At 44.3% G+C, this 143,561-nt stretch overlaps 3 protein-coding genes across 10 annotated transcripts; 2 read left to right on the top strand and 1 right to left on the bottom strand.

Moving 5' to 3' along the window:
- The first annotated feature begins 39,808 nt into the window (after positions 1-39,808).
- LOC119088433 (28S ribosomal protein S33, mitochondrial-like) lies at positions 39,809-40,692 on the top strand. The gene has a single exon (XM_037208262.1). It carries the CDS (start codon positions 40,204-40,206, stop codon positions 40,501-40,503), a length of 300 nt encoding a protein of 99 aa, XP_037064157.1. The 5' UTR covers positions 39,809-40,203; the 3' UTR covers positions 40,504-40,692.
- Positions 40,693-57,457: 16,765 nt separating this feature from the next.
- Anapc13 (anaphase promoting complex subunit 13) lies at positions 57,458-66,242 on the bottom strand. 3 transcript variants are annotated; one of them, XM_028869935.2, is made up of 3 exons: positions 66,154-66,242; positions 62,252-62,377; positions 57,458-57,695 (listed from the first exon to the last, which is right to left on the bottom strand). In XM_028869935.2, exons 2-3 carry the CDS (start codon positions 62,348-62,350, stop codon positions 57,570-57,572), a joined length of 225 nt encoding a protein of 74 aa, XP_028725768.1. In that variant the 5' UTR covers positions 62,351-62,377; positions 66,154-66,242; the 3' UTR covers positions 57,458-57,569. The 3 variants fall into 3 exon arrangements, with proteins under 3 accessions (XP_028725768.1, XP_028725769.1, XP_028725770.1); XM_028869936.2 differs by lacking the exon at positions 66,154-66,242 and adding an exon at positions 66,061-66,149; XM_028869937.2 differs by lacking the exon at positions 66,154-66,242 and adding an exon at positions 65,543-65,622.
- Cep63 (centrosomal protein 63) lies at positions 66,152-112,272 on the top strand. Of its 6 annotated transcripts, none has more exons than XM_028869930.2 (16): positions 66,155-66,237; positions 68,537-68,574; positions 74,485-74,553; positions 75,320-75,497; positions 82,842-82,937; positions 84,356-84,478; positions 89,901-90,014; positions 95,111-95,344; positions 95,657-95,796; positions 96,718-96,855; positions 100,023-100,137; positions 103,011-103,208; positions 104,755-104,841; positions 108,937-109,142; positions 109,842-110,121; positions 111,854-112,272. In XM_028869930.2, the coding sequence occupies exons 1-16, from the start codon at positions 66,232-66,234 to the stop codon at positions 112,010-112,012; spliced, it is 2,181 nt and encodes a 726-aa protein (XP_028725763.1). In that variant the 5' UTR covers positions 66,155-66,231; the 3' UTR covers positions 112,013-112,272. The 6 variants fall into 6 exon arrangements, with proteins under 6 accessions (XP_028725764.1, XP_028725763.1, XP_028725766.1 ...); XM_028869929.2 differs by lacking the exon at positions 66,155-66,237 and adding an exon at positions 66,313-66,588; XM_028869931.2 differs by lacking the exon at positions 68,537-68,574 and having other exon boundaries at positions 66,152-66,237.
- The last annotated feature ends 31,289 nt before the right edge of the window (positions 112,273-143,561 follow it).

The raw sequence follows: 143,561 nt of genomic DNA, 5'->3' as shown, positions 1-143,561 counted from the left end.
ATGCACAAAGTGAGGCCCCTCTCTCTGGAGTGGATTAATTCTTCCGAGAATGGAATGGACTTGTTGTCAAAGCAGGTGAAGCCTTTGGTTCTTTCTCTCTCTCTCTTTTCTCTCTTCCATATATGTGCCAATTAAAACTGTTTTATTTATTAATATTGATTGTGCAAGTATGTGTTGGTGTGTGAGTGCACTAGGCTGTGCAGGTGCATTTGGGGGCCACAGGTCAACTTCAGGTGGCCTCCTCAATCTCTTGCCAGCTTATTTTATTTTTACATAAATGAATCCCATGTTATTAGCTAAAGTGTCAATGATTTAAAAAAAAAATCCAGTGACTGAAGAGATGGCTCAGCGCTTAAGAGCGCTCACTGAAGCTGGGCAGTGGTGGCGCACGCCTTTAATCCCAGCACTCAGGACGGAGAGCCAGGTGGATGTGAGTTTGAGGCCAGCCTGGTCTACAAAAGTGAGTTCTAGGACAGGCTCCAAAGCTATACAGAGAAACCCTGTCTCGAGAAGAAAAAAAAAAAAAAAAAAAGAGCAGTCACTGACTGTTCTTCCAGAGGACCCAGGTTCAATTCCCAGGGCCAACATGGCAGCTCACAACTCTAGTTCCTGGGGGATCTGACACAGTCACACAGACCTATATGCAGGCAAAATACCAATGCATATTAAAAAACTTAAATAAAAAATTCCAGCACAACTTTTGCGTTTAAAAAGTGAAACTACATCCTATGTTTCTAGTGCAGCAAACAGACTATGTCTTTGAAGTTTGTGTGTGTGTGTGTGTGTGTGTGTGTGTGTGTGTGTGTGTGAGAGAGAGAGAGAGATTTATTTTATGTGCATTGATGTTTTACTTACATGTATGTCTGTGTGAACAAGGCTGTTCAGGCTAGGCTGGCTGGCAAAGTTAGGGCAACAGATCAGCCTGTCCCCACCCTCCAGTGCTGGGGTCACAGCCAATGCTGCGGTTGGTCGGTATCGGCTTTTATGTGAGTGCCGGGTTCTGAGCTCAGGTCCTCAGGCTGGCAGAGTAAGCACTTTTACCCACTGAACCATCTCCCTCCCTCCCATGTGCCATTGTTAAGAGGTGGCCCAAGGCCCTTATGGAACCAATCAGTCTCAGGCGTGTGTTCTTGAATTTCCCAGCCTCCAGAACCAAAAGCCAAAACAAACCTTTTCTTGTCATAAATGACCGGGTTTGTGGTATTTTGTTATAGCAACACAAAACATAGATATTCCAAAGATTTACTAAAATTTCGTAACAACTCCTAAAAAAAATACTCCATCATAAAATAGAAATAGAAGGAAAACTACTTAAAAACTACTAAAAAAACTATTAAAAAGATTGTTTGCCAAGATCCAATAGGAAAAGTTATTCTAAAATGTAAGATATTAACATAACTTCAATTAGGGCTAGAGAGATGGCTAGGGGGTTGGGAGCACTGGCTATTCTTCCAGAGGTCCTGAGTTCAATTCCCAGCAATCACATGTGGCTCACAACCATCTGTAATGAAATCTGATGCTCTCTTCTGGTGTGCAGGTATACATGCAGGCAGGACACTGTATACATAATAAATAAATAAATCCTAAAAAATAAAATAATTTTAATTAAAATTAGCAAACTGACAAGGATTTCTGCTGTCACCACAGCTATCCAGCTTCACATTGGGGGCCCTTTTTTGTTTATTTGTTTTGTCTTTGTCTTTGAGGCAGGGTCTCTTGATGTAACTGGCTTGTAACTTGCAGTTGAGGACAGCCTTGAACTCCTGCTCTTCCTCCCTCCACCTCTCAAGTGCTAAGGCTGCAGGCGTGTGCAGCCATGCTGGGCTGGAGGATACAACTAATGCAATAACATGGGCCGTGTTACAATTCACCCAAAATAGCCAGAAGACTCTAGGATTGCTGGGATTAAGAACAGTCTGGAAGGCAGCTTGACAGGTGATACGTGTCTCTAAACAGTTCTTTCTTGTTTTGGCAATAAGCACCTAGAAATGGAAGCAGGAAAACCTTTTCTTTATAAGGCTAGCAAAAATTACATGGTGCCTAGAATAAATTTAGCACAAAGAAAATATGTTCTCTTTGTATAAAACTATGAAATTCTATTGATAGACATAGTATCCTTTTCGGGGGATATAATGCCGTAAACAACAATTTGCTTCTAAATTAATATATACATGTGATGGATTATATCTCCATAGGAATGTGTTAATAGAATAAAATGGTGGCAATGATTCCAAGGAATAATAAATATTCCCCAAGTGGGTAAGAAGATTACATCTTAAAAAAGAATAGGCTGGATGTGGTGGCACACGCCTTTAATCCCAGCACTCTGGGATACAAAGGCAAGTGGTTCTCTGTGAGTTCAAGGCCAGCCCTATCTATGTATAGAGTTCCAGAACAGCTATAGCTATTTAGAGAGAGCCTGTCTAGAAAGGGGGAGGGGGAGGAGAAGGAAGAGTGAAGGGAGTCTGCCTTTAACAGAAACCAAGATAATGCAAGTTCACTGAAATCAAGTCATTATGATACTGGCCCAGGCAGGGACAGAAAACTGTAAATAGATTAGACAATCTGTAAATAGATTCCAGATCTCATGAAAACTCATTATGATTAAATAGGCTTATCATTAATCCAGTGGCATATGGGATATGTTATTGATAGCACAAGCCATGTACCAGGAAAAAGCGAGAGTTTGACAGAACCTCTTATACCATATAAAATAAATTTAGGGGAGCTGGAGGGATGGCTCAATGGTTAGAGGTGAGTATTGCTCTGTCAGAGACTGGAGTCCGGTCTTTAGTATCCATGTCAGGCAGCTCACAAACTCCTGTAACTCCACTTCCATGGGACTCAACATCTCTGGCCTCTGCCGGCACCTGCACTCATGTGCACACACACACCATATCTCTCTCTCTCTCTCTCTCTCTCTCTCTCTCTCTCTCTCTCTCTCTCTCTCTCTCTCACACACACACACACACACACACACACACATACTACATATAATTAAAAAGAAAATACATCTTAAAAAATTCAGATTGATCAAAGATAGCCAAGAAGTTTTGGCAATGAAATCTATCATGTCCTTCACAGAAAGTAGGACAGTTTAGCCAGGCAGTGGTGGTGCACGCCTTTAATCTCAGCCCTCAGGAGGCAGAGGCAGGCGAATCTCTTGTCTGCAGAGTGAGTTCTAGGACAACCAGGGCTACACAGAGAAACCCTGTCTCAAAAAAACAAAAAAAAAACAAACAAAAAAACAAAATAAAAAAATCCAACAACAGCAACAACAATAACAAAAAATTAGGACAGTTCTTTTTAAACAGGGAAAGCTAGAAAAGATAACTTACTTTTCGAAAACCATTTTCTTTCTTTTTTGAAAAAAATATTACTTGTGTGTATATATGTGCAGGAGGAGGTCAGAGGAGTAGCAGGCAACTTCCAGTGACAGGCGATTGTGAACTGTCTGATATGGGAGCTGGGAATAGAACTCAGGCCCTGTGCAAGAGGAATGCATGCTCTTAACCACTGAGCCATGTCTTCAGCCCATTTCTTTTAAAGAAAACCCTTTACTTTATTTTATTATGTATATGGGTGTTTGGCCTGCATTTATATCTCTGTACCATATGTGCACAGTGACTTGGATGCCAGACGAGAGTGTTAAATCCCTTGGCACTGAAGTTACAGATGGTTGTGAGCTAAACATGGGTACTGGGAATCGAACCTAGGTCCTCTGGAAAATCACCCAATACTCTTATCCTCTGAGTCATCTCTTTAGCCCCCAAAGGTAGACTTACTTACTATAAAAAAGCATAAAGATTTAATATGGCTACATACACTTCAGATAACAGATTATGCCATTATATCTATAAAAATGTTTTAAAATATTATCATATATTTGCCAAAGAGTTAACGTGTACAATATGCTAATGTACTAAATTGATAAATAATGATGACTTAATAGAAAAATAAAATGGGCATGGTGGCACCGGCCAGTAATCCCAGCACTTGGGAGGTAGAGGCAGGAACATCAGGAGCTCAAGGTCTGGGGCTGGAGAGATGGCTCTGTAGTTTGGAGCACTGGCTGCTCTTGCAGAGGACTCATTCCCAGCACCCACGTGGTGGCTCACAACAGCCTGTAACTCCAGTTCCAGGGCATTCAAAACCCTCTACTGGCCTCAGTGAACACCAGGCATGCAAGCAATGTGCAGACATACATGCATGGCAAAACACCTACACACATACAATAAAAAATGTAAAAAGGAAAAAAAAGTTCAAGTTCATCCTCAGCTACATAGCAAGTGGGAGACCAGCCTGGGCATGAGACTCTGTCCTCAATAAATAAATAAGAACGAAAAGAAAGAAAAGAGGGAATGCCAGGGAAAACACTCGGGGTACAAGACTAACAAGCTGAGCTTAACCCCCAGAACCAGTTAAAAGCTGGATCCAGTTTGTACTCTGACCTCTCCAATGGTGCCTCAGCATATGCCCTCACACACAACATGTACATGTGCACACACAAAAGCACATGGATGTTAAAAAAGAGTGAGAGCAGTGGATTTAGAAGGGGTTCTCAGAAGTATTTTGGAATGAATAAAGTGAAATTCAGGGTAGTAGGTACAAAAACCATACCATTTTGGTGGAGTAAACAGTACCAGAGCCCATGTGTATCTGAAATTGCCCTGAAAAAGGAAAGAAGTCTCTCACAGTTTCTCAAATAAGCAGGAGCAGAAATGGTCGTATGGATGTGGTTTCTTTCCAACATGTATCTGGACAGATAGCAAAGCAGCTCGTGGCAGTTCATTTACAAGACACACGCACAACTCTGTCGCTTTCTACCCAGCAGCCTTTGCAGGTACCTGAGGGCTTCTTGCTCCAGGTCTTTCTACATACCCAAAAAAGTTAAGCAGATGGGTTTCCTTAAAACCTACTTTTTTTTTTTTTTGCCCTTAATGACCTTTTTTTTTTTTTTTTTTTTTTTTTTTTTTTTTTTTTTTTTTTTTTTGGCTCCTTTTAAGAAAGAAATCATGTAAACTAATAAAACAACAAACAAACAAAACAACTCATTTTCACCATAAATAGAAAATGAGGATAAGTTATACACGAAACAACTAGAAAGGAGGAGAAAAAAAATTTTTTTAAACTGGACTGGTGAGATGGCTCAGTTGATAAAGGGGCTTGCTGCTAAGGCTGACCACCTGAGTCTGATAGCTGGGACCTACAGGGGAGAAGGAAAGGACCAGCTACTGCAAGTTGTCCTGTGACCTCCATATGCATATGGACCCAGCCATCCACCCACCCCCACACAATAAACAAATATAATTAAAAAATATGTTGGTGCCAGGCGGTGGTGGCGCACGCCTTTAATACCAGCACTTGGGAGGCAGAGGCAGTTTGATCTCTGTGAGTTCGAGGCCAGCCTGGGCTACAGAGTGAGTTCCAGGAAAGGCGCAAAGCTACACAGAGAAACCCTGTCTCGAAAAACAAACAAACAAACAAAGTTCATTCTTCCGTTGCCTGGCAGGAAAGGCTCTTGCATCTCTTTATGATAATTAAGGATCAAAAGACGTTTGCAGAGGGAGTAGCTGTTTCATTGCACTCTTCGGACATTGTTTGATGCCTGCTCTGCTCAGGTACCACCGTACATGCCCTGGCGGCACAGCCACAGCACCAAGTCAAAAGCTTGAACACCAGCTCCAGGGAAGGTGTGGCTCCTCCTGTGAGTTCAGATATCCGGGTGGTGCTGTGTTCCTTAAAACACTCCAGGCTAGGTCTTCCCGAGAAGGCTGAAGTCCCCATAGACATTTTGAACAAGCAAAATCAGGAGATGATGCTCAGGTCCATGGTTGAGTGGCCACGGAAAATAAGTCACGGCTCCCTTCCTTTCCCTCACTTAGAAGAATGAGCTCATGTGTGGGGGAGTTAAACAGATGTTCAAAAGGCAGTGCGGGATAGGTAAAGGCCCTTGGAAGGGAAAGGGGCTCATCAAGAGGCCATTTAAAGCATCCTGTCTTGTTTCTCAAGGTTGGGAAGGATCATAAGAATAGAAGAACTGAGCGAAGCTTGCTTCCAAAGTGGTGGCTGGTAATTATAAAGTGATGGTTATCTGCGGTTCCCCCAGGAAGTGCACAAATTACAGAGTGTCAGTTCCATATGAGTTCCTCCTGAGAAAAACAATTAGGGACATTTGACACCTGGACACACCTGGCCTCCCCCATCTTCGTCTGAGGCAGTTTTGTCTCAGAGTCTCCTGTAGACCCCTGTAGTCTCCTTTCCCTCCTTCCCTGACTCTCTCTGGTGAAGGTTGCTGTTCACCGGTCCCCCTCTGCCTTCTCTGTGGCTCCAGAGAGATGAAATGGCAAGAAAGTCAACACGGATGAAGTCATGGAAAGCAGATGCTGGGTCCACGCTCTTCACACAAGGCAGCCTTTCATTTCCTTGGAAAATCCCACCGCGGGGCCCCCAAGGAGAAATGCTCGCCCCCAGGACTCCTGTTTACTTAGTCGCTGGCCTGGGAGGCCTGGGCCGATTGACACAACGCCACCCTTTTTTAAACCACATTAACCTCAAGTTGGCAGTGTACAGAAATAAGAGTTTGTGTGAGGGGCTCCAACAGGGGAAGCCCATGGAATTTTCCTGCAGCCGTTTTGACTGCAACAGGAGCCGCTGTTAGGCTTACAGTTGTTTTGATGTGGGGACGTTTTGAGTCAACCCAAACCTTAAAGCTTCAGCCTTAAAAAAAAAAAAAAAAGTAAGAGCACAGATACCTTTATCCCACTCTTGAGCTTCACCCTTACTGATCTTTATGATTAAACAATATTCCATAATAATATACCACAATTTCTTAGTTCATCCATCGACAGATATCCAGGCTATCGTGAATATTGTCACAACAAACACGAACAGTCAGAAACCTCTAAAGCAGTGGTTCTCAACATGCGGGTCGTGACCCCTTTGGGGTTGAATGACCCTTTCACAGGGGTTGCCTAAGATCATTGGAAAATACAGGTCTTTACAATTCATAACAGTAGCAAAATTACAGTTATGAAGTAGCAACAAAATGATTTTATGGTTGGGGGTGGGGTCACCACAACATGAGGAACTGCACTAAAGGGCACAGTGTTAGGAAGGCTGAGAACCACTGGCCTAAAGTAAGCTGATTTGGATCCTTTTGGATGTGTTCCTAGGTATGGCATAGCTGGATCTATAGCAATTCTATCTTTCTTCCTCCCTTCCACCCTCCCTTCCTTCTTTCCTTCCTTTCTTTTTCTTCCTTTCTTTCTCTCTCTCTCTTTCTTTTTTTCTCTCTCTCTTTCTCTTTCTTTCTTTCTCTTCTTTTCTTTCTTTCTTTCTTTCTTTCTTTCTTTCTCTCTCTCTCTCTCTCTCTCTCTCTCTCTCTCTCTCTCTTTCTTTCTTTCTTTCTTTTTCTTTCTTTCTTTGAGGAACCCCATCCTGGTTCCCAGAGCAAATGGACTAATTCACTTTTCAGCCAACAGTGCACACAAGTCTCCTTACCCCTGTAGCTTCATCAGCACCCCACACCTTTGATGATAGCCATTCTGACTGGGGTGAAACGGAATCTCAATGCAGTTTTGATTTGCATTCCCCGATGGCTAAATATCCTGACTTTTCCCCTGCGTGTTTATTTACCACTTGTGTTTCTATTGGTGAGTACTCAGGTCATTTTTTCCCACATGTTGGTTGGGTCATTTGTTCTTTTGTTGTTCAAGTTTAGTTCTTTATATATTCTGAATATTAATCCTTTGGAAGATAAGTAGGTGACAAAGATTATATAGATGAAGCTGTCCTTGAGCTTGGGACACATATCTTTTTTTTTTTTTCTTCGAGACAGGGTTTCTCTGTGTAGCTTTGGAGCCTGTCCTGGAACTCACTCTGTAGCCCAGGCTGGCCTTGAACTCACAGAGATCCACCTGCCTCTGCCTCCCAAGTGCTGGGATTAAAGGCGTGCGCCACCAACGCCGGGCGGGACATGTGTCTTATGGTACCTTTGATTCCTTCGTCCTCTGGCCTTGGCTTCCTGAGTGCCAGGATTACAAACATGCATCACCACACCCAGCTCTATTTAAATGTAAGTAGCTCATAGCTAATGCTTTCTTTAGAATGACTTTTGCTTAACCCACTGCTTCTGGCAGGCTGTATTTCTGGTTTCTTTTGATCTAAGGATCTTTAAATTTCTCCTTTGCTTTCTCTAATAACCTCATAGCATATAATATGATAGCCACATTATAATCCCAAACCATATCGTCCACCCATTGTTCAGTCTCCATGTGCTTGGATGATTTCTGTTGCTTTTGATATCTAGTTACTATGACCTAATGAGAAGTACCGTATGATTTCATCCTCTGTAGTGTTTAAGTATTTCATTGTGGCTTAAAATAGGATTGTTTTGGAGAAAAATTCTGTGAGCTGCTGAAAAGAATGTGCAGTTGTTGAACAGAATGTCTGCATGTTCTGTAGATAGCTGTCTGTTAAGTCCATTTGATCTGTAGTGTAGCTTAACATTACTCTGGTTTCTCTGCTGTTTTTGTGGGTAGGGTACGGGTGTTCTATCTATTGGTGTTGGTACGGTATTGAAGTTACCCATTATTGCATAGATGTCTCTCTATATCCCATAGTGTTGGTTTTATGCACTCAGTGCCTGCATTTTTACAACCACATTATCTTCTGGATAGACTGTTGTTTCTTTTATTAGTAGAGAAGAGACTCTCTTGTCTAATACTAATTGGTATTAGAAGAGACTTTCTTGTCTCTTCTATTGGTTTTGGCTTGATTTCTGTGTTGTCAGATTTGAGGGTAGCTGTTCTTTTTTGCTTCCTGGTTACATTTGCTGGGCATATTAATCTCCATTCTTTTATTTTCAGCCTGCATGTATCTTTGCCAGTGAATGAGGTGGGCATTTTGCAGATAACAAACACTTGCATATCTTTTGAATGTAACCACCCAGTCTGAGTCTGTTAAGTGAAAAATTAAGACCATTTAAATTAAGGGATATAATAGAGAGGTATGAACCAACGTCTGTCATTTAGTTTCTTAAGGTTTGATGCTTTCTTAATTTTCATTGGCATGACTGATCTTCTAGTGAGATTTCCTTCTTTCTTTCTTTCCTCTTGTGTCTGTGTTTGTCTTCCTCTTTGCTGCATAGGATTCCCTTAAGTGTCTTCCTCAGGGCTGGCTTAATGATCGCGATACCTTTATGTATGAGAGTCGTAGAGGATTTTCTTTCTTTTTTTTTTTTTTTAAAGATTTATTTATTATGTATACAGTGTTCTGCCTGCATATATCCCTGCAGGCCAGAAGAGGGCACCAGATCTCATTACAGATGGTTGTGAGCCACCATGTGGTTGCTGGGAATTGAACTCAGGACCTCTGGAAGAACAGCCAGTGCTCTTAACCACTGAACCATCTCTCCAGCCTCTGAGGATTTTATTTCTAATTTAATTTGGAATGATAGTATTGATAGATATAGTAAACTAGATTGACAGTTATTTTCTTACAGGGCTGGAGAGACTTAATCTGTAACTTCTTGGCCTTCAGGATTTCTGCGGGGACAGTTGAGATCCTGATGGGTCTATCTTTGTAGGCAACTTGGCTCTTCTTCCTTGAAGCTTTGGACGTTCCCTCTTTATTTTCCACTCTTGGCATTTTATCTATAGTATGGCTTCCAGGGTTCTTTTCTCATCATGTCTCTTTGGGATTTCACTTACCTTCCAAACCTAATGTCAACTATATACTGAATATGAATATATACCCTTCTGTAAATACTTCAGTGCTCACACATTAACTGCAAGTTTTGCTTTGATATAACAGGATGCAGCTATACTTTGTGAGAACAAAGTTGGTCTCAAAAGCCATCAAGATCAAACTGTGAAATTCCCCCTTGCTGTTGTAACTGCATCAGAATAAAGATATGTAACTCCCATTATTGAGTTCATTCCTGGCTATAGTCATTGTATCTACCCATGGATGATGATAATTATTTCTCTAATTCAGTCATACTCCCATATAATTATTTCATAAACTAAAACCAATTTAAATTCCACAGGTAACTATCAACATACTTACATAAAATAGTGGGAAGAACGCGCGCACGCATGCGCACATGCAGACACACACACACACACACACACACACACACACACACACACACACACACTAATGGTCCTCATTGCCATGGCTAGGCATGAGGTCCCAAAAGCGAGTTCTGTAAGCTAAACATGCCTGTTGCTTCTTTCTCTTCGTACTCATCCAGTGTTCTCACATGGCTGTCGTTCTTGACCTGGTGGGTTGACTCAACCTTTGTCCTGGGTCATCTAATCTCAGTAGCTCTTACTTTTTTGTTTGTACTTTCACTGTGAACAACACGTGGTGCTCCTTGCAACCACTGTGTAGCAAGATCCTGGCTTTCCCTTGGTCATTAGGTTCAGTCAGCCTGCCTACAGAGCAAGCCCCATCTATGTTCTGTTTGCTATCTCGGTGGCCCAAGGATTCTCCAATGGCCAGATGGCAGTCTGATGCTCCATTCTGAAGAAATTGGAAGAGTCCCTCTTCTGGGGAGGAAGGCCTCCAAACCAGCACAGGCCTACGCAAGTGTGAAAACAGAATATCTGGGTTGGTTATTCACTGTGAGACTAAGAGGAACCATCCCTACTTCCAGTCCTCCGTTCCCAGACCCAGGCTGAGGGCTACAGGATTCCTGGCTATGGACACACTGCATCATATGTTGGCTGCTGCGTCAGAGCCTCTGCTACATCTGGAGGTGCCCAGCCTGTCATTCCAGCTATTGTCTCCCTCTGGAGCTGTCACAGACGCCTCGGCAGGCCTTTCCACTGCTCACTGGGCCCGATGCTTCCAAGGGATGGAGCACGTGGTAGACTGGCAAAGTCCATTCTCAGGGACACTGCTGAGTTTCCTTAGCTTCAGAAGGAGTCCCAGCTGTGCCAGTGTTCCCAGAGGATGGAACAGAAAGGCCAGAGGAGGGGTGGGTACCAAGAGGCTGTACCCCATTTCTGACAAAAAAAAGTCTACCCCCTTGGCCCCACTTAAAGGTCCTTCCCTCCCTCATATAGGCCTTCTTTTCCAGCCCTGGCTACTTTCCCTGCACTGACTAACCTCCCGCTGCCTGTCAGTGCCTCTGCTCTCTCCTCTGTCTCCTTTTAGTTTTCCTTTTTTTTTTTTTCCTCCTCGAGACAGGGTTTCTCTGTGTAGTTTTGGTGCCTGTCCTGGATCTCGCTCTGTAGACCAAGCTGGCCTTGAACTCTCAGAGATCCGCCTGGCTCTGCCTCCCAAGTGCTGGGATTAAAGGTGTGCGCCACCACCGCCCAGCTCTCTGTCTCCTTTTAAAGTCCCTTCCCAACCTGTCCTGCTTCCTTCCTCCAAGCTATTTGGGGCTCTGTCTATACAGGCTAGCTAATGGTTCTTCTCTCTCTCTTCCAAGCTTCTGCAGTCCTGATCTGTCCTTTCCTCTGGGGACTAGATCAAGGTGCCATTTTGGTCTGAGATACTCCCCGAGGTGCTTAGACATTTGGTGTGTACCCCATGGCTCAGCAGGTACAGGCACTTGCTGCACAAACCTGGCAGCCTGAGTGCTTTGCCTAGAACCCCTGTAGGACAGACCTGACCCCACAAACGTGTCCTCTGACCTCCACATGTGAGCATGGCGTACCTGCTGCACCTCCCTCCCACATCATACACACCGAACAACAACAATAAACAAAAAGTCCTTTTGCTCTGGAGCAAGGACACAGTTGGCTACATGCCAACTGTGACTGTGTGTTGTCACATCTGTCTCTGTCACGTTGGACACGAGACCTGCTTGCTTGTCTGGGAGTTTGCATGCATAGAGGTTGCTGTGTACCCACTGATAAAAGATAAGGGGTGTCCGCATATCAGGCCTAGAGAAATACCTGGTCCCTAGTGGGGTGCTGAGTGACAGATTACAGTCACAGTGAACCCATCAGCCTAGCACCCAGGCAACCGGATCCCAGGCTTGCAGGGAAACCAAAGTCTATTAAAGTGGTGAAGATAAGGAGTGCTGGCGCTGCTTGGGACAACATCTGTGGGTACACCCTGAGGTGGGGTGAGTGAAGAAGATGTTTTACCCTCATGGGCACAGTCTTTTCATACCATACAGGGAACTGGAGATGGGCCCCTAGACACCAGGGATCTTGCCGAGTATAACATGCCCATCCCCATGTCCTCAACATTGTCCAAAGGGAAGAAAGAGCATCAGTAGGGTCCACTAGCTGAAAAGGAAACCACAAGAAAATGATGGAGACTTGAAAGAAAATGTAGCGGCTTCAAAAATAAAAAAAGCAAAGGAGTGTTCTCAGTTCTAAATTCTGTCCAGTGAAGTGTATGATTAGAAGAGGATGACAGAGGGAAGGAGAGAGCAGAGCCACCTGGAGGGACGGTGAAACAAGCCACTGACAGAGAGCAGACAGACGACGGATGCCTATAATGACGGTAAATAGGTAGATGGGTGATATATAGATGACTATTAGACAAGTGATAGGTAGAGAGAATTGAAGAGGTCCAACTCCTCTCTCCTTTGTGCCCTCTCAGTTAATCACAAAGGACTCAAGACTGGGCTGGTTGCCTTGTCTGCTAAGGGGTGAAGGCTGGGAATGTTCTGGTCAGCTCCCGCGTGGACTTTCAGGGGAGCGGCTCTCTTGTCTGGTAGAGAAAAGTCTGAACAGCCATCCTGCTGTGGCGAAGCCTTCCTTTCATTCTTTCCTCCTTTTCCTCCCAAACCCCACCTTAGCTCTCTCTGGTCCAGGTGCACTGCCACAGAGCTGCTTCCTCCGAGTTGAAACCTTCCCTCTTGGGAGAGGGACCAAGGCTCACAAGGACCAGGGCCTAAAAAAACGAAGACTCACAAGTCCCACCCCCAAGGTTGTATAAGCAGAAAAACTGCTGGAGGGGGTGACCCTCCACCAGGCAGGGCTGTCTTCAGGTTGTGCAGGAAGCTCTGGGGATGCAGCCTTTGTGAGTCATCACCCATGCTGGGGTGAGCTTTTCACCAATGCCTTTGAGTCAACCATCCCCTGTAAATAACCCCTCACCCACACTTCTCCGTGTAACCCCAACACTCTCATTGGTTCACTAAGTTAGACTTGGGTGGAAGTGTTCCTTTGATCTGCCATGGTGCCCCATCTGGAGCAAACAGATGTTTAGTCACACTCCCCCAGGACAAGGCATCTAACATGCGGTACAACTGGTCGCTGAGCAAAGTTGAATGGTGGCACTCAAGGTCACTCTGAGAGTTCAGAGGGAGACTTCCCATCTTGGGATTATAAGCTCTGCTTTTAGGTTTAGCTTGCTCTTTCACTGCCCATATAGACAAGGTCTTAGTTTTCCTCATTGTAAATGAGAGGCTGGCCTGCGTCCCCATGCCCCTGGTTATTTTCCAGGGACCGTAGTCAGTCGTGTGATGTTCTGAGGATAATAGTACTTTGATAAATGAGACTGCAAGCTGAAGATGGCCATAGGAACATCTGGGGGAGCCCATGTGTGTTGGCCTGAAGCTGGACACCCACCCTGCTGGACCACATGGCCTTTCCTGCAGGCATCTTTCAGAAGAGGAAGTTGTTGGATTGTAGAGGCCTTCCTAGGTGAAAATGAGCAAAATAAGATGGGATAAGGAGAATGCCATCCAGGAGTATGAAGGATAGTACACTCTCTCCGACCTGAGACCTACAGTCACATCCCTGACTATGCTGGGCTGTACCAGCCACTTCAGCTGGACCTCAAAAGCTGATTTTGAGCAGGCAAAGCCTCCTGGACACAGCCACACCTGACCATCTTAAATGATGCTCATGAAGATCTTCCCTCATTCTGGTCTTTCCTGCCTCTTCCAAAGTTTTCCAGAGACTTTCTGGCCAGTGACACTCAGGGAGGTTCAAGGTGTCTCATAGTGACAGGTTAGCTTGCCTGGCTCTTGGAATCAGAAAAAAAGGGGCAGTTAGAACACATAGGATTAGTCCTCTTTGGTCTGATTTTCTGGGCTATAGTTGCCTCCTTCAAGAAGGGGTCAAGATGTAGCTTGTTTGGTAGAGTTTGATACCCAGCACCCCATAAACCAGATGTGGTGGTAGAGGCCAGTGATCCCAGCACTTGGGATATAGAAGCAGGAGGATCATGAATTCAAGGTTCTCTTTGGTTATATAGCAAGTTGGAGGTCAGCCTGCGATATATGAGATTCTCTCAAAGAAAGAGAACGAAAGAAAAGGAAGGAAGGGAGGGAGGGAGGGAGGGAGGGAGGTAGATACATTGGTACACACCTACTTCCAACTATCTAGCTAGAGGATTGATCGAGTCCAGGAATTTGAGACAAGCCTGGGCAGCATATCCAGACTTTGTCTCAAAACAGAAAACAAACTAAGCAATTAAAAATAAGTGACAAATTATCCATCTTTGGTGAAGGATTAAAAAGCTTCCCAATGACTGAGAGCAGAGTCAGGACTTAGACACTCATGGAGACGGTGAACTCAGCCCTTGACAGTTGAGCATTGGGGCTTTGGAGCCCAGCTGGCATGGCCACAGGCCACTGCAGGAGGTCTGGATGAAGTGTGTCCTGAGTCATCTCAGCCATCCAAGGCCAGGGGAGTCATGCCTGGGAGTGATGAACACCTTGGCTAAGACCAACGTCAGCGCTATGTCTGGAAGGTGAGTCAGGGGCCCCCAGAACGAAGCTTTCACATTCCTGGAGATGGCTTCGTCTTACTGTTTCCTTCCCAAAGCAACCTCAATGGAACATCAGCTTTCCATAGTTCCCAGACACAGCCCAGCTTGAAAACCAAACTCCCGTGGGATTTCAAAGTGTCACAAGCTCTCTAGCTCCCTTCTGTCTGGTCTGGAGTCATCTTTCCAGTATTTGTGGAGTAACTTCTATACACCAGGCTTTGTGTCCCAGCCCACAGCAATCCTCAAGACACAGTGTCCCTCCTGCCCTTAAACATTATATCGTCTAGGCTTAGAGGACACGAAACAGCGAGGAAAAGCAGACTTCATTTTCTGTGGCAGGGTCTCACTAGGTAGCCTTAGCTGGCCTAGAACTTACTCTGTAGACCAGGATAGTCATGAACTCATAGAGATCCACCTGCCTCTGTTTCCTAAGAGCTGAGGTCAAAGGCATGGGCCACCACACCTGTTGAGACAAACATTTCTGGCCACTTGCTACAAAGTCTGAATTAGTTGAGGGTTGGGGGGCTCCAACAGAGGGGAGTGGAGGGAATCAAGGATAGGGGTGCCCTGGGGGTTCAGAGCTTTGCTCTGAGACTAGTTCTTAGATAACTAGGACGCAGCCCCAGGTCCTGGGATAACCTTCCTGGCTGGAGGAAGGAAATTCTGACACTGGTGCCCCTCCTGTCAGCTCTCAGAGTACTGAAGCAAGGCACCCCAGAGAAGGAAAGTGTCTCCAGGAATCCCATGGGGGGTGGGGGTAGGGAAGATGCTGATGACTGGTGTCATCCAGGGGAAGAACCTACCTCACAGAAAGAAATGTCACTCAAAGTTCTGACAACTTCTCAAACCATTTTTCTAGGTAGACCTGCTGTGGGATGTTCTGTATGGCAAATGTGTTGCTCTGATTGATTAGTAAATAAAATACTGATTGGCCAGTAGTCAGGCAGGAGGAAGTATAGGCGGGACAAGGAGGAGAAGAATTCTGGGAATGGAAGGCTGAGTCAGAGACACTGCCAGCCGCCACCAGGACAAGCCGCATGTGAAGATGCTGGTAAGCCACGAGCCATGTGGCAAGGTATAGATTTATAGAAATGGGGTAATTTAAGATATAAGAACAGAAGCCGGGCAGTGGTGGCGCACGCCTTTAATCCCAGCACTCAGGAGGCAGAGCCAGGCGGATCTCTGTGAGTTCGAAGCCAGCCTGGTCTACAGAGTGAGTTCCAGGAAAGGCACAAAGCTACACAGGGAAATCTTGTCGAAAAAAAAAAAAAAAAAAAAAAAAAACAGATAGCAAGAAGCCTGCCACGGCCATACAGTTTGTAAGCAATATAAGTCTCTGTGTTTACTTGGTTGGGTCTGAGCGGCTGTGGGACTAGTGGGTGAGAGAGATTTGTCCTGACTGTGGGCCAGGCAGGAAAACTCTAGCTACATAGACCAGAGCTAAGACTGATGGGTCAGTGATGGGTGTCAGCTCTTGCTGTCTATTTAAACCTGAAGTTGTGTCAGGATGCCCAAGGACAGATTGGGGCTCACTTGACCTTTTTTTTTTTTTTTCCTTTTTTTTTTTTTTTCCCTTCCTTCCTCCCTCCCTCCCTCCCCCCTCCCTCCCTCCCTCCTCTCTTCCTCCTTCCTCTCCCCATCCCCTTTCTGAGACAGGGTTTCTCTGTGTAGCCCTGGCTGTCCTGGAACTTGATCTGTAGACCAGGCTGGCCTTGAACTCACAGAGATCTGCCTGCCTCTGCCTCCCGAGTGCCGGGATTAAGAGGCCCCATCTGCCAGCCACGTTGATCAGCCGGCCTGCATTGCCAGGAAGCCCTGTCTTGTGAATAACCTGAATGGAGCCTATGTCCCTTCTCAGAGCTAAGTGCAGTCTGGCAGCAGAGAGAGAGAGGGGGGCCAAGAGCCACATCACCATGAGGGCTCTCCAGTAGCTTCCCTGTAAGAGGCCCCAGAAGACACAGGAAAAGCTGCTGGGATTAAAGCAACAGTTACTGACTGGAGGTTCCAGGCTCTACCTTCATAGACACTGAACCCACTCAGATCCAGAACAGAGGAGACCAGGCCTGGGGTGAGCAATGGCCAGGGCAGGAATAAAGACAAGGGTGTGTGAGGGCCTCCCAACCCAGCTTCCTCAGCCTCTTGATGCTTGGGGAAACAACTTAGCTTTCCTGCCCCTGTAAAACCATGGTAATGGTATAAGGACTCCCCTTACCACCCACCCCTCATCAGATACTCAGAACATGGCCTGGCCCAGAATGTAACAGTCCCAACAGGAGTGAAGATACTCCACTGGGTCAGTAGGCCCCAGGAATGGAATTCTCTAGGACTCTCACACTGGGAGAAAGAAAAGGCTGGGGCCCCCGGGGGCCACCTAAAGGACGACCTTTTCTCCCTGAAAGAGATTTCATATAGCTCAGACCCCTTTGTAAGGAGATGGTGAAAGATTGGCCCCTATGTTGACTGAGACTACTTAGTTATGCATCCTATCAGGTCCCTGGGAAAAGGGACCGTCAGGGAGGAGTGTGGTGGCGGCGATGTGCAATCACTGGACCTTGTCCGTCTTCTTCCCAATGTGGTTACAATGATTAAATCTCCTCTCTCTGCTTTTCACTGATTTTTGTCTGTCTAATCGGCCTGTTGAGGACAGGACACTGAGCCTAGCATGTTAGGGCTGTCAGACTCTGACCCCAACACCGTGGTGACCTGAAGACTATGCTTTAGCCACGTGAAACAGGTGTGATCTTCATGGGCCCCCACGTTTTATAATCACAGTGACAGCTAGAGCGCCTACAGGACCAGAGATACAGACACTCTTGTGAACCATGTCTTGAGGACATTCCTGGTGACTCTAACAGCTGCAACTTACAGCAGCATCTTTATGGCAGGCCAGGTCACACAGTGCCACCTTGGCCTCCTTTGCCTAGACAGAACAGCAGCCAAGAAAATAAAATTGCTCTGCAATTTCTAATGGACAGAACGTCTGGAGAGACATTCTGGAGTGATGGGACTGGGTTAAAGAGCATAAAGCTTGTGTGTGTGTGTGTGTGTGTGTGTGTGTGTGTGTGTGTGTGTTGCCATGGCACATATGTAGAGGTCAGAGAACAACTTCTGGGAGTTGGTTCTAGCCTTCCACCTTGTTTTAGACCAGTCCTCTTCTCTTGTTTTGACCTCTTCAGTATGTACTCTAGGCTAGCTGACCAGTGAGCTTCCAGGTGATTCCCTGGTCTCCTCTTCCCATCCCATCCTAGGAGTGCTAGCACTACAGCTTTGTAGTACTCCTTATTTTTTTGTAGTACTGTTTTCATATGTGGGTTTCGGTGATCTGAACTCAGGTTAGCAGCCTTGCACAATGAACACTGCTGCCCGCTGAGCCCTCTCGCAGCCCATGTGAAGCCTCTTTTCGGGCAGCCAGCCGTATTTATTTATCTAGTGCCTGGCCCAACGTTACCCCAACCACCTGCCCCTAGCACTTAGCATCCTGAGTGTTTGGAGATGATTAAAGATGGGGCTGAACTGTCTGCTGGTTGCTCTCAGAGACCAGAGGCGGAGATGTGGAATGCAGTGGGAACAGGAAGAGGGACCAAGCAGGCCAGAAGGAGGGGGAAGCACCTGAGGCTCCTGAGATAGCATCAGACAGGCTACTTACCCTGATCTGATCTTTACACCGGGTAAACATGTATCAAAATGGCACCCTGTGCTCCATCAATACAGGCAATTATGAGTCATTAGAAAAACAAAAAACAAAAAGCAAAAGGTGTTGTCCCCTCTCCCCAAGGTTCAAGGATTATCACAAAAATGGAGGCAGAAAGATGGTAAGAGCCAGAGGCTGTGGACAACTCCAGCAAATCAATGTTTTCCAGACACAACAGGGCAGTTCCATGTAAGAAGTCAGTACAACAGGGCAGTTCCATGTAAGAACTCAGTACAACAGGGTAGTTCCATGTAAGAACTCAGTGGTTATGATAGCATCTACAAGACCACCTGCATAAGATCGGGCCAGACCAAATCCCAGCATGGAGAGGGGAGGTGGGCAGGAAGTCCCACTCCTAACTGAGGTGTTCTTGGCAACTAATGGCTGTTGGGAAAGGGATAGCTAGTTCTCTTTAAGGCTGTGACCCCCTGGTAGGTCAACCACACTCCAGGGTAGCATTTAGACGTACAAATAGGATTTGATGGGTTTAAAAAAAAAAAAAAAGACTTGAAGTTAGGTGGGAAGGGAGATGAGGTTTGGAGCTGGGAAGAGATGGGGGAAGGGAAGTGAATAGGATTAAAATAGATTGTATGAAATTCTCAAAGAATTAATAACAACATGATTATTATTTTTAAAATGTTCTAAAATGGGCATAGGAGCTGTAAAAATGGCTGGAGGGTCTAGGAACACCCAAATGGCTACTTCTTGGTGTAAAAAGAGTCTCAGTGTAAGCATGCCTGTCTAGCCTACCCTGAAGCCTTCTTGCCCCCTGCCAAGGCCTATGGAGGATGGCAGGAACTCTGTGTGCATACTCACAGAAGGCTTTGTGGAAAACGGAGCTGGGAAAAGAAGAGCCCCACTTGCCTAGTGGTTCCCGTGGAGGAGCTGAGAGGGTCCCTTGGGCAGGGCCTCTAGGCACTTTCTCTACAACACCACCAGAGCCCTGCTGATTGCTCTGAAGAGGAGTCTGTGGTGGCCATCATTTTTCTTTCCAGGACTGAACCTCCTCTAACTCTGCTTCATGCACCAGGACTCTGGAGGTCAGGGGAAGATGAAAGGAATTGGAGGAGGGCATGGGGGCCAGAAGCTTTTGAAGAGAAGGTGAACATCTGAAGGGGCAGGTGTGAGGTGGTCCGAGGCAGATGGTGGCAGGTGGCAGCGTTCTGTGAAGAACAATTAGGGATCACGGAGGCCGACAGTTGGCCAGTTGGCCAGGTGTCGGGTTGCTGTGAAAGGGATTTGTTCAGGTGAAAACCAAGATTGGTTTTCCGTGTTTCATCACTGTTTATAAGCGTCATTCAAGCCTTGCCTACACCAGCAGTAAGATTCTCTTCAGAGCAGATTAGCTTGGGAAATAGCTGGAGAAGTGCGAAAGAGAGCCAAAGGGGTAAGGCAGACCGACATCTCTTATCTGCAAAGCCATAAGGAAGAAGAGCTCTGAGAACCACTTCTGAAGCCCTTATTTGGTCCCAGCTGCTGACGGAGGTGGCCTGAAGCTCTTTGTCCCTTGCAGGCCCTGTGTGTGAACATTTGAACCTGGATACAGATGCCTGCTGAGTACTGCTCCCAGCCCACAGGGGTTCTGTGACTATTGTCTTCCTAAAACTCACAGTCCTGGGATCTGAAATGTAGTTGGCCCTTGAGGTCTGCCTTCAGGGACAATGATAAGGAATGCTGGGCGGGGTTCGGGGTGAATGATTAGCATGGATGGTTAGGTGCCGCAGTGGGAAAGACTGAATGAAGTTCCTGAGAGTCAGCTTCAGCAGAACTGCCTTGCGCATGAGCAGTTCCACCTGACCTAGGTTATGAAATTAGCAAAGAAGAGAAGCCCTCTCACAGGCAGAACGACCATTTGCTTCGAGGCAGTGCCAATAGTGAAAATGTTTGCTGTTTGTTCATTGTTTTGTTTAGAGACAGGGTCTGTCTAGCTTTTTAACCCTAGCTGGCCTGGCCTTGAACTTGTAGTGATCTTCGTGCCTCTGCCTTTTGAGTAGCATGCTCAGGAAGCAAACATCCCTCCTCCCATGCTTCTGGGGATTGAAGTCAGAGCTTCCCAGGCAAGCAAGCACTCTACCTACTGAGCTATATCCTCAGCCCTCAGCAAAACATTTTAAAATGGCATTTTTGGGAAACACGTTCAATTAAGCCCAATTGCAAGGCTCTTTTCGTCTTTTTAAACGTATTTTGGAAATCTGGGGTGTGATTTGCTGTTCCGGGGTGCAGGTTCTCTCCTTCAGGGGGTTCTCATCCTGCAGCCCTGCAGGAGAGTCCTCTGGGGAAGGCTGAGGTAGGAGGGAGCCTAGAGACAGATGGAGTGTGCTTTCCTGCCTTCACCATTCTGCTCACTGACTCACTGAACTTCACACGCGGCAGTGCAGCCAGGGCCATGGGCGTGCCAGAGCCACCAAGAGACTTCGACAGGTAAGAGAGATGTAGCTGGAAAAATGGGGAAAGTGAAGGGTCGAGTGGGCTCTGAGGTCCAGAGTAACCAGAGAAAGGGTAAGTAAGAAAGAAAGAGACGCCACACGGGAGGCAACACACCCATTGAAAGAGCAGGGCTCAATCCTGCAGAGTTTATGCAGGGAACTCTGGGTGACTTACATCATTGATAATGGTTTTGCTGAGATGCACAGATGGCTTTCCATTGATTTTTGTCACCGAGGGAGACCTTAAATGAAAACCCAAATTACTGATCTTGAGGGAACCACCATGACCATTCATTTATAAGCACTCCCTATTATGGAAGATGCAGGAAAAGGCTGAAGGGGGGTCTCCCACACAGAGGGTCTCCCACATGGAGGGACTCTCACACAGAGGGACTCCTATGTAGAATCTTCTGTGTAGTTCTTTCACATAGAGGGTCTTGTACACAGGGCACATGAAGAGATATTGATTGTGGGTGGAGCCAGCCCGTGATACATGAGGCTCTGGCTCATACAGAGAAGGAAGGAGTGAGCAAGTGAGGGGAGAGAGAGAGAGGGAGGGAGGGAAGGAGGGAGAGGGAGAGAGAGAGAACGAGAACATCCCACTACCCATCTTCAGGTCTGGCTTTATGAAGTTTTGGTGACTGAACCAGGCAAGGACTGTACTGTTGAGCTATACCCGGATCTTGGACCATTTTTAGAATTTTATATACATGGAACTGTAAAATATATACTGTCCAGTTTCTTTTACTCAGAATGATGCTGTTGAGAATGGTCCATTTGTGTGTGTGTGTGTGTGTGTGTGTGTGTGTGTGTGTGTACATTTTTATTGCCAAGTAGTATCCATCATATTGGATATGTATGTCATAATGAGTTTGTGTATTTATTTGGTGATGGACATTTAAGTTGTTCATGGTATTTGTCTACTGCAAATTAAGCTTTTACAGTGTTTTCATTTCTTTTGGGTAAATACTTGAAGATGAGGCTGCTAAATTTTAGAATAAGTGTATTTTTAACTGATCAGAAGCTATCTGTTGTTTTCTTGAGTGTTTTTATTGTTTAACATTCCCATCAGCAGTGTTATGAGGGTTTTGGTTGCCTCACATTTTTTGCACTGTGAGCTCTTAAACTTTACCCATTCTGAGTGTGTGTGTGTGTGTGTGTGTGTGTGTGTGTGTGTGTGTGTTATGGTTTTACTTTGTACTTCCTAATGACTAAAGATGTTGGGCATCATTTCATGTGGTTTTAACTATCTATATATCTTCTTTGGTGATGTCTGTTCAAATATTTTCTCCATATTTGTTTATTTTCTTTTTTGTTAATTTGAAAATTACACTAATTTATTTGTATGTGTGAACTCACACACATGAATGCTATAACATATATGTAGAGGTCAGAGGAGTTGCTTCTCCCCTTCTACCATGTATGTCCTGGGGATCAAACTCAGGCCTTCAGACTTGGCAGCAAGTATCTCTACATACTCCACAATCTTGTCTACCCTCCCTAAGTTCTTACTGAGTTCTTCCTTCCTTCCTTCCTTCCTTCCTTCCTTCCTTCCTTCCTTCCTCCCTCCCTCCCTCCCTCCCTCCCTCCTTTCTTTCTTTCTTTCTTTCTTTTTTCTTTCTTTTTTTTTTTTCTTTCTTTCTTTCTTTCTTAAGACAGGGTTTCTCTGTGTAGCCCTGGCTGTCCTGGAACTCTCTCTGTAGACCAGGCTGGCCTTGAACTCAGAAATCCACCTGCCTCTGCCTCCTGAGTGCTGGGATTAAAGACATGTGCTACCATCATCAGGCTTGGTCATGGTGTCTTATTACAGCAATAGAAAATAAACAAATACAGTGATTTTTGCTTTTACCTTTCAAAAATAGTGAATTTTGCTTTGATAGGCTCGTAAAAATTTTTGAGGTGAGCTCAGCTTTTTTAAGTTTGCTGTGAGGCTTTGCTGAGAAAGGTCTGCAGTACCTTTGCTTTAAGTCTATGTATATTTACTTTTCTGTTGCTGTGATAAAACACCATGACCAAGGCAACTATAGAAGGAGGGGTTTGTTTTGGACCTACAGTTCTGGAGGGTTAGGGCCCATGATGGCCAAGCAAAGGCATGGTAATGAGAAGACCTGAGAGTTCACATCTTGAGCCATAAACTGGAAGCAGAGAGAGCACTCTAGAAACAGTACTTCAAAGCCTGTCCCTGAGTGACAGACTTCCTTCAGCAAGGTCAAACCTCCTAAGCCTTCCCAAACAGGGTTACGGACTAGGACCAAATACTACAGACTTGAGGGAGATGTCTCATTCAAACCACTACAGTATGTTTTACTTAGTTTTGTGTAGTCAGACTTTCTTTGGCTTACAAATAATGACATGGAGACTTATTATTAAGTATGAAAGTTTGGCCTTAGATTAGGCTTGTTCCCAACTAGCTCTTAAAACTTAAATTAACCCATCTATATTAATCTACATTCTGCCACATGGCTCCTTACCTCTCCTCCATACTGTACATCCGACTTCCTCCTCATTTTGGTGGCAAATTCCTCACCTCCCAGATTCTTCCTCGAGTTCCTCTCTCTCCCTGGAAGTCCTGCCTATCCTCTTCTACCTAGCCATTGGCTGTTCAAATCTTTATTAAACAAATCAGAAGGTGCCTTAGGCAAATGGAGTAAAACAGACATATCTTTACACAGTGTGATCAAATATCCCACAATAGTCTTGCACAAAAATGAAGCCCTTTCTGGGATCTTACTGAGTTCAGTGGTGTTAAATGACATCTCTCTTCTGTGATGGTATTTCTACTCCCTCACAGCCTGTGCAGGCTCTGGGGACTGTGCCACAGGCAGAGTCCAAGTTCTTCTTTGTACAGTCCTGTGGGGTTTCACCCTACCCTTTCACATCTGGTTTTTAGTTCCATCCTCAAGGAGACTCCTCTGACTCCAGCCTCTGCCTGCTTAGCCTGGCAAGATCGCAATTCTCAGCCTGTGTTCTTTCTTCCATACTGTGACAGTGGCTCCTTGTACACAGCCAGTGTGAGCCTGGGAATTTCACCCTAACCAGTAGAGGAAGGTCTTGGTGATCACGTTTAAAGATATTTTTATTTCATGTGTATTAATGTTTGTCTGCATGTGGGTATGTGCACCATGTACGTGCAGTACCAGTGGAGGCCAGGCGGGGCATCTGTTCTCCTCTAGCTGGAATTACAGGTGGTTGAAAGACACCATGTGGGTGCTGGGAACAAAACCTGGGTCCCCTTTGAGAGCAGTAAGTGCTCTTAACCACTGAGCCATCTCTCCAGGCCTGTTTAGAGCAGTGGCAACTTTAAACTTTTCTTTAGCATGCCATAGCAAATGAAATGGGACCTGGAAAGGACCCAGAGGAATCGGAGGCCTGCAGGTCTGACAGTGGGAGCAGGGGCTTAGGACCCTGGGGAAGGGATTACAACAGGAAACCTGATAGCTCTGTACTGGGACGAGGGGGGTTGTGGTGTGCAGGCCTGGATAGCTCGAGAAAAGAATTTACTTGATTGCCTCAAAAAAAAAAAAAAAAAAAAAAAATCTAAACATTTCTTTTTTTGCTTTCCTGTATTTATTAGTTAATTTTGTTGTTGTTGTTACTTTATTGAGATGGCTTGCAGGTAGCTCAGGCTATCCTCAAACTCACTGTGTAGCTGAGGCTGGCCTTGAATTTCTCATCCTTCTGTCTACCTCTCAAGTGCCGGGATCCTAGGGATGGACCATCACCCAAGGCTAGATTCTTTTTTTGTTATTGAAGTAGAAAACTTAGTATGCAGTAAATTAAAGTTCCTTCTGGGACATGGATCTCAACCTTGGTTAGGTTAGAATCAAGAGAGTGTTTAGAATCCTGATGTACAGTCTGCAACTGAAAAATATGTCTGTGTTGTGGCTCCAAGTGTCTGTATTTAAAAAAAAACAAACAAACAAATATTCTTAAAGGAGCTATTCTTAAAAAAAAATTAAAGATTTTTTTATTTTATGTGTATGGATATTCTGTCTGCATGTAAATATGTGTCCCATGTGTGTGCAGTACCCATGGAGGCCAGAAGAGGGGATTGGATCCCTCAGAACCAATTACAGACAGCAGTGAGCTGCCATGTGGGTGCTGGGAATTGAACCCCAGCCCTCTGGAAGAGCAGCCAGTGTTCTTAACCACTGAGCCATCTCCCCAGCCCCTAAGTATCTGTATTTGTGCATTCTCTGGGCCATGCCAGGGTGCTGCTGAAGTTGAGGACAGAGCTCTGAGGTCCTCTGTCACCAGTGCTGGCACCATTTCTCCCTGGGGATCTCTAGTGGGCACTCTATGTCACCAATCTCCTGATCATCCACTTTCTCCCCTTCTGATGAATCTTCTCCCCTGCCCTTGATCTCAGAAGGAATCCCAGGAGCTGTGACAGTGAGGAAGCCCTGAACAGCTGCTGCAGTGGATGAGGGGGAGTGTGGGTGCTGGGTGGGGGACTTCCTTCTGCCAGACCCAAACACGTCTGGGGCTAGCCACCCTGTTGATGACTGCCCCAGGTCTCCTGCCCACTCTTCCTCCCTCCTTCAGACTGATAAAAAAGGCTCTGGAAGTCCCTTTCTACTCATCCCAGATGTGTAGGCTTGTCTCCTGGGAGCCGAGCACACAGTTTCTCTGTGATGGAAAGTGCCACAGGTCAGAGCACATGCCCTGCTGTTGACTTGACGACTGACCTTGGGTCAATTTGCCCCACCACCGGCGAAACCAGAGAATTGAACTCAACACTATCTCTGATGTGCGTGCAGGCAGCCGGTGTCCTTTGGAGTTAGGCTCCAGGACTCTTTTCTGACCAGATGTATGTGACATCTGGTAAGTGTTGACCGTGTCCTCCCCTCTTGACGGTTCCCCAACTCTAACAGATTAGAAGTGGCAGCAGGGTTAGTAGCTGAGAGCATGGTGATGGGAACTTGGATTTGTACTAAAGTGCTGTAGGAGCCGGGAGGTGGTGGCACTCAGGAGGCAGAGGCAGGCGGATCTCTGTGAGTTCGAGGCCAGCCTGGTCTACAGAGCAAGTTCCAGGACAGGCACCAAAACTACACAGAGAACCCCTGCCTGGGGGGGTGGGGGTGGCGGGGGGAGAGTGTTGTGGGAAGTGGTCCTTCAGGCAGCCTCTTCCTTTTCCTTTCTTCTTTAAATGTTTTACATTTATTTGTTTGTTTGTTTGTCTACCCCCATGAGTATGTGTGTGCACATACATGCATGAAATGTGTGTGTATGTGTGTGTGTGTGTGTGTGTGTGTGTGTGTGTGCTGTGCCACTTGCTGGGGCCGATTATTCCCTTTCACCAGACAGATCCTGGGGATCAAACTCAGGTCATCAGGTTTGTCAACAAGCATCATTTTCTGCTGAGATAGCTTGCTGATCTGTCTGTCTTTTTTTTTTTCTTTAATCCTAGTATGCATGGATACTTTTTCATTTAAGATAACTATGATCTGAATGTTAGTCCTCAATTTATTTTTCTGAAAATCCTGCCGACAGCATTCAAAGCGAAGTTATAAAGAAGATGAAAACACATCATTATGGCCTCTTTACTGTGTGCATAAAATGTACAGCATGTGGATATCAAATACACTGAGAGAATAATTTAGAATTAGACTGGTCTGAAAGGGGGACCTTCAAAGCTAACCTCCTTTGTCAAAGACAAGAATGATTCTTTCCAAAGGCTTATGTGAGACCTGGAGACTATTTTATTTGAAAGATAGCATTTAGCCTGTCCCTGCTAGTACAGGAGGGGACATATATGTCCCATGTGGACTCTGGAGTGTTGCTGGAAGCTTCTGGAGAGTGGGTGTAGTGAAGGGGGCCAGCCAGACAAATGGTGGGGGGGAGGATCCTGTCCTTGGGAGGTGTCGGGGTCTGGGTAGAAGCCTGTGCAATGGGTCTTTACTGTCAGGACTGAGCCCAGGGGTTCTCTGCAGGAGACTTGGAGACAGCAGTACTGCAGGCAGGCAAGGAGACCAGGTCCTCACTGAGCCCTAGAGCGTACTCTGAGAAAGCCTAGTCAACGTCAGCATCAGAGACATGGACAAGGACACTGGACACAAAGACACCGGTGCTGCACTCTGATATGGATGGCACCTGGGAGCCACTAGAAACATCAAAAGAGCAGACCTAATCCCCTGAACTGGGGGTGGGAGCGGGGGTGGTGAGGACCAAGATGCCAAGTTCTTCTTCTACAGCTAAGGGCTCCAGAGCCTCCTCCTGGTGCCTCAGCGGCAGCCCTCAGAGATGCAGAGACACCACTGACACCCCACAGAGCAAGGTGGCTGTAAGAGCAAGGCTGTGCACCCCAGTACCTCTGGGCGTGTACACAGAGTGCCGCTCTGAGCACTGGAATGTTTTCATGAACTGTGGCCTGCTTCCCATTGATCCCTCTGTTGACATCTATCTGCTTGGTAACCAAGGTGCTACTGCCCAGGCCTATCCTGAGCATTTGTGGGGCTCAAGCCAAGAATGCCAGTAGAAGCCTACATCCTTTTGTTTTGTTTGTAAGACAAGGTCTCAGGTAGCCCAGGCTGGCCTTTAAGTCTCTATGTAACTGAGGATGATTTTGAACTTCTAATTCTCCGGCCACCTCCCTCCCAAATGCTGGGTTTATAGGCACATGCCACCATGCCCAGTGAGGCACAGATTCTTAAGCATAGTAAATTAAGCTTATGACCAAATCGAAGAACAATGTAAATGATTTATGACTGTTCCATAGTTCCCCGGGACGACTGTTATGGATACCACATTAATTAACGAGAGCGTCTCAAAGCACACATGGAAACAGAAAGAGAAACAAGGAAGTAGAGACTCAGTGGGACTTGAAAGGGGCCTTCTGCCCTGTAATGCTATGTAGCATTTCGTTCACCATGTTTGGGGATGGGGTGGAGGAAGGCAAGTGGCCCTTTCTTGATCTTGAACCAGAATCACTGATCTATTCCCATCACTTCCTTTTCCCAGCACTCATCCACCTTAATACAAAGCCCGCAAAATGGAGACAGGCTTTCCTGGGCCCTCTGTGATGCCATTAACTGAAAGAACTGATGCTCAGGGTTTGCATGTTTTTAACCTGTGAGCTATTGAGAGCGTGAGATGCTTCTTGCCGAGTCAGGATTCCATTTCATTTCGTCTTCATCTATGGACCTGAAATACGGAAACTTTAGTTCAGTGGACACTTTGGTGGGTGCGCGGCAGGCGTGCACATGTCTCCGTGTCTTGCCAGAGGACAACCTGATGTGAGGTGTTGCTCCTAGGGTGCTGTCTACTTTATTTTTTAAGGCAGGATCTCTCACTGGCCTGAGACTCACCAAGTGGTCTAGGCTGGCTGGCTAATGAGCTCAGGAATCTTCCTGTCTCTACTTCCCCAATATTGGGATTACAAGCATGGGTCACCATTCCTGGCTTTAATTTTTTTTTTTTTTAACATGGAACCTAGTGGACAATAATTTTAGGTCATGGGGACCATCATTCCTGGAAAAGATTAAGCTGGTTGTGCAGAATGAATAATGTTCCAAAGAGCTAGCATGGTCCCTCTGGGTTCTCTTTCTTTCAGTCTGACCATGCTATCTCTTCAGCTTTCTGAAGGGAAGGACTGGGTGAGCCAACGGGCCTGGCGTGTGCACACACTTCCACTGTTGTGACACCATCTCCCACGAGGCTCTAACCAGAGCTGAGCAAAAGCCATCACTGTGCTCTTGAGCCTCCAGAACTACCCAGCTGTGGGAGTTTTGTTTCATAGCAACAGAGAACTGGCTACGGTAAGATGTTAGACTGTGTGCGGAGCTACCAGGATGTGAGGATCAGGCAGACCGGTTTACTTGAATCTCCCAAACTGGTTCATTAACTGCTATGGTCTGTGACACCCAGCCCCTTCCCTTCTCCTTGGCAGCACTGTCTGGGTAAGGCTTGCTGTCTTTCTAATCTCTGTTTTCCTGTCCTTATTGGTCCATTCAGCCATGGGAACTGGGCCCAGTGGAGCTTTAACAATGTTTTTTGTTGTTGTTGTTGTTGTTTTTCGAGACAGGGTTTCTCTGTGTAGTTTTGGTGCCTGTCCTGGATCTCGCTCTGCAGACCAGGCTGGCCTCAAACTCACAAAGATCCGTTGGCTCTGCCTCCCAAGTGCTGGCGTGCACCACGTTTTTGACATCTCCCCAACTCGAGGAACCTACCCATGTCCTACTGTGCCCACCTTCGCTTTATTTCCCTTACTGTCTCCACTGGAGGCTACAGGCTGTGCTGATGGAGATACTCACCTTTGCCCAGAAACATGGCAACGGGAGAATGTGAATGAGAGAGTTTCAATAAGAGTATTAGGAAGGAGATCAGCTGGGGAAGTGCTCACAGCTCCCCTGCCGGAAGAGCCTGGCTATGTGGCTACTTAGCTCAGCTGGTTAGAATGGATAATAGTGATAATAATGGCAAACTTGGCAAACATCTGTATGATGTCTTTAACCCCAGCACTCAGGAGGCAGAAGCAGGCAGAACTCTCTGTGAGTTCTAGGCCAGCCTGGTCTACATAGTGAGTTCCAGGCCAGCCATAGCTATACAGTGAGGCTCTGTCTCAAAAGCAAAAACAAAAGCAGAGTCCATTCCCTGGTACCAGAGATGGCATGTAAAATACAGGCGATCAAACCTACTGGTTGGTGAATAAGAGAGAAGTGAGTGCAGGATTGACCATATTCTAATTTCTTCCAGTAACTGTGAAAACAAACCAAGAAATAAAAGCCACCCCCCAGATTCAGTATTTTAGCCTGAAGCAGATGACCCATGATCCTCTTTTTAATGGGCAGGGTCCAGTGGCCCCGACCTTGATATCCTGTTCCTATATGCCAGGTGCTTTTCTTTTCTCCCCGTGGGAAGCTGGTTGCCACAACCACTGCATGCAGACTTCCCCAAGAGGCTAAAGGCAGCTGTAGCCACTTAGGCAACATACTTAGGGTGCTTGAGATTACACCTAACTCCAGGAAAGCCTGTGAGGTGACATTCCAGAGAGTTCCTCCCCTGCCTTCTTTCATTGAAATTAATTTCAGGTCTCTTCCTGCTTTGTTCGGAAAGAACTCCCCCAGGGGGCAAAGTCCTTCAGAGGGAGGTTCAAACTCAGCCTTAATGACACGTACTCATAACTTAAAAACCATCTTCTGTCAATTCTCTCAGGCACTGGGCAAGCTGGCAAGTCACCATCTGTCAATCCTGGGAAGAGAAACAATAGACATGCCAGAGAGTCAAGTCCAACTCAAGGTGGTTTGCTGGCCGTTCACGGAGGTGGAGCGGGGAGGCTGCGTTGGTCTTTCAGACAGAGCTGACGAGGCCGTAGGCCGCCATCCCGAGGCTATTGCCCAATAAAAAATAAGGCTGCCTGGCATTTGCAGAATGTGCTAGGAGCACTCACAAAGGGGGCTGGGCTCCGAATGAAATCCCGTCTTCCCTTTCTGTTAGTTACTCTAGGACGCTGAGTCAATTCAAGGGCAAGTTCCATATGAGGGATAAGTATTTTCAACAATGGTCTTCTACCTCTGAATTTCTTACCCTGATTCTTTCTGCATGCTGGAAAACATTAGAGAGGAGGAATGACGCTAAGATCAAGGCAGTAAGAGTGTGTCTGTTCAATCGCCGATTGATTCAACAGTCATTCACGATTATGGACACCATTTGCCAGGAAGTCCCTTTTTAAAGATTTATTTATTTGTTTTATGTATACAAAGTCCCCTCTCTGCATGTACACCTTTATTCCAGAAAAGGGTATCAGAGCCTACTGTAGATGCTTGTGCACTACTGTGTGGTTGCTGGGAACTGAACTCAGGACTTAAGAGTAGCTGGTGCTCCTAATCTCTGAGCCATCTCTCCAACCTCCTGCCAGGAAGTCTTCTAAGAGCAGAGAAGACAACGGAGCAGAACAGCCATGGTCTCTGTTTTTATTGAGTGTTTTAATGGAGGGGGGGGGCACAGTAAATAGAAAAGACAGTTCTAATAGTGAGGAATTCTAGGAAGTGAATGGATCAGGATACTGTGATGCACCAGAGGGGACTCGTTGGGTTGAGACATGGCTTGCCGATGTGGCTTGGTAGTCAGGAGAGATTTCATCAAGGGAATACCATCCCTGCTAATAGTTGAACAACTTCAGGAAGCCAGTTGTAGGTGGTGATTTGTGTGTGTGTGTCAGGGTGGGGGGCTTCTCCTGGTAGGTGGGAGTGCATGAGTCACCAGGAATGAGCAAGGTGTCTTTGAGGAAGAAAGGAAGGGCCAAGTGCCCAAAGGACAGTGGACTGAGGGAAAGAGGAAGAAGTCACAGAAGAAAGGCAGATGATGTGGATAGAACCAAACCGAAGTGCTAATGCCAACACGACGGACTCCGTGCCATCTCAGTCTCATGATGCCTAATCTAGTAGTGCCTGTCTGTGAGGAACATGCAGTGCCGATAGGCCGTGAGACCCGAGAGGACTTTAGTTCTGGCTCCTCTTCAAGCTCCTGGGTGGCCTCATCCATATTTCACTCTCACATTAGCTAAGTGAACAGGACAGAAAGGACGTGGCTTTATAACTAGAGCACGCCCACTAAACAGCTCACGTGATGCAGAAGGACAGCCGAGCAGCCTTCTACACTTCCCCGAAATGCCTTTGACTCCCATGGGAACCATTTCACCTAGCAGTGGTGGTGATGATCAAGTCAGATTCCAAGAACTAAATATCCTATCTTCTCACTGGTCACACCGAGGCTCTCTAGAGCCTCATGGCACGTCCTACCCATTTCCCCTGGCGATTGTTTCCTCTACATTCTGTTGCCAGTTACAGTAGAAGCACTGTTTGCCATTCACACGCCCCACCCACTTAAGGAATCCCCATGCCAACATCCTTGTCAGTAGCTCATCCAGTCCTGACTACGGTATTTCACTAATGGGATAGTCTTCAACTAAAGAAGTCTGAAGAAACTGGGTCTCCTATGTGACAACTTTAGTTTTTAGAAAGCTCGCTTGCCTATTTCTCTTCATCAAAATTTATGTTTGAAGAGAGTCGTAACCATTATTCTCCTCTCTCTCTCTTGGTTTTTCAAGACAGGGTTTCTCTGTGTAACAGCCCTGGCTGTCCTGGAACTCTTGAAACTCACAGAGATCTGCCTGCCGTTGCCTCCCAAATGCTGGGATTAAAGGTGTGCGCCACCACCGCCTGGCGTAATCGTAGTTTTTCTTCCCTAGGATGGCATTGCCAGCTCCTAAGATATCCTCCCAGTGAAGTTCCCAGATTCTTAAAAGTCTCCAGACTTGTTTGAGTCACAAAAGGGACTTCTTGGCTCATGCAACTGGCGAGTCAGGGGATGCTACAGGACTGGTCCACAGGCTGGCTTCTCCTGTCTTTGCCTCAGTCTCCGTTTGTGTGGAGTTGAATCTAGCCAGGAAGCTTCAAACTCCGTCAGAGTTTAACTCTGATGTTCTGACTGTGGCTGCTTTGTTTCTCTTTCTGCTGGTGGAACAGGGAGGGGACAGCAGCTGGATCAGGAACAGGTGTCCTGAGCATGGAGTTCTGGTTGCCCAGAATGGAAATATACCAGCCACCTGGAAAGGGGAGGAGGGGGAGGGTGTATGTGGGGGAAATAAAAGCGTTGGGGCTAAATAATAGCATTCTAATGCAACCACAGATTTGAAAGCAACCAATTTACCACACTTCAACAGTATGGAGGGACAATTGAGGTCAAATTTCTCCTTTTAGTTCCCCAACCAATGACGTAGAGCTTCCAGTCTTGGTTCAAATTTACCTTCGCCCTGGTTCCACCCCACCTGGATGAACCGAAAGTGTTCACATGGTAACATGTGTGGCGTCTTTGGTGGAAACACTGCATGGTACTTGGGGTAGAGGTAGAATTCAGATCTTCTTCTGGGACTTCCCCAGAGCAGATGCCACTGCTACCCTCACTGCAGAGGGGTGTTACACCGTCTAGGACTGGGCCTCTTGTTGAGGATGTCACCCCTGACAGTCAAGATAGAGGTTAGTTTTCTGCTTCCTTCCTTCCTACATCCAGGCTTGTCACTGGAGTCCTCAAACAAACATAGCTGCTGTTCCAGGCTGGGTTTAAGCAAGCCTTTCATGTCTGAGGGCTTTTGAAGATAGAAGATAATTACTGCTCTTGTTCTCTGTTTAATGACTTACTCACTAATATTCTGAATTTGTCAAAGATTCACATCCTGATAACTGAAAATGCTCCATATTTATCTGCATATTCATGTAACAGTTACACCTTTGTTAACTTAAACTTGCTCACCTAAATCTCCAATTATTTTCCCACTGATTGAAAATTAGTTTTTGCCGTTTATGACATCCTAGAATTACAATCTATCCTATCAAATTTTCTTACATTCTTTAAGTACTTCACAAAGCAAAACCACCCCAAAGAGCACAGTGTCTGTAAGGTGGATTATTAAACTTATAGTAAAGCCACTTAAGAAAGTGCTGGTTGGAGCTGGAGAGATGGCTCAGTGGTTAAGAGTATGGGCAGCTCTTCCAGAGGACCTGGGTTCAATTTCCAGCACCCACATGGCAGCTCACAACCGTCTATAACTCTGTTTCCAGGGAATCTGACACCCTCTTCTGGTCTCCACGGGTACTGCATGCATGAGGTACACAGACACACATGTAGGCAAACACTAATACATAGAAAATAAAACCTCAAAAAAATTTGAGAAAGTACTAGTACTTGAGCTTACCTGTTATTATCCTTGTTATTACTTTCATTTTACTGTATCATTTAAGTACTCTTCCCAGAATTTCAATCACTTAGAATGGTCAAGATTGAGCTGGGCGCACTCCTTTAATCCCACTATTCAGGAGGCTGAGGCAGCCAGATCCCTGTGAATTTGAGGCCAGCCTAGTCTACATAGTGAGTTCCAGGTCAGCCAGGGCTACATAAAGAGAACCTGTCTCAAACAAACAAAAAGAAGCAACAAACAAAAATATAGAATGGCCAGGGTCACAGGTGTGAGCTCTGAGTTCTTCAACAGGATCGAGAATTTAACCTCCACATTCGTTTACAGAGGGTTGATTTGAATCTGACAATCTAGTTTTTTTTTTTTTTAGTTCACTTTAGAATTGGTGTAGATTATAGGCGGTGGTGGTGCACGCCTTTAATCCCAGCACTCGGGAGGCAGAGGCAGGCAGATCTTTGTGAGTTTGAGGCCAGCCTGGTCTACAGAACGAGATCCAGGAAAGGCGCAAAGCTACACAGAGAAACCCTGTCTCGAAAAATCAAAAATAAAATAAAATAAAATGGGCTAGAGAGATGGCTCAGAGGTTGGGAGCACCCACTGTTCTTCCAGAGGTCCTGAGTTCAATTCCCAGCACCCACATGGTGGCTCACAACCATTTGTAATGAGATCTGGCACCCTCTTCTGTATATATAATAAATAAATAAATCTTTAAAAAAAAAATTGGTGTAGATTTAAAAAATTAAATGAATTACTAGTATGTGTGTGCATCTGGGAATGCCTATGGAGAACAGGGGACAACCCTCAGGAGTTCATTTTTTCCTGTCACCTGGTTGAGGCAGGGTCTCTCTTACTGTTTCTGCCGATCTTTGTACTCCAGGTTACCCATCCCACCAGTTTCCTGGAGATTCTCCTATCTCTGACACCCATCTCCCATAGAAGTGCTAGGATTACAGATGTGAGGCACTGAATCTGGACTTTTGTACATTCCTGGGATCAAACTCAGCTGGTCAGGTAGGTTTATGTGGAACTTGCTTTTACCACGGACGCTCACTGGCCCAGGCATAGATTTTAATCTTCTGGGGGGAGGGTGGTGGAGCTCTTTCCAGAAATGGTAGAGCGTCAACTTTGCACACTGACTCACCCAACCCTCTGGCCTGCCGTAGCAGTTGTTGGACTTGGTTGCGATCCTCACAGGTGCGTCTCTGTGGGTCATGTGGTCCACTGAGGTTTCTTCTGCCGAGGAGTAGGAGGTTGAGTCTGGTAGTGAGCATTGTCTTTGGGACATTTCGTTCTTGCGCTGTGCTGGAGTCCACAACTGGCTTCTTTGTGAGAGATCGCTGAGCGGCCAAGTCTGGTAGCTCTTAGGCTCGTTCCCACTAGCTGGCTGTATGTGGCCTCAAGTCCTGTGCATGGCACAACAGCTCCCCCCCCCCAAGCTTCCTTGACTTAGTCACAACTTGTTTTTAAAATTTACATTTGAAGTTCATAATCCTTACATTATGAGACTATACTTAATAAAGAAATGCAATCACTCCAAGGTAGTAGGTATGCCTGTGTATTGACTCTCGCCCCTCTTCCCGCCTCTCGCTTCCATACCCTTTAAATCATTACAAGTAGGGCTTACTGCATTATTTCCCTTCCCCTCCCTTCTTTGCTCTCCTCTCCCACCTCTTTTTCCTTCCCTCCTCTTTCTCCTCTTCCTCCACCCTGGGGATTAAACCTCGGGCCTATAATGTCTACTGTTGCACTTGTGTTTGGCTGGAATTTTAAAACTAGGTGTTGGCTTCTTTTGTATTACTAAATACAATTTTGAGTTCTTTGAGTAATAAAAACGAACGCCAACTGCCCATAGTAAACACTGTTAGTACTTTTTGTACTAACATCTTTACACCCCCCCACTCCTCAGGCCTGTTTTCCCCTTTTGTATTGTAAGCTACACTTAGTTCTTTCCTCTTATTTTTCCTTTTCGCTCACACCATGTAGCAAGCACTTTCTCACATTATCAAGTGTTCTCGAGAAATGGATTCATAGCAGCTGCATGATATTCTATCACGAGGATGCCCCATAATTTATTCGGCTCTCCTGGTGTTGGCAGAGAATGCCTTGGATCTGGAGAGCACATGAACGGTCATTTTCAGATGAAGAAACTAAGATCCAGGGAAGCTAGTCATTAGTTGGAGCAGGGCCAGCTGGTTGGAGGGCTGGCTGGGACAGGAAGGACCTGCCGCTCCCAAGGACTGGATCTCAGCCTCTGTCACACAATGCCCCCTGAGTCCCTTCAGGGCCCTTTTGGAACTTAACTGTAGGGAGCTGCCTACATTCTTTCTAAATTACTTTTTATAATTTGGGCCCATCACTCTTCTCTGTCAAAATCTTTTTTTTTTTTTTTTCTAATCTTCTGTCACATAACCATCAGCTAATGAAGGAGACTGTGGCAAACATCCCAGCGAGTGGCTTTTCCCTCTATTGAGAGGCGTGTCCCTGTGCTGAGGAAGAGAAGTGCTGTAGCTCTGATCAGATAATTCCAATAGTCAGGGCAATTACAGGAAAGAGTGCTCATTAGCCATCTCTGTCTGCATTTCTCAGGGATCCCCTGGGTTCTGACATTCTGCGATCGGCATTCCAGGATGCCTGGACTCTGCCCAAGGGCCTGGCACCCACAGGATGGGAGAGGGGTAATTACTGGGTGGGGAGAGGAGTGGAGGGTTCTAACACTTGCAGATGACATCGCTGTTGGCACAGGGGACCAGGGCATGGGTGACAGAGCTCAGCAGGAGGGGGACACTGAAGGATAGGAGTGGATGAATTTGGGGAAAGGAAGCAGATGAGGGACTCTCTCACTCATTTGGGAACATCGTCTCATCCTGACACTGGGTTGTGAAATCTGAACGGATGCAGCAGAAGTCTTGAAAACAGGGATGACCCTTGAGAGCTGGTGTGGATCTCATTTCTTTCCTTCACATTTTATGGGACACATGTTACCCACACTTTACAAATGAGTCTTTGACATCAACATCTGTCGTCGCCGAAGCCACTTTTTGAATCATCTAATATAGCTAATAGAGCCTTTTTCCAGAGTACGTCACCGTCACCCCCACCTACGTGATTTGAAGCACAATCCCTTTAAAACGTCCTTAGGAAAGTGGTGGCTATGGTTTATTCTGCATCAACCATGTTCATCTATTGCCTTTCAGAAAATACTTAATTCAGAGGGGTGTGATTGGCAAGCACCAGAGAGTGTGTGGTGGCTTCTATTTACGGTTAATGTTAATCCGCTGGCCATATGGCAGTGTAAATTTCTAGTACAAATTCCATTTGTGTGAGGCTACAGCTCATTCTTGGATGGCTATAATAGTGTAATTTATCAATGTGAAAAATGGACTTTGAAATGTAATAATCCAGAGCTAGTGTGGTGAGCACCATAAGGGAATTGAGTATGTTTATAAAAGCTCTGTTTCCATGGGAACAGAGTTCTGTGAGAAAGCCCCGGCATCCCTGTGTTGCATGAATCATCCACCCAGGTGACAAGAGTTGGTCCCAGGTCTGGCTCTGACAGGAATCGCCAGGTGCCGTGAGCAGGTCCCTTAACCTCCTTGGGACTTAGTGTTAACTGTGAGTTGAAGAACTCAGCTTGGCCTGCTGACTATGAGAGTTAAAAGCATTAATGGCTAGTAAAGTATAAAAATAAAAAATTGGCCGGGTGGTGGTGGCGCACGCCTTTAATCCCAGCACTCAGGAGGCAGAAGCAGGCAGATCTCTGTGAATTCGAGGCCAGCCTGGTCTCCAAAGCGAGTTCCAGGAAAAGACGCAAAACTATACAGAGAAACTCTGTCTCGAAAAAACCAATAATAATAATAATAATAATAATAATAATAATAATAATAATAAATTAGAGTAATTTTTAAGCAAATCTTTTTCTTTCCTTATATTTATTTTACGTGTTTTGGTGTTTTGCCTTAGGTGTCAGGTCCCCTGGAAAGTGATCTGCCATATGGGTGCTGAGAACTGAACCTGGGACCTCTGGAAGAGCAGTTGGTGCTCTGCTGGGCCATCTCTCCAGCCCAAATTGGAATAATTTTAGAATCACAGAAAAGTGACAAAAATAGGCAGCTTTCCCTAAAGTTAATTTCTACTCAAACTTCCTTTATATCTTTTATATCATTGTGTGTGTGTGTGTGTGTGTGTGTGTGTGTGTGTGTGTGTGAGGTACTTGTGTAATTGTGCACGCGTGTGCATGTGTGTAGAGACCAGAGTTCAACCTTGGGTATCATGCCTCAGGAACCATCCATCTTGGTTTGTTTGGTTGGTTCTGTCTTTGTTCTTTGGAAACAGGGTCTCTTGCTGGCCTGGTGCTCTGATCTGGCTAGAATGGCTAGCCAGTGAGCCCTGAGGATCTCTGCCTCCCCAGATCTGAGATTGCAAGCATGTGCCACCACATCCAACTTTTGTATGTAGGTTCTAGGGGTCAAACTCAGGTCCTCACTCTTCCATGGAAAGCACTTTCCCGACTCAGCCACTCCACTTCCTCACATCATCTGAAAAGCCCAGAGTGTTTGTCAAAAGGGAGAAATTAACATAGACGGAGAACTGTAAACTGGATTCTTTATTTGCATTTCACTACCCGCCTTCCCAGGATTCATTTTCTACCTCAGGAATGACCCCGGATATCTGCTCATATGGAGCTAGCTAGTCTGCTTAGCTTGTGACCATTTCTCATCTTGCTTTTTTGATCATGATCTCAGTAGTTCTAAAGAGAACCAGCCACTGGGGCCAGTGAGATGGCTCAGCAGATAAAGATGTTTGCGGCCAAGCCTGCTGACCCGAGTTCGATCCTTGGAACCCACATGGAGGAGGGAGAGAACCAACTCTGAAAAGTTTTCATCCAGTCTCCACATGGGCATTGGAGCTTAAGGTCAACAGATTTTCCTTTTTACAAGTAGAGCATGTGAGTAGGTCCTTGGGGCTACCAGTGACAGGCAACCAAGTTGAGGAGAAAGCTTTTGGGTCATGGAAGAAGTCCAGGAGGTTTTGTGGGCTCAGGTTGACATTTGTGTGCAGATGTGTCCTGTCTCTTGGTTTGGCTTTCTCTCAAACAGTTGAGCTGTCCTTAGACATATCATCACAACATGGTCACAAGATGGTGGCCTACAGTCCACAAGGCTGAGTTCTCAGTGGCCCAGATTAACCACAGAGAGAAGATAGGCCCTTTTCTGCTTTGAATTGAGCAGAGGTTGCCCAAAGCTGTGAACCTCATCCCTTAACCATGACAACAGAGAGCTTAGGACTCAAGAACCTTAAAGACAGACCAGGATCTCTGTGGTATCATTTAGGCACTGAATTCACCAATTCTGGATCTGGGTAGATCATATGAAATAATAATTGCCTATAGCATTTAAATCTTCCAACCAAAGCAAAGGGTCCAGTGGATTCCATCACCCCATTTCTTGGATCTGGCTTCTGTGTTCATCATCTGTCATTGATGACCCCGTAGAGCTCAGCTTCGGAGCTTTCGTCAGAGGCATCTGGGCAGAAACAGGAGTGATGTTTGTTAGCCCCACTCACGAAAGCTGGATGCGAGCCATGGGAACCCGAGAGCGATGGAGAGATGAAGGGATCTGGAACGTGATCTTGACTTGCAGCATGTCTGCCATCAAGGTTCTACTCATCCGACGAAACAATCTTGAGCTGACCAGAAAGAGGCATCTCGGCCTGGAGAACACGTTCATTTGTCATGACGATCTTGTGCACACCCTGGGCTGAGGTGATCTCCACGGCTCCTTCCCTCTCAGTCAGGCTGGCATGAAATGAGTGTGGTGTATAGGTGTGGAGCCCACCAGCAGTGGGGACCTTGCTCTCAATACAGGTTGCCGTCAACTCATGGTTTCTCATCCATCCAGGAACAGTGCCTTAAAGCCTTAAAGCAATGGTTCTCAACCTGTGGGCTGTGACCCCTTTGAGGTCTAACAACCCTTTCTAAGACGATTGGAAAACACAGATATTTACATTACAATTTATAACAGTAGCAAAATTGCAGTTATGAAGTAGCAACAAAAATAACTTTATGGTTGGGGTTGGTCACTGCAGCATGAGGAACTGGATTAAAAGGTCACAGCATCAGGAAGGTTGAGAACCACTGCCTTGAAGGACGAAAGGCACAGCCATTTGAACACACATGGCTGTCTTCCCTCCTGGTGCCCTGTGTTCTTACTTCTTTGATGATGTCTATCAGTAGTTTTTGCTTACCCTCCTGGCTTTTTAAAATGAAAGTAGTTTCTGCTCCTGCCTTCCCTCCCACACACACTTTCTCACGAGCAGATACACACTTAAATGAGTACTCCCAGACTTCTTGCAGATCCACATATTTTGAGCATGTACATAAAACCATTTATAGGAGTTTAATCTGTGAATCATAGACAGAAGATTCTCATTAGGAAGGAGCAGTGGCCTCCTAAAGCTTGTGAAGTATTCAAGGTATTTGAAGGTAGAAAACGCAGCACCCAATGGGAGACTCGTGGAGTCACAGCTCGTTTTATGTTTTAAAATGAAAAGCTTAGAAATGGTGTTTGGCCCAAGAAGCAACAGTAATCTGATAACTTAACCTTGTTTAGGGATAGGCATAGTGTTAAAAATATTTGTTGAGGGCTTTCCGGAACGTGCTCAAGCAAGGTCAGATGCAGGGAATCTTGTTCCTCACTTCTTAAGGCATGGCTTCACTTTCAGAATATGCATTGCGTATGTCTCGTCTGAGTGCCCGGATCTTTGGTGAAGTGGCCATACCTACTGATTCGAAGTCCAGGAAAGTGGTGAATATGTTCAGTGGACAGCCCTTGGCCAAAAAGAAAGAGACCTACGACTGGTATCCAAATCACAACACGTATTTTGCACTCACGGGCACACTCCGTTTCCTTGGCCTTTACAGAGATGAGCATCAGGATTTTATGGATGAGCAAGGACGTCTAAAGAAGCTCTGTGGAAAGGGAAAACCAAGGAATGGAGAAGGATAAGATCTAAAAAGAAGAAATAGTATCAGCTCACCAAGAAAGAAAATTCTTTCCTCAGTGACTAAGGAAGTGTACCTCATTAACTTTTCACACATTAGAGGAAGGTGACCTTCCTCAGTAGACATCAACTCATGTTTGCATGCACTTCAGTTAAGCTGTGACTGGTTTCTTGAAGATGTTCTAATTCTTCAAAGTTATATTTACATTGGTTTTGTAATCTGAAGTTTACCTCCTTTTTTAATGGAATGAATAAACTGTTGTTTAGCGGTTAAAAAAAAAAATTTGTTGAGCTGGCGAGATGGCTTGGCCAGTAAAGATGCTTGCTGCTAAACCTGATAATCTTGAGTTCAATCCCAGGATCCGTGTGGTAGAAGGAGAAAACTGACTCGCTTCAAGTTGCCCTCTGATGGAGGGCCCACATATGCACAGAAATAAATAATGCAATTTAAATTTAAAAATTTAGGGGTTGGGGATTTAGCTCAGTGGTAGAGTGCTTGCCTAGCAAGCACAAGGCCCTGGGTTCAGTCCTCAGCTCCGGAAAAAAAATATTTTAAAAATTTATTTGTTGAGAGGAAGGGGAGACGCTCAGTTGAGAGAGTGCTTGCCATGTAAGCATGAAGACCTGGGATTGATCTCTGGCATTCACATAAAAACTCAGGCATGGTGGCACATGTGTCTGTCTGTAACCCCAACGCCGTTAGGGCATAGATAGGAAGGTTGCTCGGGCTTCTGGTCTCTGGCCCCCAGCCCAACTCCAGGTTCATGGAGAGACCCTTGTCTCAAGGGAAAAAGGTAGAGGACACAGGATATACTCCTCATGGCCATGTGCACTGGTACATACATATGTATACACCACACACAGACACCCTACCCCCACCTCTGCACTTTTAATCCTGAACTGGAGAGGTAGAGAAAGAAGGACCCCCGGGGCATGTTAGGCAACCACTCTAGACTAACCAGCAACCCCCAAGTCCCAGTGAGACACCCTGTCTCAAAAACAAAGTGGAGCCCTTACTGTACATGCCTTTAATCTCAACACTCAGGAGGCAGAGGCAGGTGGATCTCTGTGAGTTCGAGGCCAGCTTGATCTACAAATCGAGTTCCAGGACAGCCAGGACTGCACAGAGAAACCTTGTCTCGAATCACCCCCACCCCCACCCCCCAAATAACAACAGAAAAACCTAAACGAGGTGGACAGCTCCTGAGAGAAATGCCTGGGGTTGACATCTGGCCTCTACACACACACACACACACACACACACACACACACACACACACACACACCAGCACATGGACACACACATACAGGCACACCCTCCCCCACATACTCCAATACACAAATAGTTGAGAATCTGAGTGACACTCCCTCCAGGGGATTTTCAGGATGCAATTTTACAAAGCAGCTTTAGAGAAAATCGATTATTTCAGGATAAATAACAAGCATTCCAGGATTGCCAAATGCTAAAGCAATTTAAAAATGTTTCCACACTTAAATTTCACCAGGGCCATGGACAATCTCCTGCAGACTGGTTGCATTTTGGTAAAGGTTTGCTTTTAGTGTGTAACATGGGCTCCACACAGAGCCCTGAGGGCCTGGCCCGCACTGCCTTGCCGAGCACCTCACATCGGTCCTCTTGGTCTCAAATTAGCTTTACTGAAACTCTATCTTTATGTGGGTCAGGACTTCCTTTTTCCTTCAAAACTTTTTTTTTTTTTCCATTTAAAAAAACCAACAAACAAAAAAACCACTCTCCCGTTTCCAGAAATTCCTGTGCTTCTTACTTCCTGTTGGCTTATTCAGGAACTTTTTTTTTTCTTTTTTTTTTCCTAATGAGGCTGCAAGATGGTTTCTTGAAACTGTGGGGGGATTATGTGACTTTACTGATTTAGAGTGATCTTCTTGGTTAGATCCTTAGCTGTTGAGTCTCTCGCTCCTTGCCGGACAAAGGCTCCTTCCTAGCCGCTGACGTGGTCCTGATGGTGAACTTGAGTGGATTTTATACCATACTGACACGATCTTGAGGAATGCCTGTCCCCCATGCACTGTTTTCTCTTTTGACCCCAGACTCAACCCTCTGTTCTAAGCAGTAGTTACCTAACCCACTTACACTCCAAGGCATAGAGCCAGGAGCTTGTTTCTAGACCCCTGGTTCACACAAGAAAACAACTTGGAGTCAGTAGCAGAACTCTGAGTTGCAAGTTCTGATAGAGCCTGGGTTTCTCTATCTGGAGGACAAGGATCGATTTGTTATACCTAAACAGACATTGGCTATTCTGTTTCTAAGTTAGAACTGAGAGGAGATTCCAGAATTTGTACTGTTTCTCTAACTTTTCTGTTTAGTAACTCTAAGCTTCTTCTGTTTCCCTCACATGCGGTCTTTCCTATCCCCTCACGGCCATATACTGCCGACGCCGCTTCTGCAGCCATTTGGATGCTGCCATTTGCACCCCCATCTCTGTAAGCAGCTTGATTCTCTTTCATAAAATTTGGCTGCCATATTATTATTATTATTATTTTTTGAAGAAAGGCTGTCAGGATGATGGCTTGCTGGGCTTGGGCCTAGGCAGCTGGCCCCTGATTTCCAGGTGATCTTGCCTCTGGGTTTCTTTACCCCATCTGTAGGCCAGGGACCCTACCATCTGGGCTGCAGGTTTGTGGTGAGGATGCTTTGAGAAGATGCACAGAAGTCCCCGAGGAGGGTGGTTGTCCTTAGGATGGCCTGCCACCCGTTAGACAGTGAACAGAGATGCCTCCCAGGAGTGGCTTTAGTGACTATAAAATGCTTGAGTGGATACAACAGGCTAAACATAAACGAAAGGATAAAGCAAAAAAGTTGAGTCTTCTGGAGAATTTTGCTTCTTGCTGGGGCAAGAGGGGCTGCCTTCCTTCTTCCCCCAACTTAAAATAGAGGAAAGGAAAGCAGAAAAGAGAGGAAAGAAAGGGGAAAGAGAAAAGAAAGGAGCGAGACTTTCCCGAACTTTCCCATCCCTCCCTGGCCTGCTGCAAAGCCTGAAATTCCATCCTGTGTTTGTTGTCATCCTTAGCCCGTTTCCATAGTTACCCAGATTCCAGGGACTGGCTCGGGGCCCACCACAACCCATCCCTCAAAGTCTCCCTGGCAGACAGAAAGCATTCCTTCTCTCTGCAGCAACGTCAGAGCCGTCAGAGCGAGAGGCGACGCTGCTGTTCCCCTCCCAAAGCCCCCACCCCGGCCCCGCTCCAGGGTGACTTGCCCGGTTTAAGCAGTTCTGTTTGGCAGCATCTTGAGGGTAAACACAATATAACAATCTCCCCCATTTCTCTCCTCTTCATTTGAGCTGAGGAATTACTTTCTCGTTCCAAACATTGCGCTCTTGGAAAACACTCCAGATGGTTCTCATTAAAATTCCAGCTCTCCCCCCCCCCCCGCCACCCCCCCACTTTTGCAATTCCTTTCCCCCCCATTCTTCTCAGACTGCTATCTCAAAAATAAACACCAGGTTAAGGAGCAAAGTCCGATGAATAGGGTCTGTTCGGAGCCCTCTGGCTGGCCACGAGGGGACCTCCATGGCATCTTCCCGACAGTGCAACCTGGCTCTTCCTGAGGCTGCTAGGAGGCATCACGCTTTCTTTGGGACATGCGTTCTGTACACCGTCACCAGCTAGAGTCCAGACACACCTGGGGGACATGTATTGAATTAAAGGGTCAAGAAGAGAGAGTGGAAGGCCAGCTTGGCGTTTGCTCTCCAGCAGGGCCTAGCCCTCAGAGGGCCTGTCCACCAGTCATGGTCTACTGTGGCCTCTGCAAGACACTGGCCACGGGGGTGAGGACATGCTCACTCTAAGCAGCTGGGGTGGGGGAGGGAATGGAGGAATACCAATAGCTTTTGGCCGTAATTACAGCTGAGCAAGCCACAGGCTTTGCTTCCACATCTGGAAAAATCTGCTTATGCAGGAAAACGGTGTGTGTCCAAGGACTTTTATTTACTGTGCTCTTATTGTACGTTATGAAAAGAATTCAAGTTGTAAGACTAGCTCAGCAAACATTCACATCCTTCTGCCTAGATCCAGGAAATGCTACTACGTTCTGTCCTGCCTCCTCTTTCTCCCAGCTTCCTCTAGGAAATATCCACACATATCTTTTCTTAGACATTGGAAAATTTGAATCTTGCTCCCTAGAGAGTTTAATTGTATGCTAATATGATGTGTGAGTAGACTGCCATAAGACAGTCAAACAATAGAGCTTAGACGAGAGAGAACATGAGCGGAAGCTGTGCACAGATAGGCTCTCCTGCCACCCTCACCGTCCCCCAGGCAGCTTCGCTTGTGTCCTTTCTCACCTTCCTCCATGTTTATGCAAGCGCATGTGTGTTGAGACCAAAAAAAAAAAAACAAAAAAACAAAAAACATGATTTCAGTCGCAAATGAGGTCACACTCCACCTGCTGTTCAGTGGTTTACTTCTCACTTGCAGCAATGGTCTTCTCCATCATGTGGGTTCCTCTGTCTTATTCTTTGACTGCTGCCAAGAATTGCCAGGAATGACTCTAGAATGATTCTTTAGGCTGTCCCTCTTGATGGGGGCTTCAGTTCTTCCTTTATTATCCCTTCCCCATTCCGCATAGTGATGCAACTGTCAACACTGGAAAGTGTTTCCTTAAGGACATGGGCCTTGTTTCTCTTTGACAGCGTCCTCTAGGTACAAATCCCTGATGAAATAAACTTGTCACTTCCAGGTGTCTACTACCAAACTGTGCTAGACAATGCTTTCTTCAAGACACAGCCTTCAGTACAGACAGTCTCACCAGTGTGAGGTCCTCTGCTAGTCTTTGAAAAAGTGTGGACACTGATGAATGAGATATAACAGCATTGTTGATAATCTGTATTTCTTTAATTATTAGTAATGTGTCTTAGCTCAGCTTCAGATGACAGAAAACTATTTACTATTGAAAAATCAGTTGATTAAAATTACAGCAAACTAGATGGAATAGAAGGTTCCAGGTTGAGATTCCACGACTGAATCTCAGTTACAGACTGACCCGTGAATGCAATGCCCCCTTCTGCCATGATCTGGAAGCTGGGGACTTGAGAACTTGGGACCTAATCACAGACAGGAAGCCAGGAAGCCTCGGCCATACTTTGTCTCCAGGACTGTGCTATCTGAGCTAAACAATGGATACCTACATTCTATCAAGCACATCCATGGACCTGGAGACCTATGGATGCAGAGAAATGTATGCACACCCCTACTCCCATCCCCCTCACTCTCTAGACTAGTGATTCTCAACCTTCCTAGTGCTGCGACCCTTTAATACAGTTCCTTATGTTGTGGTGGCCCCCCAACTATAAAATTGTTTTCATTATTACTTCATAACCATAATTTTGCTACTGTTATGAATTATAATGTAAATATCAGTGTTTTCTGATGGTCTTAGAGGCCCCTATGAAAGGATTGTTTGCTCACCCCCCCACGAGGGGTCAATACTTACAGGTTGAGAAATGCTGTTCTAGACCTTGTTTGCCAGCATCCACATGGTGGCTTGTGGTGATAATATTGTGTACCCTAATAAACTTATCTGGGATTGGAGGGCGGAGCCAGCTACTAGACTAGACATAGAGGCCAGACAGCTGTGGTGCACACCTTTAATCCTATCACTCAGGAGACAGAGATCTCTGGATCTCTGTGAGTTCAAGGCCACACTGAAAACAGAGCCAGGCATAGTGGCACATGTCTTTAATCCCAGCACTTGAGATCTCATGTCTTTGCTTGGATGCACACACGCCTTTAATCCCAGGAAGTGATGTCAGGGCAGAGAAAGGCATATAAGGTGTGAGGAAACAGGAACTTAACACTTTTTAGACTGAGGATTTTCTGGAGGTAAGCTAGTGGCAGCAGCAGTTCACCTGAGATCCTCAGGGGTGAAGACTCAGAGGTTTTCAGTCTGAGCATTTGTGGAGACAGGATCGGCTGAGGAGTTGGCAAGGTGAGGTTGGATGTGGCTTGTTCTGTTTCTCTTATCTTTTAGTTTTCACCCCAATATCTGGCTCCCAGTTTTTTTTTTTTTTTTTAAATAAGACCTTTTAAGATTTGTGTTACAGTGGCTTACAACCATCTATAATTGTAGTCCCATGGGATCCAATGTCCTCTGATGGGTGATGTCACTCTATGCTGTGAATGTGTTGCTCTGATTGGTTGATAAATAAAATGCTGATTTGCCAGTAGCTGGGCAGGAAGTATAGGTGGGATAAGAAGACAAGGAAAATTCTGGGAAGAGGAAGGCTGAGTCAGGAGTCGCCAGCCAGACACAGAGGAAGCAAGATGTGAAGGCAGAACTGAGAAAAGGTTCCAAGTCACGTGGCTAAACATAAATAAGAATTATGGGTTAGTTTAAGTGTAAGAGCTAGTCAGTAATAAGTAGTCAGTAATAAGCTTGAGCTTATAGCCAAGCAGTTATAATTAATATTAAGCCTCTGTGTGATTATTTTATAAAAGGCTGTGAGATTGTGGGTGAGAGATTTGTCCCGACCATGGGCCAGGCAGGACACAGGAAAACACTACAGTCCTATTTTAGTGTGCAGATGTACATGCACACAAAACACCCATATACATAAAATACATAAAGGAACAAATCTTAAAAATAAAAGAAAAAGGAGTAAAAGTTTGAAACCCACCTGATGGAGACAGTGAGTTCCAGGCCAGCCAGGGTTACATAGTTAAACCCTATCTAAAAAGAAAAAAAAAAAAAAAAGGTGGTTAGAACAGTTCTTTGTTGCAATGTATTTAATGGTCTTGGCTAACACCCCACTAAATACATTAGTACTCCCCGACACCTACCTACCTTCTATGCCATTCAGAACAACCAAAAAAAAAAAAAATTGTTCTCACATGCTTGTAAGCATACCATTCCAGTCCCTTAGTTGAAAAGGAGGGTGGGAGGGAGGGAGGAGAAAACAGACTGAATGCCATTACTATAAGGCATCTTCTCAAGTCCCCTTCCAAAGTCCAGGTGTTCATAGCCAGGCTCTCAAAGGCTACCTTTTCTGCCAAGCTTTCCTAAGTTCCTTTAACTGCTAGAGGCCTTTGTCTTTCTGAATCTTCTCTTGCATGGTCTCCAGGTCCATCTCAGTCCACCCATGTATCCTTGCATCTGATGTATCCACACATACATCCAACCAGCAGCCCATTTATCCACTAAGTATTGAGCATTAATTGTGCACTGAACTCTTTTTATATTGTACTAGTTACAGGACTGTCTTATCTGGCCTCACACACTATACTGTCAGGCAGAGCCCCAACTTCAGATCTATTCTATACTTGCATTTCCCAGAGTGCTTTGTGTGTCTGCTGCATGCTGCTAAATATTAGCAGGATGGAAATTACTGAATACAGATAAGAGTTTTGACCCATGTCCCAGATCCTCATTCAAAAGCAGTGAGAAGAGGTTTTTTTTTTTTTTTTTTTTTTTTTTTAGATTTATGTTTATATTTATTATGTATACAGTGTTCTGCCTGCACGTATCCCTGCAGGCCAGAAGAGGACGCCGGATCTCATTACAGATGGTTGTAAGCCATCATGTGGTTGCTGGGAATTGAACTCAGAACCTCTGGAAGAGCAGCCAGTGCTCTTAACCTCTGAGCCATCTCTCTAGCCCCTGTTTTTTTTTTGTTTTTGTTTTTTTTTTAAAATAAATAATACTTTTCTAAGTCTTGCAGTATTTATATGATTATCTGAAAAAATTACCCAAAGAGCTACTACTTTTTCAGAAAGCTAACTGTAGAATTTCCTTCCTCAGCCTGTCAGATCTTGTACCTAGATATGACCCTTGCTAGTAGTCCCCTTCCAAGAGTGTATAAAACAGGTTTGTGTAGATTCATAGACGGCTATGCCCATACAGACATCTATCAAATTAGCACACAGACACTAAGAGCTGTTAAAACATGAATTTGAGAAAACCCTATGAATTCATGCAGGAAATGGAATTTGGATGAGTAACTTAAATGTTTATCATTCTTTAAGCTACAAAGGAGTTTTGAATGCATTTTTATTTACTCTCTGATCCTGGAAGGCTCAGAGAAGTTGGCAGTCAGACTGCTCCTGGTCCTGGAGTCAGCAAGGGGACAATTAGGACTTAAGCTAAAGTCAGGCTGGGGATGTAGTTCAGTGGGATAGTGCTTGTTGAGTATAATGGAAGGTCCTGGGTTCAACTCCCAACACAGTTTTCCTTAAAAGATAACTCGAGGGGTTGGGGATTTAGCTCAGTGGTAGAGTGCTTGCCTAGCAAACACAAGGCCCTGGGTTCGGTCCTCAGTTCTGGAAAATTAAAAAACAAAAACAAAAAACAGAAAACAAAACAAAACAAAAAGATAACTCAAGCCAGGCAGCCTAGGCACACGCCTTTAATTCCAGCACTCGGGAGGCAGAGCCAGGCTGATCTCTGTGAGTTCGAGGCCAGCCTGGTCTACAGAGCAAGATCCAGGACAGGCACTAAAACTACATAGAAGACCCTGTCTTAAAAAAAAAAAAAAAAAAAAAAAGAGAGCAAAACAAAAAAGATAACTTGAACCCAAGCCTTCTGCTTCATTGTTGTTTTTAACTTGCCATCTCTGAAGGTCATGAAATTATTTTTTGACTCCAGAGCTTAATGTAGGATGCCTTTGAAATGCTCATTGTGAGGCTGGAGAGATAGCTCAATGGTTAAGAGCACTGGCTGCTCTTCTAGAGGTCCTGAGTTCAATTCCCAGCATCCAGATGGTGACTCACAACCATCTATAATGAGATCTGATGCCCTCTTCTGGCCTGCAGGCATACATGTGGACAGAACACTATACATAATAAGTAAATCAAAAGAAATGCTTTTTATTGATAAATGATCATAGGTTTATGGGTGTTTGCCATGGATCCCAAACTGTTCTAAGCACATCTCCTGCACTGCTAATTGGACCTTCTGAGAAGCATATGCTACAGGCAGTACTCAGTTCCACGGAGACCTGGGTTCAGAAAAGCGATAATCCATGAGCAGATGCTCAGCCGGAGTGTTGCTTGGCTTTCGGTTTTGAACTCAAGTCCTTCTGTTTCAAGGTCTGTACACTTAGTTACTATGCTATGTGCATTTTATGCAAACATAATATTAGATAAACAACTATTGTGTGAAACAAATGAGCTGTGAATTTGACATGAAGTCTATTTCAGAGACTTCACGATATGAAAGCAGAGAGGGGGAGAGGTATAAAAGCTTCTAGATGTGAAGATCTATGCTTAAGTAAGAGTACAATAATAAAAGAAGCACATGACAGAGAAAACAACGGAACATGGAATGATGGGCTGTGTTGACGGAGAGAAAGCTACTGGGTGGAAAGACCACTGGAAAAGAGGGCCCGGCTCTCCCTCCACTTCCACCATGAGTCCTCCGAATCCAGCCCCGGCTCTGATGCCTTGGTGCCTGTAGCCTCCTCCCTCCCCTGCAGCCTGGGTAAGAGCAGATGAATGGAGGGGCAGGTGCACCTCCTAGCTTCGCCACGGCTCTGCGAACAGGGACTGGGAGGAGCGAGGCTGGCAATGCAAGAGCCATGGAGATGAGCCTTGAAAGACGATAGGTCAGACCGTGAGGGGTCTCAGTCAAGGGCATGTGTGCGGGTGAACTCACTGGCGAAGAGGAAGAGGCGGGGGCACAGCTGCCTCTCTCTTTGGCAGGAGGTTCTCCAGTATCAGCATGGGTGCCAGTTAGAGTGAGTGGCATTCTGGGAGAAGGCCTAAGGGGGGGGGAGGACCCTGCTGAGAAGGCAGGTGGGGTGGAAGCTGGGGGCAGAACGGCCAAAAGAGCAAAGACCAGACCAGAGACAGGCGGAGGGAAATCATTTTTTTTTTTGCCCTTGGGTGGTGGCTTCTCCATAAAGGGGGTCTGAGTCACCAGGGAAGACATGGATAACAGGGATGGGCTTTTACATCAGCCTCCCTTACTTCCTCTCCAGTCATTTGGTATTTTTGAATTCTCCACCCATAGTCCCCTTCTCCTGCCCCCAGCAAATCTGGCTCGTGTGTGTGTGTGTGTGTGTGTGTGTGTGTGTGTGTGTGTGTGTGTGTGTTATGCATATTTTTTTATATATGTACAGTCCATTCTCAGGACAATATCAGCTGAAAACAAAGGAAATTGCTATGCTTTAGCCGATTTTGAACTACAAAAATTGCTTTTGTATATGGTCAGTGAGCTGGGGAAGCAACCCAAATAAAAGCATGGGTAAAAAGTCTTTATCCTACTGAGTGATGGACTGAGGAGTTGAACACTGTCCACAGCTGTCATCATGCATTTCATACCGTGTTTGGGTCAAAGGGTCTGTTGTGAGACAGGGCTAGGGAAGGGTACAGAGTCTCTGGCTCTGAGCCATGGCAAACGGCAGGAAGGACATGCCCTGGAGTCAGGTGATTGATAAGCTGACCTCAAGTGCTCCTAGCTGTCCACACACCTGTCTCGTTGGGCTTACAGAATCTCTGTACCTGCCCGACCGCCACGGTCACTTAGGCAAGACTTCAGAGGAACTGCCCGAGAGAGTTCAGTTGGCAAACACCTGGAGATCTTGAGAGAAGCCAGAAGCCCGACAGGGCGGCAAGGATGCTCATCCCAGCTCTCTGCTCTGCTTCTCTGGGTCCTGCCTGGTTTTCTAGCGCTTTAAAGTTTGTTGATACAGTACCTTAAATGCTCACTCTTTCAACGTAGTACCATTTGAGTTACTCTCTATCCAATGTGGAACCTCGACAGATGGCTGCCATGGATTAACTACATAATGTGTGGAATCTATTGCCAGATGAAAACGTGGGCCCTTAGTTAAAGGCCATTGAGGCATTCAAGATAAGAAGGGTCAAGCATTAACCCAAATGCATGCTTCTGGAGGTGCACATTCATGGAGCCAGTCCTGGTTAGCTCAGAGGCAGAGGCCGGAGGTGTCCATCACCTGGGTCCCAGATGCCCTTCTGGGCCAGCCCCTCATGCCTTGCTGATTTCCACTGGGTTTACCGAAGGACTTTGGTACAGGAAGGAACTAGGAACTGAACACCAACTTTTTTTTTCTTCTTAGTGTTTGTGCTATCAGTGTTTTCTTTAGAAAGCATTTCTCCACTTTAACTTCTATCAGATTTAGTGTATCTGGTCTTACGTTGAGGTTGAATTTTGTGCATTGTAATAGGTATGGATCTGCTTGCCTTCTTCTACATGCAGAGATGTCCAGTTTGACCAGCACCATTTTTTGAACATACTGTTTCCCCCCACCATATATAGGTTACTTCGTAAAAAGACAAAAAACAAAAAATAAAACAGGTGTCCATAGATGTGTGTATTCATTCCATTGATAAATATGCCTGTTTATGTGGCAATACCATGCTGTTTTTATTACTATAGTTCTGTGGTACAATTTGAGATCAGGTATGATGATAACTCCAGCAGTTATTTTATCATTCAGGAGTAGTGTGTGTGTGTCTGTGTGTCTGTGTGTTTCTATATGAAGCTGAAGCTGCACATTTTCTGTGAAGAATTATTTTGGAATTCTGACGGTGATTGCATTAAATCTGTAGATTGCTTTTGGTAGGATGGCCATTTTTACTGTATTAATCCTATCGATCCATAAGTATGGGACATCTTTCCATCTTCTGATATCTTCTTCGATTTCTTTCTTCAGTGAATGCCAGCTTTTTAAAAGGAGTTGGGCGGCCCCTGCTGGGTACAAAGAGGCATTGACACCAAACTCTGGAAACCAGTGAGATTGTGATTTTTTGGGGGAGGTAATCATATTATTTTGGTAATTAAACAGGAATATCTAGTGTTTCATGTATCCAAGGTTTCTAATAAGAATTATCTCAATTCTGTCTCCATTCTAGAGATAAGACAAATGAGAAAATTCCAAGAATTCTGATGGGATTTCCTAGGGCACTAATGTAGCCTTTGGAAGGACATAGGTTTAGAAATGTGACAGTCTGGGTTGGAAGACACTTATTATTTGAGTGACTTGTCTTTTAACCTGCAACGAGCTAATTTTAACTTGCAATGACATTAAATTATAAGTTGCCGTCTCACCCAGCTAAAAAGAGAAAGCAAGGCTGGAGATCCTCGAGCCATGCAAGTGTTCTCTCTATCCCAGCTGCCATTGTTATACCACGAAGGGGCGGGTCTAAGCCGGGCTTCAGATGATGGGCAGTTCCTGGACTCTGGTTGTTTTCTTGGGGCCAGAGGCTATATCTGCAGGCCTGTGTCTGGCTCCAAAAAGTCAGTCCTGGATTCTAAGACAGGGCTCATACTACATGTGAGTCTCTTTAGAACCATACGGCCACAATCCAGGGTTCTCATTGCAGGAAATACTGTGCAGTGAGCAAGCCTGGGCAAGCCTACCTGGAAGAGCTATCCCAAGTTCCTCTGCTTCTGCCTTCACCTTGCTGGTCCAAGCCACCAGCGACCAAAATCTCCTTCAGTATAAAGTTCTTTGGTTTTTGTACTTCTTGTCTTTATGAAATCCATACATTATGGTAACTTACATTAAAACAACAAACAACAACAAAAACCAAAGCTGGGTGATGTCCCATGCCTTTAATCCCAGCACTTGGTGAGTTCGAGGCCAGCCTGGTTTGCAGAGCTAGTTCCAGGACAAGGGTTATACAGAGAAACCCTGTCTTGAAAAAATGAAACAAAGCAAAAAGAGCAAGCAGCCCCCTAGCTCTGATCAAACCTTTCAATGACTCAGGAAAATGTTGAGACGCCTCTTGTCCACCCAGGTCCCTTGCTTGTAACACCAGTTCCACTTAGGGCTTTGTACAGTTTTTGCTCTGTGGTCAATAGTCACCTCTCATCATGTCCCCTGTGCACTCAGCTCATACGTCAGGGGTTGGTGCACAAACTCAAGGCGGGCATAAGAAATGTCACATTTTTTTTAAAGCAAATGAAATCTATTTGAGTCTACTTTGCTATACCCCAGCAATACCCCTTTCTATATTTTTTCACTCATTCTCTAGCCACTGTGTCTCTGTGTGTTGGCTGTCGAGGGTACCCAGGTGATGTCCTCTGGAGTGCTGTGTTGATACTGTCTCCAAGGGATGCCTGGAAGCCAATAACAAGTCATAGCTGTACCTCTGTCCCAAAAGTGAGATCTGGGTGCCATAGCAGTACCTCTGTTCCCAAAGTGAGAGCTGGATGCCATATGATCCAGGGTCCTTGTGGGATCAGGCTGAGGCTCTACCCTGAAAACATTTCTTGCTCAGCTCTCCCTGGTCTGCCCCACTTCTTCGAGGCTTCTGGAAGCTTCTTGCCTCATCATACTTGCACAGGAAACCTAACCATGAGCTCTGCTTCTAGGGGCCCAAACTTCTCCCATCCTTTATCCTTTCTAGATACATCCGATTTGAATCTATAGTTTGTACAGTTATTAGTTTAATATTTATATATCCAGGGTGACCTGGAACTTGCTATATAGAACAGATTAGCCTCAAACTCACACAGATCCACTGGCTTCTGCCTCCTGAGTACTGGGATTAAAGATGCTTGGCTCCCTGCTTTTTTTTTTTTCATTGCAATATTACTAGCACTAAGTATAGAGAATACTATATGTGCTCCTGAAAAACCCAGACCTAGTATCTGAAGGTCCAGAAAGAAGATCACTTCTCTCTTTAGTGAGACTGAGAAGAATCAGAGATCCACTCCTGTGGAGTGCAGTGTATACTGGGGAACTTAATGCCGGAAGCATGCTTCCTGGTGGCAGCAAGCCCAGGTGGCTCCTTAAATTTGGGTGAGAAGGTGGGGGCAGATTTAGGCTTAGGATTAAAGTGACTTCATATAAAGTCACGTAGGATAAAAGCCAGGGCAGGAACGTACATGGTTTTTCTCAAGGTAACATGCAAGGGTCAGGTCCATCCTGGGAGCCAGGGTCTAGGTATAAAGCTCCACATGACGAATGGTTTTTATCTACTTAGAGTTTGCTAGAAAGCCTTGCAGGGAAAACCAGCTAGGGTTACTGGGTGCAATCACGGTGGCTATGATTCAAGATGACTACAGTAGTGTCAATCTGAATTCATGCATACAATGGAGAAGGTGCCAGACGCCAAGGGTCACAGAGCCTCGTAACCTCTATCAGTGGACACTTTCCCCTCTGGGTGTTTGGGAGAGAGAGTCACCCTACAGCTTCAGCTTGTCTTCTCTTGTTTGTTCCCCTCAAATCCCACAGTCAGTCAGAGTTAGCAGTCTCTGGCTGGCCCTGTTTAGGTCACTTAAGCGGACATAAGGACCACAATTCTGTTTTTATCAGGTCAATCTAGCCAATCAGGTCATTCCTGGGCATGGAGGCCCGCCTCAGATGAGAGCCAGAAGCCAATCAGACCAACCAAAAAGTGTCTTATAGAGATTATATCCCATTTCAGTCAAAATCAAGGTAATACTCTCATTTTAATGGCACTCCAATGTTGCCAGGAAAGGCTAGATGTCAGGTCCAAAAGAAACTCGGGACAAAGAGTTATCTATGGTCTTATTAGCATATCAAAGCACTCGCTGGCCTCCAGGCTCCCTCAGTATCACAACTAGCTGTGGTCCTTCCCACCCTGCCCCCTACCCTAAACTTCAGCTCACCCTCCCCACCCCATCCCTGCTTCTCATTCCCTTATGACCCTAGTATTTGGGCTATGCTTCTCTTTTGTCTCCTTTCTTTGGGGTGTCTCCTTCTCTTCCTCTTTCTCCTCTCTATCAAGTCCAGTCTGCCGGCCATTTTCAGAATAACATTTTCTCTCTCTGCTCTGGACTCTTCCAGATACCTCTGGCTGTTCTCTCCTATCTCCAGTAAAAACCTTCCCTTCAGCCATACCTTGAAGCGGCCGTATCCTCAGGTTTTATGTCTGATGCTGAAACCCTCAGTTTATACACTGGATTTATTTTTTATTTTTATTTTATTTTTTGATACAGGGTTTCTCTGTGTAGCCTGTCCTGCCCTGGAACTCACTCTGTAGACCAGGCTGATCTCAATCTTAGAGCTCCACCTCCTGAGTGCTGGGATTAAAGGCATGTGTCACCACTGCTAGGCTCAGGACTGTATTTTTTTTAATTAACTTTTATTATCGATCCTTTGCCATTTTCCTATCATGCATCCTGACTGATCCCACCCATCTTCCCCACCCATCTGCCCTCTGCTCTTGCAACTTCCCCACCAAAACAAAATTTAAAAGAAAAAACAAAACCCAAACCAGACCAACAAAGCAAAACAAGAAAGAAGAAAGGGAAAAAGAAAAAAAGGAGTTTCATTGTGGAAGCTGTGGTGTGTCTTCATTCTTCAGTCCTTTTGTCTTCGTTTGCAAGTCAGTACTGGATTCTTTGAGTTTTTGAAGTTACCTTAGTTGAAAATTTTATCCCCAGACAATTAGATAACTGTTTGTCTAGTGATTGAAGGGATGGATGGTGCCATGGGTCTTAACTTCTGATGATTTCTAGGCAGCGCCACTGAGGCAGGTGAGCCTACATGTCTGCAGGTCAAAAGCTGCTACAACCAAATTCCTGGTTGAAACTGTACATGCAGGGCTGAAGAGATGGCTTAGAAGTTAAGAGCATGAGATGCTCTTCCAGAGGTCCTGAGTTCAATTCTCAGCAGCCACATGGTGGCTCACAACCATCTGTAATGAGATCTGCCACCCTCTTTGGGCGTGCAGTCAGAACACTGTATACATAATCTTAAAAAAAAAAAAAAAAAAAAAAAGAACAAAAGAAACTGTACATGCAGCTCATTTGTTTTGAGATACACTCTTTCTTCTGAAATCTATAAAGACAAAGGCCAGTGAGGGGTGAGAAGAAAATGTCCAGTGGGTAAATACGTGTGAGTGTTTTGGCAAACCATGGAGTCTTTTTTTAAATAAGATTTATTTTTATGTGTATGTGTGTCTTTGCCTACATGTGTGCACATGCACCTCACATGTGCAGTCTCCTCAGAGGCCAGAAGAGGGAGGGAACCCGGTGAACTGGGGTCACAGACAGGTGTGAGCTAATATGTGGGCACCAGGAACTGAAGCCAGGTCCTCTGCAAGAGCACCAAGTGCTCTTACCACTTGAGTCGTCTCTCCAGCTTCAGCAAGTTCTTCTGTAGATCTAGCACTGGCCACTGCCTCCAAGGTGTTGCCTATGTGAAGGGGCGCTGAGATATGAGCTGCCATTACTGTTCTGAATAAAGGGGTGCTCCATTCAAATGGAGACCCTTGCCAGTGGCACAAGGCAGCAACCACAGACAGGGAGCAGAGGGAACCAACAGCTAACTGGGATTACAAGCACACACCACTATGCTACCAAGCCCAGTTTTTATTGGAGTCCTAGGCATCAAACTTAGGTCCTGACTAAGCCAGCCCCTAACTCCTCAGAGATAACTTTTTTTTTTGTTGTTTTTTTTGAGACAGGGTTTCTCTGTGTAGCTTTGCGCCTTTCCTGGAACTCACTTGGTAGCCCAGGCTGGCCTCGAACTCAGAGATCCGCCTGGCTCTGCCTCCCGAGTGCTGGGATTAAAGGCGTGCGCCACCACCGCCCGGCGAGATAACTTTTTAAATCTGTACATTTATGCAAAGTCTGAAAACAGTCTGGGAATCTCCGGAATGCCCTTCATCAGTGAGTGGGGTAGGGGTGGAGGGTGGGGGTATCCGCTTGAGGCACCTGGAACTACAGGCTACTTCCACTCAGACGCTTCCAGGTTCGGAAATACAGGTCTGTGATTCTCTTCCCGTCTGGCTTCCTCTTTGTCTTTCCCACTCATGGTTTCAACTACCTGAGCCAGAGGACACGTGGGAGTAGCTGGGAAGTGGTAAACGTTGACAGAAGCAGAACTGGAGCGAAAGGCAAATGTTTAATCGACTGTGTTCAAACACTAGTGAGTGAATGACTAACCGTAGGCTTGAGAGTCACATAGTCTGCATTCCTGAGAAGTCTCAGTTTCTCATTCAGAACATTTTCACACTGCGCTCTGCTGCTAAAAAATCAAGTGGGCGTATGTTTTTGAGTGTTGATTTATTACTCAAAGATCTGAATTCGGAGAGAGAGAGGAAACATGCTTTATCTACATAGTTTTGAAAACCCGATCCATGGGAAAGAAAGCCAGCGTCAGTTTCCAGCCGGTGGGACGTTCTCGTGGAGGCACTGCAAGGCCAGGTCTGTCCACTTCATCTCCTGCTCTTTCACGGACTCTGTGGTGCCGCCGTTGTCCTGCTCAGGCTCCGGAAGCTCACTCTGAAAGGGAAGGACATCCACAACAGCCATGAGAAATGTGTCTTTCTGTATATTTTTGAGATGAGTCTCAGGTAGCCTAGGCTGACCTCAAGCTCACTATGTCATCTTTTACACTGTTTTTGCACTGGTAGGGCTGAGCCCAGGGCCTCGCGCACGCTACGCAAGCGCCCTACCACTGCGCCACATCCTCAGCCAATCACCTTGAACTCTAGCCTATCTTCCTTTGCCTCCCAGGAGCTGGAATTACAGGTGTGGACCTAGTGTTGAACAGTTACTTCTGAAAACACAAGAGCATTAGGAATTAAAGCCTGTGAGGTCCTGAGAACAGCCAGCATAGTTGATACGCATATTCTAAACAAAGAGTCAAAATAAACAGATATATGGAAAATACCAGAGGTTCTGTTCAGCGTGGCTTGCTTCCCTTTGGACACTGTGACTCTGGTTTTCTTAAAAAGGCAGAAGGGCTAAGGGCAGACAGAGACTGGAGCCCCAGACTACTCTTCATTTGCTGGCTTATTTGGGTGAGGTAATTCAAACTCATGGGGTCTTGATTTCCCTTCTCACAAACGGAAGGAAAAAAAATAGCTTTTTTCACGCCTCAGACTTTGGTAAAGAGAGAATGAGGACCTTAGATCGGAGCTTGGCACCGTGGAGGGTGTCCAATGCTCCGTGGCACTCACTAGTATGAGCGGCTGAGAACACAGACAAGAGCCAATGCGGAACCTTTTTGAAAGTGCTTTAAAGGCAAATCAGATTTGCTGGAATGTGTTTCTACATATAGGACATGTATCAACAACAACAACAACAAAAAATGCTACACCCAAAATGCTTATGTGACAATTAATATGGGCTGGATGAGGGACACAAAAATGTAACAGTCGAGACCTCCCCCTAGTGGGAAAACACAGTAAAGTCCAACTCACATCCCAATAGCTGTTTTCTAAGTGATAAGCCATGGGACCGCATTAGACAAAATCTGGTATCCTTCCCTGATATATGTGAATTTATTACTGCTGAATCTGTGCTGGGCTCCAGAGTTCACCATGTATTTCTGTGCAGTTACCAGAAGTTACACTTTGTGTTAGCAGACTGCTGCTTAATATTCAGTTAGGATTTCCCACTGAATTCTTGTCATCCCCCCCGCAGGAAAGGGTTTCTCTGTGTAACAGTCCTGGCTGACCTGGAACTCGCTTTGTTGACCAGGCTGGCCTCAAACTCACTGAATTTCACTTGCCTCTGCCTCCCAAGTGCTGGGATTAAAGGCGTGCGCCACCACTGCCCGGCTCCCACGGAATTCTTGTTTTTCTCTTTAAAATTAACATGTAGTTAAGTGATATTTATCTACAATCTGTACAAACGTATTTGAATGGGACCAGTGAGATGGCTCAGTGGGTAAAGGCCCTTGCTGCCAAGGCTGGTGACCTGAGTTCTACATGTGTGTCACAGCACACAGGTACACACACACACACACACACAAGAAAAACCCAAATGTGTTTGCATCTGTTTTACAAACATAAATTGACATTTAATATTCCTTATACAGAGCCAAAGAATTGTCATTTTTCTTCATTCCCTACCACAGAGATGGTCCCTTAATTTTTGTGTGCAGAGTTCACGTCGCCACACTTCTTGGTGGTGTTCTGGCTTCCCCCCTTGCCTAGAATGCTGCACGGCAGTACCCCCTACTTGGGGCCCCTTGCCCTTTCTTCTGTCAGGCTGTCTCCATCCGTGCTGTGAACCCCACTTTCTTTTTTTTTTTTTTTTTTGGTTTTTCGAGACAGGGTTTCTCTGTGTAGCTTTGCGCCTTTCCTGGAGCTCACTTGGTAGCCCAGGCTGGCCTCGAATTCACAGAGATCCGCCTGGCTCTGCCTCCCGAGTGCTGGGATTAAAGGCGTGGGCCACCAACGCCCGGCCCACTTTCTTTTTTTTAATTGATCTTTTTAATTACACTCATGATATTCATTAAGTACACTCATGATATTAATTACATTTGTGGTATTCATTGATTACACTTGCAGTATCCATTCCATAATTATATTTATGATATTCATTAATTACATTGATTGTATTGATTTATTACATTCATGATATTATGTCCTGATACTACTGCCCATTTGTGGGGTTTTTCCATCACACAAAACAGAGATTCTGTCCTTAGGAAATCATTGCTCTGTATTCCTTTCTTCTCTATCTTGAGATAACATCTGATCTTTCTGTCTCTATGAATTTGTATTGAACCCCACTTTCTGAGAGACAAATCTGAGCATGGCAACCTCACTCTGCAGACCTTTCATCCCTAGAGCCCTCGAGGAGGAGACCTAAGTGGGCCACAAACACCCTCTCAAAAGCTGTTCCCGGGCTGGAGAGATGGCTCAGAGGTTAAGAGCACTGCTTGCTCTTCCAAAGGTCCTGAGTTCAATTCCCAGCAACTACATGGTGGCTCACAACCATCTGTAATGAGATCTGATGCCCTCTTCTGGCTTGCAGGGATATGTGCAGACAGAACACTGTATACATAATAAATAAATAAATTTAAAAAAAAAAAAAAAAAAAAAAAAAAAAAAAAAAAAGCTGTTCCCAGCTTTCTGCCTCCAAACTACCAATGTAACTGCTGCCCCCTGCTTCGCTGTCTCCCACTGTGTTTCAGACCCTGGGCCTGTCACACGCCTCTCCTCTCTGCGGCAGTACCCTATTTAGCACCGTTAAACTTCTGGTTCTTTCTTAAGCATTGCATCTTCTCTGAAGCATTTCTGCTGCATGCCAGGCCTCCAGCCACCCTCCACTTGGCTATTCATTCCCCCTGCTTGGTACTGGAATTAGTTACTCAGCATCTTGCCTCTAGTGACCCCTGACCCCGACAGAAACTTTATCTTATGCTCTTATAATCTTAGGGCACACAGTAGATTTTTGAGAAGTGATGGATGGATGGATGGAAGCTTACAGATCTGAGCTTTGCAGACCAAGGCATGAAGTCTGACTTACTAGGTAATAGGGTCAAGCATGCCTCTATGATGCTATTTTTTTCCTGCCAAATGGAGATATCACCACCTCCCCTGTATGGTTGTCTTAAGAATTACAGATAACGGAAACCTTAATTTCTTCAGTCTATGGCTTAAAGCTGGTAACGAATGGCAGCTACAATTCTTTTTTCTTACTTTATTGCCCTGAACTTGAGTAGCCACTGAACACATTACCACCTCCTCTCACACTTGAATGAGAGTGCAGGTGAGCTGAGTAGTTTCTCTGTAAACCCACAGTGGCAGGCAGTGCTCCTGGAAGTCATCCGGTGTCAGCTGCTCTTGTAGAGCATGTGGCATGCTGGACAGAGTAAGCCCAGACTCTGTCCTTGTTCTTTGCTAGGCTTCTGTGGCATCAATTAGAGTTAAAAAAAAAATGTACATAGGGCGTTGGTGGTGCACGCCTTTAATCCCAGCACTTGGGAGGCAGAGGCAGGCAGATCTCTGAATTTAAGTCCAGTTGGTCTATAGAGTGAGTTCCAGGACTGCCATGGTTACACAAAGAAACCCTGTCTTGAAAAACAAAAACAAACATATAAGCAAAAGTGAGGGGCCACTTATCACATAAGGTTCAACAATCGCCTTTCAAGGGAGTTTTCCAAAGACCAGCAAAGAGAAGGTATTCTGAGAGCTTGTATGTCTAAAGGCCAAAGAAGAAATGCTAGGTAGTCTCTAAGCACCTCCTGGAAGCTAGCCTAAGCGTGCACTCCACAGTTTCCGAAATGCCAACAGAGGGCCTGAGAGACGGCTCCGTGGTTAAGAGCTCATAGTGGTCTTAGAGAGGACAGTTTGGTTTTCAGCACTCACTTTGGGTGGCTCACACCTGCCATTAACCCAGCTCCAAGGTATCCAACACCCTCTTCTGGTTTCTGAGGGTTCCTGCACTTACACCCCACCCCCACCCCTGCAAACAGTAACAACAACACACACACAAATAGAAATAGGCTGGGGGATGGCTCAGTGGTAAGATCACCTACTACTCTTCCAGAGGATCCAAATTTGGCTCCCTGCACCTATGTCAACTCCAGCTCCGGAGATTTGATGCCCTCTTCTGTCCTTCCTACCTGCACGTCAGTGGCAGACACCCCCCTCCCCCATACACAAAAATAAAACCAAAATAAATCTTAAAACCAAAGACCGACAAGCCAGTAGGGAAGCAAGGGCACACATGCTTCTTGCTCCTCTTCATGATTCACTGCACTTGGGAAGCAAGGACACCCATGCTCCTTTGTACGTGATGCACTGAACTCATGCTTGGCTCACCTCTGGCTTTCCATGGGGTGATAGACACCACAACATGGCTCCGAAAATCTAGGCTCCAGCCCTGGAACGACCCCTAACTAAGGTGGTTACACCAGCCAGTTCTCTGAGCCATGAAGGGATGAACTAGCTGTTCTCCAGAGGCTTCTAGATTTAGAGGATGCCACAGCGTGGATGTCTGGGCCCTGGTATTTCACCCCCCCTCCCCCCATCAGCCTCCATTAGCCTTCCCCACATTACATCTCTGACTCATTGTTCTGAGTTCGGATCACAACCTACCAGTGGGATCGCCACATCCTCATATGGCAGCTTGTCCTCCCGCCAAGCATCATCAATCAAATCCAAGATCCTTCCATCTCGTTGTACCTCGCTGTCCATTTTCCTGCAGCTTTGGTCTCGTCAGTTCTGTAAGCCAAAGAGGTCATTTCTTCAGCATGAGGGGACCGTAATCCAGTACCAGGATTCCCCATACTTTTAGCTTGAAACTGGTTTTGTTGTTGTTGCTTTGTTTCTTAACACCACCCCAGGAAACAAACATAATCTTATGTGGGGCAGGTGACAACATAAAAGACCACAGTTCTTTTCTCACTTCAGCTAACAGGTGCTAGATTGTGCCGAGACGCAGTCTAGTTGACAGACAAGTTCCTAGTGTAACAGCAACTCGTTTCTGAACAAAGCCCTGGAAGGCACTGTATCTAAATGTAGCTTTCTTTACAATCATATACAATCTTTCCTTGTTTGCAAGGCCTTTGCCAGTCTCTTCTCCAGCTCCTTAAGCCCTCCCCCATTATTTGGCACAAATTTCCAACTGCCTTGGCTCAAACCTCGGTGTTCTTAAGGCACAGGAGCTCAGGGAACACGCAGGGTGACACTGAGCTGGAATGTGTGGAGTAACCGACCATAGACCAGCTGCTAATCCTTTAAAGCAGGAACAATGTGGGCAGCTGGGCTTACCCGGAAACCACTTCCTTTCTTAAACAGCATCCATCTCAGTGAGTTCAAGGCCAGCCTGGTCAACAAAACAAGTTCCAGGACAGCCAGGACTGTTACACAGAGAAACCCTGTTTTGAAAAAACAAAAACAAAAAAACCCATCCAGACTGAGCTCTGAAAGCAGCATGCCATGATCAGCAGTGGCAGTTCCACTTTCTGTGTCCCTCTGGTCTACCTCTTCCTTGTCCTCTCTCCCTCTCTCTCTTGTTTTTTTATACAAAGTTTCTCTGTGTAGTCCTGGCTGTCCTGGAACTCACTCTAGACCAGCCTGGCCTCGAACTCATGGAGTCTGCCTCTGCCTCCCGAGTGCTGGGATTAAATGCGTGTATCACCGTGACTGGGCCCTCCTCTTTTTTTTTTTTGAGACAGAGTTTCAAAACTCTCTCCCTTAAGCTTCTAATCCTCCTGCCTCCACCGATGGGATTATAGGCGTGTGCTATATCTGCTTTGTGAGGTTCTGGGAATTGAACCCTTGTGTATACTAGGTAAGCACCCTATCAACTGACCTACATGCCCAGCTGAGGGGGACCCTGCAGGTGTCCAGGCAGGGAAGCAAATTGTGAAGAGGTAAGAATGAAAACGCAGTTCAGACTGACTCCATCAACCTGAATCAGACTTGGGGAGTCTGATGCCAGGTGGTTTATTCCCAGCACATTTAAACATAGCATAATCTGGAAACAAGTTCCCTGGTGTAATACAATCCCCAGTGCACAAGGAAGCGTAATCAGAGCAAGACTTGACTCAGGGTACATGTCATTTCTTCCAAGAAGATGGGTTCTAGAGATAGGCTACTTGTACTAGCTTAAGGGCCTAAGGAAGGGTCTGGCCAGGTCTTGCCATACAGCTAGCATGGAGGTCATTCGGGCTATTAGCCACCTCTGGTTCTGGTTGGGGGAGCTTGGGGGAGCCTCTGGCTTGATATGGCCTGGCCCAGCAGATAACGCAAATCACCAGGCTATTAATCACTTCCAATTCCCTCTTCCTCCTAAAAAAATAATAATAATTACATTTATTTGTATATGTACATGTGGAGGTCAAAGGACATCTTGGGGCAAATGGTTCTCTTTTTCACCAGGTGGGTCCCAGAGTTGAATTCAGTGCCAGGCTTGGCAGGGAGTGCCTTTGTGCCACTGAGCCATCTTGCTGGCCCTCGGCAGTGCCTGGTTCAAGTGCTCGGGATGCTTACTTAGCTCCCTGACTACAGAGCATTCCTCATTTTCCTCCTGAAACAGTTGTAATCTAATTCACAAGACTGGTCACCAAGGAGCACTTCTGGGTTTCCAGCTTCCAAGTTTGCTCCTTATCACAAACCGGCCCTACTGTGTCCCCTGCTACAAAGTGGCAACCCAAAGGCCTTGAAACCACTAGCGCCAGTGGTTCTCTCAGGGACTCTTCCATTTCTGAGAGAAGGGAGACTCATGTAACAAACATCCTTTGGCATTGGAGTCTAACTTTGCCATACAGGTATGCACTTGCCTCCAACAGTATTAAAGGCAAGCTAGCACTCTCTATCTGGTTTGGGGGTGGGGAAGGGCTTTAACTTGAAAAGATTAGACAGAAGGGGCCTGGGAGACAACTCAGCAGGTGAAGTGCTTGCTCTGCAAGCAAGAATACCTGAATTCAGATCGCTGGCACCCACATAAGAAGCGGGGCACAGTGGCATACACTTGCCATCCCAGAGCTGGGAGGCAGAGACAGGAGGATCTCTGGGAGATTGCCAGGCCAGTCAGGCTAGTTGAACCAGAAAGCTCCAGGTTTAGTGAAAGATTCAAAGAGGAGGTGATGGAGGAAGACACTGATGTTGACCTCTGGCCTCCACCCCCCACCCCCCACGTCTAGGCAAAAACCTCCTCCACCACCATTGTTCCCTGTACACGCACACATACATTAAAGCAAAAGGTGGCCAGCTCCTACTGCCACCTGGGAACCAGGTGACGGCTTAGCATTTTTACTTAGATTTAACTGCATCTAGCCAGTGGATAATGCAAAGCTAGCGGAAGGATCCCATCTGCAGAAATGTAAAACTAGTCCTTCCTGTCAGTTCTAGTCACACCTGCAGAATCTGACAAGTTTTCCTACTTTCCTGTCACTCCTTTGTTCTTGGAGCTGTGCCTTGGGCTACACGTCACACTTCCTCTGCTGATTTTCCCAGGTCTTTACAGATTGCTGCTTTATTCCCCCTGAAGTGTTCTGACTTCCCTCGAGCTTTAGTAGACTTTCTATCCTCAAATGCTTGCTGTTGCCTTAACTAATCTATGAAACAAGTTAGGTCAGCTTTGTGACTGATTGGCAGGGTACTTTTGTCTTCAGTGGTAAAGTATAAAAGCTGTACCAGTGATTCCCAATCTTTCCACAAGTTGGCCTCAATATTTTGTAACATGTCCCTCTTCTACACGCTTGCAACCTGGCATGCCTTTCATCCATCTCCTGCATTTCTTCCTCAGCATGCTTGTCCATCCTTCCAAACACAACACGGATGACAGATCTTTGGCGGAGGCACTCAGGTTCTCCCCCTTTACACGAACTAAGAAGCAAGCACGGTAATGCCCAGACAACGGCCACTGTCCCAAGCCCTTACCGCACAGCAGAAACTCTCCCGGCTTCTTAAACCTATTTTTTACACACGTACTCTTCTCTTTCTAGCCCCCCCAACCCACCCCCCAGCCCGACACCCTCAGTAATACAAAATCTCAGCTCTGAGGCTGTCTCCTTAGACGCCAGGCTGAGCGCAGTTCCCTTCACCAGTCCCCTAGAGCTCTGGGCACAATGCGTGACAACAGGGGAGTCTCGCACACTGTCTAGACAGCTCTTTCCAGATAGTAGACGAGCGCGTTTTATGCATTTTCGAAATCTACAGCTTTGTAAATCTATTTCTAAGCTAAAAGCAAGGCTCCTATTCTAAAATTGGTCCTCGAGGGCCACCATCCTGGGTCACTAGACGCAGAGTCACCCGCCGCCGCCGCTTCCGGCCCGAAGGCTGGCGCTACCATATGCGGAAGTGCAAAGGGGAGGTGGAGCGTCGCCATGCGGGCTCCCTTGCACTCCGCGCGGCGTGCCATGAGGAAGTGGCTCTGAAGGCCGGTTGAGAGCACCTGCCTGCGCCTCTGGAAGCACTGGACGCCCGAAGCCTAGGGCGAACGCTTGGCCACCCTCCGAACCCGGGCCGCTGGCGCGAAAAAATCCCCTTACCCACAGAGCGCGCATCGGCTTCCTCCTGGCCCCGCCCTCCTGCGGGGTCACGTGACTCGCGGCGCTCTAATATCCCGTATGTGGGTGAGTCCCTTCGCGGCTGCGGGAGGCGGGACGAACGTCAATTTGTTGTGACGCGTGCGCGCTCCCGAGGAACGGCGAGCAGGCCTGGGGGCGCGCTCGGCCGGGGACGCGCTCTGTAACCGCCTGCGTCCCCAAAAGACGGGCGAGCCGCGGCTTGTTGTGGGGTAGACGCGGCCCTGGCCACCGCGGTGCCGCTAGCCTGCAGGCCGCATGGCCCGCGGCCGCTGCCCATCGCTGTCCATCGCTGCCCGCCTGCAGCCAGGCCTTCTACTGCCCGCCCGCGGCTACCCGGGCGCAGCACCCCGGGGTCTCTCCGACTGCTCCATGTGCGGCTCCGTGCTGGCCGGCCAGGTGCTGCGGCCTCGGCGGAGGCGTGCGGGAGGGCGGCAGGCGGCGGGCTGCTGCAGCCGCTGGCGGAGGACCAGGCTTTTGGGTTAGCAGCTCAGCGGGAAGCCCGCGGGCTTCCCTGGTAATGTTAGTATGAGAGGTGCCAGAACTTGGCGGGAACACGGATGCAGAGGATTTGCAGATGGCCTCGTGCCTTCAAGTCAAGCATCGGAAGGAAACAAGATTGGTAGAGTGAAAGTTTTGAAAGGGCAGTTCCATAATGCTTTAATCACGGAGACACTTGACAGTGAATCTGGACTGCAAATAGGGCTTTTGTCCTTTATACAAAATCCGTGGAGTTAGAGCAAACTGTTGTTTCATTTAAAGACTGTACACTTACTTGCCCAAAAGTATACCCTCCCCGCCCAGCGCCTGCTCTCCATCAAAACAGGGTCTTATGAAGCCCCGATTCTGCATGCCTTTAATCCCAGCACTTGGGAGGCAGAGGCAGATGGGTCTCTTGAGTTCCAGGACAGCCTGGTCTACAAAGCGAATTCCAGGACAGCCAGAGCTGTAACATGTTACACAGAGAAGCCCTGTCGGAAAAACCAACATCCCTCCTCCCCCACTTCCCCAAAGAAGCCTTGACTGGTCAAGAACTCACTATGTGTAGACAGGCTGGCCTCCAACTCTTCAGAAATTGGCCTGTAATCTGGGCGGTGGTGGCGCACACCTTTAATCCCAGCACTTGGCAGGCAGAGGCAGGCAGATCTCTGTGAGTTCGAGGCCAGCATGGTTTCAGGACAGCCAAGCCTACACAGAAAAACCCTATCTCGAAAAAGCAAAACAACACAAGTTTTACGGTATAGATATTGTTAATTATGCCAATGTTGCTTCCTCCTATGGAGTTGTAGAGGACCTTTACTTAGCCTAACTTCCTGCCCTGAAGTACTGTATAGGAGCTTACGGTGACAACATTAGTCCCCCTTACTGTCATAGCTAATATGTTCCCCACCCCCTCACTGTCATAGCTAAGGTGCTTCCCATGCCAAGGGCTAGATTTGCTTTTACAAAACCACAATACTATTTTTATATCAGTACAGATTTATGAAAAATACACAGTGTCTATATCCAGTGGGATCAGGTTTCTTCAACTACCTCATATGTGCTTGCAATACCTTGTTTGGACCACAATTCTGCAGAGAACTGTTTGCTGCATATGGTTGCTAGGCATTTAAATCCTCTAATCAACTGTTTTTACCTCCCTTTTCTCTTTACCATTTAAAATTTAGCTGGTTGAGTGTAGAACATGTGCCTCTACTTCCTCTATGGCCTCCCCTCTACTGGCTAAGTCTTGAATTCCACTGCCCAGTGTGGTAGTCATCGGATAGCCATGCTATTTTAAATGAAATAAAAGTTTGGTTCCCCAGTTGAATTAGCCACATTTGAAACGCCCAGCAGTCACAGGTTGCCTAGTGGCTACTGTTTGAGTAATGCAGATAAAAATGTTTCTATAATTACAGAAAATTCTGTTGAAATACAATGATCAGAAGTGTTAGATTCAACTTTTTTTTTTTTTTGGATGGGAGGTGCAGGAAAAATGCCATAGGTTTATATTCCGAAAATTATCTGTTGCACTGTTCATTATCAGGGAGACATGTAATGTCTGAGTCATCTCATTTGGGATGTTACAGTTGAGCTGTGTAGTGGTTCCTGCTCTGTCAGCTCAGTTGACCCACCATGAAATTGCTCAAGGGTCTTTCAGTTACTAGGGAGGTCTTTCCTGGCTAACAGTGCCTAGGGCTCTTACTGCATGACAGCCACCGCATGGTGCTTTCTGGTTTTGCCATGTCTTAAGTGCTTGCTTAGCTGGCACTCTTGCAAAGAACTTGCCTTCCACCACTGACTACCCGAAGTTCAGTTGGTACAGGAATGGCAAGAAAAATGCTTAACTCTGTTCCTTTCTTTTCAGACGACAGCAATGAATTGGTGGCCTAGCAACCTCCAAAGGTAACCTGAAGGCTTTAGCTTTAAAACCAACAGGTAGACTTTAATATGTTTAAAGCTGTGGCCTAGCAACCTCCAGAGACAACCTGAGGGCATTACCTTTAAAAACAAACTAAGAGACTTTAATTTTGTGTAAGTTTTTTGAAGATACTGCAATTTTTTGATACCCCAGTTTTTAGCCCACTGGAACCCTTCAAGACCCATAGTTTTGATAGCTTCCTTTTAGTTTTGCTTTAGCTGGGTTCTTTGTAGTCCAGGCTGTCCTTGAACTTGCTCTGTAGCCAAGGATGATTTTGAGCTTATGATCCTCCTGCTTCCACCTCCCAAGTACTAGGATTACAGGTGTGAGCCACCATGTCCAGCTCAGTACTGCTTCTTTTTCTTTTTCTGTGTTAGTTATCAAACATCATCGCAGTCCCTATAAAACAGCACAAACCCAGACTTAGCTGAGGCAGGTTAGCTTTAGCCCATCTCCTCCACCATGATTATTTCCCTCCTTAGCGGTATAGTGTTTCTTTCTCACTTTGTTCTTCAGAAAACAAGCACCCCAAGGCAAACACACTTCCTTCTTTTTACTGTTTTGTATCTTGCTGTTTTTGCCTCTTAACAGATCCCTCCATAAAGGATGTAGTGACTGTTATCTCTTTTTTATAGCTTCATGTATTCCCTCAGTGAATGGATATGTAGTGAGTTTCCTACTTTATAAATAATGCTGCAGGGAATGCCCTTTATATATCTCATTTTGTATTTTTCCAGTGTGTAAGACTGAGCATCTTTTCATTAAACTAAGAACATTTGCATTTCCCTTTCTGTTCTGATTGTTCCCATCTTCTACCCATTTTCCTATAGCTCTTTTTTTTTTTGCTTTTTGTAAGTTATTTATATGTTTAGTAATTACCTTTTGTGATAAAACTATTTCTTTCTTTTTTGTTTTGTTTTGTTTCTTCGTGTATCCTTGGCTGTCATGGAACTCGATCTGCAGACCAGGCTGGCCTTGAACTCAGAAATCCTCCTGCCTCTGTTGTGGCATTTTTCCATTTAAAAGTTTAAGTAGTCATATTTCTTAGTCTTTGTAATTTTACTCTCTGATTTTGGTCACAGTTTGGACGGCCTTTTAAAACTTTCATCTTTATTTTGAAAAATTTCTCTAGTTTACAACCCCCCAACCTTTAAAGGGTGGGTTTTTTTTTTTTTTTTTTTTTTTTTTTTGTAAACAAGGAACAGTGTTGATTGTTCTTTCCACAGAACTTTGTAATGATAGGAATCCCAAGGCAGGCAGAGTGACTGCACACCTTCTTCTCCTTTAAGGTGCTCCTTCTCTGAGCATCACACATTTACATGTTTACTCATAGTTTTTTTTCTTTTTGTGTTCCATTTTATAGTGTGATCTTTGGTGTATACGTTGGATATTTCCTCTTAACCTGTAAAGAGAAAAAGTTAAACTAGAGGCCTATGGTGCCTTCTGTCCTTTAAGTCCCAATATGCTAATGAATTTAAAAGATTTGGCATGATCAGGCCTCCTATTTCTGTTCTCCTCCCCCCCCCCCCCACATACACATACACACTTAAAGCATGTGTTTTCTGTTCCTTGGACTTGATAAAAACCTGCATCCCCTTTAATCATTCAGGGCCAGATTTGAGTGACCGAAAACAGCCTTTGAAGGGACACTAGCCAACTCGAGCATGTGGCTCTGGCAGGCCTTGCCCTTCTCTCTCATTCTCTCTTTTTTTTTGGTTTTTTTCGAGACAGGGTTTCTCTGTGTAGCTTTGCGCCTTTTTCCTGGAGCTCACTTGGTAGCCCAGGCTGGCCTCGAACTCACAAAGATCCGCCTGCCTCTGCCTCCCAAGTGCTGGGATTAAAGGCGTGCGCCACCATGCCCGGCTCATCATTCTCTCTTTCTTATTAAAAACCATTAGATTACATTCCTAAAGACAGCAAGGTCTATTCCCTCTTTTGGCCACTTCCTCCTCTTGAGACTGACTACTAAGGTCCAGCTGTCAAAGTATTGAAGTCTAGCAATCAAAAGCACCCTATGGCTCACCTAATTAATATGCCCAATTAAAATTAAACACCTCATCCTAACACAGGGTTTCCCCTTTTACCTTTATAAACCATTTGCCTATGGGGCGTCTGTCTCCTCTCTATCCGGAGGCAGTCCTTTGTTCTCTGGGACAAATATCCCTTCCCCCTCTCCCTTGTTCCCCTCCCCTTCTCCCTCATCCTCTGACTCCTGTCTTTGTCTCTTATTCCCTGCGCTGTGGCCCTTTGGGGCAAATAAATCTCCTTTGTGCTGAGAACTTGGTCTTGTTGGGTCCTGAACCCATACTTCTCCTTTCAGCCTTCGGCCCAAAGGCTGTTGTGAATTCCGAGTTCTGCCTGTTGTTGGCTGGCTGTGCAGCCCATGCTAGTGTTTGATGTTAGTGGTGAGGAGTGGCCGACCGTCAGACAGTTTCTGTGAAATCTGTATTGACTGTTAGGAACTCAGGCTACTCTGCTACACAGTCTTGTGTCACATGGCACCATCAAAGAGGAAACAAGTAACTTGTCTGAAGTGAACAAAGGCCGTGTTAGTTAGGGACAGAATCATGTGGCTGGGAGAAACTGAAGACAACCAAATGTCCACAAGAAATCTGAGTCCTCGAAGTTTATCTGATCCTAGAGAATGGAAACTGGTGCAGAGGGTGTTGCTAAAGAAACACACCTCACATTTGAAGGCTTTTTCTTCAGGGTGTGTTGCTGGTCTTCTGTGCCTGTTTTAAACTAGAATTTCTTTGTCTCAGCCCTAGGATTTCAATTTGAGCGGGTGGCTCTCCTTAACCTGAATAGCTTTATCACAGTGCTGCTGCCACCTAGTGGCCAAGAGGCCTTATGCTTCGGTTTTATTCTGTTTCCCACTGAGAAGGCAGAGCAATATAAAAGATGGCACATTGCTTGCACCGGAGAGTCACACTGTCTGGATTTGAACTTCAGGAATATAACATGTAGCTTTACATAGTCAAATCATCTCACCCTCTAAGTGTGTTTCCTCAAAGTGAGAGCACCTGTCTTTTTTTTTTTCTTTTCTTTTCTTTCTATTTTATGTGCATTGCTGTTTGGTCATGGGTCGGGTCCCCTGGAACTGGAGTTACAGACAGTTGTGAGCTGCCATGTGGGTTCTGGAAATTGAACCCAGGTCTCTTAGAAGAGCAGTCAATGCTCTTAACCACTGAGCCATCTCTCCAGCCCTAGCACCTGTCTTTTATGAGATACGGAAGATAGAAAGTGTGAGAGGCAGGCAGATAGTGAACAGTCAGTAAAGTTAGCATCTGTTATACACATTGTTAGTTATTAAAAATGTGATACGTAAATGCCAACAAGCTGTATATTATTAAGTAGATTACTATTTAAGAATAACATGACCTTAAGAGGTAAAATTTTAGTAGGAATAATTTTGAGAAATAATTATAAAGATGAAATTAAGACTTCGGTAGTTACTGTTCATACCTTAATTTTACAGATGGGAAATCCAAAGTCTGACAACACCTAGCTGGTTAGTTGCTGAGCAGAACTGCTTTATGGGCCTCTGTTTAGTGTTGAGTGAGCTCTGCTGCCTCCCAGTACTGGAGCAGAGCAAAGGTGGGCCTGTGTGGTGGTGTACTTTGACTGTCACTGTGGTTTGGAAGAAAGTGGAGTTGAATGTAGGGTCCTTTCCTGTAGGGTTTTCCTTTGGGTCATGGTGAAATATATCAGAACACTCGCTGGAGGCAGGAGCCCTCCGCCACATTGTGCACAAAAGCCCACGGTCCTTGTTAGGATGTATAGAACTAGGCGCAGATACAGCACACAGCTGTGCTTCTCCAGTCTTCTAATCTCATCTCTGTCTCGGGAGTCTTCTGTATGTCTCTGTCCTACATTCATTGCCAGGGGATGGTGAACATTTTTGTTTCTTTTTCAGTCCCACACTGGGGTATTCCTTGGGAAGGAGCATGCCTTTTATTATTATTATCTAGAGAGCAGTTTGTACAATACTGAATTTGTTGAATAAAGTAACTACTTCTCCGAGAAATACAATTTTTGGTAAAGCATTCAGACAGAGGGACTGAATCTTTACGCCCTAGCCTTCGGCTAATTCAGGGTTGAAACTTTGAAAGTGTGAGGAAAGAGGACAGTTGTCTTTTTTAAAATTTATTTTCTGTGTATAAGCTTTTTGCTTGCATGTTTATCTGTGCACCACACACATGCCTAGTGATCCCCTAAAACTAAAGTTATGGATAGTTAGGAGTCGCCATGTGGGTGCTGGGAATCAAACCTGGGTCCTCTGTAAGAACTACAAGTGCTCTTGACCATGAAGCTTTCTCTCCTGCCCAATAGGATACTTTCTAAGGAATGAAAGGTGGTTTGCCAAGCCACATTTTGAGGATTTATGAAGACGAGAAACGTACCACACAACTCAGGATGCTTCTGAATTTAAGGGTCTTTCTTTTTCTTTTGTGTGAATTTCCTTTTCTGTCTCCTCCCTTTGTCCTTCTTGGCAGTCCTTCGGTTGTAACAGTCTGCACAGTGGGGCAAGGGGAGATGGGGTCAGCCCAAGGCATGCAGCACTGCCGTGTTGAAACACTGGTCTCAGCTCTCCACTGCAAAGATGAGTCACATTGGGTTTCTGTCCTCGAGAAACCAGTGGTCTAGAAAGGAGGAGGAGAGGGCAAAACCTTTATTTTCAAATTCTGTGTAATTTGGGGTGAAGAATGGGGGGATGTGTCAAAGACAAGGAGTTGTGAGGTGCTGTTGACCTTGTATTTATGTTTCAGGGAACAGAGGATGATGCAGGAAGTTTTCTCTGTTTTGGAGTCAGTGGGGTCTAGGGCTGACTTGGGAGCTTAATTTCTTTAAAGACTTCCTTAATTTGTTTTATGAGTATGGGTGTTTTGCCTGTATGTATGTTCATCATGTGCATACCTGGTTGCCTGCAGAGGCCAGAAGAGGGTGTTGGAGCCCTGGAACTGGAGCTACAGCTGTGAGTAGCCATGTAGGTTCTGAGAATCGAAGTCTTCTGCAAGAGCAGCAAATGCTTTTGACTACTGAGCCATCTCTCTAACTCCTGACCAGGGAGTTTGACCTCATTATAATGGCTCTAATTTTGAAAATTAAGAAACATGTGCTTAAAAACAAACAAACAACCCCCCCTCCCGGTGCTGTGTGAGTGAAAACCGTTTTCCTCTCATCAGTGTCCCAGTTGACTCCTCTCACTCTGTCAAGAGGTCTGTGTGAATGTCCCTTGAGAGAAGATACTTTCTGCCCTTACATTCTTCAAGAAGTAGCCTAGAGGGGCTAGAGGGACTGCCCAGTAGTTAAGAGCATGCACTGTTCTGAAGATGACCAGAGTTTGGATCCTAGCCCCCAGATCTGCTGACTCCAATGCCTCTGGCTTCTGTGGGCACTTGAACACCTGTGTACACACCCATGCATAAACACACATAGTTAAAAAAAATAAATCTTGACAACAGAAACAACAAAAGAGAGAAAGGCAGGCGTGGTGGTGCTACTCAGGAGGCAGAAGCAGATGGACCTCTCTGAGTTCAAGGCCAGTCTGATCTACATAGCATAGCTGGTTCCAGGCCAGCCAGGACTACATAATGAGACCCTGTCTGAAAAATTAAGTTAAATCCAACAATAAATAAAACAGCCTAGAATAATGAGATGTTTTATTGATTTTACAGGGTAGTGTCAGAAGCAATCAGGATTTTGTTTTCTTTTAGAATGTATTTGGTGCTAGCATTTCTTAAATGATATTCCTTGCTTGTACAGCCATCTTACGCTGCTCTGTGTTTTCTCACTGTGACTCTTTGCTGTCACTCACATTAGGTTGGAATGTTGGAATTCAGAACAGTGACTTTTCTCTCTCTTCACCTTTCCTTTTCTTTTTTTCTCCCCAGTTGCCAAAACAAAGGAGATTTGGCGATGGAGGCTTTGTTGGAAGGAATACAAAATCGGGGGCATAGTGGGTAAGTTTGCCTTTGACTGTGAGCTTCTCGGTGCAGTTTAAAAGCTCATCTGGTTCTGCTAAGCAGATACTAAGCTGAGCCACTGCACATTTGTGGATGGCATCCCTCCCTACGTCATTTGGCTTAGCAGTACCAGGGTGTACTCTTGCTCCTAGCCTAGCCTGAGTTTTCTCCTGCAGCAGCTCAGAAGGAAGGCATCAGTAGGCTGAGAGCAGTGAGGTAGGCTACAGTGTGTTCCCAATAACAGTTGGAAGAAATAGTTGCAATAGATCTTGCTCAGTTGGAAGAAATAGCAATAGATCTTGCTCAAGGATGAATTTCTTGAAACAGCTTTTATTTTATTTATTTATTTTTTTTAATAGTATCTTTTTCCTGCACAATAGCCTATTTGCTGCCAAGGCCATTCATTTTGGCTGAAAGAGATATGACCTAGGCTTGCCTGAATTTTCCAGAAGCATCCCTAAAATATTCCACAAGACTTGGTTAGTAGTAGTGAAAGTCTCACTTGACGAGCCAGATGTAAAACATCCATCTGTGTTTCACCAAGTGGCTTCAGCTTTAGGTTACTCCTTAGAGGAGAGTAAAATATTGTGTGGAGTAAGCAGCCATAGTATATGACAGCATGAAAAGCAAAGGCGTAGACGTCCTGCTCTTTGCCTCCGTGGTCTTTCAGTTCTTCAGATAGCTTCAGTCTGTGATATTTTTATCTGTGAAAGATGAGAAGGCACTTGGGCATAAGTTGTGTTTGGTCTGTCGGTGTTTGTAGGGGATTTTTAACATCCTGTGAAGCAGAACTGCAAGAGCTCATGAAACAGATCGATATAATGGTGGCTCATAAGAAATCTGAGTGGGAGGGGCAGACGCACGCCCTGGAGACTTGTTTGGACATCCGTGATCGAGAGCTGAAGACTCTGAGGAGTCAGCTGGACATGAAGCACAAAGAGGTAAAACGGTTGCTTGGCTCTTCCTGCTACTGTCACCTCTGTTTTTTAGATGATACAGGGCTCGAGCCGTGTCCAGGCTTGACTGTGGTACAGCTGGAGCAACCCCATGTCCCAGTACCCTTGATTCACTCGTGATAGTTGCATCTTTTGTACTAAACATGTTTCTTAAGTGTTTGTTAAAAGAAAGAATTTGTTCACCAAGTTAGTTTCTTTTTTTTCTTTTTCTTTTTGGTGTTTATTATAATATTTATTCTTTCCTTTAGGAGAAAATATTATGAAAGTGTAATAATATTAATATTTATTTCAGGGGCCATTTTACTTTGGACACTATATATAATACACACCTTATGTAAGAGAACATCAGAGGAGACTGGGGATGTGGCTTTGTTAAGTGTTTACTGTGCAAGCTAAGGCTCTGACTTTGCCTCCCCAGAGCTCATGTAATGAAGTTGAGTGATGGTTACCTTTGTAACCTAGCACACACAGAAAGTGGAAGAAGGGTTACAGAGTGTCTGCACAACTTTCATCCTATTACAAGTCCGTATGAACATGACCAAGTTTAATAGGGGTTGGTTTTGTCTTCACTTGTAAGGTTAGGTAAAAAACAAAGTTGAGGACTGGGGGTACAATGGAAGAAGGACACCCAATACTGGAAGGGAAGCAGGAGCATTGCAGGTGGAAGCATTGTCTCTAAGTTCCATACCAATTAGTCTGGAAAGGAAGGACAAGAGCTGTAGGTAGATGCTAACCCCAAACCTCATGCTCATTTGGCCAGACTTGCCTACGTGGGATTTGCCCTCATCAGGGCAAGTTGGCTGCTATGCCCTGTATACTGCCAAGACTGGCAGCATGAAATTGTGACTTTGGATACTGTATACGTGTATGAAATTTTCAAAGAATTAAAAATTATCTCCTAGTGGTTGGCCATTTGCACTTAGAGTCAATATCACTTAAGCAATATCGGCTCTATCAAATTTAGATTTCTGCAAATTGTATTTGCCAATCTAGAGTTTATTCTAAAGCTTAGGTAGATTGTTTTTAAGAACACAGTTTACACACAGACAGGGAAGGTGATGAGAAAACACACCAAATGACAGTCACACTGGATTAACAAAAGTAACAACAACCCTCCTCCCCCAGCAGTTTGGTGGGACTGGAGAAATAGGTCAGTGGTTAGGAGCACTGGCTGCTCTTTTAGAGGACCCAGGTTCAATTCCTAGCACTCATATGGTGGCTAACAGCTGTCTGTAATTCCAGTCCCAGGAGATCTGACACCTTCTGGCCTCCATGGGCACTAGGCATGCATGTGATACACAGATACATGCAGGTAAAACACCCATACACATAAAAGAATAAACAGACAACCAAACAAATGACACAGTTTGAGTAGACCCTTGCTCCTTTCCTGGGAACTACCGTGGCTTCTTCACTTCTCCTGGGGTAAGACAGAGCAGTTATACTCAGTCATTGAAGTGACAGTGGTTTCTTGGTTCAGAAGACCACAGTACATGTTGATTTCTAAGTTGTTTATTTTGTTAAAATCTACCAAAGAAACTCACATTTGTGATTGTGAGACTATTTCTCCACTGAGTCTGAACTTAATCCTCTGGCTTAGTCTCCATACCATGGGTATTATTACCATTATGTAATTGCTTCCAAGAGAAAGTGGACTGAATGGCAGGTTCCTAGGTAAGGATCTTAAGATCTTGAGTTTGGCATGGGATATCCAGGAAATTTAGAATTGCAGATGTCTAGTTGACTTGCTGCTTCCTTGATTAGTTTCTAGACGTTATGTACTTCTGTCAAATATCAATAATGGGCTCTAGTCCAGAGTCTGTGAAGTCTTGTTTCATGAACACACTTACTTCTAGGGCTAGGATAATGATTCGGGTGGATAAAGTGCTTGCTGCTCAAGCATGAAGACCAGAGGACAGATCCCCTGAACCCACTTAAATCCCAGGTGGGATGGTGGCCCTTTTAGCTCTTGGAAGGCAGAGATGGGGTCATTGGAGCAAGCTGGCTAGCTAGACTAAGCTGTATGGCAAACTCTGGGTTCAACCGAGAGATCCTTCTTCACTGGTCAAGTAGAGGGCAGTTGGGGAAGACTCCTGATGTCAACCTTAGGGCTCCACATGCGTGCTCTAGCAAGTTTTGTGTGTGCACCCACACATATGAGAAACACACACATACACACACACACACACACAAAACCCACTTATTTCTAATGTGTTAATAATCTCACATGTTGTAACGACTAGAAAATAGTTCTTTAAGTTTTTGTATTCTGTCTGAGAGGTACAGGCAGAGAAGTTGTACTCCTCAAAGGACAGGTACCTGATGAGATGGAAAACTTGTGGCAGAATGTGAATCTGTGCACTACGTCTTTGGTGAGAATGTTTTATTGTGTGTGAATGTCATTTACACTAAGCTTGAGTTTCATGGATGACTGATTTACACCCTGTCAAAGGCTCCTTATCTCATGATGAGCTGCTGGTTTTGGCCAGCACCAGCTGCTTGCAGACCATGCTTGGAGGAGAACCAGTGTAAGAGTCATTTTGCTAGCTAATGTATTTCTCTTTGGAGAGTTGAGCTAGGGTTGATTTTGATGGAGTTTCTGCCACTGTTGTCTCTAACTCCCCATGGGACAAGTTAACCTAGTGGAACAAGTGAGAATTTAGAGCCCTGTTTCTGTGTCTTCCTTCCTTCCTTCCTTCCTTCCTTCCTTCCTTCCTTCCTTCCTTCCTTCCTTCCTTCCTTCCTTCCTTCCTTCCTTCCTTTTTAAAGATTTATTTATTATGTGTACAATATGCCTGTAGGCCAGAAGAGGGCACCAGATCTCATTACAGATGGTTGTGAGCCACCATGTGCTTGCTGGGAATTGATTTTAGGACCTCTGGAAGAACAGCCAGTGCTCTTAACCTCTGAGCCATCTCTCCAGCCCATGTTTCTGTGTTTTTCAGCTGAATGTTTTTGGACAAGAAACTTCAGCCTGCTCCATCATGTACAAAGTGGGGACATGACCCCTATGCCAGTAGTGCTGTGAATACTGAGACCACCTTGATAGAAATAAGTGATATTTAAAGTGACCACTGCAGGTTGGGGATAGCTCAGTGGTAAGGTGCTTGCTGACTTCTGCAAGCTTTCCCCTGAGTTCCTCACATACACCATGGCATGCATGTGCACACAATAAAGGAAATAAACAATTTTAAAAAAGAACATCATTTAGATATTAATGAGAGATCTAGATAGACGGCCAGAGCTCCAGGAAAAAAAAATCTAAGTGAATAGTGGTCAGATATAGCAGCTTATCATACATTTAGTATTATGTGCACAGTTAAGTCAGTTTGGAGATGAATGGAATTTAATTACAGGTTTAATCTCAGGATTACCAGGGAATTGGAAAGGCAACCAACTGACATTAGACTTGTTATGTCAGTGATCCCCGTGTCAGTCTGAGGGAACCTTAAAGTATATACTAGTTGAGATATCCTCTAGGTTTGTAGAAGGAGAACATGGAATGATGAGAAAGGAGTCAGTTCAAAGAGGGCAAGCAGTAAGGAAAAAAAGTCCAGGACTTATTAAGTATACATAGCACATAAGACAGTAGACTTAAACCCAGGTAAGTCCATCAATTGTAAATGCAGCCACTGACTCAATTAAAAGACCAAAATTAGCCAACGAGGTGAAAATAATGAACCACAATTTTTAATGATTGTAAAAGCACATGAAGGTTGAAAGTACAAGGTAAAATAAAAATGCCAGCCACCCAGACACTCGAAGAGAAAGATGCTGTAACTGTATTCCTCCTAGAAAAAGCGTGCTTGAAGCAGAAGGGAAGAGCATTACTAAGGGAACAGCAATGCTTCATCACGAGGGAGTAACAGTCTCAGGACATGCAATTATCATGACACTTTTTGCATTCTGTACCACGTTCCTTCCCTCCAATTTCATTCTTAGCCATTAAATATGGCTCTTTGTGTCATCATTCTGCTGCCCTTGCTCCTCTCAGGACCTCAGGAAGCTGCTCACCCTAAATCTAGAACTGTGGGGTAGTTGACTTTTCCAGGACAAACCTCAGCAGGGTGAGGGTGAGAAAGGTCAGCAGCTTCCCATTGTTCATAGAGACAGTTCTGAAACACATCTGTCTGCTTCCTTAGTGGGTTCCCAGTAACACAACCCCAGCTGCTTATTGTGGTCATCTGTTTAGGAATAGACCCTGTATGGCTCTTCCTTCCTGTCCCCTCACTGTGCTTTCCAAGGTCACTCCAGTTACCTATCCAGAAATCCACATCTCAGATTGTACTTTTAGGAAAACTCAAAATAGGACACAATAATACAGTAAGATAGTTTTAACCTTCCTTATATGTATGCAAAAGGTACCGGGGCTGTCAGTAGGAAACAATGAAGCCACAGTCATGCTTGGGAGCTTTAACACATTTTTCTTAGTAACTGATGGAGGACATTCATAAAGATACAGATTTGAACAGCGTGATCAGCAAACTTGACCCAGTTTATAACTATAGAACACAACATAAGAGAACTGCAGAGTGTGCATTTCTTTTCTAGCACAAACTGAATGATTACCAAAATTGACTCTGTACTGGGCTATGAAGTAAATTTTGCCATAAACAAAGGCTTGAAATCGCAGATTAGCTCTCTTACATAGCAGAGACAAGTTAGAAAAAGATAACCCTGAAAAATCTGTGTATTTGGAAATTAAGAAGTAAAGTTCTGAATGACTGGGAGAAGACATAATAGAAATAGAAATAGTTTCAATGCAAGATAGAACTGTAATCGGAGTTGCAGGATGCAGATAGTGTCGAAGAGGACAATTTATTGGCATAAGAGTATCAGGAGAAGATAGGTTGAAAATCTATAGGTAGTGATTTATTTCAGGGGATTAGGAAGAAAGCTTGTTAGATCCAAAGAATTTAGAGGAAGGAAATTTTAAAAATATACACCAAAATTTGAAAGTAAGAATTTGGAAATATTGTGCCATGAAAAGACTTTGAAAAGAACATGGATGTAACTTGAGCTAGCGAGATGGCTTACCGGTAAGGATGCTTGCTGCCAAGCCTGAAGATCTGAGTTCAATCCCTGGGACCCACAGAGTGGAGGGAGAGGACCAACTCCCACAGGTTATCTTCTGGCTTCTACTCTGGGACTCTAATAATCCAGCTGTAAGTAGTTAATAACAGCCTTAAAATGTACAAAGCAAACACAGGATTTAGGGAGAAATTATATTCATGGAAACTGTAGAAGTCTTAACACAGCTCTCTGGCTACTAATAGAACAAGCACATGGAAAGGCAGTTAAGGTAGAGAGTTGATTAAAATCAACTTGACCTAATTAATCTTAAATATGTTCTTTTTAAGTGACTGAAGTATTTTATTGCTGTCAAGCAGCTGCACAGATTAAATTATGTATTTTTGTAACAAAGTAGTTTTAAGCTAAAACTCAACACAATAAAAGACAACTTTTCAAGTACTTGCAAATTAAGTGATATACTTCTAAAAGACCTTTCAAGTACTTGGAAAAATCAGTACACTTCTAAAGGACCATTATTTTAGATTTGTTTACTTTATTTATGAATATGAATGTTATACCTGCATATATCTTTGTTCACCATGTGTGTGCCTGGTACCCATGGAGGTCAGAGGGAGGGCATTGGATCCCCTGGGACTGGAATTACAGACAATTGTGAATCACTGAGTGGATGCCGGAAACTGAACCCCAGTCCTCCTGTAAGAGCAGACAATGCTCTTAATTGCTGAGCTAGCTCCTCAGCCTCCCAAATACCTTTAAGTCATAAAGAAATCACAGTGAAAATTAGAATATGCTTCGATAATGAATGATAATGAACTTCTTATGGTTCACATTTGTGGGATCAGGTGAATGGACAGTGGCAGAGAGTGTACTTATACATGCAAAGGCCTGGGTTCAGTGGCCTGTGGATCAATATTTGTGGGATTGGATTAATGGTACAGTGGTAGAGTGTGTACTTTTTTTGTTTGTTTAGTTTTCTGAGATAAGGTTTCTCTGTATATCTTTGGAGCCTGTTCTGGAACTCACTCTGTAGACCAGGCTGGCCTTGAACTCACAGAGATCCACCTACCTCTGCTTCCCAAGTGCTGGGATTAAAGGAGTGTGCCACCACTGCCGGCTCAGAATGTGTACTTATATGTGCAGAGCCCCTAAGATCAATCCCCAGCACAGAACCAAAATAAACAGAAAAACAACACAGGATGTGCCTCACATGGTACCTAAAGAGCATTTTATCTATCTGTTATCTCCAGATATGTTACTATAGGAAGGCTGAAAATCAGTCATTTAAATATCTGTTTTAAGAAATCAGAAAAAGTTGGGAAGATGACTCAGTAAGTGGGTAAATTGTTTGCCCCACAAGCATGAGGACCTGAGTTCAATCCCCAGCACCATGTCAACTCCAGGTATGACTGCATGCATCTGTAATTAGCATTGGAGGGACAGAGACAGCAGGGTCTCTAGGGCTTGCTGACAGCCAGTCTAGCTGGACAGATAAGGTCTAAGTTTAATAAAAGACCCTGCCTCAAAAAATAAGGTGGAAAATTATTGAGGAAGACACCCAACATTTACCGCTGGTCTCCACAGGCATGTTTATATATATGCATGCACACCTACATGCACATGAACACACACACACACACACACACACACACACACACACACACACACGGCTATCTGGACTCCTGTTTTCCTTTCTATTTCCATGTACTGGTTAAATTCTACCTGGTTGTCAGGAAGATACTGCTGGATATTGACTTCGAGTTGAGGGCTACATATGAGATTGTTGTCACTGGGACCAAATCCTTGCAGAATGGATTAGGATTCACTTCCTTACCCTGGGTGGTCAGAGGAATTATGAAGTGAGGAGGAGCCACTATTGTCTTCCAGCCTGTTTCAAAGATTACTGACTTGTGCTTTATGTGCAGAAATTACTGTTCAAGTTTTATAGGTTTCTAAAAATGAAATATTTTTGATTATCAAAAATTTTAAATTTTGTATCTGCTATTTTTATGAGGATTTATTATTTATTTTAACAAAGGGTTGGGGAGAATAAATCAGACAAAGAGTGTGAGTCTTGAACTAACTTTAAAGTTGTAGAAGAATTGGTCATGTTTTTAGCTATTATGTAGATTATTGACTCAGCCATTTTTTTTTTGCCTTCCTGGGAAAAAGGCTAACCATGTAGATACACTGAGAACGTTAGTTTGCAAGTAAGTACAAGGATTATTTTCCGTTTTTATGTTTCAGGGATGTCATTTCAATGCTAATATTGAACTGTATTACCCTTTCTGCTTTTAGGTTGGAGTGTTGCATCAGCAGATAGAAGAACATGAAAAAACTAAGCAACAAATGGCCCTGGAGTATAAGCAGGAGTTAAAGAAGCTGCAGGAGGAAGTGAGGCTTTAGTTCTGTGATGTGATGTGCGGCCGTTCTTTCTCTGTAACCCTCGACTGTTGTCTGGAGAACTGGTTTCTACTTCATATGGTGGGAAGTGCACAGCCTGGGTGATACCCTGTGGGAAGTATGCAGTAGAAATCTATCTTTCTGACCTTGAATCGAGGCAAAGAATATGCTTGCTATTACCTAAACCAGCAATTGGCTGAGCACCTAAAGGTAGAATACTGAAGTCTTGAGACCAGAAAACTTATTTTAATTTCTAAGTTAATTCAGTTGCTGATTTTTAAATATTGGAAGAAACAAAAGGCTTAGAAATATGTTGGCATTAAGAAAAGCAAGTGCTGTGAGAAGGCTCCTTGGGGAGAGGCACTTGTCACTAAGCCCCATGGCATGAAGTTGATCCCTGAACCTGCATGGAGGAAGGAGAGAACCAGCTCCTGCAAGCCGACCTCTGACCTCCACTTGGTGGGCTGTGGTGTACACACACCTCCCCTCCCCAACATGCCACCTCCCACAAATAAAGGAATGTTTTAAAACTTTTTTTTTAAGCAAGAAAGTTGGGAGGCAAGAGACAGCTCAGCAGTTAAGAGGGTACTGTTTTTGCAGAGGACCCCAGTTCAGCTCACAACCACCTATAACTCTGGCTTGAGGGATCTGATACCATCTTCTGGCTTTCATGGGCATCTGTACCTGCATGCACTTACATACCCATGTAGAAACAAACACACATAGTTAGAAATTAAAAATAAAATCTTTAAAATGAAGAAAATTTTATTATGGTATTCAATGTACTTTTTAACTTTGGAGAAAATTGCTTTCGTTGAAGTCAGTCTCCTGTTTACTGTGCATCAGTCCCCTTAGGAGTATGTCTTGAGAACCACTGGCCTAGAGGGGAACAGTTACTGCTTCCTCTCTTATGTGGAGTAGATCATGGGGTCTATGAATGCATGGCAACTGTAATAAAACTAACTTTTTTTTGTTTTCTTTTTTTTGGCCTGGAAATTTCATTGTTAGCATTTATTTCTCATACATATACATACAAGCAGGGATGTACTTTGAGATAAGGTATCTCAGGCTGGCCTCAGATTCTTCATGTATTTGAAGATGACCTTGACCTTTGGTTTTCTTGCCTCTACTTAATTGTGTGATCATTGCATTTACTACCACACCCTGTTCATGTGGTACTTGGGATTCAGCCCAGGGCCCAGTGCTTACTAGATCAGCACTCTACCAACTGAGCTACATTCCAGCCCTATAATTTTCAGGGTTTCTATTTTGCTTTGCAACTCTAACATGCTGCCAGTCTATTTTCCATAGGATAATTTTGCACTGCTTTTGCTTTATAATCCCAATTTTTCTGACCACCACAATTTACTAATTCTTAAATTTTAAGTAATAAATAACTGTTTTTACAGTTAGGCAGACTGAAGAGAAGCTATGAAAAGCTGCAGAAAAAGCAACTAAAAGAATTTAAAGGAACTAAAAAAAGTCTGCGGGAGGATCGGTCTGAGATTGAAAGGTTAACTGGAAAAATAGAGGTATGTTCAGCAATAGTCCCAGTTGCCACTGTCAGCTGATGCATAGGAAAATGCTGTTTCCAGGGGAGCTGTTTGCTGAAGCCAGTTCCTGCCTTCTAGGGGAAGGCACTGCCGCTGAGCTACTCAGTGGTGGGTGGGTGATCCACAGTACAGCCCATCAACACTTGCTCGCCTGTGGCAGATGGGGTTCCAAGCCAATAATTCTCAAGAGGGTAGTTCTACCCTACAGGGCACTTGGAAATGTATGGAGGTTTTGTTTAGTTTGTTTGTTGTTATTGTTAAAATGATGGAGCATGGAATTAGCAGTTAGGGTACAGGGAGCAGAGGTAGCCAACATGCTTGGGACTATATCTTGGAGAAGATCCTAGTATTCAGTACCTCCCATTCTGAGAACTGTGACCATAAGTTAGTAGCAGCATCCTGTGTCTCCACACCAGAGTATGTCTTAGTGAATGTGGGGAATTCTTGGCTTTGTCTTGCAGAGAGTACTCTGCACATCAGGAGGTTTAGTTTCAGTTCCCATTTAGATAGAGTGGACGTTACAAAGGATTTGCCTCCCTCTGCTGAATTTGTACTTGCTCTATAACTCCATGATTACTGACAGGAGGCAGTGAGTTCCCTCTCCTCTCTTTGAGCTCTGCAGTGCATTGTAACAGTCACCTGGGGTGCTTTGGGACCTCAGAGAGTCTGATCTAGAAGTAGGCATGGGATCTAGGAATCTGTGCTTTACCCAATTTGAGAAACACTGTTCAGCAACTTTGTGTGACTACTTAAAAATTTTCTGTCACACACAGATGCCAGTATACTTTACTGTCTGGAAATGTAATTTTTATATTTAGTGTCCTCTTGTATTTTAATATTTTTATAGATTTAGAACTTAGAATCAGAAGACCACACAAATACTGCTTCCCCTCCAGCCTTCTTCACTGCTACCTTTTCCTTCCAGCTCTTCACATCCTTATCATCAACCTACACTACCAACCACGAGCACAGAGCTTCAGGAGTTATCCTCTGGTCCAGGTTACTTCACTGACTCTGAGATTCCACTTCTAGCTCATTATTATCCTCTTTAATATTGCTCTCATCATAATCTTTGAGGGTTTCCTCTACAGACATAGTGTATCACACACATCACACTCTGGCATTTCTTAGCATCCTTTCTTCTGTAGCTGTTTTGATCGTCTTATTCACTTAGTCCTATTGGCATTCCTCAGTTCTTGCCTTTATGAGATGCTTTCAATAATATAACCATTTCCATATTATTTCTGCCAATCCATGAGGCCTTTCCATCCTCTGGTGTCTTCTATTTCCTTCTTTGGTGTTTTAAAGTTTTCATTGAAGAGATTGTTTACTTCCTTGGTTGTGTTATTCTACAGTATGTGTATGTGTGTGCATATGAATACTTATTTAATTCTGAAGTATTTTTAAAGCTGTTGTGAATGAGATTACTCTTGAGTTCTTTGTTAGGGTGTCCATTATTGGTTATGGAAGAGCTACTGAGTTTTGTGTGGGGGCCATATATCTTGCTCCTTTTCTGAAGGTGTTGATTAGTTCCTGAAGCTGTCTGGTGGTGGGATTAGAGTCCAGGATCATTGTGTCTAAAGAAAGGATCATTTGATTTCTTCCTTTATTTATATCCCTTTTCTTTCCTTTAGTTGTTTTGCTCTAAGACTCCAAAGACTGTTGAATATCGGTGGAGAAAGTCTATGTCTTTGCCTCTCATTCCTCATTTTAGTGGCAGTGCTTTGGGCTTCTCCCCATTTTACATGTTGGCTATAGGTTTGCCATATGTATCCTTTATTATATTGAGCTATAGTTCTTTACTGTTAGTTTTTTCAAGGCTTTTATAATGTTCTATCAAAAGTCTTTTCTTCATCAGTTAGGAGGATCATGTGATTTCTGTCCTTGAATCTGTCAATATGATGCATTATATTTGTGTGTGTTGACTCATCCTTGTATCCTTGTAATGATGTATACTTGGTCATAGTGAATGATTTATCCTTTTCTTCTAAGGCAATGTTTGTGTTTGCTAGTAAGGTGTATTTCTTGCAGGCAACAAAAATAGATATAGATGGATCCTTTTTTTTTGGTTTTTCGAGACAGGGTTTCTCTGTGCAACAGCCTTGGCTATGGTGGAACTCACTGTAGACCAGGCTGGCCTCGAACTCCCAGAGATCCACCTACCTCTGCTTCCAGAGTGCTGGGATTAAAGGCGTGTGTGCCACCAACACCTATTTTTTAATCCAATCAACTAGTCTGTGTGTGTGTGTGTGTGTGTGTGTGTGAGAGAGAGAGAGAGAGAGAGAGAGAGAGAGAGAGAGAGAGAGAGAGAGAGAGAGAGAGAGAGAGAGAGAGAGAGAGAGAGAGAGAGAGAGAGAGTTGTGCCCATATGAGCACATGTGGAGGCCAGAGGGAGAAATTGCCTGTCTTCTTCTGTCAATTTCCAGTTTGTTTTGAGACAAGGTCTCCCTGTAAACTGGAAACTTGCCATTTTGGCTGGGGTGACTGGCTAAGCAAGCTCCTGGAATCGTACTGTCTCCTCCTCCAAACACTGGAGTTACAGGGACACATAGCCATGCTCAACCTTTTACATGGGTGCTGGGAATTTGAACTCAGAGACTCTTGCTTTCTCAGCAAGCAGTCTTACCTCCTGAGCCACCTCCCTAGCTCTCATCTGTGTCTTGTGGTTGGAGAATTGAAAGCATTACTATTCAGAGATATTAATGAAAGGTGTCGTTCCTGTCTGTCATTTTGTTGTTTCTTAGTGTCGGGTGTTCTCCTAATCCTCATTTGTTCATTGGAGTTTGTTCTTCCCTGTCATATCATGGATGTTGAGCTTTCTCTTCCGTGTGTAGATTACTTCAGTATTATTACAATGAGGCCAAGAATTCCTTCAGTTTGTGTTTATTAAGGACAATTTTTCTTTCTCCTTCAGTTCTGAAGAATAGTGTCTTAGTAACATTCTGTTGCTGTGGTAAAACACTATGACCAACACCAACTTGGGGAGAAAAGGGTTTATTTCAGCTTACAGCTTATAGTCTGTCAACAGAGGAAGCCAGGGCAGGAGCTCAAAGCAGGAGCTGCAGGGGGGACTGAAATGGAGACAATGGAAGAATGCTGTCTTCTGGTTTGCTTCCTGGACTTGCTCAAGTACCTTTCTTAAACAGCCCAGACCCATCTGCCCAAGGATGGCAGCTCCCTCAAGTCACTAATCAAGAAAGTGCCCTGCAGACACGTCCACAGGCCAATCTGATGGAGGCAACTCCTCAGTTGAGATTCCCTCTTCCCACATATGTCTAGTATGTGTCAAATTAATAGAAATCAGCTAGCACAAATAGTCACAGTGGTTCTAATAATCTGGGCTGGCAGTATTGTCTTCCAGAGCTTGAATTACATTGTTTCCTGCTTTCTTGGCTTTTAGAGCTTTTGTTGAGAAACCCTTTATTCTGATGGCTTTAGCTCTGTGTATGTATTTGTACCTCTTTCTTGCAACTTTGGTATTCTTGGTTTTGTGTGTTTAGTGTCTTAGCTATAATATGATATAGAAAGGTTCTTTTCTGGTCTTGACATTCTAAATGTTTTTTGTCTTGATGGCACTGTCCCTATATTTGGGGAATTTTAACCTATGATTGTAGTGCATTTTCTGCACCTTTATCTTGAACTTCTCACTCCTCTATGCCAAAGAGTCACAGATTTGATCTTCGTTTATGTGTGTGCTCGCATGTGTATGAGCATGCATGCATGTGAGTGCGTGTGTGTGTGTGTGTGTGTGTGTGTGTGTGTATGTAGGCTAGAGGTCAGTGTTCATTACTCTATACCTTTATTTTAGAGACAGAATCTCTCACTGAACCTGGCACTCCCTGATTTAGCAAGACTGGCTGATCTGTAAGCCTAGGGAACCTGCTTTTAATACCTCCTTAGCACTGGAATTTCAAACGTGGGCTGCCATGCCCAGATTTTCTACTGAGTGCTGGCCTAGATGCTTGCATAGCAAGCATGTTTACATACTGAGCCATCTATATTTAGTCTTGTAACGGTGTCCTGTGGATCTTGTACATTCCCTTCATACTTTCTTATTATCTTTTTTAAAGATTTAATTTAATTTAATTTAATTTTATGTGCATTGGTGTTTGTCTGCATTCATGTCTGTGTAAGGGTGTTATAGTCTTGGAACTAGAGTTTCAGACAGTTGTGAGCTGCTCTGTGGGTACCAAGAATTGAACCTGGGTCCTCTGGAAGAGGAGCCAGTGTTGTTAACCACTGAGCCATCTCTCCAGCCCCGACTTTATTATCGTTTTGTTCGAATGCTCTAATTCATCCGCTTTGTTTTCTGGCCCTAAAACTCTGTCTAGAATTTAATTTATTAGAGGTGCTTTCCATTGAGTTTTTATTTAATTCAATGAGATTTTCATTTACATTTTTTCAGTGTTTCTGTCTCTATTGAATTTCTCTTTCATATTCTGTATTGACTTTATTTCATTCAGGTGGTTGTTTGCTTTCTCTTTGAATTCCTTCAAAAGTTTATGTCCTGTTTGATTTCAATTAATATTCTTATTTACTCATTCATTTAGTGTGCATGCCATGTCTATCACCCTCCAGTGGGGCCAGTTTTGGTTTATTTTTATTAAAAACTTTCCTAAATCAGTGCTGGCACATATGATGGAATGCCATACAGGAAGACTGATTGACTAGTCTGTCAGAAAGCTGACTGATAACAATCTAAGGAGCAATCTAGAGCTGGAGATTCCTGGAGGACAGATGGGAAGATTGAGGGTCTTTTCCTTTGGTTTGCCTGATTGTCAGAAATGTCGGGCTCATTTCATGAAGTATAATTTGGAATTGCTGTTGATTAACCATGACTTTTGAACTATTTGGCTCTGGGTTATAAATACCCGTTAAAATGTGGTGCATATTTTCCATGTTATTCAAGCTTTTACAATTCTTCTGTGAAATAATAAAACTTTGGCTATCAAAAATATTGTTTTAGCAGAATTTGAAGTGAGAATTGGGTTACTGAGTTACTGATTTGGAAATCTGTTTGAATCTCTTCAATTCTGGGTTTGGATGTCAGGAATTTAGATGGCAAGGGAAATATTTTAGCATCATTTTTCTGAAAAATTATACAAAATGGTAATAACCCTTAGGTGGCAGCAGATCTGTGAAGAAGCTCCTGAACCCACTGCCATGGGTCTGTTTCCTCTTCACCATTAGGGTGTTAAATTTAGAAAGACAGACATCCAGAGGCACAGTGAGAGCAAAATTCAGTTTTCCTCTGCAGCTCAGTCAGCTAAGTGAGTAATGGAGCCCCTGCTGAGGAGAAGGGTGCAGCTGTACCCAGGGAGTGGGGGCTGGGAAAGCGAAGTGAGGAGTCATCACAGTCCGGGAAGCACTTAGGTGTTAAGTACCTTAATTGCCTCCTCAGGAATTCCGACAGAAATCTCTGGACTGGGAGAAGCAGCGGTTGGTCTATCAGCAACAGGTGTCTTCTCTGGAAGCACAGAGGAAGGCTCTCGCTGAACAGTCGGAGATCATCCAGGTAGGCTTCAATTGTCTGACAGATGGGTTTTGATTGAATTTGACCTTCTGCCATGAACCTTCTGATGGTCGGTCACCATTGTCTTTCTTGGATCGTCTCTGCTAACCGTTGTGAGCTAAGCCCATCTTCCTCTACTGTGGCTCAGCTCTTCAGCATCCTGAGCTCAGATTCCCCATGTCACCCTTCTTCCACACAGTCTTCACTCTCCTAACCTTGCTCTTCACCCACCTCATGACCCTGCCCTCTGTCTGTCTGCTTCCCTATTTCTTTCTGCTCCTGCCATTGGTTTTTCAGCTCTACTTCTGTCTGCTTTGTCTGTCTCCATGACAGCTTGAGCACTTTGGCTAAGGTGCCTCAGCTAGGGAGCTCAGTTAGTTTGACTTTGGAAAGAATCTCACTGCACTGGTATGCACCCTAGGGAAAGTGATGTCTTCATGGCTACAGATATCCTTTTTTAGTATAGTGGTAGGAACTTGTAAAAAACTAATGACTCCAGCAAAAACTAAATAGACACTGAATTTAGGATACGTCTTCTTGGGACATAGCCAGCTCCTTCGCCATTTTTCCTTAAAAATCAAGAAAACAGGAGGAATGAGCAGAGAGAGTGTGGTTTAGTTGCCCTTGGTTACCTGTTGGATGCTCATCAGTTATGTATATTATTTGTAGTATGACAATCTGTCTACACTGGTAGTTACCTCAGTTTCTAGAATGCCAGGACAGACTTGGTAAGTTCAAAGAGCTAGAGGGAAATGTTTGGTTTTTTCTTTTAAGCCTTCATCTTCTTTGTCCCCCTAAAATACCAGCTGTTTGATGCATTATTGTGAATGGTTTTACTATGAGTAACTCCACTGAGACTTGCAGGATGGCCCTACACCCCACAGAATAAAGACTGTATTGTCATTGTCAAGAAGCTACCAGCCAAAATGGGACAGTGAAGTCCTCATTGGGGGAGGGGTGGGATAAGGGTGAGGATTTAACCTGATCGAGAAGCTCTGTGTTCTTAAAGACTATGATACACTGCTGTATTTGAATTATAGCCCTTAGACTGGGAAAGAACAAATTGAGGTTTTATTTTCAGCCCTCATTTTATTAATGTTGTTTATTGATTACATCATCTTTAAGCCACTGCTATCAAATTACTATTATGATTAATTCTATGTAATTCAAACTTCATTGTTAGTAAAAATAGAGTTTTTATTTACCATTTACTTGACAGGAGCTACAATAAGACACCTTTAAAGAGCTGACATCTGTTGTGCCCACTAAAGGTGTTTGAATAATTCTTCTCATAGTTTTGTTTAAAAGAAAGCTATCTGATTAGTTAAAAGTATTACTTATAAATCTAGTTCTCTTTCTCCTTTGGCAAACTAAGCAAGAATTAAAGCTTCCTGTGACTAAGTTTGTGTCAGTCAATGCTGTATGATTATCTTTACTAAACATTTAATTAAACCTCTGTGTGCCCATTACCTAGTGTTAATAGTTGTCATCATCTTGACAATCTTGTGTATGAATGGGTCTTAGAAATGTGTTACAGAAATTGTACCTAAATATCTTTTCAATGTAATGTTGAACCCATGGCCTTACTCATGCTAGGCAAGCATTGTACCAGCGAGCTAAACCCCAGGCCATCTAAACTGGCTTTCTGTGTGCAGTTCATTTGTGTTAACAACACATGTACATTTTTGTGCAGTTGTTCTTTGGAACTTTTCCCCTCTTTCTTTGTTTTCAAGAGGGACATGGCATTAAAAATTGATTTATTTCCTTTTACTTATGTGTATGGGTGTTTTGCCTTAATGTATATGCACCACTGTTGTGCAGTGCCACAGAGCCAGGGCAGGGCATTGTATTCCTTGGAACAGATGGTTGTGAGCCACAGAGTGGGTGCTGGGAACTGAATCCAGGACCTCTGGAAGAATAGCCCATGCTCTTATCCAATGAGCCACCTCTTCAGCCAGATTCTTTCCATCTTGGAAAACTAAAACTGGGGTATACTTTTACTCTTTATTTTTGGTTATTAAAATGTTACAGAGAAGGCTGGGTGTGGTGGCACACATGCCTTTAGTTCCAATACTGGGAGGCAGAGGCAGGTGGATCTGTGTGAGTTTGAGCAAGCCAGCCTGGTCTACCTACGGAGAGAGTTCCAAGACAGCCAGGGCTACACAGAAAAGCCCTATCTCAAAAAACCAAAGGGAAAAAAAAGTTTCAAAGCAAATGAGATCATCTCATTTCAGAACAGGTAAGGACTTAAAATCCCTACAATATGACAGGATAACATTAACAGGATTAAATAATAGCAATTTTATATTCAGTCTGTACAATTTTCTCCAGGTATCTAAAAATCAGCCTTTCACAGTTGGCTATTTGAAGTAGAGTCTGGTTGAGTTTGACTCATTGCATTTATTTGATATGTAGGAAAGCAGAAAATCTGGGAGATTGGGCAAATCTTATTAGAAAAAATTCTTAAGTATTTTTAACATCTAAAAATGAGATTCAAAAATAACTTCATGCTCTTCGATTCATGTATTTGCTTGAATTCTTCTACTCGGCTATTAACATTATATACTCCATGCTCATTTTAGAAAAATGAGAACATCCTTTCTCTGTCCTTCTTTTTTTTTCTTTCTTTCTTTTTTTTTTTTTTAAATGTGGTTTTGGAGCTTCAAGGAAACCATTGTTACAGAGAGGGAGATTGCTTAAGAACAATATGGTTGGAAGCAGCAAGGGCTTTGATTTTTCTAGGCAATCCTAGTGTAAAGGCCTCATCATTGCAGCACCAGCCTCTGACCTGTCTCCCCATCAGGGTCACCCCCAGATGTGTCCATGCAGGCCATAGCATCCCAGGAGACAGCCTGAAGAGCCCACAGAGCTCTGAGCTCAGTGCGCACCTTGGACCCTTCTGTGTCTACGGCCCACTGCACTTGGCCTTGAGGTGCCTCCTGTCTCCCTAATGTGAATGGCCTTCTTTTTATTTTTTATTTTAATTTTAATTTTTTGTTTTGTTTTGTTTTTTGATTTTCAAGACAGGATTTCTCTGTGTAGCTTTGCGCCTTTCCTGGATCTCACTCTGTAGCCCAGGCAGGCCTCAAACTCACAGAGATCCGCCTGCCTCTGCCTCCCGAGTGCTGGGATTAAAGGCATGAGCTGCAACCTTTAATGGTTTCCTTACATTCCCTGTCGTTTGCCTAGTTGCGATGACTCCACCCTTCAGTCAGTTAAAGATTGCTGCTTAGTGAATAAGGAAAATTTCTGGTTTTTTGAAGTAGTTTGTACATGAAAAGATTTCTAATATATTTACCTTTAAATGCTTCTAAAGCCAGCTGTTTAGGAAAAGTAATGATAATTTTAGGAGTTGTTTCTGTGATTTTCTGACTTGCTTAGTATTGGAAGAAGTATTCTTGAAGTTAGTGCCACTGTAGGAGTATCGTGTGAGTTGTACAATTTACCTTTTTTTTTTTGTAGTTAGATTAAAAAAGTAAAAATAAATTAATATATTTTATTTAACCCAGTATGTCAAAATATCATCAGTTCAAAATTTACATTCTTGTTTTAAACTAAGTCGTTGGCACCCCCTGTTTATTTTACAGTTAGAGCATTTCTCAAATTAGAATAGCCACAGCTCAGTGCTCAGTCTCCACATGTGGCCCTTACTGCTGTGGTGTACAGTACAGCCTGGGGTATCATTTCTAGTTAGTGAAAACGGTCTTTTTGCATGAGTGAAATAGTAGATCTATAAAAGAAGACTTAATTTTCAAAACTGAGAAGCTAATTTTAAAGTAACAAATCTAGACTAACTGGTTACATGGTTACTTGACACAGCTAAAGCTCCAGTACTGAATTTGCTTTCAGATCACAGTGTTAGATAGCGATCCCAGTGTGTCATATAGTGATCACAGTGTGTTACATAGTCATCACAGTGTTACATAACAATCACATTGTTACCTGGGGATCACAGTGTAACATAGTGATTACAGTATGTTATATAATGATCACAGTGTTCGCAGTTACATAGTGATTACAGTGTTACATATTGATCACAGTGTGTTACATAACAATCACATTGTTACATAGGGATCACAGTGTAACATAGTGATTACAGCATGTTAAATATAATGATCACAGTGTTCCATAGTGATCACAGTGTTGAGTTTTCCTGTGTTGTCTGTCCTCCAGAGTGCTCATTTGGACAGAGGTTTCCATCTGGGTCTGTGAACTCAGGCTGGTGGATAGGTAGGGCTGGGGTGAGCTGAGGCTCAGCTAGGAACCACAGTCTTTTTTCCTTCCTACCCTCAACCAATTTCTGCATTTACTTATTCTTCAGAGAAGTCTGTGTAAGATTTCTTCTTGGAAAGAAGAAGGTTAGATTGTGTTTGAAAGTGTGGAAACAATTGCATGCATAGCAGTTAGCAGTCAACCTGGGCTGACTCTTCTGTCACACACACCATTCTAGTTGCCTTACACTAAAGCCTTGAGCTCTCATTTACACAGATATTGTTTGTGTCTTTGCCTCTCTCCCTCTCTCTCTTTCAGCAGCTGCATTGTGTCACCATAATACAAAGTACAAGAGTTTGGTCCTGTACTGTATACAGTAGAATCTTTAAATCTGTAGCAAATGGATTCCACAGAGATATTTCTGTTTGAATTTCTAAAATAAAATTGTATGTCTTTTCCTTCACAGATGTTTAAAGTAAGGGAAGTTTACCTTTATGTCCATTTTGAATGTATAGATGAAAACCCAGTCTGGATACTGAATTAAAACTTGAGAAAAGCAGACTTTGGGAAGGCAAAATACTCCAGCTGGCATGCAGAGCTGTAAGGTTAGGCACTGCACACCACAGGCCTGTGGCACAGTTGCTGAAATGGTTTTATTTGAGTAGACTTTGATAGAGATAGACAATGCCACTGAAAGGAACTAATTTCAGATGTGCTGTATTTGGTTAAATCTGTCAGCTAGAAAGTGTCCAAAACTACTGATAGTACCAGTTCTTCTTATGGATATTTTTTCCTTAGTACAATTATTGATTATTCTTTTATCATTTCTCTTTTCCTCTTTCCTAATAATAATAATTCCTAATAATAAAAAATTAATATTTTTCTAGGCTCAGCTTACTAACCGGAAACAGAAATTAGAGTCTGTAGAACTGTCCAGCCAGTCTGAAATCCAGCACCTGAGCAGTAAGCTGGAGCGGGCTAAGGATACCATCTGTTCCAACGAGCTGGAGATAGAGCGCCTTAATATGAGGGTCAACGACCTGATGGGGACCAATATGACTATCCTGCAGGATCAGCGGCAAAAGGAGGAGAAACTGAGAGAGTCTGAAAAATTATTAGAGGTGTGTGTTATAATGTCTAGGTTAGGGAATGTGTGTATGTGAGCCTTTCAAGACTGATTGACCTAGAACTGTGTCCCAGGATGCTGAGCTTCCTCCTTGAGCTGAGGCTGATGGCTCAGCTGCTGATAGCTGTATTAATACTGTCCTTGTCATAAAACTTACAGTCAGCCTCCCTAGTTGCTTTTCTCATGAAATAGAAATGCTGTAACATCTGACTTTTTTTTTTGGAGTATTTTGCAGGCTCTGCAGGAAAAAGAGAGAGCTGAAGGAAAGTTGTAATAACATCTGACTTTTTTCTTGAGTGTTTTGCAGGCTCTGCAGGAAGAACAGAAAGAGTTGAAGGCAAGTCTTCAATCTCAAGAAAACTTCATCCTTGAGGAAAAAAGGCATAAGGAGAAACTGCAAACAAAATTAAAGGCACTTGACACTCATCACTCAGTAGAAAGCATGAGGTCTGTTTGAATCTTAAATATTATTCTGTTGGTCCATTTGAAGGTTTGGCATTGAGTGCTGATTTTAATATTGAATATTTACATTTTTGTGTTTGATCATCTTGTCTGACTTGGTTTTAATTTATGAGTTAGATTCTCATTGTCATAAAATTTGTATGGGTGGCTTTGTCTCCTTTTCATTTGCATCTCTAAGATTCTGAGGATCATAAAATTGGGAATTCCTTATTCTCTCCTCATTGAGTCTGGTGAACCTCCATGCCTTAGGAGACCAGGGCACGGTGAGGAGTAGCTGCTTCTCATCAGTAACAGCCTGCCACTGAGCTAGCCCTTTTGAGAACTGATTTTTTTATATTATTATTATTGCTATGTTTTGAAATGGGATCTCATGTATCCCAGGCTACTTTCAAAATTACTATGTTGAGGATCCTTCTGCCTTTACTTCTCAAGTGCTGGGGTTACCAATGTGTGTGACCAACCCAGTCTGAGGGCTTCATGAATGCCATGGGAGTACTCTATCAGCTAAACTATACATCCCCAGCCCTGGGTTTATTTTTATATATGTTATTGTTAGGGCAGGTTTATAGTAAAAAATAATAGAGTGACTTGTGTTTAAGTCAGACATCTTGCCTGGCCATCTTGTAATTTTTCAGTTAGGAATCAAGTTTCAGCAAAGTGGTTTTGCTATTTTATGTGGCTTTCCCTCTTGAAAAATATGCCAGATCCTAGTAAAGATTGAATTGCTGCTGATCCTGGATTGTTCTCCTGGTATAGATTTCTTTTCTTTTTTTCCCACAAAGCAGACCACAAACTAAGAGCTTCTGAGGAGCTTAATTACTAGAGCAGGCGGTACAGCATGCTGGCCTTGCATTGTTTTTGTTGCCAGAATAAGAGACCTGATCCCTTCTTCTCCTGTCTCCTCAGGCCGCTGGAGGATTGTCAGGTGGAAAGGAATTACCCCTCTCCAGGGCAGGGAGTCTTAGACAATGTGCTGTCACAGTTGGACTTCAGCCACACCAGTGAGGAGCTCCTGCAGGCGGAGGTGACTCGTCTTGAAGGCAGGTAGATAATTAGCTACACATTTAAAACTTCAAGTTGTTAAGATGAACTTTGATCTTTATGTGGACTCAGTAAAATAATGCAGTAGTGGAAAATAAAGTTGGTTTTCCCCTCTAGCACTGGCAATGGCTTCACTTCCTAATTCATTGAAAACACAGAGGAGAACCTGCCTCAGGGCCTGTGGTCTGCTGAAATGTCTGAGATCATTGCTCAAATCATTGCTTCTGCCATGATTTCCTCTCTGGGCTCTTTCTTCACAATGATATGGACAGAAAGTATTCTGTGATCTCTTCCATTTTGAAAACAGTTAAACCCCCTCTAACCCTTTTATCTACATTCAACAATCTCCTCTTTCTCTGCTTTTCAAAATTAAATTCTTCAAGATTTGTGTATTCTGACTGTCCCTACTTTACCCTTTGCCTTTTTAGGCCCCTTTCAGTTCAGCTTTTCTTTCCACTACTTCACTGAAACTGTTCTTGGGGAGGACACAGTGGGCACGTGTTATTCCTTCTTTCTCTGCTATGGTATGATTTAGATTTTCTTGGCTGTGCATTGAATGCTGGCTAATGGTATAGTGTACTGTAGTATTTATTTGTTATATATAGCACAGTGTAGCATAGCATAGCATGGCATAGCGTAGCACAGCATAGTGTAGCATAGCATGGCATAGTGTAGCATAGCATAGCATGGCATAGTGTAGCATAGCATAGCATGGCATAGTGTAGCACAGCATGGCATAGTGTAGCACAGCATAGCATGGCATAGTGTAGCACAGCATAGCATGGCATAGTGTAGCACAGCATAGCATGGCATAGTGTAGCACAGCATAGCATGGCATAGTATAGCACAGCATGGCATAGTGTAGCACAGCATGCATAGGTAGCACAGCATGGCATAGTGTAGCACAGCATAGCATGGCATAGTGTAGCACAGCATAGCATGGCATAGTGTAGCACAGCATAGCATGGCATAGTGTAGCATAGCATAGCATGGCATAGTGTAGCACAGCATAGCATGGCATAGTGTAGCACAGTATAGCATGGCATAGTGTAGCACAGCATAGCATGGCATAGTGTAGCACAGCATAGCATGGCATAGTGTAGCACAGCATAGCATGGCATAGTGTAGCAGGTGATGCTTATTTTTGCCATAGTTACAAACGTTTAGTTTGTCATATTTGTCAAGGTTTTTTACTGGTAAGAGTTTGATATTTTGTTTTAAACTCATTTATCATAATTGCTTATATACTAATTTTTAGTGTGTGCAAAGGGTAGGTGAAATATTTATGTAAATTATTAGCCATTAGGCAAACAGAGAACAAGAAGAAATGCCACTCTACACTTTCTAGGTTGCCTTTATACATTCCATCCTTTTGTTTTCACTTGGCTGTTTCTGGAAAGCACTAGTATTAGGTGTGCTTTGTTCGTACACACCCTCTGCTTTACTCCTCTTGGAGTACGTGAGAAACTCATGATCACTATTGAGGTGTATGTGTATGCTTTAGATTGAGTCAAATAAAGCTTACTATTACTACTAAATATTATTATTATTATTATTATTATTATTATTATTATTATTAGGTTTTTTGAGACAAGTTTTTCTGTGTAGTCTTGGCTGTCCTGAAACTCGCTCTGTAGCCCAGGCTGGCCTAGAACTTAGAGGTCCACCTGCCTCTGCCTCTCGAGTACAGGCATTAAAGGCATGCTTCACCTATCACACTGAACTAAATAAAGCTTATTATTAATAAGTTTTTTGATAATGGATAAAATTGTATGTTTTTGCATTGTTTTTTTTTCTTTCCCTGATTGCCTTTCTGATAGCGGTCACTGCCCCTTGTCAGGTTCAGAAGCCTGGGTTGACTTCCAGCTGTACATTGAACACTTTTGCCCCTCAGGCCCTGCCTTTCCATGAGTGCACAGGAGATGTGATCTCTGATTTTACTCCTCTGTTACCCTTAGTGTTTAGCACATGGTAATCATATACCAAATACTAAATCAATGAAAAGTCTAAAATTTCTGGAAATAAAATTAGTATTAATAATTAACAGTGTTCAGTAATAATGGATTAACTTTTTTCCTTGAAAAACCAAGAGGACAAAAGAACTGTTTTAAATAATTTGTGGTGTTTAGTTGTATAAATAGCACCTAAAATAGGAAAGGGGGGTTGTTTTTGTGCTGTTGTACTACAAAGATGATATTTTTGAATAAGTTATCTGACAAGTTGGCTTTGTTTATGAAACAATATAATACTAAGCATTTGTGGAACAGTCTAGAAATATGTGCTGGAGGACTAAGGGCTAATGGCTAAGTTTGGCAGGAGTAAGAAGTAAAATATTTTAATCATAGAAATTTTAGTTTCAGAGATAAAATATTCATGTTAAAGGACTTGAGGAATTTCAGTTAGCACATTTAAAGTATAAAATTCTAGAAAAATTTGCCTTCAAGTTATCAAAATTGAACTTGAATTACATAAAGTGATTATGGGAATGAGGACTGGGGTGACTGTAATCAGGTGGATCTGATCTAGTTCATGGGAAGGTACTGGCCACCAAGGGGTGGGGGAGGGAGGTGCTCTGTGGTGAAAAGATGGTGTGTATAGACACAAGGAGGCAGGTGGAGCAGATGGCCCATGGCAGACAGCAAAGCTTAGCATGTAGGAGCAAAAAGATCTTGTCAGAGAAGAGCAGTGGAGTGAGAGGCATGTTGTCTCCGTGGCTCCTATGTCTCAGGACTGGCTCTTGATGAGAATAATGAGTCAGGATCTAAAGGCTGCTCTTGAGGTTTGTGTAGTCTGGAGTGTGTGTTGCTAAGGTGACGAAGTTTGCGCTGTCATGACAGTTCTTGGTGGCTTTCCCTCTCTCATACAGTTGGAGAACAATCATAGTGCTGTAGTAAAACTGTTAGTTGCTGTATCTTTATACTTCTGTAACCAGCTAAGTGTAAGTCAAGGGGAGGAGTAGAAGTAAACGCTGAAGTCAAAGCTACCTAAAGGTTTGCGATGGATTTGCTGCACCTGGGGATGGGGAACTGGAGGTGACTTTTAACGAAGCTATGAAGTTTACAGCATCAGGAAGATGTGTCTTGGGCATCAAGAAGGTACATTTAGATAATCCATCTTATGGATTTCAGGAATTTTGTGTATTTATTTGTGGTTGTATTTCTGCCATACAGTTTGGAATCTGTGAGTACAACATGTAAACAGCTGAGTGAAGAACTAATGGAAAAATATGAAGAACTGAAGAGAATGGAGGGGCATAACAATGAGTACAGGACCGAGATTAAGAAGGTGAAGCCCTGGGTGCCTGGGCGGGTCACAAAATCCAGTGTATTTGTGGACCGAGGGCTGAGTTGGGAGACGGTCAGTGAGGGAAGTCTCTTCAGGAAGACTGATGTTCAGGAGTGGACAAGCACCTGAGGAAGTCTGGCTGGGAAGAAGAGGTTCAGTGGGAGAAGGAAGGGATAAGAGAGGATATGGGGAGATGATCAAAGTACATTGAGTATATATATATGAAATTGTGAAAGAAACAGTAAATTAAAAATGATTGAAATCTGTTCACTTTGAACTCTAAAACTTTATTTTAAACATCATGATGATTTCCAAACAATTATACTGTTTCTTATAAAAAGATATCATGTGACTGGCATTTTATATTTTCTCATTGGCTAAAGATAAATATGTATTTCTTCTTTGTGATGATGTAGTTAGTGTCCTCATTGGCTGTTGAGTTATTCAGAGCGTTTTTATTAAAGGGTCCTGTCCCCACGTGTGCTGGTGGCACTGTAATCCTAGCCTTTGGGAAGTGAAGACACAGGAAATCAAGGGCCAGCATGGGTTATACAAGACTGCCTCAAAATACCAAACTAAATTAATAAAGAGCTCTGGCTTCCTTTTTCGTTGGCATTTATTTACTTGCTTATTTAGAGGCTTGGTCTTGTTATGTAGCTCAGGTTGGCCTCAAACTCATGATCCTCTGGCTTTTGAATTCTAAGTATTTATATTAGAGGGGTGTGTCACCATACTTGGCTTAATTTATGTTTTTCATTACTTCTTGAGATTGTTCCTAGTTCCTGTCAATGTGTGTGTGTATGTGCATGTACATGCATGTGTTCATATGTGTGCGAAGAGCCCAGAAGTAGATGTTGGGTGTCTGCCTATTACTGTCTATTCCTGCACTTTCATCCTCTCTTTGAGACAGGATTTCTCAGGGGCTCTTGCTGAACTCAGTACTCATTGGTTGACTAGCCTAGCTGGCCAGTGATTCCAAGGTGACCCGTGTCCACTTTCTCCATGCTAGGGTTACAGATATATACAACCTCTGAGGTGTATTTTATGTGAATGCTAGGAATCTAAACAAGACCCTTCTGCTCCTGCTCTAGGAACATCTTCCCAAAGGCTCTTGCCCTTTTCTTCCTATTACCTTTCTGTTATGTCTCTTCTGTGAAAACCAGATAAACAAACAAAAAACAAAGCAAACAATTTTAATTTATAACTGTGGAGAGAATGAAAGTCTTAGGGTACTCTACATTCAATTGGACGTTGACATTGACCTTCAATGTTTGAGTAACTCATGCTCTTCTGAAACTTAATGCATGATTTTAAGTTTAACCACCAGACTTTCAGAATAATTACACAAGTTGGTAAAACTGCTCATTTTCTGTCTATGTAATCTAGGAAAAATAAGCATTATTGTAGCAGGAATTTTAACAGGTCTTATTAATAAAATCAAACCTGGAGCCAGGTATTGGGGTGAATGCTGGAAGATCAGAGAAGCAGAACAAGCCATAGCCACCTTACCTTGCCAATTCTTCAGCTGATCCTGTTTCCTCAGACTGGATGCTTCTGTGTCTTCATCCAGAATGAATCTCAGCTGAACTGCTGCTCAAAAGCCTAAAAGCTTAACCAGCCGAATGCTACTAGTTTCTGGTCCTCACGCCTTATATACCTTTCTGCTTTCTACCACACTCCCTGGGATTAAAGCCTCACTTTCTGGGATTAAAGGCTTGTGTCACCATGCCTGGCTGTTTCCAATGTGGCCTTGAACTCAGAGAGATCCAGAGGGATTTCTACCTCTGAAATGCTAGGATTAAAGGTGTGAGTGAGTGCCACCATTTTCTAGCCTCTGTATCTAGTGGCTGTTCTGTGCTCTGACCCCAGATAAGTTTATTAGGGTGCACAATATTTTGGGGAACACAATACCACCACATTTCCCTCTTTTTTTTGTCTAAATTTTAAAAAAGCTTATAACTAATACAAGAAAAACTATTCAATAAGTATATATATACAATACATACAGTCAAGAATTACATTAACGATGTCTAGTCCATTAACATTGACAGATTCAGACGAAAAACTTCATTAATATATAACAATGTCCAGTCCAGTAACATTTGATAAACTCAGACAAAAACATTTCATTACTTATCCTATTTAAAACAAGTAGTTCCTTTTTAAAAGTATTTTTCTTTTCATAATAGATTCAGTAATCTACCTTTTGTCATTTTATATTTTCCCCCTTTTCTTTTTAGAGTAGATTCAGTGATCTACCCATTTATCCTATTTCTTTATCTTTTTTCTCAGAGTAGAGTCAATGATCTACTTCACATTATCTATTTTATTAATGTTTTGTGCATTTTCTTTGTTAAATTTGTCAGTTTCATACATATGTACTATGTATTGTTATCATATTCACCCCCATTACCCTCTTCTGTCCTCCTGCTGCTGATCTTACCTTCCCATCTAGTTTCTCTGCTACTCTCACTTGGGTTTTCTTTTAGGCCTACTGAGTTTAATTAGGGTTCCTTACATGAACATTGCTGGGGGTTATTTACTGGAGCAATTTACCAGTGACCACACCACTGAAGAAACGACACCCCTTTACCTGGCAGCCTGTAACCTGTCTTTCTTCTAAGGCCTTGTGCATGCTAATCAAGTGCTATACCAGTGAGCTACATCCCCAGACCTTGTTTTCTGAGACAGGGTCTTCCTGTGAAGTTCAATGTGGCCTTGAAATCACTGGCCAGAGCAGGCTGGTCTCAGTCTTGGGGTCTTCCTGCCTCTAGCCCTGACTCCTGAGCACTAGAATTAACACTGTGTACTACCACATGCTTGAATTCTAAGTACTTGCCCCAAACTTTCGGTGTTTTTGTGTTTCTCTGTAGTTGAAAGAACAGATTCTGCAGGCTGATCAGACCTACAGCTCTGCACTGGAAGGAATGAAGATGGAAATCTCCCAGCTCACTCGGGAGTTACACCAGCGAGACATCACCATTGCTTCTGCTAAGTGTTCTTCCTCAGACATGGAGAAGCAGCTGAAGGCAGAGATGCAGAAGGCAGAAGAAAAGGCAGCAGAGCATAAGGTAAAGGCCACCCGAGCTCTCTCCTCCATGTTCACTTGTGTTTTCCAAGAATGAATTCGTTCCAGGAGAATCTTCCACATTTACTTCAGTGAACTTTGAGTAGACACCTGTTTGGGGCTGGTCAGCAAGCAGTGTAGTGAGGGTGAGTGGGGAGGGCTGATGGATACAGATGAGGAAAATGGCCACCCCAGTGCTGTGTGGGCAAGGTGCTGGGCACAGCCAGGGAGTTCCCAGTTTAGATTAAAGATCTCTACTGGTGCAAGTGGAGAATGAGTAAGGGTGGGAGAAACTGCGTGGGGCAGGTGTGAGAACGTGGCCTGAGCAGTGAGCAAGGGCTGTGGAGGGAAGTGGATGGGTTCTGGGGACTCTTGGCTGGTGCGGTCGGCTAGGCTTTGTGATTGATAGGCTAGCAGAGCAGGCAGGGAAAGAAGCTGTCACTGATGAAGTAGTTTGGGCAGCAGCCAAGTAGTGCTCTATAATGAGACAGAAAATAGTTCAAGTGTTGGGGAGGATGATGCCTGTCTGTGAGAGATGCACACGGTAGGAAAGCTAGTGGAGGGACACTGGTGTGGCACATTTGATTTCAGAGACAGCCTGGACTTCTGTATAGATAAACTGGTCAGCCAGCTCCACAGAAAGCCTGGAACCCAAGGTTAGCCATTTAGCTTTGGAAGTCCTTGCAGGAAGTTGACATTTGAAATTCCCCTTCCCCAGACACAGTGGCTGTCATGAAAAGACAACAAGGTGTGCGCAAGAGTGACTCGAATCAGACTTAGGATAGTTCTCAATTTGGTATAAAAGGTAGTGGGCTGGAGCTTTTGAAAAAGGAGCGCTGAGGAAGTTCTGCAGGCCGCTTCTGCCGAGGAAGAAGGCGCCAAAGAAGGCAGGAGTCTGTTCATGAAGATAGTCAAGCAGCGCAGCTCAGCAGGACACGGGGACTGCAGATAAAGGAGCAGTGTGTGAAAGTGCGGCTCATGTGGTGTGGGAAGAGGAGAGATGAGGGGCAGAGGCAGGGTGTGGATAAGGGTCTGCCTGTGACCCAGAACTTTGCTGCTCCAGCTCCCACTCATTGAGAGTGACATTTAGTCACATGCATGCCAGTTTACCTGCTAACACCTTTGACACATTCTTTTAAAGAGGATGTGTGGGGCCTGGGAGATGGCTCAGTGGGTAAGAGCACTTGCTCTGCAAGAATGAGGACCTGAGTTCAGATTCCCAGAAACCTACATAAAAAGCCAAGCTTGGCTGCATGTTCTGTTCTGTTGCCCTAGCTTTGTGGGGGCAGGGGTAGGGCGGGATGCGCAGAGATAGGCAGATTCTGAGAATTCGATGGCTCTGCTTCTCTGCATACATGCATGGCAGGCACACCTATGCCCTCATGTGCATGCACTACACACACAGACTATATGTACACACTTTTAAAAAGTATATCTATGAATGGAGGATGTAGACTAGAATAGCTAGATTAGTGAAAATTATCTGTGGAAAAGCTTTGTAAGATATATTTGATTTATGTGGGTTTTTTGCCTTGATTTTCCTTTTTCAGGAGATTCTGAGTCAACTGGAATCACTCAAGTTAGAAAATCGCCGTCTTTCTGAAACAGTGATGAAGCTGGAACTGGGCTTGCATGAGGTACACACATAGACACTTCAGCTTTTGTACTCGTGAAGCCTTTGAAAGTAGCTTTGTTAATGTTGACATTAGGTGGAGTTAGACTTAAGCTAGTGGGACAGTCCCTTGGTAGGTACAGTCTCAGATGAGATGCAGATGTCCTCCTGCCAGAGGAGGTTTGCTGCAGCAGGAGGACAGTCTTCCGTTGTGTGTGGTAAGATGCATATGTAGTCTGTGTTCTCAGCAAGTCGAGTATCTGCAAAGGGTTCAACACAGTGCGGCTAGTAGCATGAAGTGGATGCCCGTACTGTATTGTGTTGTTGTGCTCACAGTGTCTTTTTATTATAAAGTTTTTCAGCTTTGAAATAATTCAGTTTTTGTTGCATTTAGTCAAAAAATCTAGAATAGTAAGTGCTAGATTGAACACAGGATGAATAATCAAATTTTTGACTCTAAAGTCATTACAGTAATTTAGTAGAGACCATGAGGAATATATATAAGCTACTGTGAAATCAGAGAAAAAGATTGGTTTATAGGCAGTGTGATGTTCTTTAAGCATTTTATTATAAAATTCTTATAATTTATAAAATGACATCTATTCTGACCCGTCTATTTTTTGATGTAGATCAAATGTCTGAAGATTGAACTCTTTTTTTTTTTCTGAACTTCCAGGGAGTTTTCTGCCTCCAGAAAGATGCATAGTCACACAAGCCTCCTCCCTATTTGCTCCCAAGTAGTTGCAATTTCACAGTCATGGAGGCTTAGCGGGACAAGGTGCAAAAGACTAGAAGAACACTTAATTTCAATTAGAAAAATGGGGGCTGTTGTTTTGTAAAATTTCAGATGGGTAAGAGTCTCTAAGCATCATGAAGCCATAAAGGATTTTACAACATAAAAATGTAAAATTTCTGGATGGCAAAAGACTCCATTAAAAAGGCTAATAATAGAAGCCAGGTATGGTGGTTCATGCTTATAATCCCAGCTACTCAGGAGGCTTAGGCTGGAGGACCAAGAGCTCAAGGCCAAACTGGGCAAGACCCTGTCTCAGAATAAAAATAACAACAAAAGGGCTGGGAGTGAAACTTCGAAGGAGAGCAGTTGTCTAGCATGGGGCTCTGAATTGATGCCCTCGCACTGCAAAAGTAGGAAAAAACAAGTGAAGAGACAAGGAGAAGTAATCTAAGACACAGGCTGACATAAATTATCAGCAAATGAGAATGCCTTATAAGAGTAATAAGGAAGAGATGCAGTAGAGTAAATATTTCATAGAAATGTAAATTCAAGTGAGCAAGGGAAGCTGGTCAACTTCCCTAATAACCAAAAATTTTAAAAACAAAATTTCTCTTGCTAATGAGCTTGATAATGCTTTAAAAATCTAATATATAGCCTCTGTTGGCAAGTATTTAGAGAACAGGCTCTGCCATGCATATTGATACGGCCTTCAGGACAGCTGAGTCATGGACATCAAGCTTGTAAATACATACAGCCCCAAGTACACCTGGGTATTTACATCAGCAATATTAATAGTCATGTTCTTCAGTGTCCTCAGCATTTGCATTCCCAAGAACCCATCTTGAGGTGTAAATGTTTAGAAGTGGGCACAGCAGTATTGTAAAATAAACTGGTTACTAAAATAGTTGACTTACGATTGTACTGTGAAATATGCTCTCATTTAATACAGCAGATGGAAATACTCATTCAGTTTTGCCACATCCCTTTGATAGTATAATGAAAATTGTTTTTTAAAGCAAAAACCCATGTGGATGGGGGGAAATAGAAGAGGAGACAATAGCCAAACATTTAAAACATGTTTGCTTTTATTTCTGTGGAGGGGGGCACATGTGTGTATGTGTGTGCATGTATGGAAGCTAGAGGTTGGTACTAGTGTCTTCCTCTATCATTCTCCACCTTAAGTACCGAGGCAGGGCCTCCCATTTGAACCCTGAACTCACTGACTTGGCTGATCTAGCTAGCCACTTTGCTCCAGAGATCCCGCCTCCCTTTTCCAAGTATCAGGATTATGGGCAGTCCACCGTGTCCACTCAGCTAGCATTTACATGATGTTATAGATCTGAGCTCTGGTCCTTTTGCATGGCAAGTACTTTACCAACTGAATCATCTTCTCAATCCTTTAACTAAACATTTTATAAAGGAGGTGGAAGATGGATGGAGGCAGGGGTTGGGAAGCCAATTGGCTAATCAGCTAGTTGGCTTAATGACTGGATGGATGGATGATAAATGGGCGGATTAGTGGATGATTGATTAATGGATGAGTGGGTAGGTAACTGAGTGGGAGTATGGACAACAAATGACTTTGTATGCCCTGATAAAGCTAACACTGAGTAAGTGGTATTTCATGAACTAATCTGATTTATACTACAGAACCTTATAAAAAACGTGTGATTTGTCAGTGTTAAAGATTTAGGGACCCTTACGTGATACAGTGATTCCTTGTTCACATTCAGAATTCACAATGTCACAGCCAGACTCTGTCCAGAGTTCTGTGCAGCTGAACTTCTGAATCCTAGTGGGAACACTGTCCCTTCTTTACCCTGCTAAGTACATGTCTGCTACCCAGTTGTCATGCTGCCTTTACCATTCATGGACCTGGAGTAGTTGTTAATAAACCAATAAGTCTTGGCAATTTCAGAAAGATGCATGCAAAGATAAGTATTCTCTTTTTTTTAGGTATGTGCAGTGGTTCTCAACCTTCCTAATGCTTCGACCCTTTAATACAGTTCCTCATGTTGTGGTGACCACCAACCATAAATATTTTCATTGCTACTTCATAACTATAATTTTACTACTGTTATGAATTGTTAATATAAATTTTTTGGACATAGAGGTTTGCCAAAGGGGGTCACAGCCCACCAGTTGAGAAACTCTAGTTTAATGATTTTAGACATCAAAGTGGTAAAAATCCTGTCAGTTTTAGCTTTCTGTGGTTTCAGGGTTACATACAGTGTGGATATCTTGTACAAATTATCAAAACATAATTATTAGGAAGTGCTTTTTGCATGCTACCACCTAGGAAGGTGAATTTACTTTTTCAAATTAATCTAATTATGTTAATGAAAGCAGTAGCTCTGATGAGTATTGGATACTTTAAAGATGGGTAGCAATTGACATTGTAGCCCCGTGTCCTGCAAATATGCCTGAGATGTTGTCAGACTGGGCAGCTACTGAAAGATCTTATAATTCCTAGTTTACAGGTATATTTACACATTTGTGACTTGACAGGTAAATTATGTTTATCAGAACACTATTGATCAGCTTGCTTTCATAGTTTTTCTTTACAGAAAATGAAATGTTAAGCTGTAAAGATCACCGTAATTTTGTAGAATGCTGTTTAAAATAGATCACAAAAAAGTAGACCTGCATTATCAAGAAATAAGATGTGTTATCCTGAGCTCAGACTAGATCACAGTCGTAATTCCTGCCATATACTTGAGCCCTACTTTTATGTCATCTAACTTTATGTACAACTAGGTGCCAAAAGTGCTTAAGATGAGAGGGTGTTTATTTAAAAGCCCCCTTTTGGCCAGAATTCTTTTTAGAGCCTTGTGTTTAAATTACTTTCTTTGAATTAGTTCTTTTGATTTCCTTCCACAGGTATTCTGTGTGTGAGTGGGGGTAGGGTGGGAAGGGAGCCCCTCATTATATTCTTGATTTTCCCTGTATCTGATTCTTTACGTTTTCCTCTCCTGTTTCCATCTCTTGGATGTCCATGTACAGGAGGAAGCCATGCCACTCCCTTCCTGCTAGTCACACTGATGCTTTCTCTGTGTTCATCTTAACACGGCTAAAGACAAATCTTAATTTCTCTAAGTGAAGCCATATATTAGTTAAAACTAGCCGGGCGGTGGTGGCGCACACCTTTAATCCCAGCACTTGGGAGGCAGAGCAGGCGGATCTCTGTGAGTTCGAGGCCAGCCTGGGCTACCAAGTGAGTTCCAGGAAAGGCGCAAAGCTACACAGAGAAACCCTGTCTCGAAAAACCAAAAAAAAAAAAAAAAAAAAAAAACTAAAAAAGAAAGTATTTCAGCCAGCACTGTTGTAGATTGACCATAAGTACCCTCAAACTCACGAGTGATTTTAGTATTCTTTCTTTATCAGGCAAAAGAGATTTCACTAGCAGACCTTCAGGAGAATTACATTGAGGCATTAAATAAATTAGTGTCTGAAAATCAACAACTCCAGAAAGATCTGATGGACACCAAATCTCAGCTGGAGCATGCTACTCACATGTGTAAAAAAAAAGATGGCAGGATCTTTAAACCAGCACGCAGCAGAGCAGCCGAGTTCAAGAACACAGAGTTTAAGTAAAGTTTCTTAACAGTCTCTTTGAAATGTGTGTGCTGCGGTGTGATGCACACCTCTGCTTTGGGAAGTGCAGTCATCACAGGCTCTGGGTTTCATTCTGACTGCAGTGTGCACAGGCAGCTCAGGTGGTTACAGCCTTTGTCCTGTGCACCCTGGATGTAGGTGTAAAAGCCACCTTGTTCCCCTGAGCCTTTTCAGGCTGCCTCCCACCACCTCTATCCCACCTGTTCCGTAAGAAGTAAAACTTGGCTTCTTATAAAAAGTGTCCATTGTATTTTTGGTCAATTAATTTTAGGTTATTACCATAAGAAAGATCCATTCAATGAGAAGCCTAATGGCTTCAGTTCATTGTTCTATGTAGCTTATGTGTTTTCCTACCAGAAGCCTTGGGTGGCACCTCACCCCCACTCTCACCCACAGTGACATTATGTGCCTTCTCTGGGCATGGGGCTGCCCTGCCTGCCTACTCTGAATCACAGTGGCGGCTTGTTTGGCCTCTGCTGTGCGGGAAGCATGAGAGCAGAGCTTGAATGAGTGAGGAACACCTGTCTCCAAGTGGGCTGCTCATTCCTAAGTGATAGAGCCTCGCTGCTTAGCTTCTTATTTAACGTGCAAATGAGCATGATTCTTTCAGCATTTATTGGAAAGAAAAGTTGCTACAAATTCTCATTTATTTTGTCTTCTAATCTGCTATCCAGGCCAACCCATGGCCAGCACAGACATGATGGAATACAGACTGAGCAGTACAAAACAGGTCACCACTCGCCTCGAGAACAAACGTTGGATAGCGTAGACCCCATGGCCAGGGGCCCTAGCCCCCCAAGTCCTCCCACCAGCCCTGACAGCTCCACCGTGTCTCTGCCTTCCAACTTTCTGTGCCATGCTCACTCTTTGCCTTCAGTGCTAGATATAAACGATGCCAACTTCTCTGACATCCTGTCTGACTGTATGAATGACCAAGAAGAGTATGTGCCCGCGGTATGGAAACATTCTGATGTTAACGTTTATTTTTATTTTTAATTTTGAGGTAAAGAGGGTGTTTTGTTTTGTTCTTACTGGGACCAATTAGTACCCTTTATGATTCTCACGCATTTCTACCATGCAGTTTTACTTGTGAAGGCACATTCAGCCACCATGACTTCAAACTCAAGTTCTGAACTGTGGGTGTAGGTAGTCACTGACGTTAGCCTTCACCTTCCTGACCGCCTTTTCCAGAGAAGGCTGATTCTGTGTTGTAGGAATTGCATCAAGGACTGTTTCTGGATGCCAGGGGAGTCCCAAAGCATGGATAGTGAGAAAGGAATAGAGGGAATGTTGGGGAGGGGCTGGTGGCAGGTGGCAGAGGTCAGTGCATCTGAGGTGTGCAGAGCGTGATTTGGGTGCCTCTGATGGCCCTGGTGGTGGAGGCTATCTTTGACGCTGTACTGACCCCTTGTCCCCACCACTAGGCTCCACGTTCTTTGCCCTTTGTAGGGAAGCACTTGTGTTGGGCCATTCATTGCCTGTTGTCAGCTGTGATCACATCCTTGTGAAAGTTCAGTAACCTTGATTTTTTAAAAATGTACCAGCAGTTCCATGGAAAGGTTTCCCTTTAGTCTTCAAAATAAATGTCTGTTTTACTTACATGTAGTTAAAAACAAAAACAAAAAACCTCAGTGCCCAGAAAAGTGACTTTCTTCCTGAGTTTGGCAGCATATCTTTCCTGACCTGTGATGATATGAATTTTATAGATGTCACTTTTTCTGAGTAGTGTGAGCATCCATGTGTTTTCCTTCAGAAGTACTTAGTAGTTGGTGCCAGTACTCTATGGGGCCAGTATAGTTGATCCTGATTATTCAGCAGTGGCCTGTTTGCCTGCCCACTAGACTTTACTGAGGTCCTGCTGTGCCCATGTGGACACACACAAAGCGGGGGAGCTGACTTACACATTCCTAGTGGAGGTCGCACAGGGCGAGCTCGGCCCGCGTTCCTGTTGCAGTGTTCACGTGAGGATGGCAGGAAGTGTGAGAACCTTAATCCAGTGCCGTTAGTGTGCTGTTAGCCTGGGGAAAGTCATTTCTGTGTTGTCGAATGGAGAGAAGAGACTCTCCCAGGCTGTATGTATGTCTGTACTCTATGTGTTTATTTACCCTGAAGACAGGGACTTGTGCTAACTCAGCATTCGGGGTCACTTCTAAAACCTAACTGTAAATGAGGGCCAACTACATACGCTAGATTTCCTGTATTACCTTCAAAATCTGAGATCTGAAATGTTACTAGAACCGAGAGTTGCAGATCAAAGACCACGGGGTGGAATTTTAAGAAAGGGAAAAATATTGATTTTTAACTGGCATCTAATTTGTTTTCCGCAGATTTTCAGTGCTTTAAAGCGAGAGTGACAGTTAGAGTTTTGAAGTGGCAGGCATTGGCTGTATTGTCCTCTGAGTGGCAGGCAGGCATTCAGATCTGAGTGGAGATAGTCTCAGACTAGTGGCAAGCTTTCCTACACCTGTTTATACTTTACATGGACACTGCTTGGGTCAGAAAGAAAGAGACCTGTGGTGCAATGTTTTCAGAACTTACCCTTTTTTTCTTTCTTGGCATTAACACGAAAATATCTCTTCAGAGGAACATTTCCCCTTTTAGTATTGCTAGGCAGAAAATATCACAAATAGTGTCAGAGCATTCATCCCTGCTTCCTAACACATGTCACGATTTGTCCCTCTCCCAGTGCTCGCTGCCCGTCTCTCCTCTGGGATCGATAGCTACCAGGTTTCTGGAGGAGGAGGAGCTACGGTCTCACCATATTCTAGAGCGTCTGGACGCGCACATTGAAGAACTGAGAAGAGAAAGCGAGAGGACGGTGAGGCAGTTCACAGCCCTCGTGTAGCCCTGTACCGCCACAAACAGAAGACTCGGAATATAGTCACCCTGGAGATGATGCTGGCGAGAGCCGCGCTGAAGAACCTGCACCTAGGCCATTTCACTGGCTTCTCTGAAGGACTTCTTCCAGCAGTAACTTGTGAGAATAAACCACTTTGCAGACTTTTCTCACATGAATATTTATTACCACCACAAAGCAAAACTTATTCTTTCTGACTTAAATGTGAATAGCTGTGTACTAATAAATAAAGATTTTTTTTTTTTAAATACAGTTTGAAAGTAAAGTAACTACAGAGCTTCCCTCAAAGGAAGTATGTAGTGGAAGCCTGGGCTCTAAAGTTGCTCAGCTGGCTTCTTACACTTCTTCCCATGTTAAGTGCAAAGCCTGGCTAGAAGTGTAAGAAGGGGTTATGGTGAAGTCCTTGGCAAGGAGGCTTTTGCCCCACTCTGAAGTTGAAGAGAGGATGGCATAGAGTTAGAGCTGGATTTGGTGTGTGGTACTCGGGACATCCACTGTGAATGCTTAGCATTTGCACGCTGAGGAGAGGGAGGGTCAGATGGGAGACAGGATTTGCAGCCACAAGGAGGGTGTATCGAGAGGAGAGTGGGGTTCTGGGCAGCAGAGGATCATGGGAGCCAGACTAGTACAGGAAGTGGAGCATGCAGTTAGATCAAGGAGAGGGCACGTACTGTACTTGCCAGCTCAAGGACCCAGCTTCTTCCATTCCCTCGCTAATGGGTCCTTCCCATCAGCATACAGACATTCTAGTGTTTCTTCTTCCTTTCGAAAGAAACAGAGGGCTGGAGAGATGGCTCAGTGGTTAAGAGCACTGGCTGTTCTTCCAGAGGTCCTGAGTTCAATTCCCAGCAACCACATGGTGGCTCACAACCATTTGTAATGAGATCTGGTACCCTCTTCTGGTCTGCAGGGATACATGCAGACATTACACTGTATACATAGTAAATAAATACATCTTTTAAAAAAAAGAAAGAAACAGAAAAGCTGCCCATCTACTCTAGATATTTGCTCCTCTTCAGCCAGCACTTTCCATAAATAGCTGTTTGCAGTGATGGTTTCTGGTTTGTCTCCTCTCTTCTGAGCCGTCTTTACTCGAAAGCTACTGTCCTGCCGTGGAGGTCATTAACAACCTAGCCTCTGAACGTCATTCTCGTCCTCCTTTGTCACTGCTACCTGCCTGGCCTCTCCACCTCATTCACCGTCACTGGCTCTTCCTCTTCTAACTTGTGTGTCAGAGGGCTCTAGATGGCTTTCCTCACCTAGCGTACTCTTCTCTATATTTTCCATTCCGTTCTCAAGCTCTTATGACCGTGTGTAGGCCAGTGTACTCACAGTCAAGGAATGAGAGCTGCCTCCGCGTTTGTGAGATGTCTACTTGGTGGTGTGAGAAGAGTCCAACACTCCACATTTCAGCAGCGAACTCAGGACAGAGCTTGTGTTTGCTGGTTCCTCCGTGCTGCTCTTGAGTCCTTGCCCTCTCCTCTGTCCAGTTCACTGGGAGCCCCGCTGCTTCTGCTTCTCCCAGATCCACACACTGCTTCTCTTCTGCTGCCACAAGCCTGTTCCAGACTGCGCAGACTCTCACCTAGAATCTGGGTGTGGCCTCCCACCTGGTACCACTCCAACACCTGACACCAATAATGCATCTTCACAGCGTGTCCAGAGCTCTGCTTTCAGACCATGAATGAAATGCCACTGCTTCCTCCTTTGCAACCTAAGGAGGCTTCTTACTGCACTCAGAATAAAACCCAAATGACGTGTCATGCCCACACAGCCTCCATGGTCTGGACCTGCACACAACACTCACTGGGCCACTCTCAGTGAGCTGCTCATCCTAGGTTTCCTAAAGGATTTTCTCTGTAGGCTCCTCATCCTCTGAGAAGGCTTTGTTACTTGGATTATACCTCTTGGGGACAGGACCTTTGGCTACCTCGTTCCTGGTGGGGTTCTCACACCCTGCACAAGACCATCTTCTAGGAGGTGCTCAGATGTGGTGAGCCAGTGATAAATGTCGTCCTTCAGATGCCCCCCTGCTGCCCCCTGCTGCTGCACAGGCTTTCCTCTTAGTCTCGTCCTCCCACGATCTATCACTGCTGCTTTGCCCCCACAGCACCCAGTGGCTTGGTTGTCTTAACCTGTGTGCTGTGGGATAATGCTTTTGTACACTGGTTTAATAAAATGCGGAGCCGGACAGGACCAGGAAAACTTTCAGCTACATCTGCGTGGTGTGCACTGGTCAGGGACAGGGAGCTGCTCTTCCTCTCACAGCATCCTGAGCATGTCCCTCCAACAGCACTGTCCTTACTCTGCTGCCTTCCTTCATCTCTGTTCCTGAGGGCTGAACAGTGTGCTGCTGCTGTACAGGTAGAACTGGGCAATCATCATGGGTGTGTTAGAATGATGACCATAGGCCTTCCTTTGTACTTAGGTAGAACAAGAGTAATGTTACTAGGGTTAAGAGGAGTTACAGAAGATATATATATATATTTCTTTCTTTTTTTGATTTTTTTTCGAGACAGGGTTTCTCTGTGAAACAGTCCTGACTGTCCTGGAACTCACTCGTAGACCAGGCTTGAACTCACAGAGATCCGCCTGCCTCTACCTCTTGGGTGCTGGGATTAAAGGTGTGTGCCATCATCCCCCAGTGAAGATATATTTCTAAAGGGACTGTTCAGGCTCTGAAGATGCTGTACTGTGTAGATTAGTTTTGGAATTTAGAGTCTCCCAAGCTTCAGATGAAAGAACTCCATGTGTCTTAACAGACCAGTCCCTGGGAGCACTCAGGGACTCACGAGGGTCTATGAATTTCCTTAGAATTACACTGTGTTCTTGTAAAAGCTTAAGTAGTCTATTGTGTAAATTTGTCAGAACATTTTGATTGTAGTTTAATCCCTTAGACTTTGGTTTTTCAGAAGATTTCTTACTACTCAAATTTGTCCAAAGTAAGTGAATTTGTTTCTTAGCAGGTTTTATAAACTGCCACTGGTCAGGGTTCCCAAATGAGATGATGAGGGATGAAGTTTCCTTTTTTTTTTTTGTCATTGCTGTTGATATTTGAGTCAGGTTCTCATGTTGTCCAACCTATCCTGGAATATCCTGTGTAGCTAGGGGCAGCCTTCACCTGTCGTAGGTGCTGAGATCACAGCACCACCGTGTCTGTGGATGAAGTCTTCCTTCAGTGTTTATAGATACTGCTTTGTCAGATGAGTTATGTCATCCCTCTTGTCCTGGATTCCTGATGAATTGTGTCTAGATTCTAAGAAGCTGTCATTTCCCCCACTTTATAAGGAAGTTAAAATGGTCTGTGGAGGGTCCTGGAGCTCTCCCCCTAGCAGAGCCAAGAGGAAGCGTGGACTCTGAGCAATGGATGACCTGCCTCCTAATGCTAGCACAGCCCATTTTAGCTAGGTAAACCTGAGCCACTCACCTAACCTCTCCACACTCCAGTTTTATCATCTGTGAGATAGAGCAGTAAAAAGACTGCCGACCTTGGAGTTCTTCTCCCCCCACCCCAGACAGGGTTGCTCTGTGGAGCGTTGTGCCTTTCCTGGAGCTCACTCTGTAGCCCAGGCTAGCCTCGAACTCACAGAGATCCGCCTGCCTCTGCCTCCAGAGTGCTGGGATTAAAGGCGTGTGCCACCACTACCCGGCAGACCTCGGAGTTCTTGTGAAATGAACTTAGTAATATTTGTAAAGCACGTAGCATCCTGCTTGGCACAGCATACTATGTAAGTATCTTGAGTGGGAAATGACCTTTAGCCTTTTGCTCTCTGATGGCTTTCTGACTCCAAGACCTACCTCCCCTCTCCTAGTGACGAGGAAGATCTGGTAGAGCTATGCAAGGGGTTTTCTGTTTGCACAATGCCCTTGAGTCCAGAATTAGAAGTTACAGGTGAGAAAAATACCGCAGAATAAGCTGTACATCACTGAGGACATGGGTGACACAAACAGTCATGAAGAGCATTGAAGCATAGGACAGAGACAAGAGAAGGGAGTTGTCAGCAAAGGCAGAGGAGAAAACACTCTAAAGGCTTCTGGTGCCTCTGAGGTTGAAGCAGATGCCTGCCTTAAGAGAAGTTGAGCTTGCCCAGGCCTGGTGAACATTTGTTTGGGTGACAGGTGTTGGGGGAGATTATAATATTCTCCTAACTGATAAAGAATCTGCTTTGCGTCCTTACAGTTGCAGGTTGAGGGCATAGGGCTGAAGTGTGATCAGAACTGGTTCTGAAAGGGTCCTAGGCATGAGGGTATGAAGCTGGACCAAAGAGGAAATCTGGGTGTGGGTAGAGTGATGGCCTTCAGACTTTAGAGCAGCCCACTGTAAATGCTGTTCTAAGAGAAATGTTGATAGTTTTATATATCTATCAACACACTGCTGACACTTAACTCCACAAGAACGGAGGCTTTACTCTGTCCTGCCCTGTCCTGTAGCAGTTTTCAAATAATCACTCTGAGGCTTATATTAATTATAAATGTTTGGCTGATGGCTCAGGCTTATTACTAACTAGCTCTTACATTTAAGTTAACCCATTCCTATTCATCTTTATATCACCATGTGGCCCATGGCTTACTGGTGCTTGGCATCTTGTTCCTTCAGTGTCTGATGGCGTCTGTCCCAACTCTGCCCTTCTTCATCTCTGTCTTCAGTTTGATAGTACTGTCCAACCTTATTCTGCCTTGCCATTGGCCAAACAGCTTTATTTATCAACCAATGAGAACAACACATATTCACAGCATACAAAAAGACCATCCAACCGCCACCAATCCAGCACTCGGAGCAGAGCAGGTGATTCTGTGAGTCAAGCCAGCCTGCTACAATGATCCAGAAAGCACAAGCTACACAGAGAACCCGTCTCGAAAAACCAAAAAAAAAAAAAAAAAAAAAAAAAAAAAAAAAGACCATCCACAGCAGCCTCCCTTGACAGTTAATCAAAAGTGGGTTTACAATCTTCTTGGAAAAAGAAAGCACCCAGTCCAGGTGATGGTTGAACAATGGAAAGCCCAGAAACTCTTAGGTATCATATGAAAAAAGAGACATGTACACATGTGTTTTTCTGCCAGGGAATTTGGTTTTTGTTAAGATTCTTAACAATATCTGTGAACCAAAGAGATTTAAGAGCCACAGCTTTCAGAACTAAGTGCCCCTGGGGTAACACCTTATTTCCTGGTGAGAGACATAAATCCTCCTTACTGGGTTAAGTTTTAAAGTATAGTAGGGAATTAAAAACTATTCAGTAATAAAAAGATACCCAAATTATTAAAAATAAGCAAAGTAACTAGCATAGTGGTGCATGCACATCATCTCAGTACTCAGTTGAGACAAGACGTCTGCATCTGAAGAGTGTATGAGTTGGAGGCTCACAACAACCATACACATACAAAAATGACATCAGCAAAGGATCTTTTTCTAAAGAAAATATATTACAGATATGTAATAAAACACATAAAAGATACTCAGCCACTGGCTCCCAGGAAATGAGATTAAAACCCATATTGAGATACCACTGTACAGCCACTGGAAAAGATGGGCACTGATTAGTGCTGATGATGCAGTAAGGAAAATGGGGTACTCGTGTTGCTATGGAAATGAAGGATGGTGCAGACAATGGGAAGCAGATGATGATGGTTCTTCAGGAAGTAAGTGTTGAGTTGCCTGTGGAACAGCAACATCAGCCACAGGCATGCTCAAGGGAATGAAAACAAGTCATGCAAAAAGCTAGTCACACATGTTCACAGTAGCATTTTTCACAACAACTCCACAGTGGAAGCAACCTAGATGTCTACAATTGAAGAGTGTATGTGCAGCATGTGGCTAGCCATGGAGTGTACTGGCGATGAAAGGAAGTGTAGTAAGCTTTCTCATTGGACTTTCTTGGACCACCAGCCTGAAAATAATGACATGGAGACTTATTATTAATTATGAAAGCATGACCTTTAGCTTGGACTTGTTCCCAACTAGCTCTTAAATTAACTTGCTTCTATTAATCTGTATTCTGCCACATGACTTTTACCTCTCTTCCATTCTGTATGTCCGACTTGCTCTGCCTCTCGCTGGCATCTCTGCCTCTCTTCCTCCCAGAGTCCGCTTTCTCTCCAGAAGTCCCGCCTATTCTCTACTGCCTAGCTATTGGTCATTTAGCTCTGTATTAAACCAATCAGAAGGCACCTTAGGCAACAAGGAAGTATCTGGAAAACACCAGGCTAACAGGGAGCAAGCAACAGAATATCACAAAAAGTGTGATTCTTTATATGAAGTGCCCAGATCAGACAAATCCACACAGGCGGGAAGTATACCAGGAGTTGCTGAGGGCTTGGTGGGAGTTGGGGCATGGAGAACTAACTGAAAAATGTGGAATTTATCTTCGGATTACAAATATTCTAAAGCTCATGGCACTGACCATTGTCCCACCCTGAGCACAGCGCAACTAACATTGGATTTGCATGCTTCAGATGGGTGAGTTTTTAAAAATTCTTTCACAATTTTATGATGTACTTTGATAATAGTCCCCCCATACACACACACTATTTTATTCCCTTCCCCTACCACTGAACCCCTTCACAAATCCTCTTTCTACTGTGTGTGTGTGTGTGTGTGTGTGTGTGTGTGTGTGTGTGTGTGTGAGAGAGAGAGAGAGAGTGTGGTGTGTGTGTGTGTGTGTGTGTGTGTGTGTGTGTGTGTGCGCGCCTACTGCACTTAGAGTTGCCTGGATGAACATGGGTGGAGAGCTGTCTGCTTGAGCTTACCCGTGACTACGTCACTGAGGAATATGACTCTTCCCTTCCCCCAGCAACCATTAACTGCCCATATAGCTTCACAGAGGGGTGAACTCTTGTGACCCTTCCCAAATGGCTGAATTTTATGATGTGTGAATTTCATTTTTTATTTTATTTTATTTTTTAGATATCTCACTCTGCAGCCCAGGCTGGCCTGGAACTCACTATGTAGTCCAGGCTGGCCTTGATCTCATGGCAATCCTACTTCAGCCTCTGAAGTGCTGGGGATACTTGGTATGGGTCACTAATATTCTGAATTTTATCTTTTTTTTTTTTTTTTTGGTTTTTCGAGACAGGGTTTCTCTGTGTAGCTTTGTGCCTTTCCTGAACTCACTTGGTAGACCAGGCTGGCCTCGAACTCACAGAGATCCGCCTGCCTCTGCCTCCCGAGTGCTGGGTTTAAAGGCGTGCGCCACCACCGCCCGGCCTGAATTTTATCTTAATCTGTAACTTCCTCCCCACAAAACTCCTGATTCAACACAACACCAAAAAAGATAAAACCAAGTTTATATTCTGGAAACTCTGGTACATGCTATGGTGAAATTAGTTTGACATTTCCTGCTCTGGCTCATCTTGTGGAGCAGTGACACCCTTTCGAAGAATGTGGACGGTAGAACTTCAGGAGTGGTTGCTTCTGTGGTTGCTTCTCAGCAGATGAGGTAGTGTGGCTCAGAGGGATTTGCCAGGCACCTATCGACTGGGCAGCCCCAGCTCTGCAGTGGGTGTGGTCTTGGTGCTGCTTCCCCCTGGAGGAACAGTTTCCAGGGTACAGAAGGAGCTGCTGCAGATCTGCCAGGTGGTTTCTTGGCTACAGAGCACTTGGCATTAGCCTCATGGATAGACAACTGCTTTTACTAGTCAGAGGGGTGCAGACCACTTCCTGAAAATGGGGGAGCCATGCTCTCAGACTGCTTGGCAAGCCCCTCTGATATTTCTGAGCCCAACTGGGCAAGGTAGGAAAAGACAATGCAGTGTAAAGTGCTTGCTGAGCATGTGCCTCTAGCACACACACACATCTGTGCACACACCCACACACATGAACACTCACATGTGTACAGACAAAGAAAGTGCCAAACCAGGATGGGAAGCATTACAAGATAGCCCAGGTACAGGTCAGCCCCTTCCACTGGCCTGGATCCCCCTCCCCAACCTTCCTCATTGCTTCCCAAATGGATTGAGGGCTGGTAGCCTTGGCATTGAGGATTCCGCCTGCATTGTGGTGAAGCCTTAGAACTTCTCTAATTTAGTGCATGAAATAAAGTGCATAGCATTAAAGAGAACTATTGCTATTACATTGACACTGAGCTACCAAAACGCAAGAAAAGCAAATTTGTGATACTGTCTTCTGTGTGCTTCTCTATTAACTCATTAAATAACAAGGCCTAGTGGCAGGTCTATCACCCACCATGCCTTGAAGGAGCCATGCGTGCATAGGATGTTCTGGGATGTTTGCAGCAATTCTAATGAGCCGTGGGAACATCTGTGATTTCTGTTGGAATTAAAGCTACAGGTACCACTGTGGGTTATGGTCTCTAGTCACAATGGAAGAAACAGCACATTTCAGGTAGAAGGCCCAAGTTCATGGGGGTCTAGACTGAGTTCTGGTTCTAGGCTCCTGGGGCAGTCTGTGGCCTCCAGATTAAGATTTCAGAGACTTACCCATATTTCACTCACTCTGGCTCCTTGGAGACATTTCACTTGTTTAGAGGGGGATAGTATTTGTACTTAAAACCTTTTAAAAAATGCATTTTATGGGCTGGAGAGATGGCTCAGAGGTTAAGAGCACTGACTGCTGCTCTTCCAGAGGTCCTGAGTTCAATTCCCAGCAACCACATGGTGGCTCACAACCATCTGTAATGAGATCTGGTGCCCTCTTCTGGCCTGCAGTCATACATGCTGTATGCATAATAAATAAATTAAAAAAATAAAAAAATGCATTTTATGTATATGAGTGTTTTGCCTGAATGTATGTGTGTGTACCATGTGTATGCCTAGTGCCCTGAAACCGGAGTTAAGATGATTGTAAACTACCACATGGGTGCTAGGAATTGAACCTGGGTCCTCTGGAAGAGCAGCCAGTAATCTTAACCTCTGAGCCATGACTTAGTTAGGGTTTCTATTGCTGTGAAGAGACATCATGACCACAGCAACTCTTAGAAAGGAAAACATTTAATTGAGGTAGTGGCTTACAATCTCAGAGGTTTAGTCCATTATCTTCTTGGCTGGGAGCATGGCAGCTGGGAATATGGCAGTGTGCAGGCAGATAATGGTGCTGGAGAATTCGACATCTTGATCCAAAGGCAACAGGAAGTGAACTGTCTCGCTGGGTGTGACTTGAGCATATAGGAGACCTCAAAGCCCACCTCCAGGTGACACAGTTCCCCCAACAAGACCACACCTACTCCAAAGGCCACATCTCCTAATAGTGCCACACCCTTGGGGGGCCATTTTCTTTCAAACCACCACAGCCATCTCTCTTAAGAACAAGTTCTCTGTTCCTGATCCAGCTGGGACCTCCCGATCTCCTAAGCTCCCTTTCCCCTGACCATTGCCCTCCATTACCCCCTCCACACACACACAGTTTGCTCATGTAGATCTCATTCATTTCTCCATCGCTGGGTGATCCCTGTGTCTTTCTCAGGGTTCTCCTTGCTAGTTAGCCTCCCTGGAGTTGTAAGTTGCAGTCTGATTATCCTTTGCTTTACATCTAGTATCCACTTATGAGTGAGTCTTTCTGAGTCTGGGTTACCTCATTCAGGATGAAACACATGAACTGTGAACCAATAGCTGAGGAGCCCCCATGGAACTGGACCAGGCCCTCTGGATAAGTGAGACAGCTGATGAGCTTGAACTGTTTAAGAGGCCCCCAGGCAGTGGGACTGAGACGTGTCCTCGGTGCATGAGCTGGCTTTTTGGAACCTAGGGCTTTTTGGAACATAGGGAACCTATGCTGAGACACTTTGCTCAGCCTTGGTGCAAGGAGGAGGGGACTGGACTTGTCTCAACTGAATCTACCAGGCTGGGCTGAATCCCCAGGGGAGACCTTGCCTTGGAGGAGGTGGGAATGGGGGGTAGATTGGGGAGGACAGGGGAATTTGTGGCTGATGTGTAAAATTAAATTAATTATAAAATAAAAATATTTATTAAAAAAAGAACAAGTTCTCAAATGGGCTGAGATAACAAACCAACTTGTCAAAGCAACAGTACTTTTTAAAAATTCAAGGCAGCACATTTGAGCTTCTGAGAGAAATGTCCTGCATCTGGTAGGTTGGAGCATCCTGTCTGGATTGCAGATGATTCCAAGGCCTCACAAGGCTTAAGGGTATCAGCAGCCAGGTCCAACCCCAGGGAGCTGGAACTCCTCTCCAGGGTCTTTTTGGAAGAAGTTAGGTGTGGCTAAACAACTCAAGTCCTGGTGGGCCACATGCCCAGCAAGTGACTTCTTGGGCAGGCTGCAAGTAATCAAAGAGAATCTGGACCCCTGGTCATCTGTTTTGACAGAATAGCAGAGTGGTCTACTGTGTACTGTGGACAAGGAGCACATAGCATGATTGGAAAGGCTGGTGCTTGCTCTGTGGGCCCCCAAGAGAACTGTGCAATGCCCAAGTGCATTCCCCTGGGCACTGAGGCAGGGGAGGCAAGGGAAAGGTTGGCACAGTGAGACAAGGCACAGCCTGGGTGGGTGTAGGCAGTGGTCCCAAATCTGCCTTTGCACACAGGTTTCTGAATCTTTATGCAGCCTCTACAAGCAAGGCTAAGAGCTTGTTTAACATGAATCAGGTAATTCTTCCTGTCTGTTGCTGGTGTCCTTAGCTACCCCAAGCCCAGGGTGTCTGTTCCCTCACAAGAAACAAGTTCTTCAAATTAGCGTTTGTCACTAATATTTAAGATTAGCTTACAAGATAATGTGTTTCTGTAGATGTAACCAACTGTCTTATTAAATAAGAAACACAGAACCAATGTAAAAGAGAAAGCCAAGAGGTCAGAGCTCAGAGCAAAAAACCTTACCCTTCCTGCGGTGCTCCTAGCTCTTTGAAAGAGACCTACTTCTTGTGTGTATGTCTTTACATAGTCTTTCTGTTCTGCCTTCTCATTGGTTGTAAACCCAAACACATGACTGCCTCATCACTGCCTGTAAGTACAGCCCTCCAGGTCTTAAAGGCGTATGTTTCCAATGCTGGCTGTATCCCTGAACACACAGAGATCTATCTAGCTCTGTCTACCAAGCACTGGGATTAAAGGCATGCACCACCACCACCCGCTCTTGCTATGGCTCTAATAGCTCTGACCCCTGGGCAACTTTATTTATTAACATACAATTAAAATCACATTTCAGTACAAATAAAATACCACCAATAGGTTTCATCATGGCATCTCGTTTTTTTTTTTAAACATTAGGTCTAAAAAAATATTTGATTGTATTAATAATATATGCATAATATTATTAAAAGTTCTGAAATAAACTTGGTAAAAAAAGAGGAAGAATCTCAATTATTGCATTTTTGTGTACAGTCTATATTGTTAAGATTTCTGAGTGAATATTGCACAGAAAATTAACACTTTTTTGTCTCATCAATGTGGTCTATGAAAAATTTAAAGACGCTGTCACTAAAAATATCTTGACAGGGATTGTGTATTGTCTCAAACATAAATCCTAATATAAAAAGTAATTCAAGAAAGGTCAGGGTTTTTATTAAAAAAAACTTTCAAAGATTCCATTGAAAGGTTTCATATAAACTACATACCTTTCCTCTTATGTGGATTTTTCATTGTAATTGCACATTTCAGAGAAAATGTAATGAAATTTGTCTCCTACTGTCTCAGTCTATTTTCTGACAACATATCAGAATTCCTGGAACAAAGTACTTTAGCTACTTTCTTATTGTTGTGATAAATACCATGGCCAAAGGCAGCTTAAGAGTTAATTTTGGCTTATGGCTCCAGAAGGATAGAGTTTCTCATAGCAAGGGAGGCGTGCCATTGTGGCAGGTGGGAGCAGGAAGCTGGCCAGTCACATATTTGTCCACATACAGGAAGCCTTGAGATGACAGAAAGTATGGTGAGTCCATAAAGTCTCAAAGCCCCCAGTGGCATACAAATCTTCCCCTCCTGCCGTAGGGTTTCTTTTGCTGAGATAAAACACTATGATCAAGAGCAACTTCATAAAAGAAAGTTTAGTTTGGAGCTCATGGTTCAGGAGGATTAGAGTCCATGCTCATTATGGTGGAGGAACATGACAGCAGGCAGACAGACAGACGTATCACTGGAGAAGTAGCTTAGAGTTCCCACATCTCAATCTACAAGCACAAAGCAGAGAGAGAGGTAGGGAGGGAGAGAGATTGGGAATGGTGTGGCTTTTGAAACTTCAAAGCCTAGCCCCAGTGACACACCTAACAAGGCCACTCCTAATCCTTCCCAAATACTTCTACCAACCAGGGACCAAGTATTCAAAGGCATGAGCCTATGGAGGCCATTCTCATGCAAACCAACACAGGGTTTATTTCATCTTACAACTCTCAGGTCACACTCCTATCACTGAGAGAAATCAGGAAGTCAGGGCAGCAACTCAAGACAGGAACCTGGAGGCAGGAACTGCAGCAGAAGCCCTGGAGAAGTGCTACTTACTGGCTTGCTCCTGGTGATTTGCTCTGTCTGCTTTCTTATTACAGCCCAGGGCCACTTGCCCAGAGGTGCACTGCCCTACTGTGGCACATCAATCATCAAGCAAGAAAATGCCCTACCGACAATCTGATGAAGGCATTTTCTCAACTGAGGTGCCTCTTCCCAAATAACTCTAGCTTGTGTCAAGTTGGCAAAACAAACAAACCAAAACCCAACTAACTAGTACAACTCCCAAAGGTTCTATAATCTCCTCAAACAGCAGGCCAACTACATGAGCCTATGAGGGACATCTCTCGCTCAAACTACCACCCAAGGTCATTTATAAAGGAACAGGCTTCATTAAGCTTGTGGTTCTGAAAGCTGAGTATCCACGATTGGATAAGTACAACCCACAAGAACCTTCTGGTACTGTCAGAGCAAAGCAGGGAGATGGAAGAAGTGATTGCATGAGAAGGAGATAAACATGGGGCAGCCTTGCTTTAGAATTACTCCACTCAACTGATGCAGCCTCATGAGAGTTTAGAGCTTGCCGTCTCTCCAGAATTTAGAATTAATCCAATCTGAGAGTAGCATTATGTTCAACGACCTAATCACTTATTAAAGGTTCTGCCTTCCAACACCACTAATGGCAAAATTCAATATGACTTTTTCTTTTTGTGTGTGTGCATGATGTTTGCATGCATTGTTTGTTAGTGTGAGTGTATGTGATAGTGTGATACCTCAGTAAACCCCCCACTCTATCCCCTACAGACAAAGAGAAGCTTAAACCAGGATTCCTAAGTGTAGATAAGAACTTAGACCCCTTTTCCCCAGGTGGCTGTATCTGCTACAGGGACTTTGGAAAACACAGTCAGGATATTCGACCAAAAGACTAAAAAGGGAGGCGGGTTAAAATAAATTATATGGTCTGTGCCTTTAAGAACTAGCCTCACAAAGAAAGGGGAGCACTCCTTCCAACCTCCCTGCTGTGAGTGAGAGATTTGGAAGAGCCTCCCTGGAGGCTTGTAAACTTAGAAAACACCTTACTTTTGCATTCTGTACCTAAAGTCTCCAGTGGCGGCTTTGGGGACATGATCTAGGCACAAGACCCTCACTCTATTGTCTCAAAAAGGGGGCTTAGACAAAGATATCTCAATATAGATAGACCCAGCCAGTTTCAAGTCCCCAGAAATGATGGCGCCAGCCCCAGGAACAAAAGAACAGAGTCAGGATGTCTGATGGTAACCAATTAACCACGAGATGCCCCTCTCCGGAGATAACATGACCAGACCCCGGAGAGGAGTTGTAAAACTCCTGACAGGGCAAACAGATAAGCTAGGATAAGATAAAGTCCAGGCCCGGGAAAAACTGGACCAATCAAGGATGGACCCGTACTAACCCCCTCCCCTCTAAGAAATTTTATGGGTTTTGCCTATAAAAACTAACTTCCCCAAGAAAGAATAACTCTTCTCTGCCTCACTTGAGATGGCTTGAGTTGAGTTCCCTGTCATGACTTGTAACAGATAAACCTTGCTTTTGCATTCTGGTATGCTCGTCCTTGGTGGTCTCTCTGGGGGTTATGATCTGGGCACGACAATAGGTGTGGGGAGGCTAGAGATTGACACAGGGTTGTCTTCCTTTATCATTTTCCACCTTATTATTTGAGACAGGGTCACTCACTGAACCAAGAGCCTACCATTTTGGCTAGACTGGCTGGCCAGTGAGCACTGAGTATCCTCCTGTCTCTGTCTACCCAGTGCGAGGTTACAGATATGCATCGCAGCACCCCCCTTTTAACAGGGAAGCTGGAGATCTGAACTCAGGTTCGCATGCTTGAGTGGGGATCACGTGGTACTTGAGCTGTTGCTATGACCCTCAATTGAGTTTCAAGGGGACAAACCATGTTTACACTGTAGCTCATGTGGATTTTGTGTTAGGTACTGTTTATTGTTGTGATAAAATACCATGATCAGAAGTGACTCATGGATTAATATATCTTGGTTTACAGTTTCAGAAGGAGAGCTCATAACGGTGGAGGAGGCATGGCAGCAGGAAGGTACAACTTTAGCCACATGCAGGAAGCATAAAGTAGGACAGGGTTCTAAACCCTCAAAGCCTGCCCCCAGTGACGTACTCCATCCAGCAAATCTGTCCTAAAGGTTCCATAACCTCCCCGAATGATACCACTATCCTAGTTTGATTCTCTGTTGCTCTAATGAAGCACTAACGGACAACAACTTGCAGTAGGAAAGAATTTGTTTCTGGTTACAGGTTACAGGTTACGGTCTATCATCAAGAAAAACCAAGGCAGGAACTCAAGTCAGGAACCGGGAAGAAGGAAATGGAGCAGGGGCCATGGAGGAGTGCTACTCACTGGCCCCCATGCCTTGCTCAGCTACCTTTTTTTTTTTTTTTTTTTTAGACAAGGCTTCTCTGTGTAACAGCCCCAGCTGTCCTAGAACTCGCTCTGTAGTCTAGGCTGGCCTCAAACTCACAGAGATCTGCCTGCCTCTGCTCCCCGAGTGCTGGGATTAAAGGCGTGGGCCACTACCCAGCTCAACTACCTTTTTTTTATACAACCTTAGGCCACCTGGCTAAGGGTGGCACTGCCCACAGTGGGCTGGACTCTCCCTCATTAACTATTAATCAAGAAAATGCCCCACAGGAATGCCCACAGGCCAGTCTGCTCAAGGTGATTTCTCAGTTGAGGGGCTATCTCCTCAGTTGACTTGAGTGTGTGTCAAATTGATAAAAACTATCCAGCAGAGCAACCTGCTGGGGACCAAGTATTCAAATATTCAAGCCTGCGGGAACGCTTCTCATTCAAAGCACCACAGGTCTCCTCCAGTTCTCTGCAGAAGATTCACCTCTGATGGCTGTTCAAACATTCTTTAGGCTTTTTTACAGAAGGCTCTCCCTTCAGTGTGCAGCCATCAGAAGACATGACTGTGATGGTAAGACCACGGGCTCTGGTTTGGTTGGCCAGCCCTCCTCTTCCTTTATGCCTCAGCCAAATTGTTTCTGTGGTTGAATCTGTTTTGATTAGTGACTATCCATATGAGAGCCGCCCAGATGACAGTCCACCCATTTATTAACTGTTCCTCCAAACATTAATGAAACAGCCCTCATCTTGGAAGATGAGTGCCTCTGAAGATGCCAACACAGGAAATGTAGATGCCAGCTCCTCTACTGCTCCTAGAACCTCTGACAAGTGTGCATGGCGGGACTCATGATACACCTGCGCCCTCAGCAGTTTATGTCAACAGTGCTTGAGGACAGCCCCCAGGCTCAGGACTCGGGCCCAGCGAAATGAATCTGGGAGCAGAGAGAGGGCCTCAAAGCCAGCTCCCCACTTAGCAGCTGCATGCCCTTGGGCAGAATCTTCATATTCAGAATGCATACTGTGATCCTAACTCATCAAGCCTGTCACAGGCTGCGTGAGATGCTGAATAGGGATAGGAACTGGAGAGCTGAGGATGAGACCCTGCAGGGAACATCAATCGGAGAGATAGCAGCTGCAGGAATCACCAGTTCAGACAGCTGACCAGCTGCATGGTCTGGGAGACCTTCAGAAGGACAGGGATGAGGTGCCCTGCAGAGCCAGATCAGCCAGATGGTGACAGCACAATTGGATTCCCCACAGAGATGTTCACAAGCTCCTCAGGAAGAGATGGCCAGTCAGATTTTAAGCCATATTCCTTATTTTTAAATGTTGATACCAGTTAACATCACTAAGAAGTAGGGTCTTCACTCTCTGCCTGAATAGTCCTAATGCAGCAATAAGTGGTTTGGGACCATAAACCTGCAGCACAGGTAAGGACCCCAGGAAAGGGAGAATAGAGACAGCAGGGGAGGCCGCTTCTTTTGCTCACAGTGCTTCGGGGGCAGGGGACACTGAAGCCACAGGATCTAGTCATTTACCACATGCTCATTCAATCCTCCAGGAAGAATGGGGCTTATTTCACAATACAGTGACCTCCTTTAAGAGCTAAGGCAACTAGCCATGGTGGCACATGATTGAAATCCCACTAATTGGGAGGTTGAGGCAGGAGTTGAAGACCAATCTGAGCTACATAGTAAGGTCCCATCTCAAAAAATGAAACCAACCCGAAAAGCTAGGGGCTCAGTTGGTAATGTGCTTACCTGGTTTTGCTCCCTCTCCCCCGCCCCCAAAAGGCCAGGTCTTTTTCATGCTGCACACCTATAATTCTAGCACTGGGGAGGTGGGTGCAGGAGGATTCCTTGAGCTTATTGGCCATCTGTCTAATTTGACTCCAGGTACAGGGAGACTGTCTCAAAAATAAAGTGGAGAGAGATTGAGGAAGACGTTGTTGTGTTTTTTGCTCTTTTTGGGGGCCCATCACCCAGCTCCCACATAAATCACACATGGAGGCTTAGTCTTAATTATGAGTGCCCTGCCTTAGCTTGGCTTAGTTTCTTGCCAGCTTTCCTTAACTTATATTAGTCTGTCTACCTTTTGCCTTTGGGCTTTCCCCATTCTCTTACTTCTGTAAATCTTACTCTTATTCTGTGGCTTGCTGTGCAGCTGAGTGGCTGGCCCCTGATGTCCTCCTCCTTCCCTGGCTAGTTGTCCCTTGTTCCTTCTCCAAGATTTCTCCTTCTATTTATCCTCTCTTCCTGCCAGCCCGGCCTATTTTTTTCTCCTGCCTCACTATTGGCCGTTCAGCTCTTTATTAGACCATCAGGTGTTTTAGACAGACATGGTAACACAGCTTCACAGAGTTAAACAAATGCTACATAAACAAAGGTAACACACCTTAAAATAATATTCTACAACACATTAACGTTGACTTCCGGCTTCCACATACATGGGTACATACACACAAACCCACACACGATCCCCCCCCCCCCCCCGCAAACCGCAGTTATAAAACTTATAGGGAAAAAAAAAACGAGAAAAACTTTGTTCTTTTGAATTAGGCATATTCTTTAAGATAGAGGCACAGATGCGTCCTCTCCCTGGACTTAAGAAATGTCACCATTTTATCATACGCTCGAAACACAGAATAAAAGATTAACATAAACTTGCTTGTGGCCTTTCTAAGTCCTCTTCTGTCTTCAGAAGCACCTGCTGTGGTGAGGAAGGTGTTCACACATCACAAGCCACAAGCTGCATAACTGTGTGTCATCAGAGGTAAAAACAACTACACCACATGTGAAACCTGCAGCTGCAAAGGTCACTCCTGGGCCCTGGGGTTGGGTTCAAACAGATTTTGTTTCTGTACTTTCCCTAGAATGACATGTTGAATTGCCAGGTTTATGTTTAGCCTTTTCAAATACCAAGCTGTTTTCAAAAACGGCTAAGCCATTTTACTTGCCCACCACTAACATTTGAGGGTTCCAGTTTAACCCCATCCTCACCAAACCTTGTATATCATCAGTCTTCCTGATAACAGGCATCATAATGTGTGTGTGTAGCATGGTAACCCTTTGCCATCCTTTGGATCAGAAATGTTTGCAAGGGTTCAGGTGTTAAAACCTTGTTCCCCAGCCTCACTGCTGTTAGTGGGTGGTGGAACCTTCATGAGGTGTGGACTAGTTGAGGGAGTTGGGTCATGGCGATGGGCCCTTGAAGGGTATATTAAGACTGTAGTCCTTCTTTCTTGGCTTCTCAGCTATGATGAAGTGAGAAATTTTGATCAACGACCTGCTCCCCACCAGCTCTGCCTCACCATAGTCTCAGAGCTACAGAGCTGATCTACCACATGTGGAAACTTCTGAGCACAAATGAACTCTCCCCTCTCCCCTTACAGCTGTTCATCTTAGGTATTTTGTTATAGTAGTGGAAAGCTAACACATGTTATGATATTAATTTGCATTTTACTAATGACTAAAGATGTTAAGTACAATTTTACAGGTTTATTAGCTATGTTCATGCTCTAGTTTCTTTGATGCAATGTATATTTAAAACTTGCGTGCATTTTTAAAATTGGGTTGCTTGTTTCCTTATTAAGAAGGAGTAAAGGTCTTTAGGTATTCAATACAGCAATTCTACTTCTAGGAACCTGCAAATTTAAATGGAAACATGGATCTCTATATGTATATTGGTAAAGTAAAGACATTGAATGTCTATAACTGTATTCACAATAGGCCAAACCCGGAGACAATCTAAGCATCCATTCACTGGTGAATTAAATGCATACTATATTCAGCCAGGACAATACTGTAGGGCCATGCAGAGCAGAAAACTGATGGTTCACTTTGCAGCATGGATAAACCTAAGAAAATCCGTACTAAATAAGCAACAGAAGCTGAAAGTCATGGATAACATGAGTCTATGTGTACAATTTCTAGAGAGTAAATCTCTAAATTAGTAGTTGTCTGGAGTAAGAGATGAGTCTGGGGAAGTTTTACAGGGTAAGTGGCATGTGTTAAAGTGGATGGTGGAGAAACTCTACAGAACTTATAAAAATGGCAAAGGGTATGCATATATAAAGTAAATGTTATGTTCTATAATTTATATCTCAGAAAACCTTTTTAAAACATTCAAAAATACCAACCATAATGCAAGACTTTTAGAAAACAAGAAAGAATCCTTTTTTATTTTTTTAAGAACAGTCTAGACTGACAGAGACATTACAGGAAATTTACTGACATGTATCCTTCAGGAATGTCCAGTTCCGGGGGACCCAACATCCTCCCACAGATATACATGCAGGTGAAACACCAATGCACATAAAATAAAAATTAACAAATAAAGAAGAATGTAAATGCAAAAGCCATTAATGGAATATTAGCAACTTAAGTCTACCAATAAATTTAAGTCTACCTGTATAGTTTCAATTATGACAGTGCTGCCAATCAATTGACTGAGATCCAAAAAAAGGATACTTCTGCCATCCTGGACATGAAATGCCACAGCCCAGTGACTGGCCATGATTTTATAGGCTTGGCAAATGCCGGTGGAGCCGTAAGGCTGCTCTGCTGGGTGGAATGCAAGGGGGAAGTAATAGCCTTCTGAGAGGCTGGGCAGCAGGATGCTTGGCGTGTCTGTTTCCACTAGTGAAAGGCAGCTGGCCCTGGGCACAGAGCTTGGGCATAGCCCCTTTGATTCTGCCTGAGGACCTCCCTTTGCCTATAGACATTCCATGGATGTGAGTAGCATCCACAGCAGCTCCATGGGAGCATATTCTAGCTATGGGAGCTATGATGCGCGTGTTCTGCTGTGGATGTATAAAACACGAAGCTGTTGACAGACAGGCCAGTCTAGTGAGATGTATGGAGATGTTCAAGTGCTACTCACCACCTGGTGGCCGGTGTATACAGGGCTTGAGATCCTCAACTTCCAGAAGGCCACTGAGGAGAGGCAGGATGTGACCATCTTAATGACTCCCTCAGTGTCTAACTTGTTAGTATATAGGATTGATTGGTCCTGTCTCCTGTTGGAGCTCACGTTCTCCTGGTATTTTGATCAAAATGACAGAGAAGTCAAACACAGCTGATCAGTACGGCCTGAAGGTTGCAGAAGGGCCACCAGCACCTTCCCTTGAACCAACAGCAGGCCACAGCTGGACTGAAGGCTCTGATCCCACAGCGGGCCACAGCTGGACTGAAGGCTCTGATCCCACAGCGGGCCACAGCTGGACTGAAGGCTCTGATCCCCCTGTGAACGGAGGACGTGAGGAGCAGCAGCCTACTCTACTCCTCAGCCAAGATCTGTCGTCTAAGAAAGACACTGACAGGAGCCACTTATTTTTTTTCTGATCATGTTCTTCACTGGAAGCAGGAGATGAAGCAAGCTCGAGATTGCATTCACTTCTCAGCCACGCTGGATACATTGGGGAGTGCTGGCCCCTCTTGCTGGCCACTGGGAATGAATTTCATGAGTCTGTCTGGAAATGAGCGGGGATTTTCAGCTTCATGACTGAGCGTTTGGGTAGATTTCTTACTTTCAGTCCTGTATATGTAGTTAAGCAATTGATAGTATTGATTTAATAGCCCCCTCCCTTTTTTAAAAAAGGGCCTCTTCATATCATATTATAGTTAAACTGTCAAGAACAAAGAAAAAAACCCTGAAAGATGCAAGAGAGATGGTAAAGACTCCTTAGCATACACTGTAAAGGTCTAGTGGGAATGCATGGAATGATCTTTCAGGCCTTAGGAAAAAACTACTAACTTAGCCATGTCCAGGAAACTTATCCTTAAGGATCAATTGAGATATGGAGACTGTCAAAGATCAGCGCACACTAAAAGAATTCATGACCATTAGGTCATTAGTATATGATTTCAGTATAAGATACTTAATTTAGTTAATTAAGTATAAGATACTTAATCCCACATACAGATAGAAGACATGAGATCTCAGTAAAGGAGAAATCTCACTAGAAGAGTAGATAAACAGATAAGAATCGAAGGAATCAAAGATTATTGATGTAGTAAACACGAGTCTAAGGTGAATAGGGTGAAATATAAGAGCATTAGAATATTCTCTACAGCTAGAAGAACAAAATTACACAAACTCATGCATACCTTTCAATAATAACTGTAAATGTAAGTGGTCTTAATTCTCCAATTGAAAGACATAGACTAGTTGACTGAATTAAAAAAAATCCAAGTAGTTGCTGTCTGCAAGAAACTTACTTTATAGTGATGCCATAGACACACTGACTGAGAGTTTGGGAGGGAATATGACATTCCAAGCAAGGGGGAACCTAAAAGCAAGCAGGAGTGGCTATTGTCATATCTGACCAAGTATAACTCAAGCCAGAATTAGTGAGGAGAGACAAAGAAAGTCACCACATGGTGATAAAGTGAAGAATCCATTAGGACACTATAATAATTATGTATATACATGTGTGTATATATATATATATAATATTTTTATACATTGAGTGTTGGTGCACTCAATTTTATGAACACTATTGGGCATGATGTATGTTAATAATGGGTATCTCCAATATCTCCCAAATCAGCAAGGAAATGTCAGGGTTAAAGTATACTGTAGATCAAGTGGTCAGACAGCTATAAATCATCCCATACAGCAACTGAGACAGAGACACATTCTTTTCAGCTACTCACATAACTTACTCCCAAACAGATATTTTAAGTTCTAAAGCAAAATTTAGCAAATATAGAAACAACCCATAACACTTGAAATGATTTTTTAAAGCTTCACAATTTCATACATATATTTTGTACTTTAATTAAAATCCCCACATAATCCTCTTTTATTTCCTCCTGCTCTCTGAAGCCCGTCTTCTCTGCAAGTCAATCTTGTATTTCTGTGCCTTTTGATGCATTCAATTAGGGTTGCCGACATAAACATGGCGGCGGCGGCGGCGGCGGCGGCTATTTACCTGAGTTAGGACAACTTACTAGCAGATACATCAACGAAGGCTGTGGTTCCTCCTCCAGTAACCACTAATCACCTCTAGTCCTGCCTCCATGTACGATGCGACATTATAGGGCCCAGTGTCATCTGGTCTTGTGCAGACAAACACTGCTGTTGTGAGTTCCTGAGTGAAACACTCATGCTGTGTCTAGAAGACAGTTTTTCATGGTGTTCCTTCTCATTTCCAGACTCTTCCATTCTTCCGGAGCCCTCTTCTGTCAGGTTCCCTGGGTTTTGGAGGGGGTGTTCTAGATGTTTCGTTTAAAACTGAATACTCAGTGATCATTTATTCTCAGCACTTTGGTCAGTTATGCATTAACTACTGCCCACTGGAAACAGAAGCATCTCTGCCCACGGTAAGGGCAGCACTAAGCTGAAGGATGGCCCTCATCTGGACTCTCTTGTACTCCTTCCCTTCCACCGAGGGGTGGGGGAATGGGTCCTTTGCCCAAAAGCATTTCTTTATCGGATGTGATTGGAGTGAAACCAGAAATCAGCAGCGAGAGAGAGGAAAGGAGTCTATAGCACACATGGACCCCAAACAGTACAGTTATGAATAAGCAGTGACTAGAGAAATCAGGGAAGGGATTTTTCAAGGTTCTAAAATGAATGAAAATTAGATACGGCATAGCAGAATATGTAAGATACATCAACCATAGTTATTTGAGGGAAGTTAAGGACAAACTCATGTGATCATCCCAAAGGATGCAGAAAAATCTTTGTGAAAATTTAACATCTTTTCCTGATAAAAGTCCTACACCAATAGGTAGATCATGACTCTACATAATAAAATCTCCATTACAAACCCGTAGTCAACATCTGACTGAACAGGGAAAATCTGAATCAATTTCCTCTTAAATGTGACAGAAGATAAGGAATCCCCCTCTCACCACACTTACTCAGTGCAGCACTTGAAATTTAAGCTAGAACAATCAAACAAGTAAAAGAAAAAGGGATACAAATAGAAAAGAAATCATCTGCTGTAGATGATACCATTACCCGCTTCTGCTTAGACGACCCTAAGGCTTCACTAGAAATCGTTTAGATCTGTCAAAGTCAGAAAGCATCAGGATGTGTGTGCACAAACACACACACAAATCACTAGCTTGGGACATGGCTTAGTCAGTAAAGTTCTTGCTGCATGATGAATGCTCTCCCCCCCCCCCCCCCCAAACACAGAAAAAGCATGTGGGCATGTGTTTGTAATCCTAGTACTGGGGGAATGGAGACGGGATGACCCCGATAGGTAGCTGCAGCCACTCTAGCCTAATCTGTAAGCCCCAGGTTCCAATGAGAGATCCTATCTCAGAAAACAAAGTTGAAGGCTCTGGAGAAAAGATAGCTGATAGACTGGACATGGTGGTGCCCACCTTTAATCCCATCACTCCTAAGGCAAAGGCAGGAGGATTTTTGTGAGTTCAAGGTCAGCCTGGTCTACATTGCGAGTTCCAAGACAGCCTACATAGAAAGATGCTATCAAAAAGAAAAAAAAAAAAAAAAGAAAGAAAAGAAAAAAAGCACACCCTTCATATGCACGTGACAACAAAGAATCAATCAATCAAACCAATCAATCATCAATCGAATGAGCTCTTGGAGAATGAAATCAAGAAGACAGTTCCATTAGGAATAGCCTTAAACAAACAAGGACAGAGCCAGGAATAAGCCTAAGCATGTGGAAGTGAACAACCTTATGATGAAACTTTAAAAACGACTGAGAGAGGGACGGAAAAGGCCGACAGAAGATAGAGCAATCACCCGAGCAGAGGGGCCAGCAGAATTAAAAGTGTTAAGATGGCCATATTCCTAAAAGGAGTCTCCAGATTCAATAATCCCTATTCAAAGTACCAATGCAGTTATTCACAGGCTAGAAAGTATTCTTTGGAGTCTCAGGGAAGCGCAGAAGACCACAAACTGCACAGACGACCACAAACTGCACAGACCCCACGGCAGTTCTGTGTGAAAAGAGCAACTCTGGGGTGTGTGTGTCGCAGTACTGTAGACTCTTTGGTGTGGAGCCACAACAACAAAAGCAGTGTGGTGCCAGCGCAAACGCCAGCCCGCAGCCCGCCAAAATAGAATGGACGAACCGGAAATCAACCCACGTAGCCACAGCCATCTGATCCGTGACGAAGATACTGAAAACCCATGTTGTGGGGGAGACAGCCTGTTCAACAAAGGGTGCTATGAAAACTGGATATCTGCATTTGGATAATTGAAATTATCCTATCTCTCACCTATCTCTCACCCTGCCCCAAAGCCAACTAAAAACATCCAAGTGTGAGGCCAAAATCAGAACAATACACCTTGCAAGTTAAAGGGGGAGACCAAAACAGAAGAAAGAGACCCTGCAGGTTAAGGGTTCTGTTTGCAGTTAAGACAGTTAAGAATAAGCTCCTGTTTGTCCTGTGCAGGTTAAGGGTTCTGTTTGTAGTTAAAGGATAAATTCCTGTTTGTTCTATGTTAAGTTCTTGCAAGGTAAGGTTTCTATTTGTAATTAAGAATAAGCTCCTGTTCCTTAGCTCTGATGTAAACTGCTTGGGACTCCCCTCACATGACATATATCCTTACCCTTGATCCTTCCCTTTCATTCTGTTTTTCTAACAGTGTGTAACAGCCAACTGTCTCCCTCTGTGAACCCCTATCTCTCCTATATAAAAAGCCTCAAGAGGCTGGCAGGGGCTGCTCTCTCAAATCCAGACTTGGGGTGAGACAGCCAGTTGGCCAGTCCGAGGTGCACCCCAAAATACAGCTTGCTTTAATTGGGCAATTGTGGATTTGTTTTTTTTTTTTTTTTTTTTTTTCTCCTCGTGATTCTCAGGTTTAACCCAAGCCTTAATGTAAGATGGGAACATTGAAACTACTAGAAGAAAGCTCTGGGGAAACCTGGAGGTATAATTACAGGCACCAACTCAACCGAATAGGACCCCGAGAGCTCAGGAAGTAATAAAAAGAACGGAGAAGTGAGATCTCATCAGAGTAAAAAGCTGGGCTCAGCAAAGGGAACAGAAGAGTGGAGAGAGCTTCGAAGATGGACTAAAGTCTCTGTTGAATAGTCATCTGGCAGAAGAGGAACATCCAGAATTTACCAGGAACTCAAAAACTGTCTCAAGAAAAAAGAACCAAACAACTTCCTAAAAGGCTCAAAAAGCCCAGTATATAAAGTATACACACACACACACACACACACACACACACACACACACACACACGTATATCCATGCATGTAAATGTATTTATAGATATGGACGAATGTTTAATCTCTCCAGCCATTAGAGAATTGCTAAGGCACAGTGATATTCGAACTGACCCCAGCCAGAGGCCGTCATCAAGGACACAATAAACCCCAGTGGGATTCAGGCGGAAACAACCCTGCACACAGCTGGCGGGAAAATAGAAGAGCACAGTCGCCGTGGGAATAGTATGGAGTTTCCTCAGAACGCTCAACTACAGCCTGTTCCTGGCGCATTGCAGAGGAGTGGTGAAAATCCCATCACGTGGGAGGCTGAAGCTGGCGGACTGTGAGTTTGAGACCAACCTAGGTAATCAGCCAGACCCTGTCTCAAAAACACTAAGAGGGGTCTGGGGAGGTGGCTCATTGGTAAAGCGCTTGACATGGTAGCATGAGGACCTAAGTTTGGATGCCCAGAACCCGCGAAGCCAGGAGTAGCAGGGTGTGTCTATTACCCGGCATTCCTCCTGGGGAGGGTGGGGCAGAGACAGAGACTCCTCAGGAACTCACAGAGCAGCCAGCCTGGAGCATGAAGTAACATCAAAGAGACCCTGGCTCAAACAAGGTGGCAGCAAGGATGGACACCTGAGGTGGTCCTCTGATCCTAGCACACGAGCTGTGGTACCCACCCACCCTGACTCACACACACGCACACACACACAACACATACAGAAACACAAGAAAAACCCCAGCCCCAAAGCAAAATAAAAGCAAACAAAACACTAAAACGCAACTATCATATGATCTAGCTAGAGCTCTCTTGGGTGTACCCCAGAAAGAATGAAAGCTGGCGTTCAGTGGTGGTGTCTGCACCCCATGTTTAGTTGTGGAGCAATTGGCTAAACTTTGGTCAGACCAATGAAGAGCAAATAGGGGAAAAAAAAGCACAAACCAGCAATATCTGAAATAATAATAATAATAATAACAATAATAATTCTGATTGGGTCTGATCCTATGGACACTAACAAAAACAAACAAAGAACTAGTGTAATTAATAGAACAGTTGAAGTCCAATGGATGATCTTCAAAAACACAGCATATCAAAACAGACACATAGAGAAAGAGGATGCCAAAGGTCTTCTGTAATTTAAAGACATTGATTTTTAATTGAAAAATCTCCCCACAAGGAAAACCACAGGTTCCAGTGGCTTCACCAACAAATGCTTCTAAACATTTAAGGAGGGAAAAAGCCCTCATGGGCTCTGCAGCAATTCTCTAGTCACTTTCAAGGTTACTATAACCTCCACAGAGTCCAACAAGGGCCTTGCAAATGGACAACTGTGAGCCAATCTTTCCTGTGAGTATAGATTAAAAATTCTAATTGAAAGCTGGGCGGTGGTGGCACACGCCTTTAATCCCAGCACTCGGGAGGCAGAGCCAGGCGGATCTCTGTGAGTTTGAGGCCAGCCTGGGCTACCAAGTGAGTTCCAAGAAAGGCGCAAAGCTACACAGAGAAACCCTGTCTCAAAAAACAAAACAACAACAATAACAAAAAATTCTAATTGAATCATCAACAAATCAGATCCTATGATAGAAGACAGTCATGGTGGCCTAAGACTGCACTCGTAGTACTTAAGAGGCAGAGACAGGAGGATTGCTGTGAGCTTAAGGCCAGCTTGGTTGACATAGTGATCTCCAGGCTAGTCAAAGCTACAGAGTGAGACCCTGTCTCAAAACTAAACCAAACTGTGATGTATAAGAACAATGGTATAAAGTCGGGCGGCGGCGGCGGCGGCGGCGGCGGCGAACACCTTTAATTCCAGCACTCGGGAGGCAGAGCCAGGAGGATCTCTGTGAGTTCGAGGCCAGCCTGGGCTACCAAGTGAGTTCCAGGAAAGGCGCAAAGTTACACAGAGAAACCCTGTCTCGAAAAACAAAACAAAACAAAACAAAACAAACAAAAAAAGAACAATGGTATAGTGTGACCTGGCTGAATTTATTCTAGATGTACAAGTTTTGCATTGCTTCATTTTAAAACACACCGATATAGGAAGCGTGGAACAGACACCGACTGTCTTCATCACATCTACCTGGAATGATCAGACAGGGGAAGAAACAAAAGAATGAGAGGAGAAGGAAGAAGTTCTTCTTAGGCAAAGTGAGGCTGTGTGCACAAAAGGCATACCTCCTTATGGACCTGTGAACACTTGAGAAGGTCATTTAGGAAGCTCACTGGATATAAAGTCCATTCACAAGAATAAATGCATTTTACAGACTAGAAACAAACAATGAGAAAACCAACATAAAGGTCGAAACCATTTACCAGAGCATCTAAACTATAGCAATACACACCCAGAAATGGTTAGTAAGCCACATACCCCACTACTGTGACCTCTGTTTCCATGGGAAGTGGAGATCTGTGCCCTTCAAAGATGAGATGGGGGAAGGAAGAATGGGGCTGAGAGGGTTACCAGACATCAAATTATCTAACACATCAGCGTACAGCATTTACATTACTATAATGTAAACATTGACATATTGTGCATTGTGATGACATTCAGTTTCTGGTTCCTATTTTCCTTGCTGAGTTAGCATTGGTTTAGTTTTCTGCATACCTTTCACAAATCAGTCCCCCAAACTCAATAGCACTCCATAGCCTCTCAGTATTGTCCACTGTATCAGGAAGCCTTTTTAAGGACCCCTTTCCATATAGTAGTGATGTATCTCCCAGACTACCTTCCTGTCCCTGGCCTGTGAGCCACACCCCCCTCAACTTCAGATTTCTCATTGCCAGAGTCCCAGGAATTCCTGGCGCCCCTCCTTTCAGTTTTCAGGATGAAGCACTCCATCAGAGAAATGGCCCAAGTGAGGTCAGTTTTCTTAGAGACTTTGAATGTTTCTAAATGTTTTTAATCCTAGTCTCATCTTTGATTGGATTTCAGCTGCATGTCCAGGTTGGATATCATTTTCCGGCAGCACCGAAGGCAGAGACCACTGTTCTCTTACTTCCGGCGAGCTGTGAAGCATAAAGCTGTTCCATTCCTGGTCCTTCCCAGAGAGCTGGTCCTATTGCTTCTTGGGAGGCCTGGTTTGTCTTTGGTGTTCTGGCACTCATCCTTAGGAATTTTGAATGGATCTATGTTCACTGCTGCTCTCTGTGTGCCACAGTTCATTTGTCACTGTTCTTTTGAGATACTGTCTCACTATATAGCCTAGGCTGGCTTTGAACTTATCCTTCTTGCCCCCACCTCCCAGCAATGGGATTACAAGCATGCACCACCATACTCAAATATCATAGGGAATTTAAACTCCTGTTAAGTCAGACTTTTTTTTTCATGTCTGGGGATCTTGAGGGGGTCTTTCATTTATGAAAGTACTGTATTGGTTATCTATGGCTGTGTAACAAACCCTCCCCAAACTTATTGTATTCAAACAATAAACTTTTGCCACCACATGAACTTCTAAAGATTTAATTTTTATTCCACATACATGTGTGTTTTATCTACATGGAGGTGCACCTTGTGTGTGTAGTGCCCACGGGGGCCACAAGAGGGCATCAGATCCCCTGGAACAAGGACTTGCAGATGGTCGTGAGCTGCCATGTAGGTGCTGAACTCAGGTCCTCTGGAAGGGCAGCCAGTGCTTTTAACCGCTGACTCATCTCTCCTGCCCCACCTCGTGATTTTTATGAGCCAGGAATCGAGCAACTGGATGGAGTTGGTGGCTCTGACTCAGCATCCTTCATGAGGTGCCTTTAGGAAGCTCTAGAGCAGTGGACTCTGAGGAGGATGTGTGAGGTGGCGCTGGAAGGAGAGCCCAGTTCCTGACCCTGTTCACAGGGCTGCTTGAGGAGCTTTACAACGTGGTGCCTATTTGCTTGGGGGAAAGATATAGGAGAGAGAAGCAGGAAGAAGCTCTCACGAGTCTCAATCTTGAGTGTCCCATATTAGCTTTCTGCCACATTTTTGTTGGAAGAGAATCCTTATGTATATAGTGCCCACTTAAGAGCATGGGGATTGGAGTCTAGTGTGTGTGTGTGTGTGTGTGTGTGTGTGTGTGTTGTGTGTGTGTTTGGGGGCACATGTGCACATATGCATGGGAAAGCCAGAGGTCAACCTTGGCTGTCATTCCTCAGACACTGGCCACCTTGCTTTTTGTGTGTCTGTCTCTCATTGGTCTGGACCTCTCTGATCAGGTCAGGCTGGCTAGTCAATGAGCCCCAGGGGTCTGCTGTCTCCACCTCTGTGGTACTTCCATGATAAGCACGCACAACTGCTCTCAGCTTCTCATTCTTCTTCTCCTCCTCCTCCTTCTTTCTTTCCTCCTAATGTGCGTACTTCGTGATTGAACTCAGGCTTCATGCTCTCAGGGAAAGCATTTTATTAACCAACTGGGCTATCACTCCAGCCCCCAGGCTCTATCACTTGAACATTAGAAGGACCAAAGAATTTGTGAAAAATAGTTTTATTTTTAATTAAATTATTATTATTATTATTGTTATTTTGGTTTTTCAAGACAGTTCTCTGTGTAGTTTTGGTGCCTGTCCTGGATCTCACTCTGTACACCAGGCTGGCCTTGAACTCACAGAGATCTACCTGGCTCTGCCTCCCAAGTGCTGGGATTAAAGGTGTGTGCCACTACCGCCTGGCAAAAAATATTTTTTAAACAACTCCAAACATTTTTATAAACCATGAGATTTTGAATGTGAGTGTTTTTGAGTCTGTATATATGTGTGTGTATGTCTGAGTGTGTGTTTATATGTGAGTTTGAGTACATGTGAGTAGGTGTTTGTGAATGTATGTATGTAGAATGTACAGGTGAATGTGTGTGTGTGAGTGTACATGTGAATGTGTGTGTGAGTGTAGCTTCCCAGAGGTACTCAGTCCTCCCCTTTAGGACTCACAGATAGTACATGTACACCTTTTCTTAGGGTGGTCCGTGTTCTCAAACAGGAGTCTAGTTTTTGTAAGGAAGATATAAACCAGGTGGCCAGATTTGGGGAGTTAAGTGGCATCAGAGATCTGGGTGATCTCTCCCTCCAGAATCAGGTCATGATTATTTGGCCATCGATTAATCTTTGGGTAGTAATTTTATCACGTTGTTTCCTTCCCTCTCTTTTCCTTTGTCAGTCCTGGGGTTGGACGTAGGGTGTCATGCATGTGAGGCAAATGCTCTGTCACCATGTTATAGCCCCAGACCTTCATGTGCTTTCGAGAGTTGGTTTGCAGGCTGAGTGGGAGCTTCCTTTTCTCTTTCCTTCTGCTCCTTGGCCCTCTTGTCTGAGTAACTACAGTTGCTTCCCCCAGGCTCCAGGACCCTCGGACTACAGTCACAGTTGAAGAGGTGACTTGGGGGCACCTGGAATGTGGTGGCACTGCAGTGTGACAAATGAGCCTCCAGAGCTGGTCGGCTCAGTGCTGTGCTTCGAGGAAGTGCTGTTTAGTGTGTCCACGCATGTGGGAGTTAGACTGATGCTTTCCTCAGTCGCTCTTCGCCTTATTTTTTGAGACAGGGTCTCTCACTGGGACTGGGCTCACTGATTGCCTAGATCGGTTAGCCAGTGAGCCCTGGGAACCTTCTGTCTCTACCTCTCCAGCATTGGGGTTATAGATGGCTGCCATATCCAGCTTTTTGCGTGGGTGCTGGGGACCCAAACTTGGGTCCTCTGGTTTGCATTGCAAGCTCTTTACCAACTGAGCTGTCTCCCTGACCTCTGAGTGCTATGATTCTTTTGAGGGACAACAGACCTTGGGGTTTTTGAAAAAATGAAATTACCTAAAGCATCGATTGCATATGTTCATTTAGTGTGTGTGTGTACATGTGCATGTGTGTATGTGTGTGAGAGCACACTCACGGTATAGAGGACATGCAGAGGACAACTTGTAGGAATTGGTTCTCTCCTCTCATGCAGGTCCTGGGGAGAGTAGACCCTGCAAAGCCACCTTGTTAGCAATCATGTGACAACTGTGATGTCATCACAGAACTGTCTGACATACTTCATACTTACTACGTGTGCAGGATAGTTTTAGGTCAGCTTGATGCAAGCTAAATTCATCGGAGGGAACTTCAATTAAGAAATTGGCTCCATAAAATTGGGCTGTAGGCATCCCTTGCTTGGCACTTTCCAGGCCTGTGTGGCAGAGGACACACATGGCTCTCTACCAACCTCGTGGGCTGGGGGGACCACAACTATCCAGGAGCCAGCATGCCAAGCCTGTGGTTTCTAGGCCCTGGCACTCGGGAGATGGAAAGCAACATCTGTGCACCATGCCTTGCGGCTGGGGTGGGCAGGACTCAATCAAGTGCCACCTATGACTCAACTGGGAGCCCATCAGGCATCAGGGGACCACTATGGTGAGCAAGTACAGGGAGGGGAAATGGAAGAGAGAGGCAGAACTGTTGATGGGCTGGGGAGAGAGGCATACCTGATGAGGTGAGGGTGCTGAGGAACAGGCTTATGTGAATGGCCTTCCTGCCACCCCAGTCCAGGGTGATGTCCAGGCCTGGGCTATAGCCGAGGGCCCCCAAGTCTTGGTTCAAGGCTCTGAAGCAGTTGAGGGGCCTGTGTTGATGTCTGTGGCTCCTGTTGCCACTGAGGACCTTGCAGAGGCCTGTGACTGGGCTGCTACCTGGGTCCATGA

Source organism: Peromyscus leucopus, chromosome 7 (assembly GCF_004664715.2).
Source record: "Peromyscus leucopus breed LL Stock chromosome 7, UCI_PerLeu_2.1, whole genome shotgun sequence".
Taxonomy (NCBI): Eukaryota; Metazoa; Chordata; class Mammalia; order Rodentia; family Cricetidae; genus Peromyscus; species Peromyscus leucopus.
Note: the sequence above shows the minus strand (reverse complement) of the source record. Positions and strands in the feature narration are given on the sequence as shown.

Excerpts from the sequence above, each read along its gene's own strand:
- LOC119088433 (XM_037208262.1), top strand. The coding sequence starts at position 40,204 with ATGGCTTCACTTTCAGAATATGCATTGCGTATGTCTCGTCTGAGTGCC.
- Anapc13 (XM_028869935.2), bottom strand. The coding sequence starts at position 62,350 with ATGGACAGCGAGGTACAACGAGATGGAAGGATCTTGGATTTGATTGAT. Across the intron at positions 57,696-62,251 it reads AGGATGTGGCGATCCCACTG|AGTGAGCTTCCGGAGCCTGA; the intron begins GTAGGTTGTGAT and ends CTTCCCTTTCAG.
- Cep63 (XM_028869929.2), top strand. The coding sequence starts at position 66,448 with ATGGCCCGCGGCCGCTGCCCATCGCTGTCCATCGCTGCCCGCCTGCAG. Across the intron at positions 66,589-68,536 it reads GCTCCGTGCTGGCCGGCCAG|ACGACAGCAATGAATTGGTG; the intron begins GTGCTGCGGCCT and ends CTTTCTTTTCAG. Across the intron at positions 74,554-75,319 it reads CAAAATCGGGGGCATAGTGG|GGGATTTTTAACATCCTGTG; the intron begins GTAAGTTTGCCT and ends CGGTGTTTGTAG.